This window comes from Marmota flaviventris, chromosome 9 (assembly GCF_047511675.1).
Source record: "Marmota flaviventris isolate mMarFla1 chromosome 9, mMarFla1.hap1, whole genome shotgun sequence".
Lineage (NCBI taxonomy): Eukaryota > Metazoa > Chordata > Mammalia > Rodentia > Sciuridae > Marmota > Marmota flaviventris.
This window is the reverse complement of record NC_092506.1, coordinates 76113708-76231283: the sequence shown is the minus strand read 5'-3', so window position 1 is coordinate 76231283 and position 117576 is coordinate 76113708. Positions and strand designations below refer to the sequence as shown.

The window sequence follows — 117576 nt, the reverse complement described above, 5'->3', positions numbered from 1 at the left end:
CTCCCCTCCTTTACTTATCAGGTCTCAACTGCAGGACCTCTCATCCCCAGGCTCACACTAGGTGGGCAGCGCTCTGTTCACTCTGCACTCCTGTCCAACTGAGAGCTGTTTTTGTGTTGGATGGTCATGGTGCCAAGTTACCACTGCTTGGGGAGGGATTGGAAATCAGGTACCTGCTCAAATGGTTATCCCATCTAATAGCCACGCCCACCAAAAATGGCGAGGAAGGTTTTCCAAGCTGGAGTTGATCTGCTTCTAGGGTGTCTTGTGAGTTGGGAGGACCTGAGCAATGGCCTTGTGCTGTGGATATATAGCGGCCGAGTGACCTGCGAGGGAGCACAGCACAGTCTGGAGTTCTGCAGAGGTGCAAATAGGTGGTTCTGCTAAGCCAATTGTGAGCCATGGGTGAGTTAGACCTGCAAGCTTTGGGTCCAGAGTCCGGAGACTTACTCAAGCCCAGAGGCACTGATTTCTGTGAGGGTGGTCACAGCGCTGGTGATTTCTGCGAAAATCCACTATATAGGGGTCCTCTCACACTCTCTGAGATGTTGTATTCCATCTAGGTGAGACCTTGTGGAGAAGCTGCCTGTCTGCTTTCTTAGTTTCATGCCACAGAGCAGCCAGACCCCGGACCTCCTCTATTCTGCTATCTTGGATCTCCTCCATGATAATACTTTTAGAATAGCAATAGTTTCCTTAAGGATTAGTCTTTGACAGAATAATCTGCCTTCACTGAGAAGGACAATTTTATCAATTTTTGTATCTCTTGAACAGTGCCAATACAGAGTATATGCCCTAAAAATACCAGTTTCTCGAATAACTGAACAATTAAATGAGAACTATCATTTTCCTACTTAAAGAGAATTTTTCTTGCTTAGGGAAGTTTGCCTAAAACATGCATTAGTCAAGGGTAGTGTCACATGCACAGGTGGCTAAATAGCCACTTGTGTGTTTATAAACTGAGAGTTTTTACTGGCATGATTAATATTTCTATGTTCCAAATATTTCTGTATCTTAAAGGAATATGCTATATTTATTATTATATCATTTTATTAAATAGGTAAGAAACTATTAAGGGTTATGCAAAATGATTTTGAAAAAATGATATGGGTAGTTTTAACTCTCACCTTTTTAAGACAGTAAACATGTTTAGTTAATGTGCTGTATGAGAGCTTGTAAAATAACAATGAGCACTTATGCATTATTCTGAAGGCTTTGATTTTATTCTTTAGAACATGTTGAATAAATGGCTATTATTTATATCTTAAAGAAGATAAAAGAGGCCCAGCATGGTGGTGCACACTTGAAATCCCAGTGGCTCAAGGAGGCTGAGCCAGGAGGATCACAAGTTCAAAGCGAACTTCATCAAATTAGCAAGGCCCTAAGCAACTCAGTGAGACCCTGTTCTAAATAAAATATTTTTTAAAAGGCTGGGGATTCTAAAAAAATATTTTTTTAAAGGCTGAGGTGAGGCAGAACATCAAGGCCATCAGGATATGGCAGAGGGAAAATGCTTGGTTCACGACAACCAGAAAACAGAGTAGAGGCTTCACTCACCAGGGCAAAACATAAACCCACAAGGACACATCCTTTGTGAACTACTTCCTCCAGCCACACTCTAACTGCCTACAGTTACCACTCAACTAACCCATTTGAGTGGATTAATCTACTGACAAAGTTACAACTCTCACATTCATTTCTCTTCTAAACCTGCTTTCACTATCTTACATATAAGCTTTTGGGGATCGCCTCATTTTCAAACCATAACAAGTACTAAATCACATGCATATTACTCAGTGATTAAGTGTCCCTGAGCCCCTACTGGGTTCAATTACCAGTACTGGAAAAAAAAAAAAAAACAAAACAAAAAAAAAAAAAAACAATGATGATAAAAAGAGGCACAGAGAGGTAAAATAACTTATATAACATCACATAGCCAATGGTAAATGGAATCAGAAATCAAATTCTTAGAATCTAAGTTACATTCTAGGAATATATCAAATTTTTAGTATTTGCTATATCTGTTGAAGTTCTTAAATATTTAATGCACTTGATATCACAGCTGTGTCATGTTACCTTCACATGATAAGCACTTATGACCTGACCTATTTACCTTTTTGATTTTTGGGTCAGTAAGTTAGGCAGAATAATATGCCCTCCACTATGGCCTTAATCCATGATACCTGTGAGTATGTTAACTTACATGACAGAAGGTGCTTTTCATATATGACTTAAGTCAAGGACTTTGAGGTGGAATCTTCTGTATGATTAATTAGTCCCAAACTCATCACATGAAAACTTAAAAGCAGAGATATTCTTCTTAATTTGCAGTCAGAGGGAGATGTTACTACAGAATAAAGACCAGAATAGTATGACCAAGAGAGGCAATGAATACTTCCTCAGGGCTTCCATAGGGAACAGCCCTATTGTTCCCTTGATAGTAGGCAATGAGTGCTATATATGATTTCTAGTCTCCCAAACTATAAGATAATAAATTAGTATTTTTTCAAGTTTCTGTCTTCATGGTAATGTGCTGTAGCAAAAATGGCAAACAAGTACAGCCACTAATATAATGCTATTTGACATCAGAGAAAGAAATATTTCAGTCTTATTTTTTCTGTCATTTCTATTTCTCTCTCCAGACACATATACACCTGTGCACAAACACATCAATTCTTTATGATTATTCTTTGGTCTTATCTATCTAACATGCTTTTGGTACTGTGTCAGTGAGCTTTTTCAAGAGTGTTTTATAATGACATGATTTGAAGAAGATGGCTTAAATCCCACATAGTTTGTAGCACTTGTGCAAAAAGCAGGACAATATTCAAATTGCCTTGGGGCTTGGTATTCTGGGCTTTCCTGCCTCTCTACTTCTGTTACATGGTTTCTGCTTTCTCTGAATTGCTGATCCTGACTCTGCTTTGATTCATAGATAGTTTGATTCTTTATTCTTATACTCCTCCTGGGAATGACTAGCTTTGTTGCTTTTATTCCTGTGTGATTCTGATGGTTTGAAGCACTCATACCATTCTCCCTAGCCAAGATGTATATATTACTGAAAATAAATTTTGGGTACTGTGTCAGTGAGCTTTTCATTGTTGTGACCAAAAGACCTAACCAAAAAAAAAAAAAAAAAACTTAGAGGAGGAAAGTCTATTTTGGCTCATGGTTTCAGAGGTTATTCCATGGTTGGCTGACTCCATAGCTCTGGGCCTGAGGTGAGGCAGAACATCAAGGCCATCAAGATATGGCAGAGGGAAAATGCTTGGTTCACAACAATCAGGAAACAGAGTGGAGGCTTCACTCACCAGGGCAAAACATAAACCCACAAGACACATCCCTTGTGAACTACTTCCTCCAGCTGATAGACCCAACCTGATCTTTTCTTAAAATTGGCAGCCATCTTGCCACAAAGCAATGAAAAGATAATTTCGGCTTTACTATAAATTACTGCAAATTCTGAACCTGCTTGGAATGCCTGCCTATACCTTGAACTCACCCATGCCTGGCTCTCTGACCAGACAGCAGCCCTCTCTGAAACTTTAGTGGCGCCTAACAAATTTTGGCCTTCCCTGGCCTGATAACAACTCTTTCTGAGGCTCTAATGACCTTCAAAAATTCTGATGTCGGGGCCAACAAAAATGTAAACTACCATTAGTGCTACGCTCGTCAGAGTTCTGTTATCTGTAACCCCACTTTGTGTAACTTTCTGGGCTATGAAGCTGGGCTGCAGGAAAGCTTCAGTGGCTGTCTTGTTCCCATGGTTTTGGGTGGGAGAGGCAGCCTGGCCAGTCGAAATAATAAGCTTGCTTTAATTTGATTTTAATTGGAGTCAGTGGTCTTTTCTTGCATCCTGGTCTAACACAGCCACAATCTAACTGCCTAAAGTTACCACCCAGCTAACCCATTTGAGTGGATTAATTCACTGGTACAGTTACAACTCTCCCACTCATTTCCCCTCTAAACCTGCTTTCATTATCTCACATATAAGCTTTTGGGGAACTCCTCATTTTCAAACCATAACAGGTACTAAATCACATGCATATTATTTCTTATCTATCTAACATGATTTTGGTCTAAATTTTCTTCAAATTTCAGTAAAAGAAAAAGGTAACTAAATAGACATTATGATTTAGAAGATGAGTTCGGGAGGGAAGCAGTAATTCAGGTGGCACTTACAGTACAGTTCTTCTCAAAGAATTATAGGTCTCCTTTCTTCTCATATGTTCTTCCCCTTTTCATTTATTTCTTCATTTTTTTATGAGTTCTTATTTTTATATTCTTTCTCTTTTATTTTTAAACTTGTTCAACCCTTTCAAAATAACTATAGCATTTCCTTATATTTTGTTCTCTTTGACCATAGAACTTACTCCTGAAAACTAAGAGCCCTCAGGTGCTATATTCATTGAGATCTTAATTATAGCACTAAACATAACAACAATAACCAGATAAAACCTGAGTATTCAGTAGAAAGAAATTTATGTGTCATAATATTTTTTCATAATTGAATAAAATTCAATAATTAAATTTATAATTAAAAATCATCCCAGGAGAACTGAACTCAAATCCCAGTTAGGGTACATGAAATAATGAACAAATTTGTAAATGTAAGCAAGGTTCTTTCTATATAAAGTGTTTGGCACACTTAGAATACAACTACTTAATAAATTGTAACATCTTTGTTATTTATTTTTAAGCATATGAATTATAGTCATGATTATGATAGATATAAGAACTGGTAGATGAACATGAAGCCATAAGAATAACTTCTTACATTTCTACCAAGAACTCATAAATTATAAGATAAAAATGAATGATTTGGAGTATTAGTAAGGATTTTTAAAAAGAGAAATACTTAAATTGTTCCTACACAGTTTTAAATAGCTTAACAATTTGAAAGCCCTTAGGGTCTCAGTGGTTTCCATAGCCAATTTTTATTTTCATTTCATTGTGGAAAATGGCAAATGCTTTAGAAAATAAGCAATACAAAGCTTATAAAAAATATCCCTTTTTATATTTGCATTTTAGCCGCTTTCAGAAGGAGTCTAATCAGAGTGGGAGTGGAACTTTGTTCTACTGACATGCCCTCCAAAATAGCACAGGCTCACAATAGGTGGCCCCAATGAGGTCCTTTTTATGGTGACAAAACTATTGCCATAAATGAAAGCCCATACAAACAAGGGAAAAGCTATTTAAGAACTTCCACCATCAATGCCAGTTGTCAGGCTGCTGGAGACACTGGTTGAAATGATTTGTACCCATCACATTTATTTCTCCAATGGAGAATTATATATTTGACTTGTTGAAAAGGTTGGATACTAAAAATATACTTTTAAAACAAAACCCCAGGAAGAGAGAAAAAAAAAAAAAAAAGAGTGGCAGCTGCTTATTTCTCTCTCTGTATCAAAATGTGACTTATAATGTAGCAATAAAAAAAAGCCAGTGCAGAAAATGAAGCAATTTATAAAAACTACACTATAAAAACAAAATCATAGATTATAATGTTCACTAGAATTTAATGAAACTGTCAGATACCTTGACAGTTAGGTAATTTTGGTATCTCATTAAATAAACTATGGAATCAAAATGGTAGTGGTTTATCATAGATGTTAGTGTTGCACAAATAGATGCCTTGAACCTCTAGAGATACAAAACAATATCCTACATTGAGGTGCAGTGGCAATGGAGGGAATTGCCTTGTGATAAAGAAAAAAAATTAGCTTATGCAGATTTCTGTCAGTAACAATGAAAATTTATTGGGTAAAATTTTATTTAAAATGCTTTGCAGAAATGATTTTTAAAATTTAATCCTGGACTAAAATTTTACCTTTAAATTAAACATAGATAATAAACCCACACAAAACTGTTTTGCAGTGTCCAAATGACTTTGCCCTCCCTTGAGCCAAACTTATCCTTTTTCAGAAACTTCTACAGACCATCAATCATATAACTTTCTTTCCATAATCCTATTTTCTCTTTGATTTAATAGTCCCAATTCTCAACCAAATTGACTCCAGTCTTAAGATGCCATTTCTAAAGCTATGTTTTAAATCTTTTTTCAGCACCAAACTGATAAGATAGTCCCTAGCATTAGACTTCTACAGACCTCAACTGTGTCGATGAGTGTGCTGCTGCCTATTCCTTGCTTGATTTTTCTCCACTAAATATCAGAATATGACAACGAATGAGAGTTAGAGAATGACTACTGTTCTATCAGTGAGGTCTATAACAAATAGTATTTTATGAGGTAAGTTCCAAAAATAATTGTAAATTTCTATTTATTTCTGATTTAAAATAGCCAAAATCACCTCACCAATATGTGCACTAGTATGATAGACATTGTAACTTAAACTAGGAGTAATAAAATGTAATAATTTAAAAATTATATGGTCTTAACTTTAGGTCAATTTTATATATATAATGATATTTCCAAGAGTTCTGAAGGTCTGGCCATTTCATTTTCAAATGCATTCATAAACTATCAAAATGCTGTGCTTCAGACCTTGTATAGATTTATACTTGTATGAATCCAACCTTGTGTGAATACTGATACTGTGGTTGAGAATTACCACAAAGGCTATAAAGATGAGACCCTTTCAGATATGGAGAGGTCAGTGTCAGACCCAGTAATGTTTCTGGGAGCCTGGATGAGGTTAATTCTTTTTAAAATATGACATCAAGGGATAGATAGAGCAAGAGGTGATCAGAGATGAGGCTGGACATGTAACGTAAGTAGTCATACTGAGGTACACATTTGAAAATTCTAGACAGACAAGCACAAAATTGGCCCCAAAGCACTGAAGAGACCAAAGGTACCAGGGGAGGAAAAATGACATGAGTTTGTTAGGAAGAGTGGGGAGCATTCTGGTGACACCTGAAATGCTGTGGCAGAGTATCAGGGACTTTTGATACAACAGTTTGACCTTGTTTTTGAGTAGAGTCCTGAGCCAATTTCAGTAACTATTACTCTAGACATACTTAATTTTTCTCCATGGATTTCAGGTTGAATTAGCCTCCCAACCCTACATGTGAAGATTTCCAGGAGCAGCTCAACTACTTTTTTTTTTTTTCCTCCAAGGATATCCATTTTGGTTTTGGAAAACCATGGGTATTGAATAGTTTTTCCTTTTAATGAGCCAAAATGAGACCCCCATAACTGCCACCCATTGATCCTATTCTTTTAAGGTTCATATAACTATAAAACAAATGTAATATTAATTAAGATATTTTTAGTAATTCAGCAGGGATCAAAACTTAAATCCTGGGATTTTTTGGACCTCCTAATTTAAAATGTTAATAACCAAGGAAAATGGATTTTTTTTTTTTGCTAGAAGTGCAGTCAGACAATAGACAGATAACTATTCTGAGTTTTCAAATGTTTTGTAGCATTTTCAATTTTCTCTAATAAAATAAAACTATTTTTAGAAGATAAAATAGCTGTTAGTATGCTTATTATTATCAATTCAAGACTTTTAATAGAGACAGGCACTAAGCCACATTTGTTCTAATGGCTGAGCCTTTGTTCTCAGTGACCTTCAAAAGTACATACAGTCAGGCTGTGACAGGAAAGAGCTAGCTGAAGGTTGTTTACTGTTTGAAGTCTACACATATTTTTGGAGCAGGAATGTAAAATATAGGGAAATACCATGCTGCCTGTGGGAATAAAAACGTATTTCTCAAATTCAAATGAGTCAATTAGTGTAAATTTGTTACAAATTTATTAAATTCAAAGAAAGAAGACAAAAAAGAAGCACATCTTTAAATAATCAGGAGGCAAAAGTCAAAATTGTTGCAATTTTTTTTATAAGAGTAGTTTTATTCAGATACAAAGAACAGTTACTTATTACCAAATTTTCTTTCCTTGAAGATACAGACTTGGGGAAAACTATAAAAAGGGCTGAGTGAAAACAGCAAGACAAGCACAGTTGTGTTCTACCTGGGTGTGGGGGACACACTTTGTGTTAGATTACAGCTCCAAGAATGGTCTTCACAGACAAATGTCAGAGTTTTCTGTATCCCAGGGAACCTGTGCCACACTCAGTTAGAGTAAGGTTAGACCTATAGGTCTCATTGTGCTGCCCAAGCCTTTTATAAGTGGCTCTGATACAACAAGCTGTGGTAATCCTCCTTTTCCATGAGAAGCGGCTGCCTTTCCTCAGGAAGCTGCTTTCTCTTGTGACGGCACAGAAGGCAGGTGAGTCCTGCTAGCATGGCAGTAAGGACAGCTCCTACCAGAGCTGCTCCAAGGAGCCATGGCCAGATCTGCCTGGCTTGTTCCAAATAGGGCGCAATGTAGTTTTGAAAAAAGCCTGGATCTGAAATAGAAACACATCTTAATGTATAATGTATTTGTTATTGCTATCATTATCATCATCATTATCTTTAGATAATACTTTTAGAGTCAGACGCTTGGGTTTGAGTGCCAGCTCTGTTACTAATTAGCTGGAAGAACTTAGAAAAGTTTCACCTAATACTCCTAAACCTCAATTTCTTCAACAGCAAAAAAGGAAAAGGAAACTCTCTTATTTAAAGTTTATAGGTAATCTGTAAAATATTCAGTGCCTTCTACAGACTGTGTACTCAGTGTTAGTTATTATTTTTTCAGCTTTCTGCTGATCTTTCAAGAATTCTGATAATCAATGAAACAGTGCTGTATCATTAACCACTTTAATTTAGTAAATTAAAATTATTTTACAAACATTTATTGTAATGTTGGCAAATGCTCATTAATTTCAGAACACTCCCAAGAATTCTAGGATATTTGTATAATATTTGTATACATAGAGATCACAATTTTAAATCTTAAAACAACAGATTGTAATCAAATGTATTTTTCAATGATTCTGAGCAAGACAAATCCTCTACTAGTCTGATCATTTGTATTGCTTCAAACCACATAAGGAAAGGTCACAGGGGAGGGACAAAGGCCCTAGTAACTATTGCTCAAAACAGCTTCCTATATCTAAAATTATGTAGTTTAATAATCTAAAACACAAACTTCAGAAATAATGTACTCCCTGGGATCCCTTCCAGTTTTCTTGAATTGTTTCATAAAGTCAAAGTCTAGCTTCTCAACTGCAATGAATTTCTTAAAAGCGTTTTTATATTTAGTTTAACAAGCCTTAAGTATCTAAAATGTTATGGGATTAGCATTTCCTTTATTATTGTACCTACTACAATCTATTCCAATTACTATGTACATCTCTATTTTCTCTATTAAACCAACTCCTTGGGGACCAATAGTAGGCTTTAACTAACTGATATAATCCTGATATCTGGTATGATGCATGAAAGACTAAAAAAAATTACTGAATGATTGACTGTGTTGGACCCAGATGAGAACTTGAAGGGGTGTCCCAGGATGGAAGCTGGGGAATGAGAAGAGATGAGCTACAGAAAGAATATTGTCCAAGGAAAAAAGTATAGATTACCCATGGTTTATTATGTTAGAATGTTATATTTATAGTTGTTTTAAAATAATTTGGTACTAATGATGATATATATCCACAAAGCCAAAAGATGAAGTTTTAACTCTAAGTGAAAAGTAACCTAAGAAAGGAAGTAATTACAGCATATTATTTGGTTAAACTCTGAACAATATTTAAGTAGTAAAAATAATGATAATCCTACATACAGATTTGAACCAAAATCATGACAGTACTGTACTAAGGATATGGAGGAAACAAAAGGGGGTTTGGAGCTCTGAGTCCTGCATCCTGTGTCCTCATACCCAACAGAAACAGCAGATGTAGCACAGCATCCTCCAAACACACAGGCTCAAGCCCCTGGGTTGAAGAATAAGAACCAAATGGCAAGAAATCCTTAGCAACCAGAAAAGGAGCTACTCTGCTTTAGAGCCTTTAGGAGGATCCACAGCTGTGAGTTGTCAGGTAACCCAATTCTCATTCAAATGCATGGACCCAGAGAAAGCAATTTTTGATTATAACCCCAAGCCACCAGCATGGAAACTCATGAACACACAATGACAGTATACACCACAAAAGAGCTTTTAGAGGAGCATCCTACAAACACCAGTCATCAAGTCTGCTCAGATACATGCCTACTGACCTGTTACCTGGGCACCCCAGAGAGGGCAACAGCATTACCTGCTTCTGCCTCAAATCCTTTCTACCCATGGCTTTCTTCTTTTTAACCTTGGTTCTATTTTTTCTTTACTCTTTATTTTTTCCCTTATTTTTTTTCTTCTCCCTGTTTCATTTATTCCCTGTATAATATAATTTTGCTATCTTTAATGATTATTTTATCAACCTATTTGAGAACATTACAATTTTATTCCCAGATTAGAGGAACTATAGAGAACATTTTCAACAATTTTCCCCCTCTAAGATTTATTAACCAATAGAGAAAAATGGTAGGTCATATTTAGATGTAAGTCAATTAGAATTTCAACTAATTTCTCAGCCCAGACCTTAAAAAGACAGAAAGGCTTGAGATAACATATACCAAGCTCTTAAAAAAAAACAAAACAAACAAACAAACAAAAAACTCAGGTGTCAATCAAGGCTACTGGGTCCAGCAAACTCTTCCTTAAAATTGAATGTAAGAAAAAAACCTTCCATGAGAAATTGAAGAATTCATGACACCAATCTAGCATGATAAAATACTCAGTTAAGTAAATATGCAGAAGAAATGAAAACTAAATATCAGAAACTAAGCATGTCAGCAGACACCTGTAATTTAAGGAGCTCAGGAGGCTGAGGCAGGAGGATTGCAAGTTCAAGGCCAGCATTAGCATCATATGAGACCCTTAGCAACTTACCAAAATCCTGGATCAAATATCTATCTATCTATCTATCTATCTATCTATCTATCTATCTATCTATCTATATCTCTCTCTATATATATAATAAAAAAGACTGGGATGTAGCTCAGTGGTAAAGTACCCCTGAGTTCAATCACTAGTAATGAATAAATAAATAAGTAAATATCAGAGACAGCATATGAATGAATCTCACCAGAAGAACAGTTAATTAAAGGAGGACCAAGTTTGAATTAAGCATAAGAATTAAACCAAAATAGAAGGAAATAAAAATTATCTCTCTCCATTAACAGTAAAAAGACACTGCTTGGCAGAGAGGGTTAAAACAAGATCCAATTATTTGTTGTTTACAAGAAAGAGAGATTTGTTTTACGTGTAACAATATTCGCAGACTGAAGGTGAAAGTAGGGAGAATGATAGACCATGCAAATTGAGAGTTAAAGCAAGCAAGTGTACCTACCCTCACATAAGACAAAGTAGAAGTCAAGCCAAAGTTAACCAGAAGACATGAAGAAAGTCACTTCTTACTGGTTAAGCAAATCATCCAACAACAAAATGATATGCAATATTTATGTCTCTAATCCCCTAACACTAATGTACCTGCACATGTAAAACAAATCCAATTCCTCATAAAGGATGAAATAGACCCCAAAACAATAATACTGGGTGATTTTAACATACCTTTCTCGCTATTCAATAGGTCATTCAGGTAAAGTAAGGACTCTACAGAACTAAAATTATTAATCAAATAGACCTAAAAAATATCTAGCTAATATTTTATGCATCAACAATCAAGTTCACTTTCTTCTCAGTGAGACATGAACTTTCTCTAAAATAGATCATATTTTAGGATACAAAGCAAGTATTGGCAAATACAAAAAGGTAGAGATAATTCCTTGCATTCTATCATGTCATAATGGAATGAAATCAATGAGTTAAAAAACAAAAATAATTTTAATATCTGAAGATTAAATAATGTGTTTACAGGGGAATGGATCAGAAAAAAAATCAGTGGATAAATTTAAAAAACTAGAAACAAATGAGAGTAGAAATACAACATATCAAAATCTCTGGGACAATCTGAAGGCAGCTGAAAAAGGAATGTTTATAAACAACAACACCCCCAAACCAGAAAGATCATAAATAAGTAATATAATGTTACTCCTCAAAGCCCTAGAAAAAGAAGAACAAATCAGTAGGAGACAGGAAATAAGTATGATCAAAGCCAAAATTAATGAAATTGAAAGTTAAAACACAATACAAAGTATCAATGCAACAAAGAGTTTGTTCTTGGAAAAAAGAAAGAAGATTAATAAACCCTTACCCAAACTAATCGAGAGAGAGAGAGAGAAAGAAAGAAAGAAAGAGAAACCCAAATCAACAAAATAAGAGACGATAAATTAGAAGTGTCATGACAAACACTTTTGAAATCTGGGATCATTAGAAACTATTTTGAAAATGTATACTCTAATAAACTAGAAAATCTATATGATATTGGCAAATTTCTAGGCACATATGACCTACCCAAATTGAACCATGAGGACACAAAAAAATAAAACAGACAAATATCAAGCAATGAGATTGAAAAAGCAATTTAAAGACTTCCAACAAAGAAAAGCTCAGAACTAGATGTATTCTCAGTTAAGTTCTATCAGGCCTAAAAAGAAGAACTAATGTGAACTTTCCTCAAATTATTTCATGAAATAGAAGTAGAGGGAACACTGCCAAATTTATTCAATGAAGCCAATACCATAAAAAGACAAAGATACATCAAGGAAAGAAAACTTCATGCCAAAATACCTGATAAACATAGATGCAAAACTCCTTGATAAAATATTGGAAAATTGTCAAAAACACATCAAGAAGATCAAGTGGGTTTCATCCCAGGGATGTAAGGATGGTTCAACTTATACAAATCAGTAAATGTGATTCACTATTTAAATGAAATTAAGTAAAAGGATCATAAAATCATCTCAATAGATACAGAAAAGCTTTCAATAAAATCTAGCATCCATTCATTTTTAAAAAGAACTGGAGAAACTAGGGATAGAAGGAACTTACTTAGTATTATATAGGCTGCATATAAAAACCCCAAAGCCAACATCATACAGAATAGAGAAAAACTGAAAGCATTTCCTTTAAAATCAGGAACAAGACAAGGATGTCTACTCTTACCACTCCTATTTAATACAGTTCTCAAAACTGTAGCCAGGGTAATTAGGCAAGGAAAAGAAATTAGAGGGTTACAAATAGAAAAAGAATAAGTTAAACTAGTATTTTTTATGAGAAGACCCCTAAATCTCTATCAGAAGACTTCTACAGCTGATAAACAAATTCAACAAAATAGCAGGTACAAGAACCACATAAATAAATCAATCTCTTTCCTATACTGCAATAATGCTTCTGCTGAGAAAGAAATCAGAAAAACTGTGTCATTTACAATACATTAATGGGAATGAATCCAACAACAACAACAACAAAAATGAAAGGCCTATACAAACAAAAACTACAGAAAACTGAAAAAAATAAATTAAAGAAGACCTTAGAAGATGGAAGTACCACTCATGGTCTTTGATAGGAAATATTAATATTGTTAAAGTGGTCATATTACCAAAAGCACCATACAGATTTAGTGCAATCCCTATCAAAATATCAATGACATTTTACACAACACTAGAAAAAATCCACAGTCTGCCAAATCATTTGGAAGGATATAAAAGACCAAGAATATTCAAAGCTGTTCTGAGTAAGAAGAGTGATGCTGGAAGCATCACAATATCTTATCTCAAATTACACTACAGTTATAAAAACAAAAACAGCATGGTATTTGCATCAAAGCAGATATAAAGATCAAAGGAACAGGATAGAAGACAGAGACAAATCCAGAGATATATCCATATGATATTGAAAGAAAAAAGTTCCAAAGCATATGTTGGAGAAAAGATAGCATTTTGGATGAATGGTATTGGAAAATGGGATATTTATATGTAGTAGAATGAATCTAGATTCCCTATCTCCCACCCTGTGCAAAAGACAGTTCAAAGGTGACCAAAGACCTAGGAATTAGTCCAGAAATTCTGCAACTGCTAGAAGATAATATAGGTGCAACACTCCAACATAGTGGAGTTAGTGCCTGTGCCAATAAAAGCTGAAGAAATTAACCCAAAAATCAATAAGAGTGATGACATCAAATTAATAGCTTCTGTACAGCAAAGAACACAATTAAGAGTGTGAAGAGAGAGCCTACAGGATGAGAGAAGATCTTTGCCAGTTACTCCTCTGATAGGTGATTACCATCAACAAAATATAAAGAACTCAAAAAACAAAACAAAACAAAACAACAACAAACCCCCAATGTTATGGTTTGGAGGTGATATGTTCCCCAAAAGCTTATGTGTGAGACAATGCAAGAAGTTTTGGAGGAGAAATTATTGAGTTATGATAGCCTTTACCCAAACAATGAATTAATCCCTAATGGGATTAACTGAGTGGTAACTGGAAGCAGGTGGGGTGTGGCTGGAGGAAGTAATTTATTGAGGGTGTGGCTTTGGGGTATATATTTAGAGAGTGGATTCTCTCTCTCTGCTTCCTGATCACCATGTGAGCCACTTCCCTCTGCTACACTTTTCCACTATAATGTTCAGCCTCACCTTGAGACCTTAGGCATGGACCTGGCTGTCTATGGATTGAGAGCTCTGAAACCATAAGCCTCCAAATAAACTTCCTCCTCTACCATTGTTCTGGTTAGATCTTTTAGTCAGAGCAGCAAAAAAGCTGACCAAAGCACCCAAATAATTCATCCAATAAACAGTTAAAAGAACTAAACAGATATTTCTCAAAACAAGAAAAGCAAATAGCTAACAATTATATGAAAAAATGTTCAACATCCCCACCAATCAGGGAAAGGCAAATCAAAATCTCATTGAAATTTCATCTCAATCCACTTAAAATGGCATAGGCTTATGTGTGAATTTTGTATAGCCATATTAACTATAACCATAATGCACTAATGAAACCACAAAAAAAATTAAAAAGTAGTTTATAAGAGAGCTAAAATAGGCATGGGGTTGTGGCTCAGTGGTACAGCACTTGCTTCACATGTGTGAAGCACTGGTTTGATCCTCAGCACCACATAAAAATAAATAAATTAAATAAAGTTATTGTGTCCATCTACAACTAATTTTTTAAGAAAAAGAGCTATTCATCCATCAATGAGCAAATATACTGTCTTCTCAGCAGCACATGGCTTTTTCTCTAAAATAGACCATATCTTATATCACAAAGCAACTCTTAGTAAATGCAAAAAAGCAGAGATAGTACTCTGCCTTCTACCAGACCACAATGAAATGAAATCAGAAATCAATGATAAAATAAAAAATAGAAGCTACTGTAACAAATGGAGACTAATACACAATTGAATGATAAATGGATAGTAGAAGAAATCAAGGATGAAATAAAAAAATTCTTAGCAGTAAATGAGAACACTGATACCACATATCAAAATCTGTGGTACACTATGAAGGCAGTACTAACAGGAAAGTTTATTGCATTGAGTGCACTCATTAAAAGACTAAAAAATCAAAAAATAAATTACCTACCATTATATCTCAAAGCCCTAGGAAAAGAGGAACAAATTAACACCAAAAGCAGTAGAAGACAGGAAATAATTAAAAATCAAACTGAAATTAATGAAATTGAAACAAAAGAGACAATTGAAAAATTGACAAAACAAAAAGTTGGTTCTTTGAAAAAATAAATAAAATTGATAAACCTCTGGCCATGCTAACAAAGATAAAAAGAGATAAAATTCAAATTACTAAAATATAAGGTGAAGAAGGAAACATCACAGTAGACACATCTGAAATACAAAAGATAATTAGAAACTATTTTGAAAATGAATACTCTAATAAAATAGAAAATATCAAAACATTAACAAATTTCTAGAGACATATAACCTACCCAAACTAAATGAGGAGGTCATACATGATATAAATAGATCAATTTCAAGTAATAAAATAGAAAATGCCATCAAAAGCCTACCAACCAAGAAAAACCCAGGACCAGATGAATTCTCATCCAAGTTCTAAAAGACTTTCAAAGAAGAATTAACACCAATACTCCTCAAAGTATTCTATGAAATAGTAAAGGAGGGAACTCTTCCAAATGCATTCTATGAGGCTAATATCATCCTGATACCAAAACCAGACAAAGACCCATAAAGGAAAGAAAACTTCAGACTAATATCTCTGATAAACATAGATGCAAAACTTCTCAATAAAATTCTGGCAAATCACATACAAAAACATTAAAAAGATAGTGCACCGTGATCAAGTGGGATTCATCCCAGAGAAGCAGTGTTGGTTCAACATACGGAAATCAATAAATGTAATACATATTATTAATAGACTTAAAAACAAGAATTCTATGATCATCTCAGTAGATGCAGAAAAAGCATTTGACAAAATACAGCACACCATCATGTTCAAAACACTAGAAAAACTAGGGATAGTAGGAACACACTTCAACAAAAGCTATATATGCTAAACCCAAAGTCAGCATCATTCTAAATGGAGAAAAAATGAAAGCATTTTCACTAAAAACTGGAAAGACAAGGATGTCCTCTTTCATCACTTCTATTCAACATCATCCTTGAAACTCTAGCCAGAGCAATTAGACAAAAGAAAGAAATTAAAGCATTCAAATAGGTAAAGAAGAGCTCAAACTATTACTATTTACTGATGACATGATTATATATCTAGAAGATCCAAAAATTCCACCAGAAAACTTCTAGAACTAATAAGTGAATGCAGCAAAGTAGCAGTATATAAAATCAACACCCATAAAATCAAATGCATTCTTATACATCAGCAAAGAATCCACTGAAAGAGAAATTAGAAAAACTACTCCATTCACAATGGCCTTAAAAAAAACCTGGAAATCAATCTAACAAAAGAGGTGAAAGACCTCTACAATGAAAACTATACAACACTAAAGAAAGAAATTGAAAAAACCTCAGAAGATGGAAAAATCTCCCAAACTCCTGAATAGGTAGAATTAATGTTGTCAAAATGGCCATACTACCAAAAACATTCTACAGATTTAATGCAATTCCTATTAAAATCTCAATGATATTCTTCATAGAATTAGAAAGAGCAATAATGAAATTTATTTGTGAAATAAGATACCCAGAATAGCTTAAAGCAATCTTTAGCAAGAAAAGTGAAGCAGGAGGCATCACAATAGTAGACCTTAAACTATACTACAGAACTACACTAATAAAAACAGCATGGTATTGGCAACAAAATAGACTTGTAGACCAATGGTACAGAATAGAGGACTCAGAGACAAACCCACATAAATATGGTTATGTTAGACAAGACAAATGGCCAAAAACATTCACTGGAGAAAAGATAGTCTATTCAATAAATGGTGCTGGCAAAACTGGAAATCCATTTGTAGTGAAATGAAATTAAACCTCTATCTCTCGCTCTGCACAAAAATCAACTCAAAGTAGATCAAAGACTTAAGGCACTAGAACAGAGAGCCTGCACCTAATAGAAGAAAAAATAGGCCCAAATCTTCATGATGTTGGCCTAGGATCTGGCTTCCTTAAAAAAGACTTCTAAAGTGCAAGAAGTAAAATCAAGAATTAATAAATGAGATGGATTCAAATTAAAGAAGCTCTTTCTCAGCAAAGTAAACGATTAATAAAATGAGTAGATTGTCTACAGATTGGAAGAAAATCTTTACCAAATCCACCTCCAATAAAGCATTAAACTCTATGATATATAAAGAACTCAAAAAACTTAACACCAAAAAACAAATAACCCAATCAATAAATAGGCCAAGAAACTGAACAGATACTTCACAGAAGAAGAAATACAATTGATCAACAAATATATGAAAAAGTGTTCAACATCTGTAGCAATTAGAGAAATGCACATCAAAAACTACTCTAAGATTTTATCTCACTCTTGTCAGAATGGCAATCATCAAGAATACAGGCAACAATAAATGTTGATGAGGATGTGGTGAAAAAGGTATACTCATACATTGCTGATAGGACTGTAAATTGGTGCAACCACTTTGGAAAGCAGTATGGAGATTCCGCAGAAAATTGGGAATGAAACCACCATTTGACCCAGCTATCCCACTCCTTGGTTTATACCCAAAGGACTTAAAATCAGCATACTATATTGATGCAGCCACGTCAATGTTTATAGCAGGTCAATTCACAATACCTAGACTATGGAGCTAACCTAGGTGTCCCTCAATAGATGAATGGACAAAGAAAATATTTTATATATACTCAATGAAATATTACTCAGTTTTAAAGAAGAATGAAATTATGGCATTTGCTAGTAAATAGTTGGAGTTGGAGAATATCACGCCAAGTGAAATAAGCCAATCCAACAAAACCAAAGGCCAAATGTTTTCTCTAATATACATATTATAATTCACAATAAGGCAGGGGGCATTAGGGAAGAATAGTGTTACCTTATATTAGGTAGAGGGAAATGATGAGAGGGAAGGAGGGGGGATATGGGGATAGGAAAGATAGTAGAATGAAATAGACATTATTACTGTATGCATATATGTGAGTGCATAACCAATATGATTATGCAACATGTACATTCAGAAAAATGAGAAATCATATTCCATCTATGTATGGTATATCAAAGTACATAAATGCATTCTACTTTCATATATAACTAATTAAAACAAACAAACAACCAAAAACAAAAAGAGAGCTAAAACAATTCAGAGATACTCTTCATGAAATGAGTTAGTAATATTTGCCCATTACTTTGCAATATCGATGTAAATTGTAGAATAAATAGTTAAAATACTACAGTAGTTGATTGGGGAGGGGGCTGTGCATAGGAAGTAGGCCATTTTGTTGTAAGATTTGAAGAACTCTTTGGCTTCTGAAATAACATGGATATATTATTTGCAAAATGAAATTAAGTAAAGCATATGCTTACTTTATGTACATAAACATGTGGGAAAAGTACAAAAGAGAGCAAATGAGACTAAAATAAGTACAACACTTTATTAATCTGATCAGTAGTAGGCTTATGGGAGATTTTTATTTTGTGTTTGTTTTCCTTTTAAATTTCCCAAAATCTAAATGACATATTCTGCTTAGACAATTTGGAAACATATTACTAGAATGTACATTTTCAAAAATAATAGTACCTAAAGTAACTAATAGATGATATGATTATATGTTCAGAACATTTATGATCATGTAAGGTATGTTAAAATAAATATGGTACTGCTGGATACAGACTACATAAATTAAAAGTCCTTGAACATAAAACTTAGACTAAATAAGTATAATGGAAAATATATCTTGTTTTTGCTCTCAATTATAAATATAAACACATAGTAGTTTAGAGAGATATTTAAAATTTATGTAAGTATAGTTATAGAATTTATTTAGTAAACTAAGATTTAAGTAAATGAAGAAGTCTTTACTCAATATCTGCTCAATAAGAGTACACAGTACATGAAACAGCAAATTCTTTATAGAACATGTTCTATAATGTCTGTAGAAGATATATAGAATGTACACTGAAGATAGTCAATATCCATTTAGTGATAATGTAAGAAGAAATTGCATCCTGAATTCTTCTTGCAGAGAGTTATAGCTTTATAATTCAAGTCTCAAGTAAAAGTAATACATGTAACTTTTGGACTGTTCCTTTAAAAAGAGAAGATATGTCTTTGCTGTTTTTCCTTTTCCTTTTTTCTTAGTTGGAATGTAGACAGAATGTTGATGAGACATTACAGACCATGGGTAAACTGGTCCGGGGTAAACTCCAGGTTTTGTAGAATTTTAAGAAGTATCTCTGGTCTCTAAAATGATGAAGTTGATGTTCAACATACCAACACTACCATTGAAGCTGATCAATAAACTGAAATATTTAACCCAGGGAATTTGAGCCTTCATCTTAGTATATCTGCTCCCCATCCTTCCTCTGCTGAGGAAGTAGGAACTGTAACATTCTTTCATAACCCCTTGCCTTCACTTTAGTTAATTAGTATTTGGTAGACTAGGGATTCAAGGGCAGCCACTCTGGATAATTACTCAGAATGTACTCTGCTGGAACTGAGAGTCAAGTGAAGAACTGAGGACTACCACACTTCCCTGAGTAGAGGACAAGATAAAGCCAACACACAAGAGCCAACACAAACTGGGAAAAAAATACCCAGGTTTCAGGGCTCTCAGCTTCTATGTTTCTGTTGTTTTTCAGTATTTATTGTATTTCTACCTGTTCCATAACTTTAAGAGCCCTCCCTTCTTTGGATTTTATAAAACAATAAATTCTATTTTATTTAATTTTGTTCCTATGGAGAGTCTATCATTTGCAGTTCAAAAGTTCTAACTATTTTGAAAAATTAATTATCTGCCTACTAAAATAAGACATAGTAACTTAGAGTATTATAGAATTACACATACATGTAAATTTAATATATAATAAAATTATATCCATTAAATTAGGAAAAAGAAATATTTATAAGTTATCATGGAAAGAATGGGTATCAACAATAAGATTTAAAGTGAGAGTCTCATTGTTTGTCATAAAGATGGTAATATTCAGAACTATTAAGGCAGGATTGTTCTCTAATCAGGAAATAATTGTGCAAATTTGAACAGTGCAGTTCCAGTACTTTTGGTATTTATAAATAATATTTTTATGTCTGTCCTTCTGTTCTTCAGCTTCTCTTATTTTTTCTCTATGCCAATTCATTCTAAGTGGTCTCAGTTTTTACTCACAAAAGGAGTGACTTCAAAACAATCTCTTTATTTCTCAATGCCTTCAAACTAAATTCTGACTTTTGGCTCTTGGCTACCTGCTTTTGAACATCAACAGTGAACATTTTTGTTCTTTCTTTTCTTTTTATTTCCACATTTTTAGTTGGTATATTATAGTTATATATAATAAGGCATTTGTTGTTACATATTTGTACATGTACACAATATAACAATATGATTTGGCCAATTTTATTCTTTCTTAAGGTCATATTTTTCTTTGATTTTTACCTATTTAAAGTTCCATTATTCCTGTCACACATACTCTTTGGAATAATTGTATAGTCCTGTTTGGTTTCTTTCTCTATTTCAAAAGTGCATTTTAATGCCCATTTTTTCACTCAACAAAGACCCAAGGGAGTTGAAGACCCATTACTCTAACAAATCAGGAGTCTGCAGCTTCAATGATTAAAATAAGCAATGTGTATGCAGCCTTTGGTACAAGGCCTACCACATAAAAAGCAATATGTAGCTGTTATTTTTTTCCTTGTTATTCCAAAACTATTTCAACCATAGTTTAGCTGCACCAGCTTCCAACATGTTTTTCTCTCTCCAACCTGCTTCAATTGCTAACTTAGCTCAGATCTCTCTTCTAGATTCTCAGACTTTTCTTCCTGTGACACTTGGCACATTTACCCATGCATTATAATTATTTATATGTATGTCTTACTTTTCAGGCTTGTCACAGGCTTTAGAGAACAAGAATTATGTCTTGCTTCATTTTTCATTCTCCTATCCATTCCTTCATTTATTCAAAATGCAAACATTCAGTGAGACACACTAGATGCCAGGTGGTGATCCAGGCATTTAGAGTGCCAAAGAAATAAGACAGAGCACGTAGCCTGAAGAGAATGATCAGTGGAAAAGCAAATTATTTCAGGAATAATGAAGTTGTAAGCAAATTATGTACAAGATATAGTGGGATCATGGGGCAGAGATCTCCTACATCTACCAAGTCAACTCATCCGAGAAGACTGTCCCTCTGAATAGAAGCAGGAATTGGAATTGAGTGTGTGGTGCTGATGGCAAAATGAATAGCAGACAGTAGGTGGGAACATAGCCATGTTGGACTAATCCACAAATAATAGAGATTCAAATTCCTTTTGTAGAGTGAGACATTGCTGTGATTGTGAACAAGGTCTACTCCTCTTGTTTTGAAATCAAATTTCCATGTCTTTTGCGATACAGTGGAAGAAGGAAGCTCTTAACAAATGGTACTAAATTGAGGACATAACCTTTCATTGCTGAAGCTTTTTGGTCTCATTTTTAATCAATTATATATGCAAGAAAATGACCCGCTAACAAATTTTAAAAGCATCACCAAATCTAATTATAAAAGAAAATGTTTGACAAATGCCAGATATTAGCTGCCTTTTTAGAGAAAATACTTACATAATTATAAACATGAAGACCTGAATGATGAATAATGACCCAGAACTCAATTATATCAAGACTTTTAAAGGAGTTTTTTAATAAGCTTAAACTTTAGGAAAGAATAGAGATACATTTTAAAGTCTTTGAAAGTACAACAGAAACAATAATATAGAATGATTCATAAACTAGAAATAAACAATTGCTTTTGCTTATTTTAAAGTCAAGTTTTTTGAAAGGAAGAACTGTAAATTCATATCTGATTGGAAAGCAAAGAAAGCATCTGAAATTAATTTTTTCTTTTAATTTAATTAGAATAATACCTTTCAGCCTCTAACATGAGTCTTAGAGCTTCTTCCCTCCTCTCTGATCCAATGATTTATTGCCTTTGCAATACAAAGTAACCATTTGGACAGTAGGGAGAAATGACTGAGGTCCATTATAGAAAGACATAGAAGACAATTATAGGAGTTAAAGGGAACAGTCTCCTCCACAGGACAATAGAACATAAGTTTTAGATTTTTCATTTGCCACTTATTATTTTTATAATTCAGAAATAGTTATTTCAGATTTCTGATTCCCAAATTGCTTTTCTATAAAATAGATTTAAAATAAGTACTACATAGGCTCTTAAAGATTAGCTGGAGTGCACACAGTAGTACCCCAGGGCTATAATTCCAGCAACTGGAGAGACAGAAGAATAGGATTGCCAGCTCAGCAATTTACTGAGACTCTGCCTAAAAATAAAAATTAGAACAAAAGTAAAAAGATGTGGGGGAATATTGTTCAGTGGTAGAACACCCCTGGTTTCCATTATCCAGTGGTGGGAGGGGATTAAGATTAGCTCAGATTACAAATTATGTCCTGACATGTCTCTCATTAGGATCTGAGGACCAGTCATCTCTTTTGAGTGTCAGGGCAATATATCCCCTATACCTTGAGATATATTTATCCTTTCTTTATTCCACTGCCACAATCCAAACTACTGTTCACCCCCCCTCCCGTGGACTTTTATGATAGCGTTTTCATCAGTAACTCTTCTCATGATTTTCCAATGGTTATAAAACTTTGTATGTACTGTAACAATAAAACTCTTTTTTAAAACTCAAATTCGACCATGATGTGCTCTAATTCTTCAATGGCTTCTATTATCCTAACATCAAAGCAAAATTCAATAATTAAGATCCTTTTTTGAATGAGTTAATTTTACCTATAATATTAATGTTTTCTGAAATATCACTTCATTGACACCTGAAGATAGGAACACTTCTAAATAAATGAGTCATTTAGGCAATAATTGTTTCAGATCTTTTTCTTCCATTATAAGCTGTGTGAAGACTGATACGATATTATCTACCACTGTATACATAAAACATAAGACAATGTCTTGTTCAAAGTAGCAATTCAATAAATGTATATAAAAAATAAAGAAACTTTTAAGGTTACCTTAAAAAAACTGGCATGATAGAATACTTGAAAGATGTTTTTGAATACATTTCTAGACCTGGACATTTAGAGGAGTGACATTTTTATAACAAACTTCACTTATAATTAAGAAGTAAAATCATTCACGGTAACCTTCACTTACACTCAAATTGATTCATTGATTTTACTCCACATCACATTTTTTTTTTCACTTAGAAGAGAGAGTATTGCAAGGTAATTTTAATCTTGCAGGGCTTGTACCCGAGGTGGAAAGGGAACAGATTCACAGAGAAGCTACACAGGACTGTGTATAAAATGATTTCATATCTGCAGGTTTGACAAGTGGAGAAATAGAATCAGAATTTAGACAGAGAGGACAGAATGTTCAAAAGGATGAATCCATGAAAAGGTCTGCCATGTTCTGGAAATAGAAATAGGGATGAAATTGTAAAATATTAAATGGTAGTGAAACTTTGAAGAATAGTTACAATATAGTCCTTTTTTAATGTACTGTTTTGGTTGTTTTAGAATGAAAGGAAAACATGTGGCTTAAGGCTGCCATTTTTTTTTTTTTTTGACTTATAGGAGGCTCCTCCTTTTAGCTCACTATCACCCTTTGGAAAATTTTTTGTTCTCAATAATCTCAAGGTTTTCAAAAAACTCACTGTCAGCTATTTTTGTATCCTTTCTTTTGTCTATCTATGATCTACACAATCAAGTAAAAATGTTCAATCAAATCCATATCTATTCAAATAATGGTCCAAAAGGGCAGGATAAGACTGATAACATGTGTAATAACAAATCCCATTAGTATGTACAATTATAATGCACCAATAAAAACTGTGGGGAAAATATGCTTTTTTCTAATTCTCCTAACAGTTTCTGCTATGCCACAGTTATAGTTTAAATATAAAATTACCCCCAAAATTTGATGTGTAAGTGAACAAAAGAAAGTTGAAAGATGAAATGATTGGGTTATGAGAGCTTTAGCCCAAGCAGTGCATTAATCCACTGTAGTTTTAAATGTGAAGTAACTGGAGACAGGTAGGTAGTGACTAGAGGAGATAGGTCACTGAGGGCATGACTTTGGGGTTTATATTTTGTCATTCTTGATTGCCAAGTCCTAAGCTGCTGTCCTCTGCTACACCCTTCTGCCATGATATTTGCCTTATCTTGGATCCACAGCTCCCAAGTCAGCAGTCTATGGCAAATGACCTCTGAAATTGTGAGCCCCCCAAATGCTTTTCCTCCTCTAATTGTTCTTGTCAGGTCTTTTGTTCACAGAGACAAAAAAAAAAAAAAAAAAAAAAGCTGACTAAAACAGTCACATGGTATGTAAATAGAACAGGGGAAATTTATTCTTTAATCCCCTGTTTACTCACGGATGAAATGGAAAAAGAATCTTATCTACTCTTTAGAGTAGATGTGAAGACTAAAGGAAATACGCCACACAGAGTAACTGGAAAAGTTCCCGGCATGCAGAAAAGTAGTCAATATCTGTTTGATGCTATCAAATGACTCAATTTACCTTCTCAACATCATTTTCTGTGGTTTATACCACTCAAGAGAACTCAGAATTCTAAAAAATACACTGTACACTGTACACAGGGTCTAATCCAGCATGATGAAGATTTCCTAGATGCCCATCAATAGATGAATGGATAAAGAAACTGTGGTATATTTTCTTGTTATTCTCTCATCTTAGAATATTCCCTGCCCATTTCTATCTGCTACCTGCCTACTCATCCTTCAAGTATTGCCTTGTGGTTTTGATTAAACTATTCACAAATCATTGCTTTTCTTCTCTCTGCTATTCTAGGATTTTACCTACTCGTCTCATTACCCAATGCTTTATACTTTTTTGCACAGTTACCTTACTTCCTTTTTAGATTTGGGGTTTCTTGAGATCTGAAAGGAAGTCAGTCATTTTTGTGTCACTAGAGATGATCATAAGAGCTATGAAGTTGGTAAATTTCACTCATTTGCTCATTTTATTTTCCTTATGTCACATTGTTTCATAAATTATCCATGAATATAATTAAACATTAATGTCTCTTTCCCACTGGTTTTGCTGCTTCTCATTGCTGGCACTCATTTGGAGTGAAAGCACAGTGTAGTGAGAGGAGGACTTCCTTTACCCCCTGTATTGGTGTTTATATTGGGCACTTAAATTCTCTTAGAACTTAAGTGTCCTGACCTCTTTCTAGATAAATAAATACTTCCCTAATAGCAGGTTGATTAGCAATATTCCATTGTGTATATATACCACAGTTCCTTTATCCATTCACTTATGGTGGACATGTAGGTTGGCTCCACAGTTTAGCTATTGTGAATTCAGCTGCTGTAAACATTGGTGTGGCTATGTCTCTGTACTATGCTGTTTTTAAGTCCTTTGGGTATAGACCAAGGAGTGGGATAGCTGGTTCAAATGGTGGTTTCATGCCAAGTTTTCTGAGGAATGTCCACACTGCTTTCCAAAGAGGTCCCACCAATTTGCAGTTTCACCAGCAATGTATGAGTGTACCTTTTCCCCCACATCCTCTCCAACACTTATTGTTGCTTGTATTCTTGATAACTGCCATTCTGGCTGGGGTGAGATGAAAACTTAGAGTAGTTTTGATTTGCATTTCTCTAATTACTAAAGATGTTGAACACTTTCTCATATATTTGTTGATTACTAGTATATTTTCTTCTGAGAAGGGTCTGTTAATGGGCTAAGGGTACCTTAGCCCATTTATTGATTGGGTTTTTTTTTTTTTTGTATTAAGTTTTTTGAGTTCTTTATATATCCTGGAGACTAGTGCTCTATCTGATGTATATGTGGTAAAAATTTGCTCCCATACTATAGGTTCTCTCTGTAACCTCAATTACAGATTGTCTTTTTTGCTTTTTTAACAAGCTTTTTAGTTTGAATCCATCACATTTATTGATTCTTGATTTTATTTCTTGTGCTTTAGGACTCTTGTTAAGGAAGTCAGGGTCTACTTCGACATGATGAAGATTTCCTAGGTGCCAATCAATAGATGAATGGACAAAGAAACTGGAAAATATATGTGTGTGTGTATATATATAATATTATTCAGCAATAAAAAAGAATAAAATGATAGCATTTGCTGATACATGGATGTAGTTGAAGAATATTATGCTAAGGGAAGTAAGCCAATCCAAAAAAACTAAAGGCTGAATGTTTTCTCTGATTAATGGATGATGATGATGGTGGGGCATGGGAAGAATGGAGAAACTTTGGATTGGGCAAAGGGGAGGGTGAGGAGGGGTTATGAGGATATGAAAAATGGTGGAATGAGATGGACATCATTACCCTAGGTACATGTATCATTGCACAAATGGTGAATATCTACACTGTGTACAATAAGAGAATTGAAATGTTGTACTCCATTTATGTATGATGAGTTGAAATGCATTCTGCTGTCATGTACAACTACGTAGAACAAATGAAAAATTCAAAAATAATAAAAGGTTTATTAGTAATGCATGTGAAGAATATGCATGTAGCAGGTTTCCTGTAGGGAGAAACATTGCCATCTACCCCTGATTTGCCCAAGAGACACTGGTATAGTCCTACTTAGGAAGATTATTTAAAACACAGATCTGACACCAAACCTAGGGTTTTATGCAACTATCTTAATCAGAGACATAGCAATAAACATTGTAATCATCATTATAGTCATTATTATTGATTAGAATTAAAATCAAGATTTTCACAAATTTTCTACTAGTATGAAGCTCCCAAAGAAAATTACAAAACTGCCAGTGCTTATCTTATGCCATCCAGCACTAGTCTCTTTAATCTCACAATAATTCTTTGGTGTATTTTGATCATGATATTTCAGATTATTAATGAACTGAGATTCAGGAAATTTAAGCAAACTTCCCAAACTAACACCACAGTTAAATGGCAGAGTCATAGCTGAAAAATGTCCCCATTCTAACTTTAGTGTTCCTTCATGGTTGCCAGGTGCAAAGTGTCCTATATTAAGCAAAATGGATATAAATTCAAAGGTCATGTGATGATAAATTGGTGATAAGCTAAGAAGCATAATATACATGCCCAATTCAAAGTGTGTGAAGATAACATTGCAGAAAAAGAAGCTTCTGTACTACCATAAAAGAAATAGATCACACTACATTCAGTAATTTATCAAAAAAGAAATTGCCCTTTACCTGAATCTTGGAGGTAGCTGTATTCATAGCCCAGCTCTTTGGATGAAATAAAAAAGTCACCATTTCTGTAGAGAGGAATGAAAGGAACCATGTAGGATCCACGGTTATGTCCAATGGGTGCATTGGCTTCTGGATAAACTTCTTGAAGAGGGTGATGCCTTCTGAGCCACTGTTCAAAAATACTGCAGAGGGAAGGATTATTTGGATTTATAAATGTATTTTTTATGACCAAATTATGCTACATGCATGTACAAGTACGCCACAGTGAATCCTGCTATTATGTATAATTATAATGCACCAAAAAAGAGAAAAAAATGTTTATAAAAATATACATACATATATTATATATATATATATATGCAATATATATACAAATATATATACATGAGTATGTGTGTATATATATATATATATATATATATATATATATATATATAGTTTCTCTATGTATGTACATATGTATATATACATATTTGCAGTTCTGTGGATTGTACCAAGGAATTCATGCAAACTACATTCTCAAAATAAAATAACAAGGTCTATATGAAAATCCCATGCTAATATGATTAATAGCTTCTAACTTGAAAATAGTTCATGAAGTACAAGTTCATGTTAGCAGGCCCTGAGGAAGTTCATTAGTTTGAAAGAAATTTGAGGGTAGCTTTTTTAAGAGTCCTAGAAGAATGAAACTGACACAACTAGTTTAGAACTTTCAGAATGTGGAAAAAATGTAATTATTGGTTGAATGAAAGAATACTAGATCTGGAGTTAAAGAACTCTCCTGAGGCCTACCTCCATATTTTAATAGCTATATGCTTAAAATCACTGAACTTCTTGGGAAATTAGACTCCACATACTTAAAATGAGAGTAGTAATATCTTCCCTACTAGAGAATACTCTCCCTACCTGTGTTCAAAGCAATAATTAATATATTCTTTTTTATGAAGGTGCTAAATAAGCAAATTATTTTTACTTAGCTTAAAATTTTGGCTAGAAGACTAGTATGTGGTAGGGAGAGTATTCTCTAAAAAAGAAAAGGATAATGCTTTAAACACAAAAATAAAATTTGAAAAAACATTTTCAAACATTTTGAAGAGAACAAGGAAATAGTGATCATTTTTTTTCCACAATGGAAAGTAATTTTATTTATTTAGAGAATCTGGACTTTTCTGATCTGAGTTGTTATTTAATTGTGGATTAATTAATGAATCAGCCCTGCAAATCCAGCTTATGAATACAAAATATTTTCTAGTTGGCTCCAGTATTAAATTTGTGTTTCTTGAGTACCTAGTGTAGGCTCTCACACTCACATAAAAATCTGACACATGTTGGTTGTGACATGGGAGATTTGTAAAATATCTTAACCTGTTAGAAATTCATTTTCTTTATCTGAGTAATGAAAATAATACCATTGTCATGAGGATATTGGGAGGCTTAATTAAAGGACACAAAATGCATAGTTAGGAGTTTGACAGGTGATGAACAGAAGTTGCCCTTCTCCCTGCAGTCCTTTTTCTTCCTCTACTTTCTCCTCATTATTATTGTTATGCTCTATGAAATTTATGACTTGTGAAGGACATGAGATGTGCTGTAATAAATGCCAAAGCCGTGTATATTTGAGCAAGGTCTTTGGTGATGGTGATGATTCTAATAAGCATAAATGGGAAAGCGGATTTTAAACGTTTGTTTTTTCTGTGTCTCAGTTGTCTCAATTGAAATTAGAAACTGGATTAACAAACTCCTAAATTTATGCAAATCCTATAATTTTATGAATTAGTATTTTCATTCTTATTTTAATTTTATTTATGAAAGCATTATCTTCTCATTATAAGTAATTTTGAGACTACAAAATAAGCAAAGAGGAGAAAAAATTGCAGACATTTTTCTATTTTGTTATGGTTTTATAAATATGCATGTATAATGACATATGTCTTTTGCCAAAAAAGGGAAAATTATATGACAGATAATAATTCATAAGACACTTTATTTATATAAATCCATGTGTTTTCAACTGGTGAAATTTACTTTTTAATGATAAAGAGTGTTAAAATTGAACTGATTTAAGAACATCCCAATATACAGTGAGTCACTAGATAAGTGCTTGAAGCAAAAAATAAATAAATAAATAAAACCTTTTGTCAATTGAGAAAAATGACTACTATAGTTTAATTTATACTCTTGTTTCTGCCAAGAAATGAGAATTCTTTACTTAAGTAGGACAGGAACATCAATTCTTAGCACTAAGAGAGTTAATGGATGAGACCATTAAAGTGCTCACCCACCCCATCAACCTTTTAAAATGAAGGTTTAATCTTGATTAAACTCTTCATCAGTGGTTCTCATTTTCAGTTAATTTTGTCACACTGTCTAGAATGGCTCCCACTGGAGCACCACTATGTTACTTAGAAAAGCACACTGACATTTTGGAAAGAAAAGGTCTTCTTATCAAAGACTCATTTAAACTGTATATAGACAGTTTAAATGAGTCTTTGGAAATCTGAACAAGCTTGAAATTCATAACAGAGGAATCAGGAAAAACTAAGAGATCACAGATGGAAACATGGAGGGATGTGTCTTATGGATGAAACAACATGGGACCTCAGGATGCAGATCTGACAATGTGAAGACTATAGTGACTTCCATCTCTACAGTAAGGAAAAGCTAGACAAACTGAAAATCAGGAACTTCTGTTGGACTCATGAGAAACTGAGGTTACATGGCAAACTGCCAACTCTAAAATTATAGAGGAAAGGAACAAGACCGAGATCTGCTTATCAGGAGCAAAAGCAGCCAGATCCACAAAATGATATGGACACTTTCACTCTTGAAGAATAGCTGGAGTCTGGGTCTAGACTAGTGGTGAAAGAAACTCCTGCCTCAGGCTCAGTTTTGAAGGGCAGTAGAGGACATGTGAGAAATTTTTGTATATTTTCCTTAGAGCAGTAAAAAGTCACTGTTTGTATCTGGGTAAGTGGGTGATCACATGAAGAATTAACATTCTAAAAGATTACAAAGACTACACTGTTGAGAAAGCATTGAAGGTTAATCTATGGCCTCAATGAATTCCCCAAAGATCATGTGGTAAAATCAATCCCCAGTGCACCAGTGTTAGGAGATGGGCCCTAAAGAGAGAATGAAATCTCAAAGGCTCTGCTCTCAAGATGGATAAATTTGGTTATCCCTGGAGTCAGTTAATTATTCCAAGAATAAGCTTGTCGTAAAGCGAGTTTGGCTCCCTCTTGCTTTCTTGTGCTCTGTTATGCTTCTGCCTTTCACCAAGGATGCCACAGCAAAAAGGCCCTTGACAGATGGCAGCTCTTCATCCGTGGACTTCTAGCCTCCAGAACTGTAAAAAATTAATCTCTTTCTCATCAATTATCCAGTTTCAGGTATCTGAGGCAGAAAGTCAAAGTTGATGGATGTGCAAGGATCAAGGGAAAAAGATAAAGAAAGCAGGGAGAAAACTGTCCAGCCAAATAATGATGTGTGGAAACAAGCAGAGATGTCATTGAAGAGTCTGTTTTCTGCTTATGGTACTGGGCAAGAGGCTTTTACTCCCACAGATGCAGATCACTGGTGGAGGAGTGGAGCATGATGTGGGGATGTGAATATGATTCTAGATGTGAGGTGTTTAGAGATGCTCTGAGACATTCCAGTGGGGATGTCAAGTAGGCAGCCTGGGTTTTTTAGTTTAAATTTTAGAACAAACTTTACTCTGGAAATATAGAACGAGAAGCCATCAACCTCTGTATAATAATTTAAGCTGTGAGAGTAGTGAGAAAATGAAAATACCAGAAAACTGAGATGACTTTTCTTAGCTGTCATCTTTCTGAAAGACCAGAAGCACAGATGAAATTATTATCATATTGTCCTTGAGGACCACAGCTTCAGATGCTTCTAGCCAATCAAATTCCAGTCACTTAAAATTTCCTGACTAGAAGTGGGATAATAACCAGGCCTCTGCTTTCCTATTTTTTTTTTTAAATTCCTGTGTTTTATTTGTTTTTTCATGTTAAACCTTATTTTGAAATGGTTATTTATTGAATCAAATCCTAATTTTTATATGATAACAAACTTCTGAATTTATAGAAATCCCTCTAGGCCTTTATATCCTCATTTATACTATAAGGGTGGTATCAACAAATTTAACATGCTTATGAGAACAAAAATGAAATAAGGATCTGAAAACTTGAGCAATAATATTCAAGGGCAAAATGAGATACTATTCATAAAATAACTGATAGAGTCGTGGAAAAATAATAGTTTACTTTCTTCCCTCCCAGACCTCTTATTTTACAGAGAAAAAAAGAATGCTAATCCAAGAATCACTGCTAGTTAATATCATAATAGGATTGGCACCAACAAGTCTTGACTGCCACTTTGCAGCAGACCCTAGTAAAGACCCTGTTCTGTGTGTCTATGTGGCACAGGAGCATCTCTGCTGATGGGAGTATGTGTGTGCTTCGGTAAGGTCTGATGGTAGGTACAGTCTCTCGGGGGCCATGTGGAAGTGGTGGTGCTTGACCTTCACTTAGAAATGTAAGCTGTTCATTCAGCAACTTCCTGCATTAATTCACATTAAACACCCAAGTATCCCTTTGCTCAAATGATTCACAGGACTCACAACATTTATACTTAAGGAAGAGCAAGGAAGACCACACAAGATCAGGAAAGGACAAGTGGCGGCACAACAATTGATAGCCACAACAAAGGACATCGCATAGTATTATGCTAGATCTAGAAAAGACAGAAAAAGAGGAAATAATGGACAACATTGCTAAGAGGCCGAATTAGATGAGAATATCAATGAAACACTGCTTACTTCAGAAATTCAGGTCCACAACCACTGTTTCTTTTACGAATTCAACCTGAAGCAGAGATATTTATTGTTTTCAAAGCAGACACAAGGACATCCAGGAACATCAGTGTGACCAAGTAAGAGCCACAGCTGTTCATTTATCTTGTTTTCTCAGTGCCTAGTACAGAGTAGGTGTTCAATATTTACTAGATAAACAGTCTCTCTCTCTCTCTCTCTCTCTCTCTCTCTCTCTCTCTCTCTCTCTCTCTCTCTCTAGTTTATAATCTAACCTAGAGGACTAAATTAACAATCAAGCAGTTTCTGTAAAACAAACTCCTAATATGTCTTGCTTATTTAAGCCATAGTAAATCAAAGTGTAAATATTTTATTGATTTAATTTCACAAAGGAGAAAATTGAGTTCAAGTGGTTAGTCTTTCCTAATATTCACTCAACTGGAAAGCAATAGAAGGTCTGGGATTCCATTTCAGATTTCTATGGCTTTTACAACCATACCCAGCTGGCAGAGTAGGTTCAGAGCTCAGGTGTTCTATTCCAAGTTTAATACCTTTGCACTAACAAGCCAGAAATTAGTCAGTAATTAGAAATTAAAGCAGAAAAGTGGAAACAAAGCTTTTATGTTTTTCTCCAAATGGTAGCAAGCTTTCAGCATTGTATACAAGTGCAAACTGGGCATCTTCTGTCATTTCTCCTTACCTAAAAAATAGACACTTGATTATAAAAGTGCAAAGAAGAAGTGACTGCACAGTTGCCAAACACTGACAATGATAGTCTAAGGATGTGCAGTTTTTCTGTATGGGATTAAAATTTCTATTTTTCTTCACAGGCCACAAGGACCCATAGACAACCCGTATTTGCAAGGTGGCAACAGAGATTTGGGGCAAAGAGAATGGTATTGATGTAGACATGGACCTTAAGCTAGCTGTTGACTAGCTTGGGACATTCTCTGAGGGGGGCTTCTTTCTTGGTGCCTATGAAGTGACTCTGAACATGCTGAGTGTTATGTAGTGTTACACTCACAGGAAGTGGTGGGGAGTAAAGGTGCCAAAGGAAGAGATATGATATATACTGTTGTGAACAGAGGAAGTTCCTATGCGATGAAGAAACTAAAGGTCAAAACAGGGTGAAGTACAGCTTTATCATGTGCAAAGGTGAAGTTAAAGCAGGAGTTTTCACTTTGGCTCTGGGATTGATGAGCAAGCCAAGAAGCCTCTCTTTTTTAAGAAAGAAGACCTCTTTTTAAGAAATCCTGTTTGAAATTTCTGGCATTGATTTTGTTAGGAATGAGGGATAACCTGAAAATCTCAGTTTATTTATATTTAACATGTGGATTATAATAAACTTCAAAGAACTGTGAGATATAATTGAGATTAGGTGTGCAGTACCCTTAGGACAGTGCCTTACATGCAGTAAGCACCCAACAATAACTAGCTGTGAATATTTTTTTTTTTTTTTGCACACAACAGAAATCATCAGTTCTACAGGTTAATACAATAGCCAATGTTAATTTTCTTACATTGGAAGTTTTACGACTCTGTTCTTTGGAAATTTGAGTGTACCATGAGCAGGATAGAGAATGTCCTAAAAATGAAGTATGTCAGTGAATTTTATTTCTTATTTTTAAAAACTAAACAGAATGAATAAAGTCTTGCATCTAGCCCAACAGATTTTGGAGCTCTATTTAACCCCTTCATGCTCATTTCATTTTCAGTAAAACAGGGATTGTAATGTTATGAGAAGAATTATGCCCCCACCAATTGAAGTCCTAACTCCTGGTACCTGACAAAGTCAGAGTTTGGAGATAATATCTCTAAGGAAGAAATCAAGTTAAAGTGAGGTCATTTGGGTTGACCTAATCCAACCTGACTGGTGTTCTTAGAAGAGAATTTGAACACAGACAGAGGTAAGTCTGTGAAGGTACAGGGAGAAGATTGCCACCTATAAAGTCAAGAAGAATGGCCTTACAAGAAACTAACCCTGCTGACAACTGGATTGCAGACTTCTAGTCTTCAGAATTATAAGAAAATAAATTTCCATTCTTTAAAGCTATCTAATCTGTGGGACTAGTTTATGGCAGCCTCAACAAACTGATAGGTAATAGCACTTACCTCAAAGGACTGTTGTAACTATTAACTGAATTAATACATATAAAATCACTTAGAGTAATGTGTAGCATAGCATAAATATTCCTATTATTAATGTTGACATTAAACTTATAATTACCATTTGTGAGTTTTTCTTTTTCATAATTATTTAAAAATGTTATCTACTATATCTTCTGTTCCTTCAAGGCTTATGTCAAATGCTACCTCCATGAAAACTACAATAACAATTAATCTTTTCCTCCTCAGAATATTATATTTGTGATATTGCATTGCAATTATTTCATTATATGTTACTTTCCAACTTTATAGAGAGCAGTGCTATTGCCTTAATGATCCTTATGCACCCTACATTCACCACAGGGTCTGCATTCAGATCATTTTCAGAAAGTTCAAATTTTCATCAATTCTTCAAGAGAATATGAATCAAACATTTTATCTGTTATTTACTTAGTAGACATCAGAACTGGGGAATGGAAGAATCTAAGAGATGCTGGTGATTTTGACTTGTCTTCTGTGGATTGTGCCATTTACAGATCAACAGCATTTTACACAGTACATGCCACGTAATAGCACTGTGTCAGATGCTGGAAATACAAAGTGAAATGAAAGATTGTCCCTGATTTCCAAGAAGTTGAAGTTTGGTCAGTAAATCAGAACAAAAGAGCATGAATGCCATGAGAGAATTAGGAATGCTGGGGACTTTGACACCTTCAGAGAACAGACAAGAGTGACAGCATCTGCTTGGATGTAGATGGGGATGTTAGGTAAGGCATCCCTTGCAGTGATGTTTAAAATTATGTTTTGAAAAATGAATAGCAGAAATCTGGGCAAAGTTTTAAAAAAGGAAAGGACTCTCTAGGAAGAGTAAAGCTCAAAAATAAAAGGAGGTACATGTAGGAAAGAGGTTCTCTCCTCTTAATTAATTAATTTTATTAATTGTTTCCTTTGCTGAGAAGAAGCTTTTTAATTTGAATCCATCCCATTTATTAATTCTTGATTTTACTCCTTATGCTTTAGGAGTCATGTTAAGGAAGTCAGATCCTAGGCCAACATAGTGAAAAATTGGGCCTATATTTTCTTCTCTTAGGAGTAGGGTCTCTTTTCTAGTGCCCAAGTCTTTGATCCACTGTGAGTTGATTTTTGTACAGGGTGAGAAATAGAAGTTTAATTTCATTTTGCTACATATGGATTTCCAGTTTTGCCAGCACCATTTATTGAATAGACCATCTTTTCTCTAGTAAATGTTTTTGCCACCTTTGTCTCGTCTGACATAACCATATTTATGTGGGTTTGTCTCTGAGTCCTCTATTCTGTACCATTGGTCTACAAGTCTATTTTGGTGCCAATATCATACCATTTTTATTACTATAGCTCTGTAGTATTGTTTAAAGTCTGGTGTTGTGATGCCTCCTGCTTTACTTTTCTTGCTAAGGACTGCTTTAGCTATTCTTGGTCTCTTATCTTCCAAATAAATTTCATGATTGCTTTTTCTAATTCTATGAAGAATGTCATTGGGATTTTAATTGGAATTGCATTAAATCTGTTAATGCGTTTGGTAGTATGGCCATTTTGACAATATTAATTCTGCCTATCCAGGAGCTTGGTAAATATTTACATCTTCTGTTGTTTTCTTCTGTTTCTTTCTTTAGTGCTAGGACTCAAAAAACTTAACACCAAAAAACCCAAATAACCCAACCAATAAATGGGCTAAGGAAATGAACAGACACTTCACAGAAGAAGAAATACACAATTCACAATAGCTAAACTGTGGGAGCCAACCTAGATGCTCTTCAGTGGATGAATGGATTAAAAAATGTCGAATATATACACAATGGAATTTTACTCAGCATTAAAAGAGAATAAAATCATGGCATTTGCAGGTAAATGGATGGTGTTGAAGAAGATATTGCTAAATGAAGTTAGCCAATCCCCAAAAAACAAATACCAAATGTTTTCTCTGATATAAGGAGGCTGACTCATATGGGGGTAGGGAGGGGGAGCATGAGGGGATTAGATGAATTCTAGATAGGACAGAGGGGTAGGAGGGGAAGGAAGAGGGCAGAGGATCAGCAAGGATGGTGGAATGTGATATCATCATCCAAAATACATGTATGAAGACACGAATTGATGTCAACATACTTTATATACAACCAGAGATATGAAAAATTGTGCTGTATACATGTAATAAGAATTGTAATGCTGCCATTTTTTAAATCAATAAAGAAAAAAATTTAAAAAAATACAAAATAGGGCTGGGGATGTGGCTCAGTGGTCAACAGCCCCTGAGTTCAATTCCTGGTACAAGAAGAAAGAAAGAAAGAAAGAGAGAGAGAGAGAGAAGGAAGGAAGGAAGGAAGGAGGAGGAGGGGAGGGAGGGAGGGAGGGAAAGAAAGAAAGAGAGAGAGAGAAAGAAAGAGAAGGAAAGAGAGAGAGAAAAGAAATACAGTTGATCAACAAATATATGAAAAAGTGTATGGAAAAAATAAGTCCATCTCTAGCAATTAGAGAAATGCAAATCAAAACTACTCTAAGATTTCATCTCACTCCTGTTAGAATAGCAAGAATCAAGAATACAGGCAACAATAAATGTTGGCAAGAATGTATTGCAAAAGGTATACTCATACATTGCTGATGAGACTGCAAATTGGTGCAACCACTATGGAAAGCAGTATGGAGATTCCTCAGAAAATTTGGAATGAAACCACCATTTAACCCAGCTATCCCACTCCTTGGTTTATTTCCAAAGAACTTAAACTCAGCATATAGAACTTAAACACAGAACTTAAACACAGCCACATCAATGTTTATTGCAGGTCAATTCACAATAGCTAGACTATGGAACCAACCTAGGTGTCCCTTAATAGATGAATGGAGAAAGAATATGTGGTATATATACTCAATGGAATTTTACTCAGCTTTAAAGAAGAGTGAAATTATGGCATTTGCCAGTAAATGGTTGGAGTTGGAGCATATCATGGTAAGCAAAATAAGCCAATCCAACAAAACTAAAGGCTGAATGTTTTCTCTAATATGAGTATGCTAACTCACTATAAGGCGGCAGGCATTAGGGAAAAATAGTGTTACCATAGATTAGGTGGAGGGAAATGAAGGCAGGAGAGGGAAGGGGATTTGGGGATAGGAAAGATAGTAGAACAAAACAGATATTATCACTGTATGTATATATGTGACTACATGACCAATATGATTCTGCAATATGTACACTCAGTAAAATGAGAAATTATATCTCATCTATGTATGATATATCAAAGTGCATTAATGCATTCTACTGTCATGTATAACTAATTAGAACAAATTAAAAAAATAAAAATAAAAGGAATTCAGGCATATTTGGGGGGCCTTGAAAGAAGTTCAGAAGAACTGAGAGGAAGGGCATCTGTGTGTATCTGTCAGAGAATGTGTTTTAAATCAGAAAATGTAGGGCTTTGTATGGAAAAACTAAGTCCAAATATTACTCTGAAAACTATGAGAAGCTACTGAAGGATTTTAAGCAATGGAGTGAGAGAGTTATGTCTACATAACATGTCTAATTAATGCATAATTGGATGAATCAACAGCTATGTTTGGGGGCTTAAAGTAGCAAACACATAATAAATGGAGGGTCAACTTGTACCAAGACCACTGGGGAAAATGTGGAGACTTTATCTGAGTTTGAAATAATAGCATCCCAGTAGCTCTATTTCCCAATGCTCCTGGCTAATCATGGAACACATTTGGGGATTATTTGAAAATTTTTACTGAATAACAACACTTTTAAAAGAAATGCAGACTTGAAGAGCCTTATTGTCAAGGATGAGTAGCCTCAAATGAAAAGCCTGTTAAGCGACTAAGAGATTCAACTGAAGCCAACTTCCACTGACTATAATTTCAAGTATATACTCTACAACTTCTTAACATGGCTGAGGATCAGGAAACCAAATCTTAGAGGCATGGTTAGGAGTTAAAATCAGATTATAATCTCTTAAACTAATGATTAAACTGGAAGGAACTTAGCATAAGAATGAAAAAAAATAATTAGTGAATTAAAAGTTAACTGAATAAAAGTGGTTTGAATTCTATTTGTCCTTTCACATAAACATTTAAGCATATCATAAAGTGGCAGACACCCAGCTAGCAAGCATTTTGAAGGGATTCTGATTATAATGTGTACCCAGGAACAAGATGCATCACGCTAAGCAGACATTGTGCTCAAATCAAGTGGGTCAGGCCACACTTAGGAGCCTAGTAGGAGTGAATCTATGGGTTTCTTAAAAGGTCAGCCTATCCAGACAAGGGTGGGTATAAGTGGAAAGCTGGCTATTTATTTATCTATAAATGGAAATTTTTATTTGGCATTCAAAACATTAGTGCTCTTACCAGTGAAGTCATGAGAGAAAGCTTAACTTTGCCTAAGATGCCCATTTATTTAGTCAATAAGTATTCTGTCATGCACCCAGTATATGTCAAGTTCCAAGAATGGATAAGAACTGATCCTGTCCTCATGGATCTCATTCCATGTTGTGATAAATATGTGCATAAAATATTAAGGCTATGTAAATGATGTTTTTGGAGGCATGTACAGGAAGTTTATGAGATGCATATAAGATCTGTATATAAAGCCTATAGCAGGAACAACTAACTGAGGAAGATAAGGAAGGCTGCACAGCAGAAATAGGGAGGGATGAGTAAATTGTGGAGAAGGCCTGGTATCCTGGGCACTTCTGTAATGGAAAAATAAAAAAATGGTTTTGTGTGGAATGGAATGTAGAGTAGTACAGGATCAATGGGAAGTGAGACCAGAAAGGTGTGATGAGTCACACTGTGAAGAACCTTTATGTTTCAAGAAGAAGAGTTTGGACTGAGGGTCAAATTCCTAGCTAAGTACTTAGATAAGGAGTAACAATATTTGGATTTGATTTTTAAAACTACAATTAAAAAGGATGTATATATTTTATTTTATAACAAATCAAGATGTATTATTTCCAATTATTGAAGATTATGGGGCCAGTAATCAATAAAGCAACTTATACATATGACAAATAACTAGAGCCCTGCATGTCTGCCAGTTCTCTTGAATCTGTGGATTCAATCACATGTAGATTGAAATAATAATAAGAAGAAATCACATGTGTACCAAACACGTACAGAACTTTTTCCTTGTTATTTTCTAAACAATGCAGTATAGCCAATGTATTTAAATAGCATTTGCATTGTATTAATACTATAAGTAATTACAGATTATTTAAAGTGTACAGGAGGATGTGTGTAGATTATGTGAAAATAGAATGCCATTTTATATTAGGGACTTCAGATTCTATGGCTTTTGATGTCCACAGGCGTTCTGAACCAAGGTTTGAATGGATAACAAGGAACAATTATTACCTTTCTACAGATAGCTATGCTATCCCTCTTCCTTCCAAAAATTCTCATTTAACATAAAAAATTCTAGTACTTCCTAATATATTTTTAAGTTTTAAATGTATTTTATTTAAATATATTTTAAAGTGATACATAAAAACTGACATATTGATTGGATGCCATGTGATATGTCAATACATGTATACATTCTATAATGTTTAAATCAGGGTAAACATTTCTATCATTTCAAACATTTAAAATTTCTTCTTGGTGAAATATTCAAACTCCTTTCTTTAAGCTTTTTGAAATACTTATTATTGTCATCAATAGTTATTCTTCTATGCCACAGCACACATAACTTCTTATTTATGTCTAACTATAATTTCCTATTCATTAATCAACATTTCCCCCTCCCTCTCCCACTTCTGATTTCTAGCAACCCCTGCTCATATGAGATTAGCTTTTTTATATTCCACGTATTAGTGAGATCATGCATTACTTGTTTTTCTCAGCGTGGTTTATTTCACTAAATAATTTCAGTTTCATTCATGTCCTTGTAAATTGCAGTATTTCATTCTTTTTATAGCTGAACAGTGTTTCATGGTATATTTGTACCATGTTTTCTCTATCCATTCTTCAGTTGATGGATCCTTTAGATGCTCTGTTTTTTGGTTAATGTGAACAATGTTGCAATGGGTAAGGCAGTACAGATGTCTCTGTAATAAACTGCTTTTATTTTATTTGGGCATATACCCAGTAGTAAGATCTCTGAATCATACTGTCCATCTATTTTTAATTTTTTTGAGGAACCTCTATGTTCCATCATGACGATACCAATTCACAATTCTACCAACAGTATGCAAGTGTTTCCATTTCTCTGCATCTTTGCCAGTACTTGTTATATTTAGTCTTTTTTTAATCTATTTTAATTTTTAAATTTTAAAATGCATAAAAGTTGTACATATTAATGAGGTGTCATGAAATGTCTCATGCATGTATACATTATGTAATTAAACATATTCATATTCATCTCCTTACACATTTGTCATTTCTTTGTGATGACAGTTTCACATTCCTTTTTTTCTAGTTTTTCAAATATCCAGTACATAATTGTTATCTAGTCACCATATTGTACAATTGTATTCCAACACTTCTTGATCCTATATAACTTTAACTTAATAACCATTGATCACCCTTTCCATGTACTTTTCTCACATTATATTTTTTTCAGTATTAGGGAATAAATGTAGGCCATCAGGAATGCTAGGGAAGCACTCTACCAGTACACTATATCCCAGCCCTTCCCATCCTGTTTTTACCAGCTCCTGGCAATTGCAATCCTGTTCTATCTATAAGATCAACTTTTATATTCCACACATGAGTGAGATCCTATGGTACCTGTATTTCTGTACCTGACTTATTTCACTTAACATTATGGATTAACAATGTGGATTTCTAGTTTCATTCAAGTTACTACAAATGACATGATTTCATTTTTTTTATGGATAAATAGTATTCCATTATTTATATGTGCCACAGTTCCTCTATCCATTCATCAACTGATGGGACACTTAGGTTGTTTCCAGCAACCAATCAGGAAAGCAGTAAAAACAGCATACTATAGGTACACAGCCACATCAGTGTTTTTAGCAGCACAATTCACAATAGGTAAATTGTGGATCCAACCTAGATACCCTTCAGTAGATGAATGGATAAAAAAAAATGTTGTATATGTACACAATGGAATATTTCTCAGCATAACAAGATAATAAAATCATGGCATTTGCAGGTAAATTTATGGAGTTGGAGAATGCTAAGTGAAGTAAGCCAATCCCAAAAAACCAAATGGCAAATGTCTTCTCTGATATTAGGATGCTTATTCATAATGGGAATGGGCTGGCCAAGGGAGCATGAGAAGAATAGACAAGATTTAGATAGGTCACAGGGGAGGGAGGAGAGGAATGGGGGTAGAAAACATGGTGGAATGAGACAGACATCATTACCCTAGCTACATGTATGAAAACACAAATGGTGTGACTCTACTTTGTGTTCAACCAGCAACATGAAAAATTGTACTCTATTTGTGTAATATGAACTGAATTGTATTCTGCTGTCATATATAACTATTTAGAATAAAGTAAAAAAATAGTACTGTAATGAATATGTTCATTCACATACTGATTTTTATTTCCTTTGGATGTATATCAGTTGTGGGATTTCTGGATCATGTGGTAGTTCCATAATTTTTGAATAATCTCTATAGTCTCCCATAATGACTGTATTAACTTATATTCCCACCAACAGTGTGCAAGGTTTTTTTTTTCCTCCGTGTCCCGGCTAGCACTTGTTATCTTTAGTAATTTTTATAGCCATGTATATTGCATATTACATATGAGGTGGTATACCACAGTTTTGATTTACATATCTCTGATGTTTAATGATGTTGAACATTTTTTCATGTATCTGTGGGATATTCACATGCATATTTTCTTTTGAGACTTATCTATTCTGCTCATTAGCCTATCTTAAATTTGAACTTTTCAGTTATTGAGTTATGCTTTTAACATATTCAGGATATTAATCCCTTGTCAGATGTACAGTTTGTAAAAATTTTCTCTCATTATCAGTGTTTTCTTTATGCTGTTGCTTCCTTTGCTGTGTAGAAGTTTTAAAATTTGATGTAATCCCATTTGACTGTTTTTGTTTCATGTGCTTTTTGGTCTTATCCAAAAAGTACTTGCCCATTCCAAGAGCAAGGATTCTTCTGAATGGTGATGTCCCATTTTTCTAGCACCATGTATTGAAAAAAATGTTCTTTTCACAATGTTCTTTCTACAATTCTTCATGAGAATGATCATTTTGAGACCCCTAGAATAATGATAAATGACTAGATGATTCATTAATAATTTCCATTTATTTGTAAATGTCATGTATCTAGTATTAAACTAAGGATTTTGATATATATCACCAAATTTTTTATTTCTCCAACAAAACCACAAGTAAGATGGTGGTAATAGTAGAAGAAATAAGAGCTTATTTATATAACACTCTATGCCAGGTACTCACTTACTCTTCAAAATAAGGTGTGTTTTATTTATCTGTATAAGGTGTGTGTAACGTGTGTTTTATTTATCCATATTTTATAGATTAGAAAACTGAATGGTGAGTAGATTAAGAAGCTTACCCACGTTTAAATGGCTAGGAAGTTCCAAGTATTACTAGCTCACAAAATTATTCCTATTAAAATATATATAGAAAAATAATCAAGCAAACAAAAAAGTACTAGTTTAGTTGACTTTCTCAATTTTTAGATTAGTAAACAGACACCAAGTGCTTCCAATTATGTAATTTTTAAATACATACATGCACACAAACACACAAACACTGCTTGTGTGCTTTGGACATTTTTTAATTTAATAAAAAAATGTTGTAAAAGAGATTCTGAGTAATCAAAAAAAAAAAATCCTGTGATCTTTTGCATTAGAAATGAAAACTTTATCTGTTTGCTGCCATGATAGTAGAACCTAGAATAAAGTATGTACACAGTTGACATTCAACAAATATTTGATAATTAGCTATCCCAAAGGCATTCCTGAATCTTTCTGACAGCAAGAGGAGACTTTAATAGGTATCTTTTTGGAAACATATGTTCAGCAAGTTGTTATTGAGCATCTACCCACAAGGCAAGCACAGGCAGCGTGTATGGCAAAGTACTAAATAAAAAGCTTCAAAAGGCAGAGTTCTGCCCTTTAGAAACTTTTAAAAAGAAAAACCACTTGGATAATTTATGTAGTTTCATATCTTTCATTATTTGTATTATTTAATATTTTTATTAAAAGGTATAGAGCCTGAATCTGATATGGAAAATTATCTTCAAGTGCTAAAGCATCAAGGTCACGATTAGTGGTAATAAGAATTAAATTAAGTTCCAGGTGGACACATGAAGTATAGATACACTCATGTACCAACCTTTCTATCAAAAACAACAAACACTGCTATCTGGTTTCCAACATATTCACTGAACATCCCTAGGATATTGAGTTTCTGTGTTTAATATGACATTGATATCCTCTTTGGTTCTCTCACCCATTGTGGTAGATTTCACCTGTTTCTGAGAATTATGGTGAGAGGCTCATCTAATATCTATGCAGATGGTGGATTCTTTTATTTGTAATAAAATCTCTACTCCTGACAAAAGAATATTGTTCTCATTTGTGTATATGGGTCTTTAGACACACTCTAATACTCCCAGTCTTGCAAGAAGTTTGCATATTTTATGGGTATTTAGAGGAATTATGGAATTATTTCTTCACACAATAACCTACATTCCTGCATTCCCTGCATTCACAATTGCATAAAGGTTACAATTCCATTAGTCAATGTACACCACTTCCCGAGTTAGAATATTCTTTACTTCCTTTGTAGCTCTAAAAGTTCCTGTTGATAAAAGTCATAAGATTCATTCATCATCCTAGATCACTAATATGACATTTGCCAACTCATTCATACACATATCTGATCTGAACATCCTCTGTTTCTGCATCTACTCCAGAACATAATAAGAAAAAAAGTTTATTTTGGTGCATATGGATTTTTTTGAAGTAGAGGGAAAAGTGAAAAGTGGGCAGATAAGAACAAAACAGCAAAATCCATGAATGTCAGCCAAAGGAGTTTGAATTTGTTCTGTATACATTGGGAGACACTGTTGCCATTTGGTAAGGGGGATGATGTGCAAAAACAGAGCACAGAAAGATTTATATGGAAGTGTTGTACCGCATAAAATTGTTTTTGGAGAGATTAGAAGTAGTATCCCAATGCAAATGGTATGGCTAACTACCTAGAGTTTACTCTAAATGTAAAAATAAGTTAGAGTTAATCTCTGTAGATATGATAAGAAAGCAAATAAGGTCACAAATATTTCAACACTAGGAGTATGATCTGGAGGAGGAAAAATTTACCCTGAGCTAAAAGGTTTCTTTCCAGTGAACAACAACTGTTCATGCATGCCTAAGAATATTTATGACATACAATAATGGATGCATAGGAGCACAAATATACAAATAATTCATGCAGTAATAAGACTAAAATCACTAAAAATTTAGACGAGAAAAACATGAAGTGTTCAAGTGCAGTCCAATGAATAAAGAAGATGAAGTAAAATATCTTTCAGAAAGCAGATCCCACTGGACCTGACAACCTCACATTTTAATCACAACAAATGATTCTGATTACTATAAGGAAAGAGCACAGGAAAAGATGGAGCCCTAAAAAAAGATCAGTTTCTACATGTTTTGCCCAAAATAGCAGTTAGATACCCATCCAACTACTCATCATTTTATTTCTAGTAGCTAACCTCTCCATTTATATATCTAAGTTCTTTTTTTCCTAATCCCTGTAATCTTCCATTTTAATTGGAAAAAGTTGACAAATTATTCCTTTCAAAATTTGTAATCTGGGTGTCACTTTGGATTGAAAGTGTAAATTCCCACTTTGAGGCAAAGAAAAAAAACTCTACCATTCTCTTTGGATTGAACTTCACTATGGGAGAGAAGATAACACAGATGAAAGAAATATTTCTTGTGCTAAGAAAATATCTGTAGAATGGTGAAAGATTACTGATCCACTCCTGAAAATAAAGATTAAGAGAGGGTAGAATACAGAGAGAGTTGATCTACATCATTTCAAGAAGAGTCAGGAGTTTTGTCCCAAATTTTTATCAACTATTACCTATGGAAAAAAACATATATATATATATATATATATATGCCTAAGAATATTTATGACATACAATTATATATATATATATATATATATATATATATATATATTTGTAGCTGGAGAGTGGAGTATCTCTATTTTCTGATCATCATGTGAGCCACTTCCCTCTGCCACACTATTCCACCATGATGTTCTGCCTCACCTCAAGCCCGGAGGAGGAATGGAGCCAGCCTCTATGACACCTCTAAAACCGTGAGTCCTCAAATAAACTTTTCCTCCTCTATAGTAGTTCTGGTCTGATCCTTTAGTCATAGCAGTGAAAAAATCTGACTAAAACAGAAATTGGTACCAGGGGATGGGCTGTTGCTGTGATTAACCTTTGGTTGGAAGACTTTTGAAACGTTTAGAAGCACAAGCTGGAGATGCTTTACTTAGAAGACCAGAATGCCAATAGGACCATGTACAGTGAAAAAAGGGGTCATGAGGCTTCAGAGGAGGACTCTTGGAATTTGGACAAGGGGCCATTCTTCTTATGTTCTGGATGAAAATTTGTCCGCATTGTGCCCTGTCCTGAGACTTTCTGTGAAGCTGATTTTAAATGTGATAGATTTTTTAATCTGGCATAAGAAATATCTAGGCAGCATAGCATTCAGGCTTAGCATTCAGGTGGTGGCATGGATTTTGCTGGCAGCTTTTAGCCAAATTTATTATTGTAATCAGGAGCAGAAAGCAGAGCAGAAAGATTTGAAAAACTTGGACTGGAAAATTGGGAAAACTGGTGCTATGGATGTTGCAATTGTTAAAGACATTAAGGCTACTAAAGAAAAGACAAAGACTCTGGCCAGATACAATGAGAAAGATGGCTTGAGGACATCTCAGAAGCTGGGAAAACCACACCCATCTCAGATTCAAGAGAGTAAAAGTGAAAATTCTCTTGAAAAGAGATACGTGGGGTACCCTTCTTGCACAAGGGGGCCTAGGAAGTTTTTTCAACATACTCAACCACACAGGCACTCAGAGGCTCATGCAGCCATTGTTGCTGATGAAGATGTCAGCAGACATTGGCATCAACCATGTGTTCTGGTTGTACAGGAATGCAGGATGCTGGAGTTAGGGAGTCATGAAGACTTTGAGATTTCAAACAAAGGCACAAGAGGCTAGGCAAAGTGCCTTAGGGTCAGAGTTCCTGTGGGCAGCCCCTGAGAGGGCAAGGTGTGGAGATGTGAAGAGGAAGCCAAAGGTGCAGTGGAGAACCCTGAGATTAAGAAATAGCAGTAACATGGGACTTGTCCTAGGAAAGCTACAGGAATAGAGCAGAGACAAACTAAAAGAAAGGCCACTTTGGCTGCAACAAACAAGTTCACAGGGTCAGATCTGCACAAGCTCTCTGGAGAGAATATCCCGACACCATTTGCTCAAGATACTGACAGGAAACTACAGGACTTTTTTGCACAGCTGAATTTCATTCTTGCTTTGTTTTGATCCTTTCTCTCGGTGTCCCTTTTTTGTATATGGAAATATTTACTCTGTACCATTATATATTTAATACTCATAAATTTAATACTCATAAATTAAAAGCATAAAAAATTGCTTTTAATTTTTCAGGAGCTCACAATGAGAGATAGCCTTGAGCCTCAGAGAAGACTTCAGACTTGAACTTTGAGCAATCTTGGAACTGTTGAGAATATGGGGACTCTTGGGAATGGACTAAATGTATGGTGCATTGTTAGATGGGTGTGAGCTTTGGGGGTAGATGTGAAATGCTATGGTTCAGATGTGAGGTGTCCCCCAAACTTTTAAGTGTGAGACAATGCAAGAGGTTTGGAGGAGAAATCATTGGGTTATAGCCTTACCTAATCAGTGAATTAATCCTCTGATAGGGATTAACTGAGTGATAACTGGAGGCAGGTGGTATATGGCTGGAGGAAGGGTTCATTGGGGGGTGTGGCTGAGGTAAGCATTTAAATCTGGCTAGTGGAATCTCTCTGTCTTCTGATCATTATGTGAGCTGCTTCCCTCTGCCACACTCTCTGCCATGATGTTCTTCCTCACCTCAAGCCCTGATGAGTAGAGCTGGCCTTCTATGGACTAAGACCTCTGAGACCGTAAGTCCTCTAACTTTTTCTCCTCTACAGTTGTTCTGGTCATGTTCTTTAATCAGAGCAATGAAAAAGCTGACTAAAACAAAGGGATTTCTTTCCATTTCTTTAGAGCTTAACTAAAAATATTCCAGTATTATTTTGTGGTTTTTAGTGTTTGAGGCTTGCAAATTTATTGGGTTAAAATCATTCCTAAGTATATTATTTTTTCTGATGCTAGTGTAAATTATTTTCTTAGTATTGTTTTCTGATTATCTATTGCCAGTGTATTGAAATACAACTGATCATTATGCACTGATTTTTTTATTCTGCTAGTTTGCCAAGCTCATTCATTAGTTTGACTTTCTTCTGTAGTTTCTTCAAAAATTCTTAAATATATAAAATAATGCCATTTAGAAACATAGTTTTAGTTCTTTCTTTTCAGTGTGAACAATTTTTTTTGGTTTTATTTTACTTTATTGCCTAATGGCCCTGGATAGAAGTTTAAATACATTGCTAAATAAGGTGAAAGTCAGGTGCAGTTGCTCATGCCTGTAATCCCAGCAACTCCAGAAGCTGAGGCAGGAGGATCACAAATTCAAAGCCAGTTTCAGCAACTTTGTGGGGCCATAAGCAACATAGCAAGACCCTGTGTCAAAATACACACACACACACACACATACACACACATAAAGGGCTGGGGATGTGGCACAGTGGTAAAGTGTTCCAGGTTCAATACCTAATACCTATCCCCATAAAAAATCTGTGAAAGAACAAGCATATATTTGTGTTCTTTCTAATATTAAAGGGATAATTTGCATCTTAACCATTAAGTATATGGTGATTGTGGCTATTATGTAGTCTTTATCCATTTGAGAAAGAATTCTTATGTTCCTAGTTTGAGTGTTTTTTTTTAAATCATGAAAAAGTATTGTTTTTTATTACTTCTATGGAGATAAACAGTTGTGTTTCCTCATTTATTGTATCAATATGTCATACTGCATTGATTTGTCTTACTCTGTTGAATCTATCTTTCATCTCTTGACCATGGCATAAACTGTTTTTTTTTTTTTCCTTTTATGCTGCTGTGCTCTATTATCCACTACATTGGCCCCCTTATGTGAGGTTCTTCATTCATAAATTCAACTAAATATGGATTAAAATATTAAAAGTAAAATTTTCTGAACATGTACATTCTTATTCCCTAAACAATACATTAATAACTATTAAAACATTTACATTGTATGAGATATCATAAGTAATCTAGAGATGATTTAAAAGGTATGGGAGGATGTGCATAGGGTACATGCAATTACTATGCCATTTTATACAAGGTACTTGGCAGCCACAAATTTTGGCATCTGTAGAAATTTCTACAACCAATTCCCCACAGATAATAGATGATGACTTTATTTTATTGGTAATGTTTTTCATCTGTGTTTGTAAGAGATATCATTCTGTGGTTTTCTCTTTAGGTGATTGCTAGCACTGCTTACCAGGATAGTACTGGCCTCACAGAGTGAGTTAGTAAATATTCGCTCCTATTTTGTTTCTTGAAAGGATTTGGTTTTATTATTTTTAAAATGTTATTTAAGTCATCTGCTCTTGGGCATTCATTTCTATGTTTTTTTTTAAACAACTAGCTCCACATCTTTATTAGTAATAATGCTGTTTGGATTGCCTATTCCTTCTTGAGTTTGTTTTGATGACTTGTGAGTTTGGGGGAATGTATCCATTTTATCTGGTTATTTAGTTTATTGACCCCAAATTGTTCATAGTATTACTGAAGGATAATTTTTCCTCTACAGGAAGTAGTAATGTCCCTTTTCATTTTTGATTTTTAGTAATTTGAGTCTTTCTTTTTTTCTTGCCCATTTAAAGTGTTGTCACTTTTATTCATCTTTACAAATAGTCAACTTTTGATGTCATTAATTTTCTCTGTTGTTTTTTTCTATTCTCTATTGTGTTTCTGTTCCCTCTAACTTTTATGATTTCTTTCTTCTTGTTTGGGTTTGATATTCTCTTCATATTTCTAAGGTTGGTGGTTAGGTTACAAATTTGAGATATTCCTTCTTTTCAAATGCAACCATTTACAACCATAAGTTTTCTTCCTTATGGCTATATGTATATTTTAATTTCACCTCAAAGTATATTCTAATTTCCCATATGTTGTCTTTCTTTGTCTTTATTAAGAATTTTTGTCATGAAGTCTATTTTGTCCTATTTTAGCATAGCTTTTCAACTCCTTGAATACATTAAATAATTTTTCATTTCTTATATTTCAACCTACTGCATCTCTGTGTCTAACATATGTGGTACACATCATATATTCCATTTAGCTGATTTATGTCCTTGTATTGTAGAAATTAATCTACTTACATGAGCTATAATTGCTAATAAGGGAGCACTATTACTATTCCTGCCAGTGTGCTTTTTATTTTCTATTTATTTATTTTTTTTGTTTGTTTTCTCAATTTTTCCATTACTGCTTGCTTTTGTCCTAAGTACAGATTTTTTAGTTACCTCCTTCTTTCCTTCCTTCTTTCATTCTTTTTTTTTTTTTTTTTTTTTTGTGGTACTAGAATTGAATCCAGAGTCCCTCTGCCACTGAGTCACAGGCCCACAGGCCCTCATTTTTTAAACTGAGTAGATTGCTACCTTTATTTTGTGTTAAGATTTCATATCAACATCAATATTTACAATATAAATTCTAATTTTGAGTATAAGAATTACCATCACACATTTATGTAATAATTTAGGTTATAAATAATTCTCTATAGTTATCTCAATAGGATATTAAAAATGTATTTCAAATAAGTTTGTAAATTAGTCTGTTTGCTATTACTGAGTACACAAGTTAATTCTCTTTGTGTCATTTAAAAAAAAATTTGTGCTTTTTATTATACATGAAAATAGAACGTATTTTGACATATCAAACATATGGAGTATAACTTCCCTTTCTTGTGGTTTTATATGATGTGGAGTTACACTGTTTGTGTATTCATATATGAACATAGTAAAGTTATGTCCAATTCATTCTACTCTATTTTCTATTCCCTTCCCCTCTCCTTTCCCTTCTCTTTTGTATAATGAAAAGTACTTCTATTCTCCCCAAACCCTTTATTGTATGTTAGCAACCACATATTAGAGAAAACATTTGGCCTTTGTTTTTTGGGGATTGGCTTATTTCACTTACATGACAGTCTCCAGGTCTATCCATTACTGGCAAATGCCAAAATTTCATTATTCTTTAAGGCTGAGTAATATTATAATATATAATTATTATATACATGCACATATATACACACACACACACACACACACATATATATATATATATATATATATACATATTATACATATACATATGACATTTTCTTTACTCATTCACTTGTTGAAGAGCATCTAGGTTGGTTCTATAGTTTAGCTACTGTGAGTGGAGCTGCTAAAAAGATTGATGTGGCTTTGTAAATGTAGTATGCTGATTTTAAATTCTTTGCGTATAAACCAAGGAGTAGGATAACTGGGTCAAATGGTGGTTCCATTTCAAGTTTTCTGAGGAATGGCCATACTGCTTTCCATAATGATTTCACCAATTTGAAGTTTCACCATCAATGTATGAGTATACCCCCCCCCATCCTTGCCAACATTTATTGTTGCTTGTATTCTTGATACTTGCCATTCTGACTGGAGTGAGATGAAATCTCACTCCCTATATTTTTGATTTGCATTTCTCTAATTACTAGAGGTGTTAAAGATTTTTACATATAATTGTTGATCAATTATATTTCTTCTGTGAAATGTCTGTTTAGTTTTTTGCCCGTTTATTGATTGGGTTATTTGTTTTTTGAGTGTTAAGTTTTTTGAGTTCTTTATATATCCTAGAGATTAGTGCTCTATCTGAGCATGTGGAAAAATTTTGCTCCCATTCTGTAGGCTCTCTCTTGACATTATTGATTGTTTCCTTTGCTGAGAAGAAGCTTTTTAGTTTGAGTCCATCTCATTTATTGATTCTTGATTTTACTTCTTGCACTTTACCAATCTTGTTTTGGAAGTCAGTTCCTAAACCAAAATGATGGAAAGTTTGACCTACATTTTCTGCTAGTAGTTGCAGGTTCTCTGGTCTAATGCCTAGGTCCATGATTCACTTTGAGTTGAGTTTTGTGCAGGGTGAGACATAGGATTTCAATTTAATTCTGCTATGTATGAATTTCTGGTTGTCCTGGCACCATTTGTTGAAGAGACTATTTTTTCTCCAATGTATTTTTATGGCACCTTTGTCTAGCATGAGATGACTGTATTTATGTGTGTTTGGCTCTGTGTCTTTATTCTGTACCATTGGTCTTCATGTATGTTTTGGTGCTAATACCATGCTGTTTTTCTTACTATAGCTCTGTCTGTAGTATAATTTAAGATCTGGTATTGTGAAGTCTTTTGCTTCAATTTTCTCACTGAGGATTGCTTTGGCAATTCTAGAACTCTTATTTTTCCAAATGAATTTCATGATTGCTTTTTCTATTTCTGTGAAGATCATCAATGGAATTTTAATAGGAATTTCAGTAAATCTGTATAGTGCTTTTGGTAGTATGGCCATTTTAATAATTTAATTTTGCCTATCCAAGAACATGGGGGATCTTTACATCTTCTAAGGTCTTCTTCAATTTATTGCTTTAGTGTTCTGTAGTTTTCATTGTAGAGGATTTCACCTCTTTTGTTAGCTTTATTCCCACATATTTTCTTTTTTTTCAAGACCATTGTGAATGGAGTAGCTTCTCTAATTCCTCTTTTAGGATACATCACTGATGTGTAGGAACACAATTGTTTTATGGGTGCTAATTTTATATCCTACTTTGCTGAATTCTTGTATGAGTTCTGAAAGTTTTCTGGTGGAGTTTTTTGGGTCTTCTAACTATAGAATTGTGTCATCAAAAAATACAGATAGTTTGAGTTCTTCTTTTCTTATTCTTATCCCTTTAATTTCTTTCTTCTGTTTAATTGTTCTAGCTAGAGTTTCAAGGAAAATGTTCAACAGAAGTGGTGAAAGAAAGCATCCTTATCTTATTCCAGTTGTTAGAAGGAATGCTTTCAGTTTTTCTCCATTTAGAATAATGTTGGCCTTCAGTTTAACATATATAACTCTTACAATATTGAGGTATTTTCCTGTTATCCCTAATTTTTCAAACACGAATGAATGCTGTATTTTATGAAATACTTTTTCTGATTCTATTGAGATAATCATGTGATTCTTTTCTTTAAGTCTATTGATATGATGTATTATGTTTTTTGAGTTATGTATGTTGAACCAACCTTGTATCCCTGGGATGAACCCTCCTCAATCATGATGCATCATCTTTTAAATATGTTTTTATATGTGATTTGCCAATATTTTTATTAAGAATGTTTGCATCTCTGTTCATCAGGGATATTGTTCTGAAATTTTCTTTCCTTGACCCATAGCTATCTTCAAAATTTTTATTTTGAGACATGGTCTTGCAAAATTGCCATGGCTGGCCACAGACTAGGCAATCCTCCAGCCTCAGCCCACCCACTTGCTGAGATTACAGATGTGCACCCCAATACACAGCTTGTCATTTATTTTTTTTCTAAATTATTTTGAGTTGTTTTCTCAGTAGCTGCCCTGGAAAATACAAATAATATCTATTTTATAGCAATCTAGTTCAAAACAATACCAACTTACTTTTAATGTTATTCAAAATATTTGCCCCTGTAGAACACTCTCCCATCTTTTTGCCATTATTGTCACATGTTGCACTTGTATACTTCTGTGTGGCCACCAACCTAGATTCATAATTATTAATTTTGCATTTTTTCTTTCAAATCAGACAGAAAAAAAGTTTGAAGTTGAAAGTGCATCTGAACTGTGTTTTATTGAACTGGTTGTTGTCTTTCCAAGTGCTCTTTATGTTTTCACATGGATGTGAGTCACTGGTGTCCTTTCTTTTCCGACTGAACCACTCCCTTGACATTGTTGAAGACAAGTGTGCTAGCACTACAATATCTAGCTTCCCAATTATTCTGAAACGTTTATTTTTCTTTCATTTCTGATAGATAATTTTGCCAAAAATATAATTCTTGTTTCACAGTAATTTCTTACAGCACTTTAAATATGAGAGTCCTTTGTTTTCTGACTTTCTTTCTTTTTTCCCTGACTTTCATAGTTTCTGATAACAAGCCAGCTCTCAAAGGTTTTGAGAATTCCCCTGTTCAGCATGGTCTACTTTTCTCTAGTTTCTTTCAAGACATTCTTCTTTAGCATCAGCACTTTTACTAAAATGAATGTCTGTAGACCTACTGACATCCTAATTTGAAATTGTTAAACTTCTTACATGTGCACATTAGTGTTTTTCTTCAAATTTGGAGAGTCTTTGGTTACATCTTTCTCAATATTACGCTGTTTCTTTCTCTTTATCCTGTCTTTCTAGGATTACTATTATGTATCTATTGATGTACTTGAGGGTGTCCCCCAACCTCTTAGGTTCTGATAATTTTTTCATTAGTTTTTTGGTTCCTTGAACTGGTTGATTACAATAGAATGATTTTCAAGTTAATGATTCTTTCTTTGGCTGATTCAGAGCTGCTGTTGAATTCTTTTAATTAATATTTAAGTTTAGGTTCTTTGTTCTTTTTGTTTTGTTTTGTTTGTTTGCTTTTTGCTTTGTTTTACTGGAGATTGAACCCAGGGCACTTTGCCACTGAGCTCCAACCCCAGCCCATTTTTATTTTTATTTTAAGACATGATCTCACTAAGTTACTGAGTCTGGCCTCAAACTGCAATCCTACTGCCTCAGCCTCTTGAGTCGCTGGGTTTAAAGCTATGTACCACTATGCTAAGATTTTAATTGTTTTTGTTAACTCTGAAATTTTTGTTTCCTCCTAATAATCTTTATCTATTGGTAATTTCTATTTAGTGAGACTCATTCTCATACTTTTCTTTTGTTCTTTGGATAGTGTTTATTTGAGTTCACTGCATATATTTAAAAGAGCTGTTAACAACTGTCTAGAAAGTCTAACAGCTGAGCTCCCTTAGTGTTTATATTTGTTGTTTTTCCTCAACCTTTTTTTTTTTAAAGGGTTATGAATGTACAGGTAAAAGTAGTCAAAAAACTACTCAAAAATTACTATCAAAATAACTACTAGCAACATATGATGTGCCATATGTTGTGCAAGACCTTTCTTAATCCTTAAAGACCTCTACAAATAGATATAATTAGTTTTCTGTGATATAGAGAAAACATAGGTTGTGGAAAGTAATGTGTGAAAATTAACATCAACAGTCAATGGCAAGGCCAGGAGTTAAACAAAAGTCCATTGTGATCATTATCCCACAGTTTCCATAAATAAATAAATAATAGAGAAATATTTTGAATTAATATTAGGAGAGTTTCAGTGTACTAGTAAGGAAATATTTTTCCACATTTTTTATTGGTGCATTATAGTTGTACATATGGTGGGATTTGTTGTTACATATTAGTACAAGTACATAATATAATAATAGTACAAGTACATAATATAATTTGTCCAATATAGGGAAATATTTTTAAAGAAGTTTCAAGTGTTTCTAAAATTTTTGTTGAGGCTTGTGCAGCAGGTGTGCTAAGAAATTGGTAGAATATCAGTTTTAGAAGAAAGAATGGTGTCCCAGAGTAAGTCTAGAACATTGTCCTGGTTTCAGGTAAAGTAAGGCCCTGGACAAGGGAGTCAGGGATCTAAACATGGACATTCAAGGAGGTGATGAACTCTGGTTTAATTTTAATTTTTAAAATTTGTTCTAATTCATTATGCATGACAGTAAAATGCATCTTGACACATCATATATACATAAAGTATAAGATCTCATTTTTCTGGTTGTTCATGATATAGAATCACACTGGTCATGTAGTTGTATATTCATATAGGCTAATAATGTCCAATTAATTCTGATATCTTTCCTAACCTCAAGCCCTCTTCCCTACCTTTATTCCCCTCTGTCTAATCCAAAGTACCTCTATTCTTCCCTAGAACCCCTCTGACTTATTGTGAATTAGCATCTGCATAACAGAGAAAACATTTGGCCTTTGGTTCTTTGGGATTGGCTTATTTCACTTATAGTGAAATAATATGATAGTCTCCAGCTCCATCCATTTACTGGCAATGAATTTCTTCTTTAAGGCTGAGTAATATTCCATTGTGCATATATATATAACTTTTTGTTTTTCATCCATTAACCTGTTGAAGGGCACCTAAGTTGCTTCCATAGTTTAGCTATTGTGAGTGGAGCTGCTATAAAGTTTGATGTAGCTGTATCACTGTAATATGCTGATTTTAACTCCTTTGGGTATAAACTTAGGAGTTGAACAATTGGGTCAGATGTTTAACTTTGTTTTGCTCAACTCACAGGCTTTGGATATTCATTCCTTGGTTCTTCTAAATTTCCTTTTGAGTATCTAACTCTATTACACACTTCAGTGTAGTCACATTTGCTGTTATTTCCAAATGGTACCAAGGAGGTACTAATTTACTGTGAGATCTATTATTCAGGGACAACCAGGTGGCTATCATTATAGTTTAACTTAATCTACTTACTTGATATTCTCTTCTCCATCACAAGTTTAGTGTTAATCCTCTTGGGATATATTGATATGGGCAAAATACTAGCAACATATTAATATATATATATATATATATATATATATATATATATATATATATAATATGCTATATATATTAATATATATATATAGCATATTAAAATATTTCTCACAAAATGGCAGAATTTGAGAATAAGAGTGACAGATAGGCTTGTAAGAAATCTGGCTGCATAAAGAACAGGTTAGAAGTAGGGTCTAAGTCAATGAGTATCTATTCTTACAATCCACTTTGAGCACATCTATAGTTATAAATATTATTAATTCTTGACCTACTCATTGTAAGCACAAATATAATGGTTCTCAAATACATTAAAATATGGATGTCTATGTAGCTGAGTGGTAGAGAGCTGGTTTAGAATGTGTGAAGTCCTGGGTTCAAAAGTCAATGCCCCCCAAAATATACCAATGCCCATACTTTCATATATGTTAATTTAACATCTCTGTGTCTGGGGCTTACATATAGTTATTTTAAAAAATCTGTTGGTTTATGCTACAAGTACTGACATATGCTTTAGCAATATAGAACCTATTCTGTTAGGTATGATTTAAAAATGAGATAGATATTTAGCACAATGAATTAAATATCTCGAACTAAGTAAGACTGGCAAAGCACTAGGAAATTGATGTAAAACATTTGTTTCTCATAAAATTCAATAATGTAAAATTGTACTATTGTACAAATAAATTCCGTAGAAATTACTCTAATTGATACCACAATATGTATTTATATGCCTTTTCATTATTTTGAAGGTGTATCATTGTGGCAATCAGGTGCATACTGATCACTATTGTAAAAAGTGAAGAACCTTCTCACGTGAGATCCATCTGAACAAAGATGAAAAAAATCTTTCCCTAAACTACTTACAATTTGAGCAGTTGTGACCCCTGAAACTTAAAAGCACTGAAGAGAGAAAATAATGCTTTCATATTCAAGCAAGCAAAAAGGAAAAAATTCATTTCTTTGCTAAAAGTTTGATTGATAATAAGGAAATTTTCCCATCAGCTATATGTTAATATCTTGTCAAAGATAAATGTGCAAAACAAAAACAATAACATAAATTGTGAATATTTATTAAGTGTGAATAAATGAAAAAAAGAGTAATTTAAGTGTCACCTTTAATGATGTGTATCATAGAATATATGGGAGGAGCATTTCATGAAATTGTTATTAAAATAGCAAACAAATTAAGAAATAAATAAAAGAAAATTATTAAAAATGCATGGATATTGTGAATTTAAAAATATTTATATCATACACTTAAATGTAAACAGTAAATTAGCACTGATCTGGTTTTTTTTTTGTGTGTGTGTGTGTGTGTCTGAATAGATTTTAATGATATAGTTTTTCTCTTAACAAAAGCTGACCTAGCTACCACCACTATGGAGTGCCAAATTTAATACTATAAATAACCATCAGTTTCTTACAATACATTATTCTCTGGGAGGAGATCAGGGACCAGTCATCCATCTGGTACATTAATTATGCTGGATTAAAATCACTTTAAAAAATTACAACAATTATTTTCACCAAAATAGATGCATTGTCTTTATACTTATATATTTGTTTGACAGTAATGCTCTCTGACATCATCACCTATCACCCATGGGCCAATGGAATGCTTCATTTATTGTTATATCATTTCTTTCAATGTTGCTTCTGATAGCAAGACTGATTTCCTAGCAAAAAGCAATTTACAAATATTCTATTTAGTATAAAATTCACTGGTCTTATTATACACCACATCCTTTAAGAGCAATTGGTCTAATAAAATAGTGGGGTGACTACTGCAGTCTCATTGTTACACTGAGGGGGAGAAAACCTTGTGGAGAGTTGGAAATCTGTTCTTACAGAGGCAATATAAGCTTTGAATTACTAGCCAAAATATCCCCATATGCTAGAAGCAAGGTGAATGTGGGAATAGATTCTTTCACAATTATTTATTATAACATAATTTCATAATTTGTTTCCTTTCACATAATTTTGAAATCTAGTTTCTGAGTAGTATTTTTCCAAAGTAGAATAATTGTTTCCATCATGATGCTTAAAATATTGTAATGAATTGGAAGTTAAATTGAAGGACATTTTAGGTACTTTATGCCACTGAGTGTGTGTGTGTGTGTGTGTGTGTATAAAATGTATGTGTATACATATACATATACCAATATATGTGTCATATATATATATATATATATATATATATATATATCACTTATATATACGTATGTGCATATATATAAACACACACATACACATGGAAGCAGGGTGCTGCACTGATGTAATTGATAGATTCTGAATGTATATCTGGGAATATATACTAATTCATAGTAGTACAAGAAGGACTATGCATGAAATTTAAAGTACCCTTTGGGGATTTCTTAGCATTTGTATTTTCAATTTAATGGAAGACCACAGTAACCAAAGAAAGACAAAATTTCTTTAAATTTAAAGTTTCTAAGAAAGTCTGGGTCATTGACTAGGTAAAGAGTTTTAGCCAGCAGACATGCTCAGTGAGGGCAAACAGAATATTCTATGGGTAGAATTGGTAGAATTCTATGGGAAGAATTATAAACCATGATTATGGCTTATAATTTGATAAGAAAGAAGGTCTGCATCAGCCATACATATTTATTCCCCTATCCTTTATTTGTATATTTGTACTATTACATAATTATCGTATATATATAATTATATATAATTAGTGTATATATTATATTTAGTATACATGAATTTTATACATTAAATAAAATATTTTTCATACATTTTTATGTAGGAATGATTAGTGATATTTATTCTTACAATTTGCTTTTTAGCATGAAGAATATTCAGTATGGATTATGATAGAACCTGAGAGTTTATTTAACATTTCCTGGACAGGGATAGTGTAGCTGTTTATCAGAAGTGAATACCATTGGTTTAGGTAATTTTCTTATTTCTATATTGGGAAGAAAATGAGAGATCTTTGTAAAATAAAAAAAAAACAAGGCTATTTATAGCTGCTATGTCAAACTTAACCATATATAGAAGGAGCCATGTGTATCGATGCTGTACAGCAAAGTGGGAACTGAGCCAGTTATCTCCCAGCCCTCCAACATCCCAGTGCATTCCTCATCCTGATGCTGATCTGGGACTCTGTAAACCACATTTCTCCTTCATTACTTGATCCCTGACAGACACTGCCCATAGTCTAAAAGAGAATAAGATACTCTTTACCCTAAGGGCAGTAGAATCCAGCCTCTAGCTTTTTATCAGAACTCCCAGAATCAGCATTATTCGTCCCTCTCAGTTTCAACATGCGTTAGGATCTATGTCCCCCTTAGAAATCTGTGATCTAGGTGTGTGGAGCATTGCTAAATGTATGAGAGCATCAGTACTGGTTGATTAGAGCCATTGACTCAAAGGTCCCTGCCCTGTAAAGGTCCCTGTCCTTCTCTAGTACCAATTGGTAGCATGAGGTATCACTACTAACTGAATAATATCCTTTTCTCAAAAACTTGAGTCCAGGTGTGTGAAGCCATTCCCTAAGCTACTGGATTCTAATATCTCTTATTATTTTCTTTCTATCCCTAGCTCTAGGGGAAGTGCTTCTTCCTCTATTTCCTATCCCTCTCTTCTTTCATATTCCCCTTAATTTTATAACATCGATTTAACCTATTGTTTATATTATATTGTTTCCATTGAAATAAATGGTGTAGTTTCTCTCATTGAATCCCATTACACAATATACATGAGCACACACATACACATGTTTCATTTTTGGTAAAACCAATGAAAATAAAGAATTTCTTGACTTATAAAATATGAGAAAATGTAACTTTTCTTTAGAATTAAAAAAATTACTGTGTAATTAGAGTATACTTTCAAGACATATTTCAGTATCAGAAATAATTGATGCACATTTGATTTCATATATTTTCCAGATGAAATTATATAGTCACATATCCAAGTTGCTTAAACATATCTGTAAGTTTTCCAATAATAGAATCACATATCACATTTTAAATTAAAATAAAAAAGCATTTCTGAGTGTCAGCATTTCAAGTATTCCATAGCCACTTGTGCAGGCATAAGTTATTGTCTTTCTTACTTACATTGTACCTTGAAGATATATATATATATATAATCTCCCAGTCCTCCAACATCCAAGTGCTTTCCTTATCCTGATGCTGATCTAGGACCCTGCAAACCACATTTCTCCTTAGAGTATACTATATATAATATTTTATATATGTATTATATATATATATATATATAATCCCTTGAAGGAAAAAAAAAAAATATATATATATATATATTATTTGCTTGACTACTTCCATCTTGCCACAAAATCAAGGTAATTCTAGCATCATTCATTGTAACTAAGAAAGGGAAAATTAATATTTTTTAGGGTTCAAATTTGCTTCTGCTTGGGAGATAAAAATGTAAGAGAATATCATTCCTAATTCAATAAGAAATATGATAATTTAAAAAAAATTTGCTTCATCAGAGAACTAAAGTCACAACCAGGCAAACTCTATTCCAATAGGAGACAAGGCAAGATGAGGTGACATAGGACATTTTAACCGGTTCTAACTTTGGTAGAGCATGGAAGGAAAAAGTAAAAACCATAAAACTGGAATATGAAAGAATGAATTAATTAAGCTGTAGGGGCTTATGGAATAGTTTAGAACTCTGGAGAATCCAACACAGAGGGGAAGCACACACTTATTTACCAGCTCTTTTCCTCTGGCCTCTCCTGGATGCTTTCCTGGGAGGCAGAAGGAAGACATAAGAACAAAGCATCCTTTGGGCTTGGGGAAAAGTCAGACACTAACAGAACTATAAGTGGAATCTGAAATACAAGGGAAGGAGGAAAACAACAGAAGAGGAGGAAGAGAGGCAGAAAGAGAAAAAAAGGAGAAGGAGAAGCAGCAAAAAGAAGGAGAAAAGAAAGGGACTAAAGGAAGGAAAGGATAGAGATGGGAATTCTATGAAAAAATAGTGGCTGGTAAAATTGCCAAATCAGTTGGTTGTGGTGGTGCATGACTATAGTCCCAGCTACTCTGGAAGCTGAGGTAGGAAGATCTCAAGTTTGAGGACAGCCATGGCAATTTGGCAAAACCCTGTCTCAAAATAAAAAGTTATAAAAAGAGCTAGTGGTGTTGGTAAAGCACCCCTGATTTTAACCCCAGTAACACTTAATAAAGATTTTTTGTCCCTCAAAAATTAATAAAAGAGAGCAAACTATAGATATCAAAATTTCAGAGACAAGGAAGAAGAGAAGAATGAGAAGTAGAAGAAAGAAAAGCTTAAGCAATAGCAGAATAGCAAATAGGTCTATTGTGGAAATGAGCTCGAGTCACAACATAATATCTAATAAAAAAGAAATGGGCAAAATCTGGGCGGGGATTAACCAAGAAGAAATAAAACAATTAGTAAATAAATAACAATGTGTTCTATGTAGTCCCAATAGTGTTGCTAATTACAAAATGTTCTTAACACTCCAACTAAAAAGCAGAGATGATTTGATTGTTTTTTTTTTTTTTTTTTAATTCAAAGATCCAACTGCATGGATCCACATGAAAAGAAAAATAGAAAGATATACCATGCCTAAATATAACTGGTGTTGCTAAATTAATATTTATATAGACTTTAGAACCAGGAAAAAAATGGATAAGAAACAGGTCTATTCATTAAGAAGGTGAAACTTTTTTTTTTTTTTAGAAAAACCCAACTGTTTTATTTGTATTTATTAACACAGACTTTACTTCTGATGCTACATGTGTGAGTTTTCTTCCACACCAAAGAATTCTTAAATTCTCTGTGGACACCGGCTGAAGAAGGTGAAACTTTCTAAAGGTATATAGATATAATAATGGAAACCTAAAATATATAAGGAAAAACTGGGGCAACTGATATGACAAAATAGACATATTTATAATTATCACTTGAGGTTTCATGCCAATACTCTTTCTCTTTACTAATAAAATTAGTAGACCAAAAATTCATAATTACATGTAAGATTAGATTAACACTATCAAGCAATTTGATATAATTGGCATTCGTAAAAAACTCCACCTAGGGTGGTAGAATATGTGTATATTTTTATGTACACAGGGAATATTCAATAAGATAGGTCATTTTTAAGAATTACAAAATAAATTTAAAGGTATTAAAATAGTAGAAATGTTATTTGTCTACAACAGAATCAAACTGAAAATTAATAGCAGAAATATCACTATAATATTCCTAGATATTTAGAAATTAACACACTTCTAAAGGAGCCTTGAATGGAAAAGAAATAGAGATATTTATAAATATTGTGAACTGAATAATATTTTTGTAAACAGTCAAGTTTTTGGTATATAAACAGAACAGTGTATGAAATGCATTTATAATATTGAACAATCTTATTAGGAAAAAAGATATAAAATCTATGATATAATCTTCTACTTAAGGAACTAGTAAAAGAGATAATTGTATGGTAAGTAGAAGATGCAAAATAATAAAGTCGCTGTAACAAAAGAAAAAGAAGAAACAATAAGCCAAACAAACAAACAACAAAAAATAAAATCAATTAGATCTAAAGCTTTCCATTAGAAAAAGACCAATAATATTGATAAAGTTCTGATTAGATTGATTATAGAAAGTCAGAGAACACAGATGTTACCAATATCATGAAAGAAAAGAAAACGTTGCCTCAGAACCTATTGAGATTAGGGATAAGATGTCAATAACATATAATATCTTCTGCTAATAACTTGACAATTTATACAAAGTCAGAATAATTCCATGAAAATCACAAACTACTAAAGTTAATTCAAGAAGAAATAGATACTTCAATAACCTGAATATATTAAAACAATTAAGTTTTACATTCGAAATCTTTCCGTAAGGAAAACTCCTTAATCAAGTAAAATATTACTTGATTAATGAATTCTATAAAACATTTACAAAAGAAATATTGTCAATTCAACAGAAACTCTCCCTCCAAATAAAAGAGGAAGGAATTGTCATTTTATGTGCTCAGAATTACCTTGAAACCAATACTTGGCAGGTCTTTGTGTGAAAAGGAAAATAAACATTGCAAGAGCAGAACTTAAGTAAATCAAATAAATACCTTAATAAAAATGGAAATTTAATAAATGATCTCCTTAAGAAATTGCATTTGAAAGTAGAAAATTCTTGCTACCCACATATGATCATTATAGGCTAGGTTCATTTGACAATGGGTGACATGTACTGATGTTACAACAAAGAAAGAGAAAGGATATTTCATTAGTATGTAGATAAATAAACTATAAGAATTCAGGGAAATTCTAGTCCTGGTGACTTGAGGTAAAATTGTGAAGTTTACAGGCAAAAGAATGAACAATCTGCTTGTCTCATGAGGAGAAATAAAGCCATATTATACAGAAATATCTCACCTCCGATTGAGGTCAAGAAAGTCCAGTTAAATTCCCCATTTAACCTTGTACTGGCTTTGAAACTCACAGCTCACAGTCACTTTTCCTCTAAGTTTTTTTTTTTTTTTTTTTTTTTTTTTTTTTTTTATTACTGAGGATCAATTCCAGGGTCTTGTTTATGTGAGGCAAATGATCTACCATGGAGCTATGTTCCCAATGCCTTTATATTTTATTTTGAAACAGAGTGTAAGATTTTCAGGTTCCCCTTGAATTGGCAATCTTGTCTCAGCTTTGTTATCATATATGTTCACATCTTCCCTTGGCTTAATTTCTGCATTGTAAAAACAAATTATTGTATAAGATTATCTAATATTAACTAGGAAAACAAGGTATTTCTTAAATGCAGCTTTTCTTCTCAATTTGAAGTTTGAAAGTTCTTACCACTGTATCTTCCTGCACAATCCCCCTAGCTTACCATGGTCCATTTACACAAACCTATCCATCCCTCCTTGAACTTCGTTGTTTCAATTTCAGAGGTTTTGTACTTGCTTTTTCTGCATCAGTATTTGGTTTAATTTCAAACCACAAAATTTTGTGAAGTACAAATCCCAGGTTTCAAATTCTTCAGGAAATTATTTTTCTATCCACATCTTGGAAACTGAAAGTTTTGTAATTAATTCATCCTAGATTTTGTTTTTCTACTACATTCATTCATCAATCATGCAGACTTTCAGAGCCTTGAATTTATGTAAGCAAGTTGATCCTAGCCTTGTGTGGGCCCAAGTAATTCATTTCTGCTATGTCAAGGGCAGAAATTCTATATGTTAGGTTACTAAGTCTAAAATCCTAACAGCCAAGGTTAGGGACAAACCAGTTTCTGAGTCTGATGCTTCTGTTTTCCATTTCTTTTTCTTTCTGGAATCTGATTGGTCTTGATATTTTGAGAGATAACTATGCATATAAAATAAAATTGACTATTTATCTGCATTTTCATCTGTTTGTCTCAAGGGAAATTTCAGATTCTCCTAGTCTAGTATCTTGCTAGAACAGAAAACCGTGCATCAACATTATAACTGCCCAAACAAAATAAAAGTCCATTTTAAAATAATGGGGAAGATGTTCTTACACATAAATCAAATGTCTTCCTCAGAGCTCATGACAGAAAGAGAGGATGCTGAGGATGGCCTAACTGAGGGCACAAAGTGACTACAACCCAGTGACAGCTTTCCTCTGTGCCTGCCTCCCTCATCCTGAGCTTTAAAACTGGTGCTGAGTTATCCTACTGAAGGAAAAGGAAAAGGACAACCCCTAGGAAGAAAGGAGGAGGGGGAGGGGGACAGGGAGGGGGACGGGGAGGGGGACAGGGACCGGTGGAGGAGGGGGACGGGTGGAGGAGGGGGAGGGGTGGAGGAGGGGGAGGAGGAGATTCATCCCTTCCCAGTGACAATGGGCCCTAAAGGGAAAAAACAAATACTGCATGCTGGGCTCTGGACTTTCACCCTTCCAGTGAGTCCTGGAAGGAGGAAAAAAATAAACAGTTCTGGGTAACAATGGGTACAAGAGGCTCCAGCTGGTCTCTGTATTTTCATCCCTTCCCAGTCACAATGAATTTCAGAATTTTACGACTTTTTCCCTGACTTTCCCAACCAACAGTTCTGCTTAAGTCTGCAATGATTAATTCACCCTCTGTAACCTAAAAAATGCAGACCCCTGCCGCCATTTTCTGCCCAGAAAATGCACCCTTCCAATGCCTGATTGATTGACTCCCTGGCTTAATAAATAGGATCACTAAATCTGTTGAGGTCTGTTCCCAACTGTTATTTGTGCTTACATTTACATTTCTGTGGTTTCACTTGTATGGGCAAATGTCTGGTATTCTTGTGTCAAAGACCTCACAGAACAGGGATCATTGTGGTTAAGGGATTTTGTAGGTGTTATTCCCATTCTCCAAAGCATTGTCTTCCTGGTTTTGTAAAAGGAAACTTGGTAACAAGAACCTTGAAGTTTGTTCTGATGCTGTTTTCTTCCTGAGATTAAAGGAACTTTCCTGCTTCTTTCTTCTGTGGGAAAAGCACTTTTTAATAGAAGAACATTGTTAGTTTTGATAAATACATGTATTTTTCTCCTGATGGATTACTCTGTATAAGGACACAGCTGTAGAAAGCTTTTTTTCTTACTGCCTCTTACCCCTTGGCTTCCTGAATTTATTTATATGTCTTTCTGAGTATCCAACAGATTCTTATCCTCATTGTTATTCTACATTATTGTGACAGTTTGTACTTGACAAGATTTATCTCATCTCGGGGCTGCTTTCTTGTAGGATAGAAATAACATTTGTGTGATGCATCCTTGGTTATGCATCTTCTGTTTCTGATTTGCCAACAATATATAAAGAAATTTTATTTTGATGCTTCCAGAAATGCTCATGTCATCTAAATTAGATTAATAAAGTCATACAAATTATGAATAATTCAACAAATGAGATTCATAATATAGCATTTCCTATGGAGATTTTCTATACTCGCTAGCATTCTTTAATTTTTTCTTTAAAGAAATAATGGATTAATTTCCCCCTAGAAAATGATATCTGTTAGAATTGAAGCCACATTTTTTTTTCATAGTTTACTTTTTAAAGCATTTCAAACACTTCTTTTTAATGTTTTTTTTTTTCCTATCATTTTTGAGGGGAGAAAATTTTTCTTAAGTGATAGGTGATGCAGTTTGTTACTTATTAGTAAAGGGTAAAAAAGTCATTCATGAAAATGCTATCTTTAAATATTTTTTTATTCCTCTCAAATGATCTAATTGTTTTGTATTTTATCATCATCATTGTTCTAAAATAATGGGTGTAATTTAACATTTCAAATTCTTATTCTGTCTTCATTCTCAGTGTGAGTTTCATCCTCACCACTTGTTATGGAATGAAATATGATATTGAATGTCTGTTTTCACAATCATGCAAAAATATTTTTCTGCTGTTTAAATCAATCAGTCTCTTGTACTATATTATACTAACTGTAGGAAATGAATATACCATCATACATATGTTTATTCTGTGGTTGTCCATGAGCTCCTGAATTGATATAGTGACAGATGCAAAAAAACAATGACCTTTGGTAAGACAGAAATAAATTAGATCCTATGTCCCTCAATTAATTGTTCTGAAACATTGGATATATTCTTTAATCTTTCTCATCCTCAGTCTTTAGACTTTTAAAAAGGTGATGATTAAAACTTATTTTAAGGATGAAGAAAGTAGTGCATATGGAAATGGCCTTGCGTAGTATCAAGCAGATTGCATTGAAATACATGAAGTTATATTATTTTCCTGTTATCCAGGCCATAATGTTTCTCAAATTCAGCAGACCACTGCTATATTGAATGAAATAAAAGCTTTATCTCATTTTTTTTCCCTCAAACCTTTCATAAACTCTTGCCCTATTCATATCCTTCCAATCAACATTCACCTGTTTAGAAGTGATGATCTCCACTCTATTAGGATGAGGAAATAAAAATATTTACATCAGAATATGATTTTTTTAAATACTGAGTTTGGAAGTTATGTGGAATTATAAAATATATATATGTTATATATAAATAATCTATCCTTTCCCTCTTTAAATCAGGAAAAAAAGGAAGATTCATCCCTTCTGATAGAAAAGGTCCTACCACTCTACTGGGCTTTGGAATTCAAATCTCAAGAACTCCATGAGGCCATCTTTTGATTCTTCACTGTGTCCCTCTGAGTGTATGTTTTATTTCCAATAACATACAAACATTTTCTAATATCTCCATATTTAAAAAAAAATTGAGACCACATTCCTCTTTTTATTTCATATCCCTTTCCTGCTTCCCTTCTTGTCAAAATCTTTTGAAAGGGTTGTTCAGAACCTGCTCCAGTCTGACTCCTTCTGGTAGCTTCCACTCTGCTGAATCTGCTGTCATTGAGGTCACAACCAACCTCAGGTTTTCAGAGACCACAAGTAATTTTCTATCTCCATTTTATTGGCTTCTTAAGAAAAATTTCTTCGTCCACTTCCTGCTTCTTGAGCTTTTCTCCTACATGGCTTTTGTGAGTTATCATATCCTTGTTTCTGTCCATACTCATTAGTCAGAGATTCTAACTCTTCTTTGCTAACTCATCAATATCTGCTCATCTTTTTAATAATGCATTGTGCCTTTGCAGTAAAGATGACCAAATACATGACTCCAAACCTATTCTTTCTTTAACTTCAACACTCCAAGATCCAACAGAATTCTTAGTATCTAATTGTAATATCCTAAAGAACTTCAATATTCCAGAAGAAAACTTTAATTCACTTTCTTCACAAAATTTATTATTAGTTGTCTTATCTTTTTTGCTTCTATAAATAGACCTTCCATTCTCCCTAATGTGTCACACTCTAGAAATCATCGTTTTCACCATTTATAAGAAGTATTAATATTAGCTATATGTATATCATCATCAAGTCTGTTGATAAATCCTTTTTCTTTTACCACTCAAAGATCATGGGTTCAGTTTCTCTGTCTTCCAACAACTCCCTTGTCACTTGTCTGGTTGATATCACTATTATCTCTCACCTAAATTAATGCAATAGAGTAAGTCACTTCCCCCATTGAAGTTCTTGTTCCAACAATTAACTTGCCACAGCAATTGGGGTAATTTTAAAATACGTCAATCTTAAAATTATTTCAGTATCCAGATTCTATTGTTTGGATCGGTGTCTCCCAAAGGCCTAAAGGTTTGCTAAAGGCTTGATCCCCAGCTAAGGCACTTATTTAGGTCATTGAGCACATGCCCTTGAAGAGAACAATGAGACCCTGGTCCCTTTCTCTCTCTCTCTTTTGCTTCTCAGTCAGTAGGTGAGTGCTTTTTCTCTACCATGTGCTCCCACCATGATGTACTACCTTACCATAGACCTAAAGGCAACAGGCAACTGATCATGGACTGGAACCTCTGAATCTGTGATCCAAAATTAGCCTTGGAAGTGGAAAGCTAGCCAACACACTTGATTAAGATCATTTAAAATCTTTCCACTGCACTTAGAGTTCTTCTGGTCTCCTCACCCTCATTTTGTAATAGATTTCCTTTGTTTATCATCTTTTGCTTTTCCGTCTCCTTTCTAACCTTGTGATAAGACAAGTTCATTTCTGCCATAGGCCTCTTGGAATTGTTCTTCCCACTTCCTGAAACACTTTCCCCACAGGCTGTCTCCTTTTGGATCTCAGTGTTAAATTATAGTTCATTTCCTCAGAGATAGCAGCTATTGCAAGTCTATCTCAATTGAAACCTTCTCAAGTAATTATTTATAAGTATATATTTTCTACCACACCATAGTGCTAAATTGAATTCTGTGCTTCTTTCTTTCTTTCCTGGTTTCCTTGAATTTCCTAACCCCACCATTGAATGCAAGCATCTAAATGTTGAAAATCTTGTCTGTCTTATAATAGTGTGCTAAGAACATTGGTATACATTTATAAAAATATCATATAATAATCAAAGATAAAACTTGAGGTAGCTATTAACATAAGCAGCATTTTTCTGGCTGAGAAAAGGAATGCTTAGAGGAGAATAAATAACTTGGTTGAGATAATAAAATGAGATGTGGCAGCTTTGGAATTCAAAATGAGGCATGTCTGATTCTGAAATCTGTGATCTTAATCACATGATTTATTGCCTCCTAGCCTCCTAATTTCTGGTCTTTTGATGTATTTTCTAGCCCTCTTGGATCTGATGCTTAGTGCTATTTTAGCAGTTCTGACCTTTGGTTCTCTAAACAATTATGATGAGGACCTTTCCTATGATCATACTGCTTCTGCCTGCCTTGGCTGAACATCACACTATAGTGTTAAATATTCCATTCTACCTCCTGGGACCTCATATTCTGGGACTTCTTTCTACCTTGCAACAAACTGTGTCTTTAGGCAGATCATGCCCTCTGTACCCCAGTTTTCTTATTTGTAAAATAGGAGTTTTCGTCATGCTCTTGAAATGTTCTTTCAGATTTTAAAGTTCAGCAAAAAATATTGAAAATTCATGCTTCTTTCCCCTTCTGCCTATGAGATTTTCAGGTTACCAATATTTTAATTTAAGCAATTTAATTTCACTAGTACCAAAACACATTAATCCTACTAAGAATTGGATGCAGTTGGAACATTCTTTAGGTTATTAGTTATAGCACAATTTTTTTATCCATTGATAGAATATAATTCAATTTCCTTTGATCAACATTTGACTCCACAACAAAATGTTATTGATAACCCACCAGATGCCTGCCTAATTCAGAGTTATCAATTCCACAACAGTTTAGTATTTAATGAATCACTTCTATGTGCCAGGGTTCTGTGTTAGGTGCTAGAGATGACTGATATATAAACCCGGTCTAAAAGGAGCTCATAATTTACTGGGAGACATAGATAAACCAATGAATCAGTCTAAAAAATGTAGACTGGTCCAAGAGCTAAATCTAACAACAACACAAAAACAACTGTAGAAATGTGGTCAAATATGAACATAATGCTATAACTGCCATTTATTCTAGGGAGTTAATTCTGTTTCAGAAAAAAAATCAGGGAGCCTTTTAAAATCTGGTGACAGTCCAACAGTGTAAAAAGAAACCCACAGACAGACAGATCTCCCTCTGCTATACCATTTGATTGCAAGAGCAGACTTTAAGATATTTCTATGGTTTCTGAGCTTACCTCCTTCCATACCCTAGAATTGCTGTCTTTCTGAGCAAGCTTTAGTCTTGCAGTCACCAGGAGGGAAGCAATCTGCTGTTCATTCCTGAAGCCCCAGAGAACCACCCTTCTGCTTGGACTATTTCTATGCTGCCAAATTGGCAAGGCATCTGTTTTTAGGGCATGTGGGTCAGGGTAGCCTTCTTAGTAGGATAGCTCATGGGAGGCTTGGACAGGGGAGCAGAATGGAAGGGAAGCCTCACTGATGAATACAGCCAAGAATTCACTCCAGGAGATGTAATTAATCTGTAGCTGAGGAGCAAGGCAGGTTAGCCATTCCTGGAATGTGTTACTTTAGGTTTGCACCCAGCCAGAATTCCCATGCACTCAAAAGATAAGCTACGCAGAATTGCTGAGATCTTACCAATTGTAGACAGTGCTTAGAAAATAATGACTAAAGAAAAATATATATTGTATATGCTTTTCTAAAACTCTCTTTATGAGAGCTAGTTTTTGCAAATGCTTTGTAGTTTGTAAAATATAAACTCACATCCCCCTGAGGAAGGTAGTATCACAGCCACAATTTAGTAAATAAAGAAAGTGAGACTCAGAATGGTTCAGCAATTTCCCCAAGATATTACAGAACCATGACACAGTACCAGGTCATGCTCAGTGGCCCTCTGACTCTAGAGCTCATGGTTCTTTCACTACAGAATTTATCTTCACACTTAGAATCCAGATTCTCTAATGTGAATTCTTTTGAGTTTTTTTTCTTTAATCAATTTGTTCTGTTTGGCCCACTTCTTACTGCAGTACCCATGCTGCTTTACAAGTGTTCAAAATAACCACTTGTGTTGACTGCTCCTGCTTCCCCTTTGGAGGAAGAAGATCCTCTTTCTGTCATATACATAGCTCTACATTCCTTCAATCGCGTTTTTCAATTCTTTATGAAGCAACACACAGTACATGTTACTTAACCCCTGTAGTTCATTGTATTCATCCATAATGTAATGAAAATGGCACTTACCAGATAGGATGGTGGGTTTCCCATAGGTATTAAATGAATCAATTCACACATAGAATTTGGTACCTAATAGGTTTTCAAATAAATATTATTTGTGGTTTTAGGATTTTAAAAATGTTGTAACTGTTGGCTATTGTCTGTATCTTTCTTATGTTGTTTCCCCATTGATTGTTTTACTTTCAAAAGTCACGAATCAAAGTCCTATTCATTCTTCAAAAGGTTTCAGATCAAAACTGTATTCTAAACAATAGAATCGAATTGCTCATTGAATATTCACTGTGTGTGAGGCAAGGGGTTAGGTGCTATAGATACAGGGGCTGAAAAGAACAGCTCTGGTTTCTCTACTTCCTTGGTGTCCTTTTCTTCACTCCCAAATATTCTGGCCTATCGGTAACTATTACTAAGGAAGTTGCATTTTGCTTTTTGTTGCTTGTTTCTTTACATATCTAGTCTAGGGAATATTAGGTGGAGAATAAAATATTTAACAATGGTTTGATCTTCATGTTTTAATATAGCATATGACACCTAGAGGTATTTAATGCTTGTTGAAGGGACAGATGAATGGATGCAGGTGTATGGAGGAGTGCTTGCTTTTCTCCATGGAAGGCTTTCTTAGACAGTGAAATGCAAAGCAAAGGAACATGTTTAGAAAGCTGCTTTCTGCTGCTCTGGCATTTATCTTACACACCATCCAGTACTAACACTTTTTATTCCTTCCTGAGTTTGCTATCAACACAAAAACTGGTACTATTGGTAAAACTTGAAAATGGAAACATTGCTGCCCAATGTGTAACATAAGTCCAAACAGATCATCTGAAATCGAGACATAGATAAGCAAGAGTTAGTTCAATTCAGACTATTTCCATATAGGGAATTTGAAAGCCTGCAGAAATAAGAAGGTGTCTGGAGTCATTGAATGTAGCACCCTCACCATGAGCAGGCTGTGCTAAACTGCAAGCACTTTAGAAGCTGCTGCCGGGCAGACAGTGACATAGCATCCTGAGCTCAACTGCCTAGTACAATTCTTCATTCAATCAATCTATGGAGGATAGGATTCAGAAAAAGAATCACCAGAAATTGCTTTAATAAAAATAGATTAAAAGCATGTGGACAGAATGTGAAGCAGCTTTCAGAGCTCTAGGTAAATGATTACACATTTCACCCTATTTCTGTGTTTGCTTGTTTGTCTCATTTGGGGGAATTGGCACTATTAGTATTATTGCAAAAGTGTCTATGCCCACTTCAAAAAATAACAAATAAGTGCAGAGAACATAAAGTTCATGCCTAAGTCTACCAACCAGAAATAAATTATCAATATGAATTAATATCCTTTCTTGGCTCTATTCATAAACATATGCACATATGAATACAAATGCATATGCTTGTGAAATAGGATATTATTAAGTATTCTGTTCTAAAACATTCATTCCTTACTTAAATATATACTAAACATTTAAAACACAACAATTTAAATATACATCATAATTTTAATGAATACTGAATTTTTCATTATATACAAGAGTTCACTAAATGTATTTGCAGTGTACTTTGTGAAAGGGCAGTAGATAATATACTTAAATCACTTCTCCTAGCTAGGTTTCTAGTTAGAACACCATAATTAGACATTGTAATCCTTCATTTATTCATTTAAATGATGTTGTGTTTGCCATTATGCTGAGTACAAAGAATATAAATTAAAAAAAAAAGATGTGTCAGATAAAATGAAAAGTGAAGTAACAATTCAAGATTTTGTTAGGTAAACTAGTAATTGGACAATTATAATATGTTTTAATCTATGGAAAGGGAAGCACACAAGTTTGTTGTTGTGTTGTTTGTTTTTGGCGCTGGGAATTGAACTCAGCCACATCCCCAGCACTCTTTTATATTTCATTTAGAGACAGGATCTCACTGAGTTACTTAAGGCCTCGCTAAACTGCTGAGTCTGGCTTTGAACTCATGATCCTCCTGCTTCAGCCTCCTGAGCTGCTGGAATTATGGGCATGCACCACGGCATCTGGCTCACACAAAAATTTTTAAAGACCCAAAAGAATGGTGCAAGTGCCTTGGGGTAGTGGAAGAAGCTATGAAAAAGTTATGTTTGAACTACCTCTTCACTTATAAATATAGTGGAAACCTGGTTAGTCAGCTTTTCATCACTGTGACTAATGTAACTAACAAGAACAACTTAGAGAATGAAAGACTTATTTTGGCTTACAGTTTCATAGGTCTGAGTTGATGGATGGCTGAATTTATTGCAGGAACATCATGGCAGAAGGGCATGGAGGGGGAAAGCTGCTCAGCTCATGGCAGCCAGAAAGCCCTGAGAGAGTGCTCCCCCAACACTGGTCCACACTGTCATTAACCACTCCAACATATTGCTCTGTCTGAGAAAGTCCTGAAGAGCTAGAAGTTAGAAACTCTAGTTGGTTCTCTAAAGTCCAAATGACCACCTTCAAACAAATCCTCCACCACCAGTAGTTATATTTGCTTCAAACGCAATAAATAAGTTTTTTTGGAAATCATAGTCTGAACACTCAATATCCTGAAATAATCACTTTATCCTCTTAATGAATGCAACCAAACATTGTTCTTTCAATATTCTTTAGTATGCTACAACGATTACCTCATTAATCTTGTGTGTTAATGATTTTACTCTTAACTACATGCCTTAAGAAGGTCTGGGAACTAGAACCATATAGCCTAGCAGACAGCTAGCCTGTCCTTGGGAGTTCTATATCTCCTACCTCAGGGCAATCTGCAGTTAATGGCTATTTAGGAAGGGTTTACAAACTGAAATATACTCTATAAACTATCAAGACCTGGCTGAGTGTAGGACTTCAAATAAAACTGTACCCTTAAATGGCTTCTTCTCATTCATATCCAGCCTTATTCTTCCCTCCCTTAAAGCTTTCTCTTTACTAAACACTTCTTTTATAAAACATTGAATACAAATCATTGGCTTAGGATATCCTTCTGAAAAAAAAAAAAACAAATGACAAAAATTTATTTGCTTTTATGTGATAACTAAAGTCACATTTGATAGATATTTACTATATTTAAATCTAACAAACACATAATTTATGAAAAAGTCTCAACTAACCTGTCAACAAAGGCATGATGAAGAAGAAAAATGGGATCATTGGCTGATCCCTGCACCTGTGACATCGTTCCATTCATATAGATGTGCAAAGCATTGTGCATGCTGCTTTGAGTGGTATCTGCTATCCCAGTAAGTGGACTAGCAAATCCTGTTGGTCAAAAGAAAATTGCAAAAAAAAAAAATTAGTTTACCTAAATGATTAAAAATATAAGCAATTATCTCATTTGCTTTACAACTTCAATGGAAAGCCTAATTCAAAAATCAAATCAATAAGAAAATTCATTCTGTATTGGGATTCCTTACATTCAGGATACCTGGTGAGTATTTAATAAATCTTGTGCAACTGAATGGTGTTAAATTGAGTATAATTGATGGATTAAGCAGATGGAATAGGCTGAACCAATTTGTGCTCCCCTGGTTACTTCTATTATTCCTCCTTTCAATACTTCAAAGTGATAAGAGCATTTTATAATAATCAGCATAGTCATTTTTTACTTCAATTTGCAATAGCACTTAGAGTTCTTTTTAGTCCATTACATGTCCCCTTGCTTTCCAGATTTAGAGAACACTTTAATGTGGGTATCTGGAAGAAGAGAAAGCACAAAATTTGTGACCTCCTATATTATAATTCATCCTTGACAGTCTTATTGATACCAGGTCATAATGTGATTTTTGTAAAAACATTTATTTCAAAGTTAATTAGAACTCACTCTCAAAGACCATACCAATCACTGATCTCTGTAAAATTACCCTCATAACATACAGTTCTCTCTTCATGGGATTTCGTTGTCTAAAATAACTATTGTGGAAAAAAAATATATATATATATATTATATATAAAATATATATATGCACATATATAATAATTTAGATGTAAGGTATCCCCCAGAAGCTCACTTGTGAGACAATGTAAGCAGGTTCAGAGGAAAAATGATTGAGTTGGGAGAGTCTTAACCCAATCAGTGAATTAATCCCCTGATAGGGATTAACTGAGTAGTAACTGAAGTGGTAGGGTGTGGCTGGAGGAGGTGGGAATTGGGGTGTCTCTTTGGGGTATATATTTGTAACTAGCAAGTGAAAATCTGTCTCTCTGCTTTGTGATCATCATGTGAGCTGTTTCTGTCTGTCACACTCTTCAGTCATAATGTTCTGCCTCACTTTGAGCCCTGAGGAATGGAGCTGGGTTCTATGAACTAAGACCTCTGAAACCCTGAGCCCTCTAATAAAAGTTTCCTCCCCTGCAATTGTTCTGGTTGGGTCCTTTTAGTCACAGCAGTTAAAAAACAAAACAAAACAAAATCTGACTAAAACAATATACATGGCATTTACTATGTGTAAACATTTTTCCAAGAGTTTATCAGAGATTTCATATTAGGTTGAGAATGATCATACAAATTAGGCACTTACATTATTATGGATATGGAAGAAAAAGGTTTACAGAGGTAAAGAAATTTGTGTAAGATTAAAGAATAGAAGGCGTAGGGTTTGGAACAGAACCCTATTTCACTGTGGTGCTTGAGTTCTTAAATGCACGGGTTTACTGCATTTCTTATATGGCAATAAATCTTGTCATTGAGGACAACATTTCTGTCTTTGAATAACTCTAAATTCAAGTTTTATTCATGGAATTTTACACACTTTCTTTCACATTCTTAAGTAGGCTTCAAATTGTTTTATGCATAATTATAGTTTCAGAGAATATAATTCAGGGCCATGACCAATAGTATGTATTTTTATAAAATATTCTAAAAGTGCTTTTACCTTAATGATTTGATAACATCATTCATATCAAAAATATCTAAATGAGCTCATAGTTGGAACTTATAGAGTTTCCTTTTTATGTTCAGCTTAGCCTTTATAATTTAATTTCTCATAGAATTATTCCTAAATGTGACATATTTATGATGAAAACATTTTTTAAAAATTGGATTGGGAAAATGCTGGTCAAAGTATACAAAATTTCAATTATATAAGAGGAGTACATTTAGGAGATCTAGTGTGTCACATGGTGGTAATAGTTGATACCAATTTTCCATTATATCATACGTTGTTAAGAAACTACCTATTACATTTTATTTTCTATTAATCAACTGTATTTTTACCATCTTTTAACTCTGGTCCTCGCTATTCATATTGCTGCAGTTATTAGTACTATAGATGGCATAGTTGACACTTGCTGTTTACTTTAATGTCAGATCTAGTTCCTGGCTATTATTGTTATTGCTGTTGGCAATTTTTTACTTCACCATTTCTATTTTTTTTAAGTAGTATTGCAGATGTTATAGTAGACAAATAAAATGTAGCTGGGTCTTCAAAGGACTTAAAAACAGCATTCTATAGTGAAACAGCCACATCAATGCTTGTAAAAGCTTAATTCACAATAGCAGAGCTATGGAAACAAAGTAGATGCCCTTGAACATATGAGTGGATAAAGAAAATGTCTCACACACACACGCACATGCACACGCACACACACACAATGGAATATTACTCAGCCATAAAGAATAATGAAATTATGGCATTTGCTAGTAAATGGATGAAACTAGAGACTATCATGCTAAGTGAAATAAACCAATCCCCAAAAAACAAAGGCTAGATATTCTCCCTGATATTCAGATGCTAACACACAATGAGGTGGGTAGGGAAGAATAGAAGTTCGTTGGATTAGAGAAAAGAGAATGAAAGAAAGCGGGTAGAAGGGTGAGAATATGAAAGACGTAGAATAAATCAGACATAAGTTTCCTATGTTCATATATAAATACACAACCAGTGTAAATTCATATCATGTATAACCACAAGAATGGGAAGTTATACTCTTTGTATGAATCATATGTCAAAATATATTCTACTGTTAGTATGAGTAAAAAGCACAAAAAATTCATAAAAATTTTTAATATATGGTTGTTTCTTGGTTTTCAATTCATTCCGCCAACCTATGTCTATTCATTGTAGAGTTGATATCTTTTATTTCTAATATTTAATTTGGTCTTGTACTTGTTTGCTTAGCTAGTCTTCAAATGAGTTTTGTCCATTTGCGAGCTTGAGGTTTATTTTTTTTATTTCTTCTGTGTAATGTATTTAAGTATTTTGTGTTGTGCCAGCTTAGTTATAAATTCTTTTAGTTTCTGCTTATCGTGGAAGGTTTTTATTTCTTCAATTCTGAAGGATAACTTGCTGAATATAGCACTCTAAGTTGACAGTTATTTTCCTTCAGGACTTAGAAAACATTAATCCAAGCCCGCCTGGATTTTAGAGTTTGTGCTCAGAAATCTGAAGTAATTTTGATTGGCTTGCTTCTAAATGTGACCTGATGTTTTTCTCCTGAAGCTTTTAAAAGTCTGTGTTTGTGCTCTGTTAGACATTTTAATTATAATGTGTCATGAAGAGATTTCTTGTTTGATCTTGTCTATTTGGAGTTCTGAATGCATCCTGTATATCCTTCTCAAGGTTTGGAAATTTTTCTGTTATTATTTCTCTATAGAGGTTATTGATGCCATTAGCCTGCATCTCACACTCCTCTTTAATTCCCTTCATTCTTAAATATTTTTTAAAAATTTTTTATTAAATTTTAGGTGGATATAACATCTTTATTTTACATTTATGTGGTGCTGAGGATTGAACCCAGTGCCTTGTGCATGCTAGGCAAACACTCTACCACTGAGCCACAATCCCAGGCCCTCATTCTTAAATCTTAATGTTATCCTAGAATTCTTGTATATTATGGTCATAATTACTTTTCTTTTAATACTGTCAAAATGTTCAAGGTTGGCCACATTGTCTTCCTGCTCTGGCATTCTGTCTCCAACATGGTCTACTCTAACAGAGAGATTTTCAACCAAGTATTTTGTTTGATTTGCTGTGTCTTTATTCAGTTGTTTTCTGTGTTATCTTGGATTTCATTGATCATCTTGATGAACATTCTTTTAAATATTTTGTTTGATATTTCATCCACTTCAACAACTTTGGAGTTGGTTGCTGGTGAATTATGCACTTTAGGAAGTTTCAGTTACCTTTTTTTCTTAATATTTCTTGTAATCCTGTCTTGGGTTTTATGCATCTATTGGGATAGACTCCTCTTTCACTTTTATGTGTGGGACTTTTTAAGGGCCCAGCCTTCTTTTTCAATGTATTCTAGAGTGATCTAGTTTGAAACATCCTCATAGGTGATATTCATAACCTTTTTAAAAAATTATCTGCTTTTGCTATAGAAATAGATGTAGCTGGGTGTGGTGGCACACATCTGTAATCCCAGGAGCTTAGGAGGCTGAGGCAGAAGGATCTCAAATTCAAAGCCAACCTCCGCAACTTAGCAAGTCCCTAAGTGATTTAACAATACCCTGTCTCTCAATAAAAAAATAAAATAAAAAAGGGTGGTGAGTGATGTAGGGGTTAAACACTCCTGGGTTTAATTCACAGTATAAAAGTAAGAAATACAAATGTTCAACAATATATGAAAAATATTTCAAGATTAGTAGTTCTTAGGAATACACAAATCAAAATTACACCGAGATTTCATCTGACTCCAGTTAGAATGGCAGCCATCAAGAATACAAACAATATTAATAAATGCTATATGATGTGGCAAAAAGAAACACTTTTACATTGATGGTAGAACTGTAATTTAGTACAACCACTACGGAAATCTGTATGGAGGTTCCTCAAAAGACTAGGTATGGAACTATGTTATGACCCAGAAATACCACCCTTCAGTATTTACTCTAAAGAATTAAAGTCAAGCATGTTCTAGCAGTACATTCATACCCATATTTACAGCAGCAAAGTTCACAATAACCAAGCTGTGGAGCCAACCTAGGTGTTCATCAATAGATAAATGGATGAAGAAAATGTGCTATAAATACACAGTGGACTTTTATTCAGACATAAAGGAGAATGAAATAATATTATTGTCAGATAAATGGATGGAACTTGAAAACATATGTTAAGCAAAATAAGTCAAATGCAGATAGTTGAGGATCCTTTGTTTTCTCTTATATGTAGAAGGAAAAGAGGGAGGGGAAGAAAAGCTGGTGAAGTGGCAGAACTCATGAAAATTGAAGGGAGATCAGTTAGAGGAAAGGGTCCAAGGAAATAAGAAGGGGAAGGAAAAGGGACATACTAGGGAATGATATTGGCCAAATTATATTGTCATATTATGTGCATATGTGCATGTATATAAATCTAACAAGTCCCATCATAATATACAAATATGAAGCACCAATAAAAAATATTAATTAAAAAGAAAAGTGGTAATAAAGTAGATTAAAAAAGTTCTCTAAACCAAGAAATGATAAATATGTAATACCTATGTTAATTGCCTCCATTTAGTTCTTATGTATACATGTATCAAAACATACTTTACATACCATAAACAATTTTATGTCCACTAAAAATAAAAATAATAACTAGCCCATTATGTTTTTTTTGTAATAAAGAGATATATTAATTAAAATAATTTTGAAAATTTTGTGTTAATGCTAGTCTAATTTTCTGGATAGAGCTTGCATTGAATTGATCAAAATCACATACATAAATATTTTACAAAACAGTTTTTAAATGTTAAAGTAGAATTTTATTGACTATGTATTACCTACGAGATTGATAAAAGATTGTATAAAAGTTAATTTAAATATTCAGGGATGAATAATATCTTAGTAAGGACAGAGTTCAGTGTCAGAATTCTGTTCTGAATTTTTTTAAAAATCTGTGAAAATGTTTTAATGAATAATAAACTGGAAATGTAAAAAATGTATAAGAATTTCACTTGAGTATTTGTACTCATTTTGAATTTTCTGTGCCAAAATTACATAACTCAGGATAAAGATAAGCTTTCATAATCTAACCCATCATCTAACAATTCAATCAGTAATATTTTGATAAAAGCAATATTATAAACTATGAATTTATTATAAACCATTCATATAATCGGTATTCTCTGACCATTAAAGTCATTCATTTGACAATATTGTTGTCAATATTTTGTATTCTCCAATTTTTGGTACCCTGGAAATTTTTTCCCTTTCTGGGCAAACACTATCTTGTAATGCATGCATACATATAAGAAATAAGCTTTTCTCCTAATGTTCAGTAAAAGGACAAGGTGAGGGGAAATGGTAAAGGAGAAGCCTCAGGAACCCTCTTGGTCCTAAACTTTGAAGAGGACGTGAAAATAAATTTCCTTAAAATTCTCTGTGCTGTGGATCCTTTAGAGTCTTTGTGAACCTACAGTATTGTATCTATTCCTGTTTGAAGGTACTGCTATAGAGAAAGTATTTTTAGAGCTCTGCAGACCTGTTCCTTATTAAAAAGTAGGACTCTTATCAGACTCTTGTCAACTTGCTTCTCTTTTTTGAGCTTCAGTTTCTTCAGTGGCAAAAGAAAGAGCAACTAATACTCATCTTTTTGATTGTAGTGAAGATTAATTTTTACAGCATATATGAGAACATCTAGTACAGATCTGGCACAAAGGGGTACTTTCTGAGTAGGACTTATTTTTTTCTATAACATGGCTGTGTTTTTAAGTGTGTGTTGGTGATGGGAGCTGCAAGCCAAGAACACGGGCACTCCCACTACAGAAAAGTCTTTTCTTGTCACTCCAGGCCATCAGGTCCCATTCTCACACCAGACATCCCCTCCTTCCTGGGCTCTATCTGATTATATTAACAAATTTGAAATATGTACTTGTCTCTTCAAATAGACTGGATATGCCTCAGAAGTAGGGATCAAATAATTTGCTTTGATTTTTCCATAGTCAAAATCAGAGTCTTGCATGTCTCTGTATTTAAAAGAAAAACAACCATAAAATATTTATCAATTCTTCCTTTATACATCCAACAGAGGTTTGGAATAGGAAAGATACATTTTTCACCATAAAACCTATAAGGGATCATCAGAGAGCTCTATCTGGTACTTGTCAAGTGATATAATAGATAAAATATGATAGAAGCAAATAATATTAAAATATGAATAAATATTTTCTATTTTGCTTAAAATTCTCTCTCTTTCTCTCTTTTTTTTTTTGACTGGTGAAATTACCTTTAAAAAATAGAAATGCTTATGCCGCATCAGTAACTTCTCTTGCTGAGATTTTATTATTTGCTGGAAGAATGAATCCAAAAGAAATTTCAAGCACTGAATATTAATAATTACATACATCCAGCTTTTCAAAATCTTTCATGTACATAATCTCATTTGCATCTTAGTGTTATGTATGATAAAAATTTTTATCACTATTCCAAATTTACAGATGAGAAAACTGCAGTTTATAAAATTTAAGTAGCATATTGAAATTCAAGCTAGTATTTGGAATCAATGAATTGAACATAGCTTTGATAGATTCCAAAATCTTTGCTCTTTTCTATTTACCAGAGTTGAGCAGTGTCTGCACCATGTTACTGATACATCTTGGAAAACTCATCTTACTATGCTCCTGAAATGAATTTGTGGACTTGCCATTTTCAAAATGCATTGAAATATAGAAAGGTGTGCCAGGAGCCATCCATGACCCATATGTGAACTATGCGTGAAGTAAAATGATGTTGAAGCCATTAAGCAGGAAAACCTGGTATCAGCATTGCCAGTAGCAACCTTGCCTGGTTCATGTGGCTTCCTACCTAGCTCCATCAAAGTTCAGCACAGCATCCAAGATAGGGTGACCTGCTGGAGCCACACAGCCTCTGGGAGGTGGGTGTGGCTTGCCAAAATGCCAATCAACCTGTTTACTGCAAGACTTCTGTCACAGCTAGAAGCAATACTCCTCCCACTGAAACTTTATCCCTGCCTTTTATGTACTGCCCCTTAAATAAAGAATCGGGACCACTCTTCAGTTGTTCAATTCCAGCTCCTTTCAGGACTAGAAGACCTATCAGACATGCACCTTTTTATCTAATATCCGGCTCTATCTCTATTTCTTTCTAAGTATTTCAGACTTTCTATTTTCCCAGGCAGTTCACACCTTCTAAGCAGGTCCCTGAGCTGGTGGGATGCTAGCCACCCAGCAATAAAGGGGCAAATTATATTATTGTCTTACTCGTATCCACAAAACGCCTAGGAAGTCTGTTGGAAAACTTGTTAATAATCACAGATGCCAAAATGGCTCAAAGATCTTTACAAAAGGCAGTGATAGTACCCCAAGTTCTCTAATGTTATGCCTTAAAGTTTGCATACTACATTCCTGTGGTAAATTTATAAACATAGTTTCATATGAATGATAACAGGAAACTTTAATTTGTCAACCCATCTCTCTCTTTCATTATTCCTCCGATATTTCTGTGGAGGTTTTTTTTGTTTTTAATATTGATCTGATACCTGGAATTTGGATATAATTTGTCTAGAATGGAATTCAAGCACTTAATGTTTTGAAATTTTTATTTTCTATAATTTGACAATCCAAAAACATTTCTGCCTTCAAAGACGTTCACATCACAAACTTATGCTGTGAAATATTCTCTTATGAATAAGTGGTACGATGTGTTATCCTGAGAATGATGTTAAAAAACTGATCAACTACCAAGTGGCAGGCAATGGCTTGGCATTTTCATATACTTTATCTTATATTATTAGTTATACTTCTTTCTAGGAAGCTGGATGATAGATATCACACTTTATCATGCTTGTTATAAAGTGTGAAAAGGCCCATGGTTAAATCTTTAGGAGAATGAAGCACATTTAATTTATTTGATTTGAAATCAACCTTTTAAACCTATTTTTAAATATTTTATAGTGATTCAGAAAGAGAATTGGAGAATAGAAACAATAAAGAAATTTGAAAGATACATATTAAAACATCTGAAGATTGAAGAGATTCTTAAATAGTGACTTACATTCCTTCTAATTTACTAATTAATATGCAACTTAGTTGAGGAACTACAAAGTGCACAGTTTCAAAATCACACAATGATTTCAGAAGATGTATTTAATTGCAAAGTACTTTATAATGTCTCATGATTTAAACTACTTACAGCAGATATGTAAAAGTGAAGTCAAAAATATTTGGATTCTAAGCAAATCCCTAGGTATACTGGAAGGATTAAGATTCAACCAGCTTCCAGGTTTCTCAAATAATGTTCTACAGCCAAAAATGTAATTTATTAGCATTTTTTTAAAATTAGAAAACACTTCTAATTTGACCCAGGAGAGTTCTTCACTTGTGGAAATCAAAGCAATTAAGCAAATGTAGTGGTGGAGGTGTCTTAACATATATTTATTATATGATAGCTAAGGTCACCAAATGCTCCACAATTGGTGTGGTTTTCAAAAGTGTAGTCCCAGAGGCAGGAGAACCACTTATAAACTTCTTGGAAATTCAACTACTCTGTCACAGAAAAGGACTAAGTCAGAAAGTGGGATCGAGCTCATTGTGATCTAGAAGGCTTGTCAAAGATCATACAGCTACTAGGTGGCAGTCACAGAGTTTGTGCAAGTTTTCTGCCAGACCTCAGAGATTGGGTCTTACTTATTCCATTGCTTTATCTTAACTGGTACAAGCTATTAGTTGTGACTAAGAACTAAAATTAACAGTAAATGTTGTGTTCCAGTTATGTTTCCTTTAATTCTTGTCATGTTCATTGGGAGAAGAAGCTGAGACTTTGCTTTTTCAAAATGTACTCTCTCAGGGTAAAGGAGGCCAAGTCCTGGTATTTCCCGTTTTGGAAAAGAACTTCTCAAACTTCCTATCGCAGGACTGCAAGTAGCATATAATCTGACTAATCAGTAGGATTTCTGTCATAAGACACAGAGAAGGCTGGAATTTTGGATAGTGTTACCAAGATATGTGCTAGATGCCCACCTCCTGATGGCCAGTTTTTCTTGTCATGTGTAATTCTTTTACCTGATTTCAAGACTTTGTAGAAAGATCTAATTTCAATTCATACAGCTTTTAAAAGTCATTCTAATAGAATGTACTATCATTTTGTTATACTTTGTCCTTGGTTATAAATTTGATTTAGGAATAATACACTATTAAATGATTCTTATTCATTTGATGCCTCAAGTACCAGTCTACTACATTGTTTAAAATTTGATTTCTTAGTAGAGCAAGAAAATTATAGTGTGTGTATTAACATGTAAGACAATAATCTTATTTCGTGAAGTTTGACATTATATAAAAAGGACTGTCCTAAGTAATTTACAAATATTATCACATGGGCTTGGAACATGGCTCAGTGGTAGAATGCTTGCCTAGCATGTGTGAGGCTCTGGATTTGATGTCCAGAACCACAAAATAACAACAACAACAAAATATTAACTCATGTAATCTTTATAACACATGAGGTAGACACTATGATTTCCTTCTCTTTGTACATAAAGGACCTTCAGTAGATAAATGTTACATTTACCAAAAGTCATCTGAGTAGTGAATTATACTAGAAGGATTTAAACCCAGGTAGTCAGACTCTTAAAAACTATTCTCTGATACCTCTAAAACTTGGCCTTTTTATTTGGAATCTTGAGGACATGATCTTGTTAATGATCCAGTTTTGTTACTTGCTGGCTGTGTGACCTTGTACAGTTATTTAAATTCTTAAATCTCAGTTCCCTCATCTATTTAATATGCATAATAACAAATATGGTATAGGGCTTTTGAGAGGAGTAATTAAAATAATGGATGTGAAAGGTTTTTAGAAACTGAAAAAGCAAGGTTATATTGATGCTAGCCTTTGTTATTAAATACAGGGGCTCTTTTGAAATTTGTAATGCTGTTTTATACATTAACATATTTTAATATAGAGAAGATGATGAAAATAATTTATAAATTATCCTCTTTCTCTTCTTTGAATTTTATCTGAGCTACTCAAACTCATCCTGAGGATGTCATATCCTTAGTGAGATGTTCTCTGACAATAAATACTTGGTTAGGTCCCTTTATCTAAAAAAAAATTATATGTGCCTCTTTTTAATATGAATTCCCTTTGGATTATAATTTCTTATTCATGATCTGGTTCTTAACTAGACTGAAAATTCCAAGAGGTCAGGATCTGTATCATATTGAATGTACTCTTACTGTGTTCCAAAGTGCCTATACACAGTGCATGCTCTATAAATATTTTTTAATTCATAAATATGAAATACATATTTCTTTTTCTAAAACATGCAATCCCTGTTGCTAACAAAACTGTCAAATCAGTTAAGCTAATAGTTTTTAAAATATCCCCATAATGTTCTAAATGTTATGCTTTTAACTAAGTAGTATGAACCATAGCTCTGAGTCTGGCCCTCACATTTCTATGCTATAGGTTATTCTCTCAACAGTCTCCTGATGGGATAATTAATAAACCCAAGTATGGTGTTATTCAGCATGGAGGAGATGAGAGCATATGTCATGGGGGGGAGAGATACATGATTTTTTCAACAACAAAAACAATTATTTATTGTTAAAACATGGAATACATTTTTGGGGAGCTATCTTTAAAAAAAGAGTATTATAAAATGACTAGGGAAATTAGAACTGCATGGCCTTTTCCCACTTGATGGAAAACAGGGTAACATGGAAGAATACTGCAGAAAGAAAGAAATTATGAGAGAGGGAAATAAATTATTTTTTTCAGAGTCAAGAATTGAGATTTCAATGTAAATGAGGTAGTCCAGCCCAGGCCAAAACTAAATGGCCCTAGCAATTCCTGTATAATGGAAACAAAGCAAACAATCAAAAATAATGAAGAGGCTCAAAGAGAAAGACCCAGCAAACATCAATAAAATACTTCACAAAACCTGTTTCCCCTATCTCTAGGAAGAACAACCTTGCATTTAGAGGTGGGCTGTGAATGAATTGTGGTCAAAGGAGTATGGGCAGAAGGTTAAGAAGGTACTTCCAGGTTTGGTCCATGTATTTCTCCTGTGCAATTCTTCATACATTCCAATCTCCTGTCTCACAGGAAGCTGCAGAAGATCCATCAGGGAATTGAAGAATTATAACATGGCCATGTGGAAGGTCATTCACCATCAGAACATCTAAATTGGCCTTTGGATTTTGACTGAACAAGAAATCAATTTTTATTGGGTTAGTCTACTAAGGTTTTAGAGTTTGTTACAGCTTGTAGCACTACTTAGTTTAATGCTTTCTACTTTCCTAAATGAGACAACAAATGCTTGTAAGTGTAATAATTTGAAAGATTTGGAATAAAGGATTTTGACACTTCATTTACTAATACAGAGTTCATTTTTAAAAAATAAAGTTTAGTAGACAGATGCAGTAAAAGTGTGATTTTATTTTATATATTTTATAAAAACTGGGAAAGGAATTTCAGCAGAGACTGCTACTTTTTTCATTAATATGATTTTCATCAATATGATTTCTTCTCTTTTTCCTAATATGTATCCTAAATGTTTCTGAGTGCATGGCCACTCTATAGAGATTGCATTTTTTTGGTTTCCTTAAGGCTAAATGTACCATATCTGCTTGACCACTTGGTAGAACAGAAATGATGAGACATACTTCTAAATCATGTCTTTATGAAAGAATGGGAATGCACTCCTTTTTCCGCTTGGCAGTCTTTTGCTGATTCTGTTGAAAATGTTAGGATGAAGACAGAGATCTGGAAGCTGTGAGTTGAGGATGCAAGAGTTGTACCACTAGCCCTGGATGATCTTCCTTCTCATTGTTTCATAAGTGTAAAGTCAACTTCTATTCTTTAAAAAATACACACTGTTTGAATTTTCTTTCTTATAACATTTTCAAGTAAGCCCTGATTAGTAGATAATAGGCTAATTCACTAAAATTCCATGAAACTGGAAAGTGACCCATGAATCTTAGAAAAAAATATGAGCCACAGTTGATTTTGGCATATACACAAGCAAGTCTTCTTATTCTGCTTACCTACTACTCTTCAGGTATATCTGACCATAAAGCTGAACCTGGCAACAATTTAATTCTCTAGAGTATTAATGAAATAAACCTTGAATGGTGTTCCTGGAGTTCTACAATGCAGTGACCTTGATGATGGTGATAATTTTAAGAGCTGGGTGACTTTTATCATCAGAAGATGGTATCTTAACACATATTGGCGCTGATGTGTTGTGTCCATTTCATGTATTTTCCTTTGGATTCAGCTAAAATTTTAACACAAACATCTACTGAAAATTCTGCCTAAAATAAATATTCATCTTGATTCTTTTAAACTTTGGTGTAAAGAAGAAAAGAAAAAATAATAGTAATTGGCATGAAATTGATCCCAAAGTGTGGAAACTAGAATTAACCTTTACATTTGTTAGACTTGACAATTTTATTTTGTCCAGATTTTTCCAAGTAAGTTTCTTGAAATTTATAAACTATGAGATTTTCAAAGAGTAGTTGAGAAATTAAAGACACAAAGTGATGGCAGGAATAGGGTCTCTGGTCAAATTAACTGGAAGGCTGGGTTTATGGCTCAGCAGTAGAGTGCTTGCCTCGTACGTGCAAGGCCCTGGGTTTGATCCCAGCACCACATATAAATAAATAAAATAAAATTATTGTGTCCAACTACAACTACAAAAAATAAATATTTAAAAAAATAACTAAGTACTTTGAGTTAATTAAACTGAAATAGCTTTCTATATTGGATGACATCTCAGACCTTATGTTTTGGTGAGTTTTTAAGATCTAAACAGGTACATCCATTTGTCAAATAGATCAGTCCAAGGATCAACTTTTCATTACATTTATACTGATTTCTTTGAAGGATAGTACAGTTTGTATTTCAATTGACCATTGAGACTATTTACAAGGGATTTCTAAAGCCCATGACATGTAGCTATTTGCATTATTTTTTCTCCATACCAAAGGTTTAAGCTCAACATGAGAACCTAAAAACAGGAGCAAGGATCATTTTTAACTACTAAGCAAAACTAGCCATCTACTTGGCCATTATCATAATATAAAATTGTGGTTCTTACTTACCATAATATAAATAAGCTTTATGAATTGATATGGAATCTCATTCCTTCATTAAAACAACACACAAAAATAAGAAGCAATTGCTAAGACTGGTGTATAAGTAAACACAAAACTAGAAGATTGAAGAAGAATGGTTATAAAGATAAATAAATGTGCTTTGGAGGTATTTTTTAAATTAGGGATTTGGAAAGTCTGTTGTTACTAGAACTATGATGTATATTTTAAAGCAGTTCTCTATAAACAATCTATATGTTCAAGTAAATAATATGCTAGTTGTTGAGCAATTAGTTTATTGTCTGGCATGGTAATTTTTCATTCTCTTTAACTTAGAAAAAATAAGATTGTTCATATTGTGATTTTTCATCATATCTGTATGTTTAAATGTAAATTTCAAACACCACCATAAAAAGGTTTGATTGTAACTTGTTTTTTAATTAAACTTTTTATTTTGAGATAATTTCAGACTCATATGTGCTTATAAGAAATTATAGAAAGTGATCCCATGTACCTTTTATTTAATTTTCTCTAATTTTAACTTTAAAAAATATGTTCAATTGACATATATGTGAGTTACTCAGACATGGACATTTAATAGAGAGTTTCTTGAAATTAAACAAAATAAGTTTTTCATTTAAAAATGATGCTATTTTTGCCAATGATAATTTTTTACCTTTCAAGCAAACATTAGAATTTATTAAAATTTGATTCCATCACTGTGTGACAGTCTTAGTACTAACAATGTTTCTGATATTGATGTATGTGACATTTCAACATTTGATGTACCTGCATAATTCAATATTTTGCAAATTAACCATGCATAATGTTATAAGATCATTCATGAATAAAATATCCACTCAAGATGCAAAACAGATCCATGGAATTCAATGTATCAAGTATCAAAAGTTCAGATATGATTTCACATTTGACAGTGCAGTTAAACTTTTAAGAAATCCCCACTTGTGAAGTTTTAGTGTGGAAAAAAAGAAGATGCACAATTATCTGAAAATATATTTTTAAAAATTTCTCCCTATGACAATTATATAGTTGAGTCTTCTTTTTCTCTAAGTTTTCCAGCCTAACAATACATCATCATATATTAAGTGTAGAAGCAGAGGTAAAAATTAAAATGTCTTTTATTTGCAAAGTTATAAGGTGCTGCCATTCTACTTACTACTTTTTGAAAATATTTTTAAAATTGTTATTTATATAAGACTGAAGGGTCATTTGAATGTGTCCAAATATATATGGACTAGTACTCCATATTTTTACAGAGGGAGCCCAGGTTTTTCCATTATTGTTTATGAGTTTACTACTAAAAATTTACTGAGTGCAGGATGCCATCCTTGAAATAGGATAAGAGATGGTCCATGAGGAACTTTTCTCTGCATGGAAGCCAGGAAGGGATAGGCTTGGAGCTGGGAACTTCCCATGGCTCTTCAGCGGGGACAGACCACCCAGTGCACATGACCTTCCCCTCTGCTCTGCTGGGAAAGTTCCTCATAGTAGCACCAGAGATGGACATAGCCATTAGGACCTGAATAGCCCACCTTTAACCTTTTTTGGAAAAGAGCATTCTATAGAATCTCTTTGATGTCTCCCAGGAAGCAGGCGTGGGCTCCATTTTGTCAGAAGCTCCATCTGGTCAGTTTGCCCATCCTGTCCTTCCTTTTGCAACTACTTTCTGTGTTCTGTTTTTTTTTTTTTTTTTTTTTTTTTTTTTTCACCTTTCTATTTTTCTTGGCTCAACCACCCCATTCCATCCAGGCGAACACTATTTCCACATCCCTAGCAGGCAGGAGCTGAGTGTCAAACAATGATATTCACAAACTGTTTTAGTAAGTGTTTTTGCTCCTGTGACTAAAGGATCTGACCAGAACAATTTTAAAGGAGGAAAAGTTTACTTGAGGGCTCACAATTGGTTTTCAAGGTCTTAGTCCAAAAAAGGCTAACTCTATTCCTTGGGGGCTCCAGGTGAGTCAGGACATCATAGCAGGAGAGTGTGATAGAGGGAAGCAGCTCACATCATAATCAGACAGCCCAGAGAGAGACTCCACTGGCCAGATACAAATATACACCCCTAAGCCACACTCTAACTCCCTACCTCCTCCAGCCACACCCTACCACTTCAGTTACCACTCAGTTAATCCATACCAGGGGATTTATTCAATTATTGGGTTAAGACTCTCACAATCCAATCATTACTCCTCTGAATCTTTTTGCATTATCATACATATGTTCTTTTGGGGGACACCACATTTAAACCATAACAAACTACTTCAAGTTCTTTCTGAAGGAAATACACCATTGAGTTTCCATGCAAATGTCTCAACAATGTCACTACTTCTAAAGAAATTTGTCTTCAAAAATTTTAGAAGATTCCCTAGTATTAAAGCCATCCATTTCTAGCAGATTGTTACTACCTTTTGGTTCAGGTGATCCTCTTACATAAATATTAAGTCTTCCCTAAGAGCAGTTTTTGCCCCGGATAGCTTAAAATACACATACATATCCAATCTTTATCCATACTGTAGCAGATGAGTTTTGTTTCAGGATTTTAAAAAAGCTAATGTTCCCTTTTGAAGAAAGAACTATATTCAAAGGAAACGTAGTTGTTAAGTGATACACTTGATTCTTGTTTGAATTCTTTATATGTGATAGGAAGGATCCTATTTACTCAGAGAACTTGAGAAAGAAGGAAAAGTTACCTTTCAAGTAAAGTAAATAGAGTCAGCTCATAAAGGAAGGACACAGACTGTCTCCTGAGCTCACTGGAATAATCACTTTGCTGAGAGTGGTTCTTTACTTAACCACTTAACACTAAAATATCATAGAATTAATTAATCATTAGGGATTAAATAAGATAATAGTGAGAATTGAGAAAGTACTGGAACAGTGTTATTGTTATGATCAGGATTGTTGCCTAATCAGAATACTGATTCACCTGCCAAGGTAATAGTGCTCAAAAAGATTTTCCTGGTGTGGATGAAATCCTTCTCAAAACCGCCTGCTTCTTTTCTGTGCCAGTCTGCCTCCAAATACTCAGCTTTCTGATTCCCTCAGGATTAGTGAAGAAGAAGGGAGCCTTCCAGTTACTAGAATGCATTACTCCACTTAAACAGCTTCCTTGGCAGTTTGGCTCATAGCTAGTTTCAAATGAACTTATTTTTAAATCTGTGTGACCATTTTTGTATCAATTATAAAACTTCATTTCTCAGGCAGGGAGTCTGAAAATTATGCCGTTTTTTTTGAGATCTCTTTGTGACTATCCAGCTGGACTTTCTTGGAAAATATACATCCTGTTCATCTTAAAATTTATTCAAAATATCACAACTTTCATATTACTGTTGAGATTGCTTTTGGGGAAATCCCAGTGCATGAGTTGGTAAAGTACTTCTCAGTGAAGTGTTTAGCAGCCACACTGACATGGAAAGCATGAAAGACAGCTGGAAGAAGACTCCTGGACAATCAAAATGGCAGTTTATTAGAGGGGGTGTTATATGGAGATAAATTCAATTTTGAGTGGCATATAGCTTAAAAAAACAAAACAAGGACCAATGATCAGAAGCCAATGGCTGGTGCTTCAGAAAAATTCTCAACTCTTTGTTAAACATAAGCTTTCACTCCATAACAGAGTAAATGAATGAATGAATGAATGACACTTAATAACAGCAGAATCTTGAATTTTGGTTAATAACTGTCAAAGGAGTGCTGAAGTTGGAAAGTTATGAATTTAAATAATTGATAAATACCAGCTGTAAGAGAAAAGTGTGATGAGAGGTAGGATATTTACAAAGTCTTAAAAATTTTATCCATGGGATAGTTGATTAGTTTGAAAGAAAAAGCAATTACATAATGGGAAAATTGGACCATGTCACAAACCAGAACAGGTAATCAAAATTAGTATCACTAATGTGATAAAGATGGCTACCTTTTGCTTCCAGATGTGATGCCCTCTGAGTAAGACACAAAATTGCCCATATAGAATTCTGGCTAATAATGCTTTCCCTGAATCCAGTCATGAGAAACTACCAGAAATACTAAAATGAAAAATATCAATTTAATAAAGATACACACCAAAAAGCCTATATAATTATTTCAGATTAAAGAAGACTACCTAAATGCTACCTGACACAACACTGAACCCAATTATGTAAAGGAAAAAATGCTATAGAGGGTATTACTAGGTGTATTAAAAACTTGAATATAAATAGTAGATTAAATTAGAATGTTATATCAATGTAAAACGTACAGAAGATGAAAATTATCTTGTGGTGTATAATAGAATATTTTTGTCTCTGTGGTGTATAATAGAATATTTTTATTTTCAGGAAAAACAAGCTGAAATTTTTATCAGTTGAAAACATATGATCTATAGTTGTATCCTCAAATAGTTCAGACTGGGAGAAAGAGAGGAGCAAATAGGATCAAATGTAAACAGTAAATAAATCTGGGTAAAGGGTGTATGTGCATTTTTTACACCTCTTTTATATTTGCAAATTTTCTGTAAGTTTAATGGTATTTGTGAATGCATTTTTAAAGAAAAAATATTAGTTCCTGGCCTGGAAAAGTACTGGTGCATAGCTCAGATCAATGGTTTTCAACGTTTTCCCACCATTACGCACACTTCATACAATAGTTATCAATAAGATAGATGGTTGGATAGATGTGATTTGAAGGACTCTAGCTATTATTTTTGTAATTTATGTATTCAGTCATCATATATTTATTAATATCTGCTATGTGCAGATGATGTTTTGTGGTGTACCTTTTCTCTAGTTTTCAAGTAAGCACTATAGAGTGTATGTGAACAAGAATAAACTATTGGAAAAAAAGTAAAAATAATTTACAACATACTTTATTAATAATTTTAAATTATTTGCTATAAATCTTTGTTCCCTGCTCACTGGAATATGTTAGAATCTCATTTGGAAAACACTGGCTGAGCTGGTACACCCTAAACTACTTTTGACTTAGGGTCTTCAAGAAGTGAGATTCTCTGCCTTATTCTGTGATGAATCCATGTTCCTTAATAAAAAGTGCAGGCTTTGTCACTTATGTTGGAAAATCTGTGTGAAAAACTTAACAAAGTTACTTCAACTTTCTTAAAGGTAGATTTTTGTTTTGTAAAAACATTAATGCCAGCAAATTGGAGAACTATCTTTGATCTCTGCAAAGTACAATGGGACAGGCAATCCTCCCAGATAGTGACTGCCAAATTGTGTTCTTTGTCTCAGCTTATAGATTCTGAGATTCCCTGGCACTAAGAAGTGTCTTCTTAAGCTATACTGAAAAACCAAATTGACATTGCTCTCTTTCAATTTAGTCTGGGTCATCAGAATGCAATCGAAAGAACTTGAATTTTGGCATTTGACCAATTTAATTTAATATTTAACTCTGCTATTCAATCAGTGACCAGTGTTAGCCAAATGAGTTAATATCTCTGATCCTGTTTGCTTTATCAACTGAGAATAAAAATAATAGTGATCTTTGTCAGAGGAAAATTGTAAGAATTAGGTGAGAAAATATTATACAAAGTACGTGGCACAGTTCCTTGCACATAGCAATCACTTAAAGTACTGTAGGAGTACCTTTTAACTGCCAGAACCAGAATTTCTCTTTAGAATGGGGCTCTCCTTGTTTGAGTTATTTCAGAAACAGGAAAAAGAAGGAGATAGTAAACTGCTCTGCAGAACTTGCCTAAGGCATGGAATGATAACAACAAAATAAAAAAGAAACATGTAAGAGAGGAAGATTTGTCTACCAGGGAAGATGACAAAGAACTTATAAGAGGTAGCCTCTAATATCAGATTTTGACTTGTATGTTCTGCCATGTTAGCCCCATATGTTTCCTTCTGTTAAATCCATAACTGGAGTGTTTTGTTGTTTGTTTGTTGTTATTGTTGTTGGGTTCATTTCCCTAATGCAAGTTAAGGTGAATGGGTCAGGTTTGTGACTGATCCACCTCTGCTTATAAAAGAATAAACTGATATTGGAGGGAAGGTGTAATCAACTTTGAGAAATATGCAGAAGTAAGTAGGAATTATAAAATGCAATAAGAAGGAATCTCTGAGGAGGCACAGAAAGTTTAAGGGACAGTGGATTTGGGCTTTCCATGAAATAAAGATCATGTCTTTATTATAGTTATGAGAATGAACTTACCTCAAATAACCCATTGTCTAGAATATTTCAAACCAGAGGAAGAAAGCATTAAAACTTAAGAAAATATGTCGACACTCTTATATCTATATTTCTATAATATAAAAAGTTCTAAAGTGGAACTATTTTGTTTTGCACCAGTACTCTGTTGTTGAAGTACCCTGATTTTCTTCACCATTAGGCCGCCTATTGTCTCTGTCTGTTCCCAGGGTATGTATATTCATACACTTTGCTGAGGCATCATTAGTGTGCTGGATATGGTGAGCTAGCTTCATTGTCAACACAGGTGTGGCAAATTCGGAATTCTCAAGCACCTCTGAGTGCAGGGTTTTGGATAAGAGTGAGGAAAAACGATAAAAGTGAGAGAAAATAAAGTTCTTACCTTCCAGTGTATTTCTAAAGCTGAAATTAGCAGCTTTATCCATGGAGTCAGATTCATACTGGGTCAGTCTCAGGCAAAATTCCACATCATCTGAGGAGGGGAGCCTCGGGGTCCTGGTTTTGTCATGGTTGCCGGGATTACGAAGTAAAGGTCCCTCAGGGGTTCCATTGCATAAAGTCTGTCGGCTGTTGTACTCCTCTAAGCGGCTACAGATAATCTGTACAAAACATTTTATATTGAAGGAATTACCATCACCTCTGAGTCAAGGGGAAAAGGGAAGAAGCTTCAAAATCCTGATTACCATTTTCGGATTTCTAACCATCAGATCAATATTTTAAAATAAATTGTTAAAGGAAGCAGTTTACTGAAGTGTTCAGAAAGGACCATGGACTTTAAAATCCAGAGTAGGTCTCTAGTCTTGCATCTACCACTGTAAAAATATCTTAAATTTAATATTTTACATTTCCTAGGGTTCATCTATAAAATTTTGGTGAAATAACCACGTCATATAAGTATTTGAAAAGAAAGCTAATTCAATGAATATTTGTTAAATATTTATCATGAGCTAAGTAGTGTATGAGGTCCTGAGATGGGCTGATAACAATAAAGGCAGTTACCTTTCTGTCTAGAAGGCCACAGTGCATGGTATGGACACTAGTAAACAACTAAAAAGTGCTTTGTTAGTATCAATGCATATTACATTCAGAATGTCAAGAACTGGGCATAATTCTACTTTATGCTTTTTTGTCATAATTTTTTGAATTGTTAATGTCTAGTTTTTGATGTACAGAATAACAATTTTGGGTAGCTTTTTTTATGTATAGCAATTTCCCTGATTCTTTAATTTAGCCAGAACTAATGTAACATTTTTTTGGAAAATTATCATCTTAAAATTGATAATTCTTCACATTTTTTATATGAAAAATGTAAAGAAACTATAGAACAAGAATTATTTTATTTAAATCACATGGAAATACTTTTCACCATAACAAATAAGGAATCTGAGGGTCAGCTAAGTGACATTTTCTAAGTTAAATGGCAGAATTACCACTGTAACCCAAGTTTTTCAACTCCATCTTTAGTGTACTTTTACTCTTCTACCTAGTTTGTGGTTGACTAAGATTTGAGATACCTATTATGTAACACAAATATTTTATACTCTGGTCAAACTAGCAAAGGAAGGGAGAATTAGTTTTATACATTGCCTTTTCAAATATAAACCATATTCTTCAGCTATTCTTGTGTAGGAAGTATTTGTTCAAAATAATAGTAACTGATATTAAATCAGCACGTATTAAATAGCAAACCCTGGAATAAATGATTTAATTTGTGGCAGAACAGGGTTGTCTGCTTTCTATATGAATTGGGTCCTTCCTTCGTATGGATGGATTTTCTAACCTAATGTACATAAATGTGACTGTATGAAGAAAGCCATGTTAGTCAGATATGATTTTGTCTGTGTCTTAGACACTCCATGGCAAAGAGTGCAAGAATTTTTGGAACAGATGGGTCCCAGAAATCTGCATGTGAACTTAGTAGTCAAGGTTTAAAAGTACAAAATGAAACTTGTGGAATTGATTATAGGAAGTGTTTTGCAAGATTAACTTTCACATTTGTTGGGAGAAAAGAAAGAAAATCAGGAAGGAAAACTAAACCAAATAATGACAAGAGTACCCATGGGAAGCAGACTCCACACTGACAATAATTCCTGAGGTTCTAACATGAAAATATTGGTCTAATCTTTGAATTATGACTGTGACAACTAAAAGTAAAATTAGGTGCTTTCTGGGCATGAATTAAAATAATGAATTCCAACCAGAATTACAGTCAAAGTCCTAAAATCATGTCAAGTCTTTCCTACATTTGACAAATTATTCCCACTAAAGCCTTATCTCAAAATACAAGTACATGGGGGCTAGGGAGTTAACATGAGAATTGGAAGGTACACAATATGGTGGATAGCACTGAGTGGGAGGCCCCTTTGTTAACAAGTTGCCTGTATGACACACTATGGTACTGCCACTGTGGGCAGGGTAAATCTCCACTTTACCCTGTACCAACACACTATGGGCCTCACACCCAACCCCAGCCCTCCTTTTGATTGCACAAGAGCTTGCCAGGAAAGGAGAGTGACAGTGGAATATGACCCTTTCTCTACCCACCCGTGGCCCTAAGCAGATGTTGGGGATGGGGAGACCAGCTGGGGCTGTTTCCAGGGGATGCAGTAGTGGCCAAGGCTCATTCTAAGAAGGCAAAGAAGCTGTGACAAGAAGATTGAGAAGATACAGAGTAGAATTATAGGTGGCTGACATCCCAGATCATGGTGGCTCCTTGTCCTTTTGATTTCACTTAAAACACAAACTCAAGGATGAAATTATTAAGAACTTCAGGATTCCAGTCACAGATTAAGCTTCAAATGTGGACTTCACTTCTGAGCCTAGGTCATCGTGCAAGTGCACCAGTTTTATCCTGTAAAGCTATCCCTGGTCCAGAGCTTAGGCCAGTACCATGTTCTTTTCTGTTTTTGTGCTTCTGCTCTTTCAGCTGTATCAACCAGTTTCTTTGTTTACAATGATAACTACGTTGATAAGGATTCTTCAATTCCCATCTCTAGTGATTGACAACTCCTTTGAGTTCTAAATGTATATATTCTTTTCTGAAATATTAATATTTTAATGTTATATTACATGCATATCAAATATAACACTTAAAATAAAACAACCTGTTCTTTCTGTGCTTCCTTTCACACCAGCCATCCTGTAGTTTGAGCCAGAAACCTCTGAATCATCACAGGCCAGCCGGAAACCAGCGAATTGTATTTTGTATGTTTTTCTCCTTTGTCTTTCACATTAATCCATTAGCCAATATTATCAGTTTTTCCTCCAAAACACATCTTGAATCTGGAAATCACTTTCCGTTTGTTTACATCCTGTGTGCTTCTGCTACTAAAGCCAGACTGCCCACTCTTCCCTGGATAATGCTTGTATTTCTCTGTTCCAGACTCTGCTTGTGGATAAGGATGCCTGTTCCTTGCCATGTGTCTCATATCTTACCTGTTCTTTAGGATCAAGGGAAAGAATTTGTAAAAACAAACTTTGACTAAAAAAGTAATTCAAAAAGATCTGGCTCAGAATGTAAAGGAGTTTTAGGAATTTATCAAGTTATTTACATTATAGAATGAGTCAAAACAGAAATGTGATGAGCATATTGTATAAAATTACATTCAGCCTATTGTAGAAGGTGTGTGAAACAAATTGATTTAGTGCTTAGATTCAGGCCTCATTTTCAAGACATTTCATTATGTACGTGAAAATAATTCAAAATAAAAAATCTTGAGTTTGAAGCACTGGTCTCAAGCATTTTAGATAAGGGATACTCAATCTATAGTTTCCTTTATATGTAGGCAAAAGATATACTATAATAAAAATGCACCACCAAATAAAACAAAAGAGCTCATTCAACAAGCACAAAATAAAAATTCTAAGTAATTAAAACATCATAGCAAAATTTGTCAGATTTATATTTTTCTTAGTATCACATCAAGTACTGCTTCATCTTAAAATCATCAGTGTCTTGGATTCAGTGAAATAGAATGATTAACCAATAATGAAATAAAAATTCTAAGTGAAAGATGAAGTGCAGTAAAATCTACCCTGCCATCCTTGGTGGCTCACAACAGAGGCATACATCCATAGGAAGCACATGGTCCGTAGGTAGATGATACTGAAGCTTTATTCATTTTAGTTTCGCTTGATAAACAATAATTATCACCTCCTTTGCATAAAGGTAATCTTTCTAAGGACAGGTTTTAAAATTTTTGTGTTGCCGTTCACTCCTTTCTTTATAGAATGTAGAATTGTGTACAGCATTCTATAGAGGATAAATAAATATTTGTTGGATGAATGAACAAAATCAATGAATGAGCCAGTGAATCCCCAACAACTAGCATGTATGGAACACCTATTTTTCCTGGTCCCATTTTGGCACTTACCTTTGCCTTAGAAAATACTTCCAAACCAACCCATCCCAGGCCATGAGGACCATCTCTCAATACACTTTAAAGCTTACATTCACATAAATACACCACTATGTATTTCTATGATTTTGTTCCTATTTATTGTTAAGGAAACAGCCTGAGTATGAAAGACTACAATAGGTTAATAGGATTTACAGCTCTGTGTCATGATTAATAATCTTATGCACAACAGGCAACATGCACGGAATAATATTTTTAAATTAAAATTTAAAGTCTTCCTGGTCAACTGCATCATACTTGAAAATAATGAAGACAATCCTGAAGGTCTCTTGCCCCAGTGAATTTGCAATCTATGAGACTGTAAAAGCAAATTAAAACATCAACATGAGGAATTCAATGAATAGTCCAGGGATGACTGCTAGTCTGTCAGATGAGAGATTTTAGAGAATCTACTTTTAATTTTGGCCACAAAGATGTAATTTATGAATTGAAGCACTGTGTTTAGTAAAATAATTTGGCTCCAGATTTAGGTAGATGCAGGATTTAGTACGGCTCAGTTATTTACAGTATTGTGGCAATGAACATGGTTTTTAGCTGTCTTAATTTCCTCAATCGTACTTTGATAAGATATATGAAAAGGAAATATTCAGCCAATAGTTCCTGCTTCATTAAATGTCAGTTTCCAGTTTTTCTCATGCTTTTTATCATTCAGAATTCTTTTTACCCATATATAAATAGAAACGAGAATGGTTGACTGACTTGTCAACTGTCATAGATTTAGGGTCAGAGCCAGAGCACCATATCCACTACATTTATTTCTGCTGCTAATAATTTAGGAATAGTTGAATACAACTAATATAACTTTGCACTGAATGTAAGGTGTTCGATGTCTTCATGATGTTGATTAACTAGATAGCACAGCAAGCACATCATTATCATTTCTCTTTGAGCAATAAACCTCAGGATATTTTCCAAAAGATTATTCTGCCTAAAAGATTCATACAGCAAACTCAGTTAAATTGGAGAGGTTGAATGGAACTATTTTTGCTAAAATGCCAATTGTTAAGTGACTAAGCTTTCTGAGGAGTGGAGGTATTAGTAGCAAGGAGGAAATCTACCCTGGTTCCAGAAATAATTTTCAAATTTAATTTCAAATCATTGTCTTTATATTTGATACATAAGAAGAGACAGAGGAGATGAAATTGTCAGCATCATGATTAGGATCCTGCAACTATAGTCAGAAAGTAATGGTTTCCAGTATTGACTCTATTAAATGCATAAGCTCAAACAAATTATTTAGATCTTCTATCAAGTTTTTTTAATCTTAAATAGGGATCATGACAACTTTTTATTAAAGATCAAATAATCTATAACATATGTAAAGCACATAGTGTAGTGACAATTGCATACTTTTAATAATTATAACTATTAAAATTTTTATTTAATATAAGACCATTGATAAGGTCACCAAATCATTTTTACCTCTGGGTTTTTAACATTGTTTGAATACCCATTATTAAATAACTAACTTGGATATACCATTTAAAAATATATCACAATGTTTTGCACACATGGAACACAATATATCATTTACTAAAACTATTTTACATAGATTTCATGACTTACCTTATAGTAATGTTATATTAAGCTATATTTTTCTAATTTTAGAGAAAAAATATTTCAGAATAATAAGCAAATTGTTTTATAACCAGCTAAGTAAGTTGCAAATATCTATTTGAGCTCATGTTTATCTAGCTCAAAAGTCTTCTCTCTGTACTATTGCTTTCCCTTCCATTTAGTCCTCTTAACAATACAGAAAACATATGTGATAACTGCACCTTATGTTTTCTTCTATTGCAAATAAAAGGTCACATTTTGTAAATAACTTGTCTAATATTATCTGGCAAATGGCAGAGTTTGAATTGAATCCCAGATTTTCTGACAAGGATTTTGTTATTTTCTCTGTTCCCTTTAATACAAGTGATTTATAGCATATGCTGGGGTGGGGGATCAAGTCTACCAATTCAAAATAAAAAAAGAGGGGCAGAAAAAAACATTTTATGAGGAAGGTAGATCTAGATAATGTTTTAAATTTCAAGAAATAGCAATAAACTCTCAGCTATTAAAAGATTTTCAGGAGCAAAGATTCTGTTATGGCATTAAAGGTTTATCTGAAAAAAAAATGTAAACCATATGACATTCCACAGAATCTTTTTCATAAAGAAAAAAGAGAAGCTGTTATTTCACTGTGCTGTTGTCATGGTTACCTAAAACCCATGACTCTCTGCTGAAATGTGACTTTTTTTTCTCCCCACTGTTTGCTTCCATGTGATGCGCCTTTCACCTGATGAGTGAATTCCCTGACCACTATTCACTCATGTCTATCATCCAGGAAATGTTGTTTTTCTTTATTTTAATTCTCATACTGATTATTGCTGGTATACATTTTCTTTTTATTGCTAATTTATTGGTTCCATAATATTGGATCCAATTGTGTGAATATAGATATTTAGTAGTTAAATGTTACTGAGAAGCCCTCTTTTTCCAAAAATAATGTATTATTCTAACTGATGACAAATATGCTTCTACACAAAAAGCTTCTGATATTAAACAAACATTTACAAGAATTATGAATATAAACTATCTAAGAAAAGTAACATTTGTTACCTGATGTTTCAATTTATGGTATTATTTCATAGTAGCTCTGCCAGATAAATACTACCAATTTTATTTAAATGACACTCAGATGTGATCTTCCTTATTGTGTTTTCCCTTTTGTTGCAAGTACACATATATACTTACATAAAAGACTAGAGAGACCTACACAAAATGTCTTACTCCTGACTTTGTGTGGCTGCTTATTGGCATTGATATTTTCTCAGCATTGAGGATACTGCATTAAAAAGAACAGTTTAAAGTCCTACAAAATCTATCCATGCAGAATTTATTTTTTTAAAAAAATTTGTTGGCGTTGGCGCTAACATTTCTTTGTCTTTAAATTATATTCAATTCAGTATGCATTTATAGAGTCCATTGCATGTACAATTTACTATCCCAAGCTCTCTGGATACAAAACTATTCATTTGTAAATGGTCTCTACTCCAGAAAGTCTGACAGTCTGGTAGGCACAGACAGGCTTGAAAAACGTTACATATACTGAAGAGATATAAGTGCAATGGCATAAATCTCTACAAAGTGTAATGATGGCATAAAGGGTAGGGTACAATGCTATTTGAGTAAAGGAGGTCCATCAGTAAAGGTATAATAGCAGATTTTCATTACAATATAAACAAAAAGAACTGCTTTCCCATGTTGTGGGATGCACAAGAATTTTAAAGGAGCCCAAGGGGACAATATGTCAAATTATACATTAACATAATCATGGTTGATTCAATCCTCTCTGAGCCTAAAGAACAAAATTATAGCTGACTCAAATAACAAAGGAGTCAGTCTCTTTGTTGTTGTTGTTGTTCCTAGATGTGTGACCTTGGACAAATCATCCCACCATTTTAGGCCTTTCTATCTTTTATAAAATATGGGCACTATATTAGAGACCACTGAGAAGTCCTCAGCTCAGAGTTAATAAATGCAATCACATCTCTGAATGCTCTATTTGTGTGTCAAGTAAGAAGATATCTAAAGCCCAACCCCAAACCAGAGGCTTTGTATCAGAGTATCTGTCAGCCTAGCTAATTCAGAAGGTATTCAGGAACTCATTTAGCTTGATCTCATCTTACACAAAATAGTTTAGTTCTTAATTTGAGTGTTTAATTTAAGAAGAAGCATTCAAATTAATGGTGTGTTTATTACAGAACTGTGTTTTTATAAAGTGAAAACAAAGAGATACCCAGACAATCTCCATATTAATTAAATCACTTGTTCTTAGTGTTGGCTGCACATTAGAATCACATGAAGAGGTTTTAAAAGCAAAGATTCCAATTTCACAGCAATCTGAATTTCTGGCAAGAAGTTAGATGAGTGAAGTTCATGCAACTATTCTTAAAAATTTAAGTTTCCTAGGTGATTTTGATACTGAGAACTACAGAAATAAATCAATATATAAAAAAAAAAAAGACCTGATCCTAATTGTTGAAGGACTCTTTAACCAGAGAGGTTTTGTGATTAAATGGACAGACATCACAAGTTGTGTTTGTCACTTCTGCAACATTGTCCCTGACACCACACACAGTGACTGAACAGCAAATGTTCATTGGTTTAGCCTCTCTTATTTAAACTGCTATGTGCTTGTTTTTCTTCAATGGACATGGTTCACTCTGCTTCCTCATTTTATCTGAAAAGCCTATTTCTATACAGCACTTTATTCATAGAACAAGACTGAAATCAATATTGTAACCATTTCACTCTGACCAGTTTTCTCTAGAAAGTAATAAAATTGACCATAATCATAAAGAGAAAAGAGAAATAATTCAATTAATAATCAGTAAATGATTTAGGAAAGCAAACTCAAATATAATTCTGGGTACTTTCCAGTGGTGTTCACCTCATGCACCTAAATATCAGTTTATATCTCTCCACCAAGTTTCAGTGTGTATGTTGTAGGTTTTTTTCTTTCTTTCTTTTCTGATATTTAGACAATCTTTCAGCCTTTCTAAGTCAAATGAAGCTACACAGTTAAGGAAAGCAAAAATGACAGAAAATGCCACATTCAAGCTTGACAGCAATTTAAGCAGTAAAATAGAAGGTGAGATAAAAGTGTTGTATTCTATAGATAAACCCATTTTATCCCATGGTCCCAGATGTGAGACTGCACCTGATGTTTTCTTCTATTGCAAATAAAAGGTCAAAATAAAAGGTCAGGTATAAAAACACATATATTTTAATAAAATAATATATAATATAATTAGTAATAAGAATATAATACTAATAACACATTAGCTCTAGATTATGATTTCCAATCTATTTTATTGCATTTGTATGAATTTCTTGAAATAGTCTCAGAATTGAAAACTTGGGACTTAGTGGGTTAAGTTAGAAGGTCTGATGATTTGCTGAAATTGTTCTTATGCATATTTCTCCAGTCCTTCCTATACAAATATACTCATTAATTTTAGTAAATAGCTAGAAATTAGTGGCCATTTTTCAGGGGCCTCCAATAGATTCCATTTCAAGTGCATCATGGGAAAAACCTATTCACATATCAGAACAGTGAATGCAAGATTCTTCTTATCTAACTCAAACATTAATTCCATAAAATATTGCTGGCCAGAAGTGCTGCATTAGGAATTTTTGAAAGTCAGGCAGAAAATCATTACTTCCACCTATACATATTTTAAATGATAATTAAGCAGTTATTTCTTTGCTTACCTTTGTCTCTAATCCAGAATGAAAAAAAAAGAAAAGAAAATCAAACAGAGAAATGGAATTTAATTTTAAAATTGCAATCTTATGCTGCAACTGAAGTCTGCAAGTTCTTAGGAAAAAAATTAATTTATTTTGCTGTTTTATGAAAATGTGAGAGTGGAACAATCCTTTGCTTCAAGACAAAATAGTAGTCATCCCTTGTAAATCATATATAGAGAGATCACATATCCAGACTATCCAAGAACAAATATTATCCTTGCTATTTACCAGCTGTGTGTTTTAAAACAAATTACATTATAACTTTATACCTTTGAAAGGGGGACATTGTGATATTAAGTATCAAATGAGCCAATACATAAAAACAGTGTCAACAGAACTTTATACATGCTAAATGCTCAATGAATATTAATAGTTTCCCTAATTTACCTAGTTGAGCTTCCCTATAAATAAAAAAATCCAATCAGTATTAGTCAAACTTTCTTACAATAATAATCACCTACACATTTAGCAAACCATGCCATCCCAGGACCCTTCCATGAAGATTCTGATCAATGAGTCTGGATCAAGGCAAGGTATTTTTAATTTGCTCACCATATGAATTTATTATGATTAATAATGCTGTTATTCAGAATCACTAGCCTAAGTAATTTTGTCTCCTTCCTTCCTTCCTAAGTATTTTTTTAGTCATTGTGGTATGTCAGGTACATCCTAGGTTCTGGGAAATAAAATGATGAATTAAGTACTTTTTGTTCATTGTAGTTTAGAAATGTAGTAGAGGATATAAATATTGAATAAAAAAAATCACATAAATATCTACTTAATTATGACTGTGATTATTCTCTAATGGGAAAATACAAGGCACATTGATAGCTCCTAACAGGGGACATTTTCTACATTAGTTTGGGAAGATAGGATGAAGATCCCCTGAAGAATTTATGGCTAAAGTTCATTTCTTCTCTTATATTGTATGTCTAGCACATTTTACCTGCCAAGAGGAGAAGAAGGATCCTGGGCTGAGTAGGTTAGGGTTTGCAGGGTGACGCCCGCCCATGTACTCATCAGTGCAAATATCACAGTTTTCTGCATCTCGCCAGTCCCAGTATGGAACAGTGAAGTTCTCATCCCCTGTCAGCTCCCGGATATCTTGTTCCCATAATAACAAGAAAAGTCTATGCCAAGGCAGAAAACCTGGTGCTTCATGGGCAAAATCAATGTCTCTCCAGATTTCAGATCCTCCAAGCAGTGTGTCCCTTGACACATAGTAATGCATCCAGACAAAGAGGTCATAAATGTTGACATCATTAAACATGGGTGTTGATCCATTATTCATTTGACCATAGGTGCCTGTGGGGATGACATAGTCTTTGCTAATAGTATTCTTTGCTAACGTGAGGTAGGCAAGAAATCTATCCTTCTCTGGGATACTCAAATCAAAGATGTTTCTTCTCACCAAGAGTCGCTTTTCTGTGCAATTTGGTCCCCCAAATCCAAACCTGCAATTTCCACAGTTGAATCCCATGAAATTGCCAGAGCATTGGCAAGTCCTATTGTAAAAGACAGAAGGCCAAGATTCCCGGTCATCCACACCCGTGAAGGGGAATTGAGGCCCCCGTGGTGCATTAGACAGAAGAATGTCCTGACAGGAGCCTCTGCCTGAAAGTTGGCCACAGGGACTTCCATCACCACTCCATGGTGGGCAACATTCCTTCTGCATCAGGCTCTCAGAGGAGGCACAGGCTCGAGGGAAATGGCCTGCAGAGATCTGGAAACCCCACAGCAGGCAGCACAAAATAGCCAGTAGCATTGTTCTAGTGCTTACAGATCTGCTTAAGCAGGTTAACTGGAGCCACAGACTTCTTTTTCCAACTACCCTTATAGTGACTATCACATGTTTTGGCTAAGACCTATATAACTCCCCTCCCACCTCCAAATTGCGTACTGTCAGCTTTTATCTTAAGCTTTCATCTTCTGAAAAGCACATGATTGACTTTTTTTTTTTTTTTTGAGTTGGCACATATCCCACAGTGGGATTGGCCTATGTTAAAGCAAGAAATACTATTTTTTTCCGTAATAGTTTAATGCTGGTGGTTACTATGATAATAATGGTTAATAGTAATAATGCCTTATCTAAGCAAACCCAGTTCATTGGTTATGAAATTAATGGTGATTTGTATTGGCAAGTGAGGAGCTCTGTCAAGAATAGAGTTTTTCCTATTAAGTCAGTCAGTGTTCTGGATGTCAGGCACAAGCCTGATCTCCTTAGAGACCATAAAGGAACTACCAGAGAGAGACTTTCTTCAGGGACCACAGATTATTTCTTACATATGATGTATTTTAGCTTATTTATTTTGTACCAAGTATCAGAAAGAAAAAGCCTGTTTGATACTTTTCCCTGATTATTGATGCATTTTCTAACAATTATTAAGGATAGTTCAGTCTGATAGTTCATTGTGTGAACATTTCTAATAAAACTTTTATAAATTGCTCCCACCTCTGTGTGTGTGTGTGTAATACTGTAGCCACTTTGTCTTAACCATAAATTCTGGATGTCAGGAATTTATTTGAAATTTTTATTGTAGTGTGATTCTTGCAAAGAAATTCTCAATTCAGTGAGTGAATGAATAAGGAATAATATATTCATTCCACATTGTTTTGATCATCTCAATTTTTCTTGGAGTTACTTCTCTGTACAGTGAATTTAGAAATTGAAATGTATGTCAAAAATAACATTTTAGCTACATTTGTTAGTTTTAAGTTAAGCAGTATAGATAATAAGTCCATCAAATTTTTAATAAAAGGGATACTTTTGTGCACTGAGGATCCTGGACAATGTTACATGGTATTCAAGTGTTATTAAGGGAGCACCCATGAGTACAACCTCAAAGGGTGGGTATAAGTTGGAGTGATGAAGGAGAATAGAGACAATACCTGAGCAAGGGAGACTTAGAGGTAGGAGCTGCATTTCATCTGCTGAGTTGGAGCATTAGATTCAGACAGGTGCCTTATATGATAGATAATTAAACCTGGAATGAGATCATGGAAGTCTTGAAGACTGACTAAGTGGTTTGAAATCAGGTGAGAACTTCTTCAAGTTGAAGATTGACAAGATGAGAGTTGTCCAATCACATTCCCTCTCTGAGTCTTTCTTCTTTATCTAGCTTCACAGTGAAGCTGGGTAGTCCTCTAAACACAAAGAACCAAGTGAAAGTGAACATTTGAAGAAATCTTCTGTATCTGGACCTTGGCTGAGGTTTCTAGGAAAAGCCATGCTTTTCTAGCACCATTGGAATGTCAGTTTATTCTGCATTCTTCTCTTGCTGGAGTTTGTCTCATTATTCAGAAAAAATGTCAAGGCTCCTCCATATGACTCTCCTGAGTCTCAAGGCTGCCTTTGCAGGTGGATGGAGCAGTGTGTGGGAGCAGAAAAAGAGAAGAAAAGTTTCCATGGAAATGCTGCCTCTGGCTGGGATCAGGAAGTTATCACATGATCTCCTCCAGGAGGCTTAGTCCTTTCAGAGCCAAAAAGAGATTAACACAGGGCTTCTTGTCCCTGGGAGTCTTGTTCTGTATTACTTGTTACCACATGTGACCTTTTGTAACTCTTTCCATCTAGTTGCACACACAGTTCAACTGCTCTAGTTCCAAGGCTCCCTTGAAAAATAACTTAGAACCTCTCCACAGAGCTTTCTAAGGGCTTTTTTGCATCTGTTCTCCCAAGTCTATTTTTTAGTATCTTCAGAAGCTGCTTAGAAAAAAAATGATTAATATACACTTTGTCCTCATAATTTCCTTGAGTTTGATTTCTTTAGATTGACAGTTCTTCATATTTCTCCACAATGTAGTCTACTATCTCCTCTAGTCCACATAGATAAAAGTGTCATTACCAGTATTGGGTTCCTAGATACCAAACCGGTATAGAGGAGACTCTTAACTCTGTTTAGAGGAGTTTTTCCTGAGGGACAGCCTCCCAGTGGGGTTCAACATCTGCCTGGCCTGGGAGGTGCACTGATTTAAATGATGTGTTAGAGAAGGTCATTTTCTTACTACCTCTGTGGAGTAAAAGCAAGAATTCAGACACACCATTTCTCAGCAAGGTGAGAGAGAGAAACTTTTCTGGGAATTAACTCAGGACATTCAAAGCAGATCAGGAACTCAGGAGGTTGGATATAACAAAATAAAGAAGAAATCCCCATCACTGCTCCTACTGGTGGTGGCACTGGCAGGTGCAATCACCCCTGCACTAAACTAGTAGAGCAATACATCAATTAAAGGAACCCCCAATTTTAGGAGACCTGGGGTACCTATGGATATGGAGAGATCAGAGATCAAGACATTCCCTGACTAACCTGAAATGTGTCTTGCACAACAATATTTTATGGGAAACAAAAAGAAACCAAATCTCTCTCAGCTACCACGTAAATCAGAGGAAGGAACCAATTTACAGCTCCAGTACAGAGGAATAGCTCCTGGGATCTGAATCCTGAAAACTGTGCCTACCCCAAAAGCCAGGTTTGGCAAACTCACAACGCACAGTATAGTGTGTGTCTAAGAGTCCAGGAGAAAATCAAAAGTGGAGAGGGATTTACATAGAAGACAACCTGTCCAGGAAACACACCTGCTTCTTTTCTGCCCCTACAGAATGGCCACTTCAAGATTGGCTGGTTGAAAATTCAACTGGGAAAGTCTCCCCTCATGGGTGACTCATACCAGACACAGAATTTGAAAGAACAGGGGAATAATTGATAGTTAAGTCTGAATTTGAGATTCCTAAAAACATGAAGTTCATGAATATCTGAGGGGAACAAGAATTGGCCCCTCTACCACAGGAGTGAGATCCAGGAGTTTTTCCTGAGGGACAGCCTCCCAGTGGGGTTCAACATCTGCCTGGACTGGGAGGTGCACTGATTTAAAATCTTCAGGTTTACCCAAGCCTAAATCACACCTCCAGGAGTCTTGCTTATGGGATCTCCCATCACACTCCATTAACCCCACCTAATGCACCTTAGAAAGCAAAACAAGAATCTTTGGAACTCTAATGGAAATAATTCTCTAACATTTCATTAAGATCCTCTTTTTAATTTAATTAATTTTTTTTTTAAATTTTGTATTTTATGTTCTTATTTTTTATTTTTCTATTCTGTTCAATTATGATTTGAATGTTCATGAACACTTATACATATACAAACCTGTGTTTTCTCTTCCTAGCATTTTATTAAATAAGTTATTTCTCATAAGTCCGTATTTTGAGAACTAAGATATTTGATTACAGTATATCAGTTTTGTTCTTGTACTCTTTCACTTTTATTTTCATTTTTATTCTTAATTTATTATTTTTTACTCTATACACTTTTTTCTCTCACATGTCTTTTTCCCTTGATTCTTTTTCTCTCTTCTGTTCTAATAGCCAACATTTTATTGACTCTTCCTTTATTTTTTACTTATATTTTCTCTCTTCTTCCCTCATAAACATCACATTCTACGTCACTTTTTTTTTCTATCCACAATCACAACTTAACATTGTAAATCCATACATAAACTTATTGTTTTTCCTGTGCACAATCATTGATCATATGATCTCTGTTTATTGTGACAATCAACAAGTAGATATCAAAGCAGGAACTATCTGGTTTGATGCTGTAAATAAATTGCATTGGTTGTTGTTTTTAACCTGTCTCCCCTCTAAACTGTGAGACACTAGAAAACTTCAGACACTGTATTTCCACAGGGTAGAAACTCTACTGCCTCAAAAACACACTGTAAAATGAGTAAACACAAAAACAACATGAATAATCAAGGGAAAAAGAAACCAATAAAAGCCAATAACAGAATTCATTGATACCACAGTAGATGAAATGATAGAGAAGGAGTTTTAAAATGTTCATATTAAATTGATCTGTGAGGTAAAGATGATGGAAGGGAGAAAATACATGAAGCAAAAGATACATTAATAAAGCGATAGAGATTTTGGGGAAAAAAAACAATAGCAGAAATCCATGAAATGAAGGAATCAAAAAACTGAATTAAAGATTCATTGGAAGGCATCACCAGCAGACTAGACCACTTGGAAGACGAGTTTCAGGCAATGAAGATAAAATATATAATCTAGAAAGTAAAGTTGATGATGGACAAAAGATGATAGAAAAGCATGAACAAAACTTCTAAGAAATGTGGGATAACATGAAAAACCAAACTTAAGATTTATCAGGAGACACAAAGGCTCAGAGTTTACAAACCAAAGAAATGCACAATCTTTTCAATGAAATAATATCAGACCATTTCCCAAACCTTAAGAATGAAGTGGAAAATCAAATATTGGAGGTAATATAGGACCCCAAATATACAAAATTGCAACAGACCTACACCAAGGCACATTATTATGAAAATATTCAATGATTACATTTAGAGGGAAACCAATCCATATCACAGCTAATTTCTCAGACCCTTAAAGCTAGGAGGACTTGAAATAATATATACCAAGCTCTGAAAGAAAATGGATGCCAACTGATACCATACCTTGCAAAATTAAGCATCAGACTTGATGATGAAATGAAGCCTCTCATGATAAACAAAAGTTAAAAGATTCACAACTAAAAATATTTTACAACAAAACATTCTCAACAAAATATTTTATGAAAAATAAAAATGAAAACCAGCAAATGGAGGAACTACATGGGAAAAATATTCAATCAAAAAAGATGCTATTTCAAATTCAAAACCAGAAACAATTCAAAATAACAGGAAATAAGAATCATTTCTCAATAATAACATTGAATGTAAATGGCTTAAACTCATGAATCAAAAGACATAGACTGGCAAATTGGATTAAAAAAACAAGAGCCAACTATATGCTGTTTCCAAGAGACTCACCTTAAATACAAAGATTGACCTTATATGCAAAGACATCCTCAGATTGAAGGTAAAAGGATGGGGGGAAGCTTATCATTCACTTGGATCTCATAAACAAGCAGGGGTTCTTCTATCCTCATGACAGATAAAGTGGACTTATTGCTAAATAAATTAAAAGGGAAAAAGAAGGCGATTTTATACTGTTTAAGGGAAGTATACAGCAACAAGACATAACAATCTTAAATATTTATGCTCTAAAAACATTAAACAACCCTCCACAATTTCAAGAATTAGATAGGTAATAACACAATAATACTGGCTGACTTTAACATGGCTCTCTCACCACTTGATAGATCTTCCAAACAAAAACTAAATAAAAAAATTATGGGACTAAAAAATACAATTAATAATTTAGACTAAACAGATGTACATAGACCATTTCATCCATCAATGATTGAATAAACTTTCTTCTCAGAAGCTTACAGATCTTTCTCTAAAATAGGACATATAATAGGCCAAAAAGCAACTCTTAACAAATACAAAAAAATGGAGATAATATCTTGAATTTTATCAGATCATAATGGAATAAAATTAGAAATTAATGATAAAATTAAAAATAGAAGCTACTGTATTATCTGGAGACACTATAATACACTATTGAATGCCCAATTGATAGGTTAAGAAATCAGGATGAAATAAAATAAAAATGTTTGGAGGTAAATCAGAATAGAACACAACATATCAATTCTCTGGGACACTGAATGGAGTACTAAGAAGAAAGGTCATTGCAATTAGCTCATTCACTAAAAGAATAGAAAGTCACCAAATAAATAGCTAACTTTACATCTCTAAGCCTCAGGAAAAAATAAAAAGAACAAATCACCACCAAAAGCAGTAGAAGACAGGAGGTAATTAGAATTAGAGCTGAAAATAATGAAATTGAAACAATAAAAAAGAAAAATTCAAAAAATAGATGACAAAAAGTTGGTTCCTTGAAAAAAATAAATAAAATTGACAAACCTTTAGCCATGCTAATAAAGAGAAAGAAAAAAAAACTCAAATTACTAAAATTTGTAATGAAAAAAGGAAATATCAATTAAAGATACCATTGAAATACAGATGATAATCAGAAACTATTTTGAAAATCTAGACTCCAAAAGATAGAAGATGATGAAGACATCAACAAATTTCTAGAGACATATGGTCTACCCAAATTGAATCAGGAGGACATAGAAAATTTAAATAAATCATTTTCAAGCAATAAAATTAAAGACACCATAAAAGCCTACCAACAAAGAAAAGCCCATACAGATTCTCAGTCAATTTCTACTGGACCTTCAAAGAAGAATTGACACCAATACATCTCAAAATTTTCCATAAATTGGAAAAGGAGTGAGCCTTTCCAAACTCATTCTATGGAGCTAGTGTCACCATGATACCAAAACCAGAAAAAGACACATAAAAGAAAGAAAACTTTAGACCAATATGCCTGATGAACATAGATAAAAAATTCTTAATAGACTACTGGCAAATCGCATACAAAAACAAACTAAGAAGTTAGTGCCTGTGACCAAATGTGGTTCATTCCAGGGATGTGAGGCTGGTTCAACATACAGAAGTAAAAAAAAAATGTAATTCATCATATCAATAGACTTGAAGACAAGAATCATGAGATTATCTTAATCTATGCAGAAAAAGCATTTGACAGAATTCAGCATCCCTTCATGCTCAAAACACTAGAAAAACTTAGGAATAGCAGGAACATAACTCAACATTGAAAAAGCTATATATGTTAAACCCAAGGCCAACATCATTCTAAATGGAGAAAAATTGAAAGCATTCTCTCTGAAAACAGGAACAAAGGGCTGGGGTTATGGCTCAGCAGTAGAACACTCACCTAATATGTGCTCATGTTTGATCCTCAGCACCACATAAAATAAATAAATAAAATAAAAGTATTAAAAAAAAACTGGAACAAGACAAGGATGTGTCTTTGACCACTCCTATTCAAAATAGTTCTTGAAACACTAGCAAGAGTGATTAGACAAAAGAAACAAATGAAAGAGATACAAATAGGAAGAAAGATCTCAAATTATTCCTATTTGCTGATGACATAATTCTGTTTGGAAGACCACAAAAAACTCCACCAGACAGCTTCTAGAGCTCATAAAAGAATTCAGCATAGTAATAGGATATAAAATTAATACCCATAAATCAATTGCATTCCTACCCACCACTAATGAATAACCTAAAAGATAAATCAGAAAAACTATCCTATTCACAATAGCCTCGGGGGGACAAATTAGGTGAAAGGCCTCTACAATGAAAAATAGAATACACTAAAAAGATAAGTTGAAGAAGATCTTAGAAGATGGTCTTGGGTATGCACAATTAATATTGTCAAAATGGCCACACTACCAAAAGTGCTATATAGACTTAATACATTTCCCACTAAAATTCCAATAACATTCTTCATAGAAATAGAAAAAAGCAGTCATGAGATTTATTTGGGAAAAATAAGAGACCAAGAATAGACAAAGCAACCCTTAGCAAGTAGACTGATGCAGAAAGCATCACAATACTAGACATAAATTATACTATAGAACTATAGTAAAAAAATTGGCATGATATTGGCACCAAAACAGAGATGAAGGCCAATGGAACAGAATAGAAGACACAGAGACATACACACATATACAGTTATCTCATACTAGACAAAGGCACCATAAAGATACATTGGAGAAAAGATAGCCTCTTCAATGGATGGTGCTAGAGAAACTGAAAAATCCATATATTGTAGAATAAAATTGAACTCCTATCTCCTACCCTGCACAAAACTTAACTGTAAGTGGATCAAGGACCTAGGCCTTAGACCAGAGATCCTGCAACTACAAGAAGAAAAAGTAGGCCTAACTCTCTACCACGTTGGCTAAGGAACCAACTTGCTCAATAAGACTTCTAAAGTTCAAGAAATAAAATCAAGAATCAGTTAGTGGGGTGGTATCAAACTACTTCTTCCAAGCAAAGGAATCAATCAAGAACATGAACAGAGAGCCTACAGAATAGGAGAAATCTTTACCACCTGGACGTCACATAGAGCATTAATCTCTAGGATACGTAAAGAACTAAAAAAAAAAAAAAACTTAACACACACACACACACACACAAATAACACTATCAATAAATGGGGAAAGGAGCTGAACAGGCACTTCACAGAAGAAATACAAATTGTCAAAATATATGAAAAAGTGTTCAACATCTCTAGCAATTAGAGAAATGCAAATCAAAATGACACTGAGATTCCATCTCACTTCAGTCAGAATGACAATTATAAAGAATACAAGCAATAATAAATGTTGGCAAGGTTCGGGGGAGAAAGGTACTTTCATATGTTCCTGGTGGGACTGTAAACTGGTGCTACCACTATGAAAAGCAGTAAGACAATTCCTTGGAAAGTTTGGAATAGAGCCACCATTTGACTCAATTATCCCACTTCTTGATTTATACACAAAGGACTTTAAATCAGCATACTTTACAGTGATACAGTCACAACAATGTTTACATCAGCTAAATTCACAATAATCCAACTATGGAATCAACCTAGGTGCCCTACCACATATGAATGGGTAAAGAAAATACTATATATATACATAACAGAATATTACACAGGCATAAATAAGAATTAAGTTGTGGCATTTGTGGGTAATTGAATGAAACTAGAGACTATCATGCTAAGTATAATAAGTCAATTCCAAAAAAACCAAAGTCTGAATGTTCTGTCTGATATGTGGATGCTAACCCATTAGAAGGGAGAGATGGGAGGGGAAAATTAGAAGTTCATTATATTGCACAAAGGGGAATGAATGGAAGTGAGAGAGGATGGGGAATTGGAAAGACAGTAGAATGCATGGGGACTTAATTTTCCTATGCTTATGTATGAATACGTGACTATCGTAACTCCACATCATGTGCAACCACAGAATGGAATTCTAATTAGAATAAGTTATACTTCAGTTTTGTACAATATGTCAAAATACACTTTACTATAATGTATATATAAAAAGAACAAAACATAAATTAAAAAATAAAGAAAAAAACAACCTGTTTAGATTGGTTTCTCCTCCATTCTGGATATACATTCTTTTGGTCTCTTTAGATTACACAATTGGAAAGTGTCAGATCCCATCCTGAACAATTTTTATATTACCTAACACAGAATTAATGTAAAACTCCATTAACTAGAACTAGGAGTACCAACTCTCAGGCACCAACTGAGAGATATGAATGCTAGGGTAAGCACAATAGTAAAATAGTAAAGTCTCTACCAACATGATGGATCTAGTCTTTTAAAATAGTATTTTAATATTAGTAAATTTAATAATATTTATGCATGCATATTTTAAATGAAATTTTTCTAGATTAAATGACTTTTTAATATTTTTATAAAAGAAAATTATAGAGAAGCTGGGCGTGGTTGGAACAGGTCTGTAATCTCAATGACTTGGGAGACTTAGGAGGGAGGATAGTAAATTCAAAGCCAGCATCAGCAACTTAGTGAAGCCCTAAGCAACTCAGCAAAGCCCTGTCTCTAAATGAAAAAGAAAAAAGAAAGAAAGAAAGGAAGAAAGAAAAGAAGGAAGGTGAAAGAAGAGAAAAGAAAAGAAAAAGGTTGGGGTTGTGGTTTAGTGGTTAGGTGCTCCTGAGTTCAATCCCAGGTACCAAAAGAAAAAAAATATGAAAATTATAGAAGACTATTAGAGAAGATGGCAGAGGGGCCCATCTAATCTCATGAGGGATAGTCAATGAAGGTTTCTGGAAGAAATGTTATTTCAATGACATTTCAAGGGACATCTGAGGGACTACTATACACAAAGGCTCATGGTGAAAGCAGCATTGCACCTTCAAGGTCCTGAGGACAGTTAAGGTGGGTGTATCTCCATGTTTAGAACTGTGGAGGTATACACATGGACCAGATCTTAGTCTATAAATGATCAGAAGCAAAGTTTTGAAGCAATCACATGTGGATTTAAAACAATTTGCTTAAGCTGCTGAGATGAGAACAAAGATCAAGATGGAAATTAGAGTAAATGTAGACATTCCTGTTAGGGGAGTATTGGAGTAAACCAAGCAAGAAATGACCTTGCTTGGACCAGAGAGTTGGTTGCTAAGATAGATGTGTCATTAACTGAAATAAAGAATAATAGAAGATACAATGTTGGTGGAAATTGAATATGGGTTCAATTTTAAATTTGTTGAGTTTGAGAGTATGATTCATTCTCTATTTCTGATGTTTACAAACATCATTCACACATGCCTTGGTGTTGACCTGGTAAATATTGATTATTTTTCCTCCTATATTTGATGCTAGTGTGAATACATTGCTCCAGCTTTGCTTATCAGAATTCCTCTTTCAATTGTAATAATAGCTGACATTTGTTGAGTACAAGTAATATAATAATATCAGTATCAATGGCTATCATTTAAAAATAAATTTCACTACAGGAACAGTTAAATATGCTCAAGTTAGAAAAAAAATTACTGCAATAAACTAGCATGTACTTGTGAACAAACTTCAACAACCAGCATTTTGGGGTAGGTATTATTTCTTCTGTTCCCACCAACTTTGAAATTCCGGAGAATGTTACAACGAATCATACAGAACATTCTTTGCTTATAATTTTTTTTCCATATTTTCTTTTAATTAAAAAGAAAAAAAAATTATGGAAGAACTTTTTTTAAAATCCTATAGAATTTCTAACATTTCAGGTTTGACTAATTTTTCTTTGTGGGTTTAATATGTTGTTTATCTGAAATTTTCTGCATCATATACATTTTGAATAATAATTACTTGAATCATCTATAATTAGGGAGTTAAATCTAGAGATTTTGATAAATTTTCTTATTGCTTTTGTTAACAATAATTACATCATACTTGTGGCTGTGTATTATTATTCCAACACACCACACTAATATATTGTTTGGTTTTCCCACTTTATGTTCTTAAAATTGTTCTGAGTCTTGATATCATATCAGACTATCTGATTACATAATTTTCTAACAAAATTTTATGTTTTCATTTACTAATAATATTTTCTATTTATATTAGTTATGTTTTTAGCACTGTGACTAAAATACCTGAACTAAACAACTTAGAGGAAAAAAAGTTTATTTTGAGCTCTCAGTTTCAGATTCAGGGGGTGACTCCATTGCTCTGGGCCCAGTGTGAGACAACATCATGCAAAAGGGCCTGTCAGAGAAAGCCTTCTCACCTCATGGTAACTGACAAGCAGAGAGAGAGATTGGGAGGAGCTAGGGACAAAATATATAATTCTCAAGGCAAGTTCCCAGTGACCCACTTTCCTAGTCACACCCTACCTACTTACAGTTTCCACGCAGTAATCAATTTAAATTATTAATCCATCAAATTCATTAATCCACCGATTAATTTGTAGCACTTATAATCTGACCACTTCACCCTTCCACTAACACACAAGCTTTTGGTGGACAACTGATAATAACATACATTATTTTATTAAA

General features: G+C 34.0%; 1 protein-coding gene across 1 annotated transcript; it reads right to left on the bottom strand.

The window, feature by feature from the left end:
- Positions 1–8091: 8091 nt before the first annotated feature.
- Tyr (tyrosinase) lies at positions 8092–105997 on the bottom strand. The gene is made up of 5 exons (XM_027942710.3): positions 105179–105997; positions 94896–95112; positions 74491–74638; positions 27582–27763; positions 8092–8318 (listed from the first exon to the last, which is right to left on the bottom strand). Exons 1-5 carry the CDS (start codon positions 105995–105997, stop codon positions 8092–8094), a joined length of 1593 nt encoding a protein of 530 aa, XP_027798511.1.
- Positions 105998–117576: the final 11579 nt, after the last annotated feature.

Coding starts and splice junctions, on each gene's coding strand:
- Tyr (XM_027942710.3), bottom strand. CDS start 105,997: ATGCTACTGGCTATTTTGTGCTGCCTGCTGTGGGGTTTCCAGATCTCT. Junction 95,113..105,178: donor CCTTCTTCTCCTCTTGGCAG/GTAAAATGTGCT, acceptor TGTTTTGTACAG/ATTATCTGTAGCCGCTTAGA. Junction 8,319..27,581: donor CAGCTACCTCCAAGATTCAG/GTAAAGGGCAAT, acceptor TTTCTATTTCAG/ATCCAGGCTTTTTTCAAAAC.